Source organism: Vulpes lagopus, chromosome 12 (assembly GCF_018345385.1).
Source record: "Vulpes lagopus strain Blue_001 chromosome 12, ASM1834538v1, whole genome shotgun sequence".
Classification (NCBI taxonomy): domain Eukaryota; kingdom Metazoa; phylum Chordata; class Mammalia; order Carnivora; family Canidae; genus Vulpes; species Vulpes lagopus.
The window spans coordinates 10,695,213-10,832,066 of record NC_054835.1 but is presented as its reverse complement, the minus strand read 5'-3'; the positions used below and the strand labels follow the sequence as shown (position 1 = coordinate 10,832,066).

Here is a 136,854-nt window from a genome sequence, read left to right as displayed (position 1 = left end):
AGATGCACAGCACAGGGTGAAGGTGCTGATGGTGATGGTGGTGGTGGTGATGGTGATGGTGGTAGTGATGGTGGCAGTGGTGGTGGTGGTGGTAGTGATGGTGGTAGTGATGGTGGTGGTGGTGGTGATGATGATGATGGTGGCAGTGATGGCAGTGGTGATAATGATGGTGGTGGTAATGGTGTTAATGGCAGTGGTGATGGTGATGATGGTGATGGTGTTGATTGTGGTGGTGATGGTGGTGGTGATGTGGTGATGGCGATGGTGGTGATGATGATGGTGGCGGTGATGGCAGAGGTGATGGTGGTGATGATGGTGATGGTGATAATGACTGTGATGTTGGTAATCATGATGATGGTGCTGATGATGGTAAAGATGATGATGATATTGATGGAGATGATAAAACACCTTTCTCGTCAGCTCTCTGTTTGGCCAACCAAAGAAATAGCCTTGCTGAAGAGTCCCTCCAAAGTGATCCCTCCCTACAGAAAGATTGAGTCTAATTCTCTCCCCCTTGAATTTGGGCTGGCTCCATAGCTTGTTTGACCAGTAGAACATGGGGGAAATGATGTCCTGTGACTTCCAAGTCCAGGTCAGATGAAGCCTTGCAGCATTCCTAACCCACAGGCCCTTAGGACATTCTGAGAACCCTAAGTTGTGATATAAGATGTCCAGCTACCCCGAGACACCATCTTGGGGAGACCAAGATGCCTACCACGTGTAGGCAATCTGAGTAACAGTCCCAGCTGAGCCCAGCCTTTCTTTTAGTTATGCTGCTAAAGAACCACACTTGTGAGTAAAACCATCTAAGACGCTCCAGACCAGCCTGGCTGCCAGCTGAGTGGCACCAAGTGAACCCAGCCAATGCCACGTGGAGCAGAAGGGTTGCCAAGTGGGACCCCTGATGGGATAGCTTACCCATACATTGTGAAGGATCGTGAGCCACTACCTTCAGGGGTAGTGTGTGTGCAGCAATAACCAACTGGAACAAAGGGTTTGGATGGTTCTGGGGTCAGTCACATCACAGAGGAGCATCCCAGAGGTGCTGCTTGGCTTGGCGTCACAGACCTAGGTCCCCTGTCTGGGCCTGTGACCCCTGAGGTGGGGTCCACTTTAGACAAAGAGCTGTTAAGCCCCCTGACTTCTCAGCACGGGGGAAGGCAGGTGTGTTTTGAAGCTGGTGGTCGCAGAGCTGAGACTGTCACAGAGGGAAGGCCACGTATGGCCCTGGAAAGAGCCCAAGGTGAAACAAGAACTACCCCTAGAAGCCAGTGGGGGCACCACCAGTGACCCCAAGCATGCCCATTCAAGAGCAGGGCAGCCCCGGAGGGAAGGCTATGCTGAAGTGGGCCATATCAACAGCCCCAGGTGGTCCACATGCTGACCACAGCCTGGCACTCTCTCCTGAAGGCCCATCTATAGAGGGAACCACTGGGAGGTCCTGGGTTTGCTGCCAGGAAAAGGGGAGTGGGTAGTGAGGAGAGAGCAGGAGTATGTGCCAAGTCAGAGGAGGGGAGGTGCCAACGCCCACGAGCCCAGACCATGGTCCACCCTGGGCTCACAGAGCGTTGGAACTGGCCCAGGGGAGGCGGCTTTCTTTCCTGCCCATTTTACAGATGAGAGTTTCAGGGGCTGAACCAAAGTCACAATACAAGGCCAGGATTTGAGCTGGGTCTGTCTGACCCCCAGCCCATGTCCCCTGGGCCTTCACGGGCCATCCTACAGCAAGTCCCAAAGGTTGACCCCTAAAGGCTGAAGGGAGCCTTTCTGGGTTTTTCTTCCGTGAAAGGCCCCAGGTTCTGGCTGTAGCAGGGAAATAACCAAATCCCACCCCTTAGGTGAAGTTCAGAATCCTCTGATCAGACAGGCCCAGCACACACCAGTAATGGTATTTTATTTTGGGAGCTTGGGGAGAAAAATGCAGCCAAGTGCTAGGTGGCCCAGGTGTGGCACAGGGGCCAGCAGAGCCCATGCAGCCTGCTTTTGGGGGATGAGGCATCTTTTCAACACATACAAAAGCCAATTTGCCCCCTGCTTGTTCTTAACCTCAGGAGGAAACAAGTCCACCTTCACTGTTAAGGGTGATGTTAGCTATATGATGCTTGTTTTTTCTGTATTTTTTTTTCTTTTAAGTAAGCTCTACGCCCAATGTGGGGCATGAACTCACAATCCTGAGATCAAGAGCCGCGTGCTCCACACTGAGCCAACCAGGTGCCCCATACTATGTTGCTTATTTTTTATAGATTCTCTTTTGGAATTTGAGAAACACTGCTTCTGTAATTTCCTATCTAGTTTTCAGAGTTTCCATCACGACTGGATGATGAATTTTGTTAAAAGCTTTTCTGAATCTTTTGAAATCATCCTATTTTTATATGAATTTTCTCCATTTGTCTGTCAATAGGGTGAATTCTGTTGGTAGTCTTTCAAATGTTGAACCGACATTGTGTCCCTAAGATACATTTCAGTTGATCATTGGGTATCCCCCGCCCTCCTTTTTTAAGGGTAGTCCTTTTCTATATTGTTGGATTTGATTTGTTAAAAATTTAATAAGGATTTATATAAAATCTTTGAAAAAAACATTTTTAAACAAAATCTTTGATAAAAGATTCGAGTGACTGATGGAATTAATCAGCGAAACCCTCTGGCCTGGGGTTTTGAGAAGATCTTTTATAACAAATTCAATTTCCTTAATAGCTATAGGGCTAACCAGAGTTTCTAGTCCTTCTTGTGTCAATTTTGTAAAGTCTCTCTTCCAAGAAATGTGTCAATTTCATCCATATTGTCCTATTTCTTGGTCTACAGCATTCTCTCATAAGTATTTGTAGGGTCTGTGCTGATAACCTTTCTTTATTCCCAGTACTGGTGCTTTTTGTGCTCTTTCTTTCCCAATCATCCTAGTCAGGGGTCTGTCGATTTCATTAGCATTTTCAAAGACCGAATTTTTGGCTTTGTTCATTTTCTCTGTGGTCTGTTTCTATGTCATTGACTTCTGCTCTTTATTTCCTTCCTTTTACTTACTTTGGATTTAGTTTGCCTTTTTTTTTTTTTTAAATTTAAATCATCTTAAGGTGAAACCTTTGGTAACTGATTTTAAACCTTTTTTTTCCCAAAATAAGCATTTAAAGCTCTAACCAGGGGGTCCCTGGGTGGCTCAGCAGTTTAGCACCTGCCTTCTGCCCAGGGCATGATCCTGGAGTTCTGGGATCGAGTCCCACATCAGGTTCCCTGCATGGAGCCTGCTTCTCCCTCTGCCTATGTCTCTGCCTCTCTCTCTCTCTCTCTCTCTCTGTCTCTCATGAATAAATAAATAAAATCTTTAAAAAAAAAATAAAGCTCTAACTGTCCCTCCCAGTACTGCTTTAGCTGCATCCATGAATTTTGATGCATGGAGTAATTTTTGGATTGCCTGTATTTGGGGAGGGCAGGCTGGACCCAGGAGTCCCACCTGTGATCCTAGTTCCAGGCACCAGGAAAGAAGCCGGCTGCTATGCCGTGAGTTCCTTGGGCCAACATGGAGAGGACAGGGTCACCTGCTGGGTGGTTCTCACACCGGCTGCACCCACCCCAACCATCTCAGACCCCACCACCTTCCTCCTTAGAAGCCATCCTGCCATCTCTGCTGCGGCCACTGTCACCTCCAGATCATGGCTTCAGGCCACTGGTCCCACCACCTGGTGCCTGAGTCCATTCCTCTCTCTGGACCTGTCTCTTCATGGGTCAAGGCAATGTCTTGGCCCTCCTGGGTGCCATCAATCTGTCCTTTGAACTTAGACATCTGTCTTGCCTCTTCACCTAGGCTGTGGGCCATTACTGCAGCCTGATAATCCGGAAAATAGCCTCATCTTCTCTTCCGAGCCAGCCTTGCAGAGGCTCTATTGACCCATTTCACAGATGAGGAGTAGATGTTCAGATGTGTGGGGGTTTCATCCAGGCTCCCAGACACAGGGCTCATCTACAGGGGAGGAGGAACTCAACACAGACCTCTCTGCTGTCACAGAGCTGTGACATCCCCCACAGCTGGGCACACTCTTGGTGATCATCCACACAGTCGGCTTGGGGCAGGTGTAGAAGTGGCTTATGTCTTCTTGTTCTAGCTGGGCATGCTGGTGGGGAGCAGGCCTGGGCCCTCTAGGTCAGAGCAGACACCTCCTCCAGAAAAGTCCCTAAAGAGGCCACGAGCCAGCCACTGAGCTGTCTGAGAAGTGTGGGCGCTCAGCTCAAGGGAGAAGAGCCAGCCTCCTGCCTCTCACACAGATGATTTGGGGGGTCTCTGGGAGTTTCTGTTTCCTCTTCCAACACTCAAGTTTTATTTTTATTTTTTTTAAGGCAAGATGTATGGAGTGTTCACTCAGGATGTGCACTGTGCCATGATCTTTGGTGCTGTGACTGCCCTGGAGGGCTACTGCTACGCCCTTTCTCAGGTGAGGAGACCAAGGCTCACAGCCAGGCCTGCCCAGAGTGCCCTGGAGAATGTGGGTAACCAACACACAGAGGTTTTGCGCTTTGGGTTCCGTGTTGGAGGAAAGAAGCCAAAGGAGACCTGCGGGGTGCCAGCCTGGGTAGGTGGAGGCCACCGCAGCCTCATGGGGATACCGATATGGGTGCCAGCCCAGGACTTCTTGGCAGTTCCAGGCAAAGCCTTGGGACACCCCTGGAGGGCAGCTACAGTACTTTCAGGCACCTTTCATCAGGGGACCCAGAAAACCTGGTGCCTGTCACAGGGTCATGAGGCTTAGACTTTGCACCCCTGGTGAGCATCGTGGATGCAGCCACAGCAGTGACACTTTGTCTGGGACAGTGTCACAGGAATCACGCAACTACTGTGCGTCTGACACCCCTTGCTGCATTATGAGCTTATGGCGGTCTCCCAGAAGGGTGTCCCAGAAGGGTCGTGAGGCCCTGGCTTTAAGGGGGGAGGAAACAGAGTCAGGGTGGCCAAAGGGATTGCCTGAGCTCCAGGGGTGTGTGAGCCGGCATAACAGGGGATCAACCATGGACTGCTTGGAAGTCTCCACTCTCTCGGCACGCCCCACCCGGGGGGGCCCCCCAACCCCCCAACAGCAGGCCACAGCGCTGCCCAAACCTTGGAGGAGCTGCGGGCTGTCCAGGCATCTCCAGGTCAGAGAGGCCCCAAAGGCTGCTTAACTGCAAGCCTGGCTGAAAATGCAGATGTACCCGGAGCTGCTCAGGGCTGGTGGTCTGGGTGGAGGGAGGAGAGGCAGCACTAATTCCTCTTCAGAGGGCCGACAGGGGTAATCGCGGGAGCCACACGGCCCAGAAATCCTGTTAGTCCTTTGCTTAGCTCCTTGGTGTGTAGTGGCTCCCAGACAAAGGCGCTCCTGGGGCAGCGGCGTGATGAAGAGCTCAGGCATTCAGGGAGGGCAGGCAGCTTGGACCCCAAGAGGCACTAATCCTCTGCAGCTCACGGGGAAGGGGGGTCAAAGGGAGGGGCCCAGCCTCACTCAACTCAGGCTTCTGCTGGAAGCTTCTGGCCTTGGGCAAGCCCCTCCTTCCTTCTGGGCCTCAGAGTTCCACTTATGGTGGCCTGGGGGGCACCTCGCTCACCAGTTTTCTGGAAGGCGGTCTGGGCAAGGTGAGGCCACAGGATCCTCTTGGGGCTCAGGGCAGGGGGGCCCAGCCCTTGAGCTGACCTGGGGGTGCAGCTGGGGGTGGGGGTGGCCAGCTCAGGGGCACAGGCTCCTGGCAGCGCCCTAGCAGAGTTGTGGTGTAAGGCAAGCCTCCTGGCATCTCCAAGGCTGGGTCCTCCTTGCAAAATGGGCCCAATGATGGCATTTGTCTCTGTGTGAGTGGCGGCAGCAAGGCCGCTGCACCTGAGGGCAGGTCCCCCCAGGCTCAGACTCTGGACTGTCTTCTTTCTTTTTCTCTTTCTCTCTTTCTCTTTCTTTCTTTCTTTCTTTCTTTCTTTCTTTCTTTCTTTCTTTCTTTCTTTCTTTCTTCTTTCTTCTTTTCTTTTTTAAAAGATTTTATTTATTTATTCAGGAGAGACACAGAGAGAGGCAGAGCAGGCAGAGGGAAAAGCAGGCTCCTTGCGGGGAGCCCAGTGTGGGACTCGATCCCGGGACCCCGGGATCACGCCCTGAGCTGAAGGCAGACGCTCAACCCCTGAGCCACCCAGGCACCCTCCCTAGCCTCTTTCAACAGCACCTGGGCTGGGTGAGCAAAGCCCTTCCAAACCTGAGCCACCCCACTGCTCCCTACAGGGCACCTGGTGCCACCACTCTCTGTAGTCGTTCCCACCCCACCCACCCAGCTGTGATCTGACCTCCACACTGGGAGGCTTTGCCCTCTCACATCCCCTGCCCAGACCAGGCCCACCTCCAGGCCCTTGGAGCACTGTGCCTGGACACCTGGCCAGAGGGCCCTAGAGTGCCTTCTGGGTATCTCTGACCCTCAGGTCTTCCTCCTTGGTCTTGCTGTCCTGCCCCCCACTGAGTGACCACAGGCCAGCACCATGGAAGAATGTGGCCCATGGAGCATGTGTCACACCAGTGTGTCACCTGGAGCTGGAGGGAAGAGGGTCCTGGGCCGTGTTCTCCCCTCCTCGCGGCACAGTAGGTGCTGCTGAGGGAGGGTGGCATTTGCAGGGCACTGGCGTCCAGGGCACCATCCTGCAGCTCAGAACCTTTCGGAAGAACCCAACCATTCACTGTGTTGGCAACAGACAGCTGGGAACAAAAGCTAAGTGTCTTCTGCGTCAGCTTTTAAAACCACTGAAATGATCTCACTTGTCGTTCTGTGGTACAAATATTTTGGCCATTTAGACACAACCTTCCGTGCTTGTGAAATTAAGTGTATTATTAATCCTGCCTGGCCCAGTGACAGGTGGGCAGATCAGATAAATATCCTTGCGGCCAATGGAGGGGAGGGTGAACACATTCTTATCTGTACACAGTTGACACAGATGAGGCTGCAAGGCTGTCACACAGGGGCCACAGGGGCTGGGCGGGCCAGGGGCTCTGAGAGGGGACACAACCCGTGCTGGGGTCTCAGATGCATTTCAGACAGGCCTTTGTGAACCCGACTTTTTTCTGATTATAAAGAAATAAAGGCTCATTACAGAGCCAGGAAGAAGAGTACAAAGGAGGATCTGAACACTCCCCAGCTCTGTTGCTAGAACTCGGAACCGTGAGCAACAGGGGTGGAGGATGTGGGGGGGTTCTTTTCAGACTTCTGCATTCACATTTTAACTGGACTCCTTCTGGACGTAACTTTAAACTGCTGGGTTTTTTTTCACTTGGCAACACGTTACATTTAGCACACATGTGTGGTAACAGGTCAGTCCAATGGCTGTGGGGCAGCGTGTCACCTCCCCTTCGTCCCTGGGCCTTCCTCTGCGACAGTGTCCTCAGGACCCAGTCCTAGCACAGCATTGGGGGGACCGGGCTTGGACTCGGGCCAGGTTCCTGGTCTGCACCAGGTCGCACCCAGGTGCTGATGACTAGGGCATCCCTAGGAAACAGTTCTGGAACCCCATATCAGTGGGGTGTGGGGAGGGACTGATTTTATGGGGGAGGAAATCCAGGTTGGAGGAGTGGAAGGATGGGGCACCTCTCTGAGCCCGAACCCCAGGAAGCAACATCAGGCATACTATCAGGGTGATAGCAGCCCCGTCGGCTAATGTTTCTCTGATTAGTGAGCTGAGAGGACCAGCAGCTGGGCCGTGGTGTGCCAGCGGCAACTTGGGCCCAGCGGTCTCAGGTGTGGGCCATGTTTTGCAGGGACAGCCAGCTCCCCCAGGAACTCCCCCGGGAGCTCTCAGCCACACTCTCTGCCTGCGGCGATGCAGTGTGTAGTCGGCAAGAGTATACCTCTCTGTTGCCGTCCCTGTGCTCTCCAGCTAGCTCCGAATGGCCCCCAAGGGACCCTGGAAGGCCCTTCTGTCCCCTCCTGCCTTCCCAGGAGTCCTGCTTCTCGAGAGCTGAGACCCAGGGCCCCCCCACCCCCAGCAAGGCACAGCTGGCGTGGAAGAGCCCTGAACAGGCTCAGCTCCCAAGGGCCCGCGCCCCCCATCATCACCCCATCAATGTCAGACTCCGCGACAATGGACCTGGAGTACCAGGGACCAGCAGAGGAACTGCAGCATGATCTGGAAATTTCTGCCACGTGGCTTCCCTGGGGTAACACTGGAGCCTGGCCTCGGGCACGCTGCCTCCCCAGACAATTGCTGGGTTCTCGACTGAGAGGTGCCCTGATCGAAGGTGCAAGGTGCGTGGGGAGCTGTGCCCCAGCTGGGCCTGGTAATCCTATTAGCCGTGCCGTTTATCCAGCACTGGCTCGGGGCAGGCCAGTGCTGGCGGCTTTCCAGACATTATCTCCTCTGATCCACACTTGAACCCTACAGGGTCAGTCCCGTCATCCCCCTCGGCTGGGGTTCCCTACTGATTCAGGTGTCTGTGATTTGGTGGCAACTGGGCAGTCCCTCAGGAGTGTGGGGGGGTAGCGGGCAGGCTCAGGGATTCCCCAGCTGGCCCCACCCGGGGCGTGGCCCCTCCCCTGCCGTCCACCTGCACTTCCACACCAGGGTCCTTGAGGAAATGGAACCAAGCAAGACATTAGGCTCTATCTCCGTGGGTTTCCCTCTGTCCAGCTGCTCTATTCATTTCTCCAATCTCATGTCCTGTCCGTCTTGATGTTGGGATAGGTGGGGTGAGGGTGACAAGACAGTCTTGTCCAAAGGCACATCCGAGTGTGTGTGTTTGCTAGCTCACTTATCCATGAAAACATTTTATGACAGTAAAGACAATCTTTTCAAGGGGAAAAAAATGTAACACGTCATTAAGCGCATTTGAAGCCCCAGCTGTCCAGGTGGGGCATGGGGCTGGTGACCTCCTGGGTCTTCATTCCTCCACTTCTGGGGCCCTGTGAGGCGGGTGGGGACTCTGACACTCACATGCCAGCGCAGAGGTGAGGACAGGGGGCAGGGGGGGCACCAGGTGAGGGCAGCCAGCCCCCTCCACGAGTGCCCACTGGGTGTGGGGCTCTGGCAGGGTCTGTGGGTGAAGTGGAAGGAGCCAGAAGGACAGCCTTCTACTGCTAGAGAGAGGCCCTGGGGACTCACCATGTGAACAGCAGGAACTCCTGTCCAGCCTGGGTGTTTATTGGTGGAGGTGGGAGCCCCACACGTGACCAGCAAGCAGGAGGCTGGGAACAGTGGCAGCAGGGGCCTTAGTGGGAACCAGGTCTCCCCGAAAGGGTTTTTAAAGTGACATCTGTGCCTGCAGCGCAAGAAACATGCGCAATGTGTCCTTTGGTCACTAGTAATGCTCTGGCCTGGTGCTTACCTTCCCCTGTCCATCATCTCTCCTAGGGTGGAGCCAGGGCGCAGACCCCAGGCACTGCAAGCAGTTGGGTCTCTCCTCTGCACCTCTCCTCTGCGACCTCATTTCCAGGACAGCCCTGCCCCCCCTGCCGGTGTCTCAGCTCAGAAGCTGCTCCTTTGGGGAGCTGGGACCCTCATTAGTGAGACAGACAAAGGCCAATTGTCACCCTGAGCTGTTAATTCATCAGCATGGGAAAGGGGCTCCCAGACTGGGGGCTGGTGGCTGGGGCTAAGTTGGGTGGGGGGTGAGGTAGGATGGTAGTGAAGGGGGAGTAACCCTCCCTGAGATTTCCTCAGGGCACTTCCCAAAGCAAACCCCAAAAAGCTTCATGTGAGTAACTAAATGCCTCTGGGTATTCCAGGGGCCTTTACCCCACTCCCCACCATGCTGAAGGCACATTGCACCGGTAGGTAAGCCGAGGTCCTAGGAGAAAAGCCTAGAAGGACCAAGCCAGGAGATGGAAATGGGGATCCTGAGAGCCCACCCCTAGCAGGGCTTGCAGGGGGAGCTCCTTTCCTCCCTCCCTCCCTCCCTCCCTCCCTCCCTCCCTCTGAGATCATTTCCAGCTCCCACCACCCAATAGAAAGCTGGTGATCCTGGGTCCCTGGCTTTGGGAATATCAAAGAAACAGGCCCCATGGAGGCACTCAGGGTACAGGTTGCCCCAGCCAGGCCTGGGGGTGTGTGTGTGCTGAGGCAGGGGCCCCTGGGAGTCGGGCCTTCAGGAGTGCTGCAGGCTGACCAGCTGCAGGCCGTGGTCCAGAATAGCAGTACTGCCCTGCTGGCCTGGGGGTGGCCTGCCTTGTGGGAAGGGCTGGGTGCTGGCCCTGCTGGGAGGAGGGAGGGCCTGGGCCCTTCCCTTAGGAGTTTGGACTTTATCCCTCAGGCCACTGCCAGCAGCGGGGAGCATGAAAGAGTTTTGAAGCAAGGAATGACCTACTGGAGGGTGGCGGGCATGGTGGGCAGGGGGTGCTGCTCTCTGCTGGGTGGAGGCTGGGGACAGGCTGGCGGGGCAGGTTCTCCAGCCAGGGAGCAGGGGCCTGGGGACCCTGAGCTTCCCATGCGATGCGAGCACAGAGGAGCATTAGGGCAAACTCCTTGGTTCTTTTCCCCATTCCTCAGCACACAACGACTCCTTTTATGGCCGCTATCAATAACTGCTCCCGCTCCCTGTTGCCGCAGTGGCCACATATATAATATTTAAACCACATTGGTGGATGACAGAGACGTACGGATATTTTTAATCCCAACAGGCTATTACGGTTCATATCATGTCTGTCAAATAAATATTATGAATCATTTCCCGTTATCTTTATGGGGGCAAGTTGACTCCATCAGTGAGATTGGGCACGGTGGCTCTTCCCTGCATATTTATCCTCCTCTTATGTATATGTATGTGTATAGAAGGAGATTCATGGAGCAATTGTCGATAATAAATGCCCCCGATAAAACACCCTGCCTTCTCACCGGACGGGTGGCGTCTGGAGAGGGCATGGAGGGGAAGAGCCGGGGAGGGATGTGCTATCGGGTGAAACTGGTTTTCTGGGCACAGGCCCTTCTTGGGCTCCCATGGTTCCTGGGATTGACGTCCCTGGGCCCAGGTTCTCCTGGCATGCCACGAAGGTTCTGTGGCTGTTGGCTCTCCTCTTCCACTTTATAGCAGGCCATGGATCAGAGAGGGCCACGTGAGAGTTGGTGGCCTAGCCAGGTGGTGGCCTCCCCTCCTGGAACCCACCCCAGCACCCAGTCCTCCAGTTTTGCTGCCTGGCCCTCCTCCTGCCCAGTTGATCCCCCCCCCACCCCCACAACACCCATCCACTCTGTGATGTGCAAGGTGCTGGAGCAGTTTGCTCAAGGCTGGGGAGTGGGGGGTGGGTGATGTCTAGGGCCGGTGGTTGTTCTGAGGCTTCCCACTGTCCCTCAGCCTCAGTGTCTCCATCTGGGAAATGAGGAAGTGGGAGTCCTGGTCTGCAGGGCTGGGTGGTTGGTGGAGACGGTGCCCAGCAGTGTTCGCAAAGCTGGTGCACCAGGATGCACCTAGGAAGCCTCAGTGTCCTCCTCTCCTGACTGGAAACTCTTAGGAGCACGAGCCCTCTCCAGCCTCCTGGCCGCACCTGCCCCACTGGCCCAGGCAGCTGGGACTCCTTCTAGGAGCATCTCTCCTGTTCTTTGAAATCCTGGTCCTTCTCCACATAGTGGCCCCTAACCCTTTAGGCCTCAGGCTCACTTGAAGGCTTTGCTCAAACTTCCCTTAGCTTCCTGGAGGTTTGGAAGCAGGCTCCTACCCGTGATGGAAGTAATCGGCTGCCTTCAGAGCACCTGACTCACATGGTACCCTACCTTTCTATTGCCTGCCTGGTCTGCGTGCGCAGGGCCAGCTGACCTTTGGGGCCAGGAGTGGCTGACAGGTGTGGTGGGAGCAATGTGGGGTTTCAGGCATTCATGGAGGGCCAGAGCCAGCCGCAGAAGGCACCCTCCACTCCCTACCCTCCTCTCTCATCTCTCCCTTCTCTTCCCTATCCCATGCCCCCTGTCTTCCCCTCCTCTCCCCTCCTCACCCTTCCCCTCTTCCCCCATACTTGCTCCTTCCCTTCACTAAAGCAGCACACACTGGAGGCCAGGTGTTTACAAGCAGCTTTCCTGTGTCCTCCAGACTAGTAGAGAGACAGGATAGGACCAGGGTAGTTCCATGAGGCCTCACTGTGATTTTGAGCAGGCCTTGCCTCTCTGGGCCTCACCCTCACCTCTCATCTTGGGTCATCTGCCATCACAGATGGAAAGTGTGACCCCCAGAGGAGCCACAGAGGCAGTGAGAAAGGGCCCCCTGGGCTGCGTGTTGGGGGACAGAGGCAGGCCACCCACCGGTGAGAACAGGCGTGAGTGCCCAAGCCCCTGCTCTGCGTGTTGGGGGCCAAGGGCCCAGAGGCCCTGTGAGGTCCTGCTGGTCACCAACTCAGGATCACATGGACCCTCTTTTGGGGGAAGGAACCAGAGCAGAGGAGGTGCCCCTTGCTGTCCCAGGAACTGCTGGGAGTCATCCAACCAGACACCAGCCTCAGGGGCCCCTGCCAGGCAGACAGGGGCCTTTAAAAATATTATTCACCCAGTGATTCCAGAGAGTGTTTACAAGACTATGCCGAGACAGGCCCATGAAATAGGCCAAAGTACCTAAAAAAGCATCCTTCAGGGATGGTTTAAAAGGAAAAAAAAAAAAAAAAGCCCCAAACAAAAAACAAAACCCTCTTAGATCTCAGGTTGTAAATAGATGGATATTACTATAAAAACATTTTTGGCTGTAGAAGCACATGGCAGGAAGGCTGGGGGTGGATTTTTCCATGGTTAGCTGGGACCTGGCCACTCCAAATGGGGCAGCCACCGTCCGGGCGGTGTCTTGTGGAAGCATTTCCACAAAGAGCCCCGGCTTCAGGGGAGAGCAAAAAATAGAAATAACAAGCAGCACAGGCATTTTCCATCAAGGAGCTGGGTTTGTTGGGCTGCCCCCGCCCCGCCCCTCCCTGGATGCTGGTGGTGCCTCCTCGGCACCCTGTGCCCCGAGCCCGTGAGCAGAAGGCAGGGCTGGGGGTACCTGTGGTCAGGCTGGCATCAGTGGGTCATGAGGCTGGGGTTTAAGCAGGTTTGCGGTCTCGGGCCTGCACTCGCTCTTCTGTCTACCTGACTGGGGGCTGGGTGACCCCTCCTGGAGCTCTCTTAGGAACAGAAGCCCCTTCGCCCTCTAGCCTCCCTGGGGTGGGGAGCCCATGTGGAAATGGGCCTGCATGTGGCTCCCTGTCCCAGGCCCTGATGATTCTAGAGTCTTGGGTTTTCCAGGGCAGGGGTGGGGCTGGGGAGGACTGGGAGCCCCCCGTGCCAGGCTGCCCACTGTCAGAGGTGACTTCAGATGCTGGAGCCCAGCCCTCCAGGCTCCCAGGACCGGCTTTCCCATAAGCACCCAGCGAGTTCCAACCTGCCCTCCAAGCGGTCTGCCTGCTGTTCCTTCCAAGAGCTGAGTACCTCCCACCTCCCGGCCAGTGCTCACACCGGTCCTGCTGCCTGCACCGCCCTCACCCTTGCCTCTGCCCAGTGAACACCTCCCTCCTTCAAAACCCAACTCGAGGACCCGCGGTCTCCAGAAGTGCCCGGGGCCCCTGGCTGGATGCGGCCCGGTGTCCGCACCACTTCCTGCGTGCCCGCGATTCGGCACCTCAGAGAGGCCCCTGTGGGCATGTCCGGTCTCTGGTCGGGGCTGGGGCGCCCGGAGGGCCTAAGTCATCCTCTTGTAATAATAGTAGTAGCAGAAGTAGCAGCTGAGCTCACTGAGCTCCTCCCACTCGATGCCAGGGCTCCCCTCGTGTTATCTCATTTCATCTGCACAGTGACTCAGTGAGAAGGAGGGCATGTCATCTCCACTTTGCAAGTGAGGAAACTGAGGCCCAGGTTGGGGAGTGACCTGGCCTGGCTACATGGCTGGAAGGGGGCAGAGCTGGGACCTGGCCTGTGTCTGTCCAACTGGGACCATGCCTCCCACCCCCGAGTAACGGCTCCACAGATATTTGTCGAATGACTGAAAGATCCACAATGGCGGAGATCACAGAGCAGAGATCTTTCACCTCTGTCTCCTGCTCCTGCCCACCCACCCTCATCCTCATCCTCTCTGTCCTGAGACTCAGGGCCTTGGATTGTCAGTAGGCTGTCCATTCATGACATATGGTGGTAGGAAGCTCCATGGTAGGACCAGCTCCACCGATGGTCACCCAGGCCCATGGGGCCTGTGCTGGCTTGCACCCTTGCACCCTTAGTGGCCCAGAAGGCCCAAGGACAGGTCCTGGGTTCAAACCCTGGCTTCACCCTCACTGCTATGTGACATGTATGCCACCTCTCTCAGCCTGTCTCACAGCCAGGTGGGCTGTAGTGTCCACTGCCCATGGGGTGTTGAGTGCCTCTGTCAAGCAAAGGAGTGGGCCCTGTGGCCCTGGAGGGCTCTTCTTCCCAGTCAATTGTGCCCAGTGGGGGCCGCGCATGAAAGGGGCAAGGCCTGATGATGCAGACCAGGAGGTCAGGGGCACTGACTGCGTACCACAGCCACGGGCATGCTGGCAGCGGCCTGAGGGCTGGGGCTGGCACACGGCACGCTCTCCATGCATGTCCGTGCCTGTGTCTGCTCCTTGTCAGAGCTCTCCCTGCGTGCTTGCCTGCCTCCAGCCCTGGCGGGAGGACATCACTTTGGGAAGCCGAGCCCCCAGAGAGAAGAAGGGTGTGATGGCAGTGGATGAGGGCCACAGCTCAACATGCTGCACTGGAAGGAAGGCGGGGAGCTGGACAGGGTAGGGGGCCCAAGAGCCAGCAAAGGGGAGGCCTTCTGCAATGGGGGGGGGGGTGTCAGTGGATCAAGCAGAAGCCAGGGGGACCGTACAGGGTGGGGCCCTGGTGTAGTTGTGCTGGTTGGGGGTGGCTCCAACTGCTGCTTGTTCCCCCTGCCCCCTCCCTGCCATGCTCCTGTCCCAAGTGGAATGACAGCCTCCCCCAGGGCAGGTCAGAGTGGCCCTAGCTCCCGGCTGTCAGGTGGCAGGCAGGTCCTGCTACACTCCCCATTTCACAGAGCAGAAAGTGAAGCCCAGATGGGGGGCAAGGCTAACCCAGTGTCACACTGGTGGCAGCGGTGCGCCAGGCAGTAGGACTGGCTTTTTTGTCAATGATGGGGAGTGGGGGGTCTCTGGGTAGCAAGGCCATCAACTTCCAATCACTAGCGCCCCCCCCGGGGGGGGGCCAGGATCACCATGTGCAGCCCATGTGACTTTGCTAAGCCCCTCCACCTCCTGGAGCCTGGGTCTCCCTGCCAAGGATGGGTGCAGCAGGGCTTGTGGGGGCGGATGGCGAGGGGGCGCCTCCGGGCTGCATCTGCTCGGTGAGGCCCCCCCCCACGCAGGTAACCCTTGAGCCCCCACTCGGGCCGCCAAGCGGTCCGGTCCGGGGCAGCGTGCTTCTTCCTTTCGTTTTTCAGCAAACAAATCAGGAATTTAAAAGTCAGGGCAGCGAAGTAGCCCCGGGGCCCCGAAGTCAGCACCCGACTCAGGGCAGCTCCTCCCCAGCCCGCTGCTTCTAAAGAGGGGTCCCCGAAGTCGGAGTCGGGCCAGCGTGCAGGGGTCCCGGGCCCCCGCCCTCCGGGCGGCTGCGAGGCAGGGCCCAGGGTGCCGGAGACCAGGGCTCCCCAGGGCGTGGAAGCGGGGGTGGGGGGCGGCCGGGCACAGGCCCGGACACTGGAGGGCTCGCGGGCGCAGGCCTGGCCCGCACCCCTGCGCGAGCTCGGGCCACCGCGGGCCTCAGTTTCCCCACGTGGCGGCGGGCGGGGGCGGGGGCGGGGGCGGGGGCGGGGCGCGGCGGGCCGGCCGCTTTGTGTGGCCGCCCAGACAATGGCCCGGCCGCGTACGGCTCCGCCGCCCGCCCGCCTCCCCCTCTGCGAGGAGGGGACCCCGCGCCCGCCCCTCCCCCGCCGCCCCGCGCGGCTCCCGGGAAGCCCGGCCGCGGCCAACTCGCAAGTTTGCGCGCCGCCCGCTCCGCGCTCGCGGCCCAGCGCGCGTGCTCGCGGGGGCGCGGGGGCGCGGGGGCGCGGGGCGCGGGGCGCGGGGCGCGGGGCGCGGGGGCGCGGGGTCCGCGGGGGGGCGCGCGCCGGGCGGGGCGGCCGGGCCGGGCCGGGCGGGGCGGGGCGGGGCGGGGCGGCGGCGGCGGCGGCGGCGGCGCTGCGCCGAGTCCGCGCCCGTCGCGGGCCCCCCGCCGCCCCCCCGCCGGCGCCGCCGCGGTCGGAGAGGAGCGGACGCGGGCGCGCGCGGCGGGGGCGCGGGCGCGGGCGGGGGCGCGGGCGCGGGCGCGGGCGCGGGCGCGGGAGCCGGCGGCGGCGCGCAGCGCAAGTAGTTTACATTGTTGGGCGACTTTTGCAACAACTCGCCGCGCCGCGGCCTCCGCGCGCCGCCGCCGCCCCGCCGCCGCCGGCTCCCGCCGCCCGGGCCCGGCCGGCCGCGCCGGGGGCCGCCGCGCTCGCCCCTCCGTCCCGCCCGGCCGCGGGGCCGCCGACATGGACACCAAACATTTCCTGCCGCTCGGTGAGTGCTCGCGGGCGGCGGGCGGCGGGCGGCGGGCGGCGGGCGGCGGGGCGCGTCCCCGGCCGCTCGGCCCCGCGCCCCCGGCCCCCGCGCGGCCCCTGCCGACTTGGGGCGCGGGCCTGGGGCGGGCGGCCGGGCAACTTTTCGCGGGCGGCCGGGGCGCGGGGCGCGGGGGTGAGCGGGGTGAGCGGGCGGCCGGCTGCGGGCGGGGGTGAGCGGGGTGAGCGGGCGGCCGGCTGCGGGCGGGGGTGAGCGGGGTGAGCGGGCGGCCGGCTGCGGGCGGGGGTCCCCCGCGCCCCCTCCCCTGGCCACGCCGGCCCGCCGGTAGCCCCGGGCGCACAGCTCGCGCCGGGCTGCGCAGGGGCCGGGCCGGGCCGGGGCGGGCGGAGCAACTTGTGCGCTCCCAGCCTGCGGCCGCCTGGCTCCGGGACGGCCTGTGCGCCGCCGCCCGGGCTGCCGAGGCCAGCAGGCCGCCGGACCCCTCCTCCCAGCGCGCTCGGGCGGGTGTGCAGGGTCACCGGGGGCCGGAGCGCCGGGAACCCCAGGAAGGCGCCCCTTGCTCCGGCGCACCCGGGCGTGGTGCGGGGCGTTCTCGGGGCCGGCGCTGCACTTGGGGAAGGACACCCCCGGGCGCGGAGGCTCAGTTCTCCCGCCCCCCCGGTGCCATCCCGCCCAGGGGCCGCTCTGCCCCAGACCGCGTCCCGACTCCAGGCCCTGACCCACGCAGGAGGAGGAAGGGGCTTGGCCCGGCGCCCCAGCCGCTGCCCTCCCTAGGGTTGGGGAGCCTGTGAGAGGCAGGGAAGGGGGAGGGGGTGGGGAGACTTTATGAACGGGCGCCGGGAAGGATATTAATTTGGTGGTGGGGCCGGCAGCCAGGCTGTCAGGCCGGGTGAAGGATCTGTGCTGAATGGAAATTAAAACAGCTGATTATGAATGAAAGCCCTCGGTCAGTTGCCCCTCCTGCCTGCCCACCCCCCTGCAGCCTGGGGCGCAGTTTGGCCACCAGGTTGGCGGTCAGAACCCAGCACAGCTGTACCGACCTTTGCTGAGATTGGGAGGTGGAGGGGAGCCAGTGTGGAGCTGCCTTCCCCCTGCCCATGGGTCGGGGGGAGGATCTGAGCACCCCTACGTACCCCGCAGCCCGCTCACAAACGGGGTTGGGGGTGCTGCAGGGAGACTGGAACAAGTTTCATCAGGTTTGTCAGACGGAGGAAGATGCCCTCTCTGATTCTGTAAGGTCAAGATCTCCAAAGGGACCAAGCTGAGTACCCTCCTTGCATGAGCCCGGTCCTTCCCATAGCCTCCGGAGGTGGACATATGTGCCCATTTTGCGGATGAGAAAACTGGGAGAAGCTGAGGCCACAGCATACAAAGTGGTGGATTCTGGATTTTAACCCCCGAGTCAGTGGGTGCCAGTGTGTGTGGAAGAGAAAATAAAGCTAAGTAGTGTCGTCTTCCCCCCCTCTGCCCCCACCCCCCCTTGCTGGTCAAGGCTGGAGCACACTCTTATGTGCACAGAGCTAGGCTCTCCCAGAGGATCCCTTTTGGAGCAGGAACGTCAGGCTGTCTTTGCTCCCCGCCCCCAACGTGGCAGGGCCCTGGCTGGGTACTAGGAGGGGAGCAGGAACAGGCTCTGACGTTCTGGGAGGGTCCCAGGAGTTGGCCCATGTAGGGCTCAGGCTGCAGGGTAGTTGTGCTGGAATCCCCATGGAAAGGGGAGGTCCTGCCTCTGAGCCATTGCCCCAGGAAGCTGGATGGGTCACTCAGAGACTCAGAGGCTTTCCTCCTCCAGGCCGGTGGCCTCCCAGCAGCCCAAGCCCCAGGCTTGAGTGGAGAGTCCTGGGCTCTGATGACATTTTATTTTTTCTGAGCTTGTGACCAGCTCTGAAGTGCGGTGGAGTTGAAGGTCCGATTAAGCAGCTACTTGCCCAAGCTCTTTTGTAAACACAGCCTAATCCCTCCTGGGGGTGAGTGTCGGAAGGCCCTGCTCACTCGCTCACTCGCTCACTCGGCCAGGGCCCGGCTGGCAGCCCAGGCCAGCCCTGGCGCTGCCAGGAAGGCCACACAGCCCTCCACTGTGCTTGCGGGGCCTTGGGCAGAGAGGGCCTCCTCCCCCAGCGCCCCTTGCCTCGGGGCCTGGTGGGTCTGGGCCCTTGCCCTCCTCCACCTGGGAGTTTGTTTCCTAGCTGCTGCCCACCGAGCTACCTGGTAAGGACAGGGACGAGCCCCAGCTATAGATCTGGGGGCTGAGTGGTCTGAGGCAGCCCCTGCTCCCAGTGCCCCCCACACCCATGAGGGAGGCCTACAGAGGAGGCCCAGAGGTCCCAGGCCTGGCCAGACCCGGCTTGGCTAACAGTAGCTCACTAGCTGCCTGAGGGGACAGGGCGGCCAGTAGCAGAGCCACAGGCCCACTGGCCATCCTCTGGGGGACTCTCGGGGACCTGCGTGAGCTTGGAACCCTGGTGAGGGGCTTCTGGTAACATCAGAGCCCCGAGGGACCCAAAATAGAGCACATTCCGGGGCCTCCCGAAATAACAGGGTCACATGACTCTTGGGAGGCTGGGCTTGGAGGCCGGGCTTGGAGGCCGTCCTGCTGAGGCAGTTCTGTGGAGGCCTGGGCACTGCGGACTGTTGGGGCGTTTGTTTGGGTAAACTCTAGAGGGGGCTCTGTTTGTTGACAGGAGAAGTGTCAGGGCGAGAAAAACAGCCCTGACTGCGGCCTGACCGTGGCCTCTGCTCACAACCCACAAGCTCGCAGGGATCTAGCTGCCGTGCCTGGGCCCAGCGTGCAGCCCTGACCCCCGCTGCCCAGACATGGTGGAATGAGCTGGCCCCAGGAAGGGCCGTGCTGGGAGAGCCAGCGGCTGGGGCTAGGGTTAGGCAGAGTGGAGCCAGCAGCCGCACTCACGCAGGGGTGGCCGCCGGGCAGTCCTGCTGGTGCACCGAGCTGTGTCTGGCCTTCAGGGCTGCAGGGACTGCGCTGCCTCCAGGAGGCCTTCTGCATGCTCTCTCTCCCTGGCCCCCACCGCACCCTCTCTGTTTCCAATCCCGAGGGAGGGGGAGGGGGTTGTTGTGGAATTGTGCAGGCCCAGAGTGGGTGATTGGGGGTGGGCCCCTTCTCCGGCACGGGCACAGTGTGTCTGTTGGGGGCTCCGGCGTCAGGAGAGCAGCTCCCAGGTGGTTGTAGGTGGGACAGACTGACTGCACAGTGGGGGTGTGGCAGCGGGGGGTGTAGAAGCGGGGTGGCGAAAGCCCTACATGCCCAGAGCCCATGGGAGCCGCCCGCAGAGTCCCATTTTCTTGAGCGGCGTGGGCTCTTCCACAGTGAGGGTGTTTCAGGGCTGTGGTCTCCAGGGCCAAGTGAGGCCAGCCTGTAGGAGAGGCTCCTGGGCCAGCTCAGCTGCCCTCCATGGGACACAGAGCCGGGGCGGCAGAGCTGGCCCAGGCCGGGCACTGTCACCAGGCTGAGGCTTTGTAAGCCAAGACTTGCTCTCCGTTTCCTTCTCCACTGGTTTCAAGTTTGTCTTTGTCCTTTGTAGTGGGCCTTGGTAGCCAGGGCTCTGAGGGGCCCAAGCCATGGGAGCTAGCCATTGGCAGTGCTAGGGATGCAGCGGGGCCCAGGCCCTCAGGACTCTGTATGTGGACTTGGAGCCTGGTGGCTAGTGGGACTGGTGCCCACTTGGGGCTCACCTTCGAGGCCTTTGTCCCGATGCTCATGAAGCAGATCGATTTGAGGGATGCTGTGGAGGGATGCTAGTGCCCCCGGTCCATCCGATCCCCTGTACTGCCCTCCCTGCATCATTTCAGGTCTAAGAGATGCAGTGCCAGGCTCCCCCTCCTGGTCATGCCCTTTGGCACTTGCTCCCCACACCCGCTCTCTCTGGAATGACCTGGCTGTCCCTGGGGTGGGAGGACCAGAGGCAGCACCTCGTGGAGGCCAGTGTTCTGTTGTTGGGCTGGGGGTCATGCCCCAGGGGTCCAGTCCTCTCCTTGCTGCCTGTGTGTGGTCTGCCTATCTCTCGGAGCCTCAGCTGAGCATGAGCATTCGTCAAATGGACCTGGATCTTGGCCCCTGCTGGGTATTGGGGGAGGAAGCCCGATTTGTTCTGATGGCCCATCTTCGGAGGCGAGGTCTGTGGCCAGGGGCACCCTGTTCCTCCTGCCTGGGGTGGGGTGGGGTACGGGTCTGGAGGGCTGGACTGCAGGGATCCCAAAGTGGAGAGGGTGGCTGGGGCGGCAGACACGGAAGGGAGGGCGCTGACGGGGGCCCCTCGGCTGGGTGCCTTCACCCTTGCAGGTTCCTACTGCAAAGCCTATCCTTGAGGCCCACAGCAGGTGGGAGGAGCAGGGGACTCCTTGCATGCTCCGCCAGCCTGGTGCGAGGTGTCCTGAGCCTCCCAGGTGTGCGCCAGGGCCACCCCGCAGGCAGGGGGATCGTACCCTGGAGTTACCAGCGGCTGTGGCGCTCGGCAGCCTAATGAGCGCAAAATGGGGCAGAAAGCGGCTAAATGAAATTGGCGTGGCCACTGTGGGGGAGGGTAGGGGCATGCACACAAGTGTGCAGGGCCTGGATGTGTGCACGCTCACATTCTCCCTCCCCGACGGCCTCGGCCACACCGAGCTCTGGCCCCTGCCCCTGGGCCCTGCCTGGTGCTCTACCCAGAAGTGCTTGTTACGCATCCCTGTATCTTCGTGTCTGTCCCCTTGTCCCTGAGACCTGTGTCCCTGCCTCCCAGTGTCCCCACGTCTCTGTGCCCCGGCCTGATTTCCTTGTCTTCAGAATCCAGGCGGACCTCATGGTCATGGCCCACCCCCATTTGTCTAAACCTCTCCCAACTGGTTCTGGGCCCTGGTCTTCCCCTTTTGAGAATGCTGTGGCTCAGGTCTTTGGGCACCTGCTGTGTACTTGGGACTTGATCTTTAGGACATCACGGGGGTTTCATGTAGGCAAGCCCACTGAGCGGATGGGGACACTTAGCCCTTCTGGGAGGCCTGGACTGGCCTTTGGATAGGAGTGCTATTTCTCCTGGGCTGCTTGATCCTCAGCATTTTCAGAAGCCACTTGCCTACTGGGACCTGGACCTGTGCCCTGTCCCGGCTCTCTAGGAGCTCTATTACGGATCTTGGGCCTGCGGGTAAATGAGTGTTCTGTTCTGGAGGACTTGGTGGAAGCTTCACGATGTTCCTTCCGTCCCTTTTCACACACGGAAGGCCCTCTGGGGAGTGGAGATGCTGATCCTCATCCAGGCTTGTCTTTGGTGGATGGCAGGGTGGCTGCTGTTGGGCTGGAAAGCCATGGCTTGGGTCAGCAGCCAGAGGCACAGTCTGAGGACCCCTGTGGCCTGGAGCCCTCCCCCTTGCCCAGGTCTGAGCCATCTAGCAGCAAATTCCTGAGGGAACTGGGTGGCGAGTGGCTGGGCTAGAATGGTCACATTAGGGCCCCAGGGCAGGGCGGGGTCTCGATCATCTCTGTGATCCGCATTCCCAGCGCACACATGAATGCATGGCACATGCATGTGAACACACGGGTACACATGCACACATGAACATCCCATATGCACGCATGTACACACACATGCGAATGCACACATGTAAACACCTGCACACCCATGTACAAGTGCATGTACACATATGTGCTGTGTACACACACAGATCCACACGTACATGCCTTTGTGCATGCTAGTGTATATACACACGGGTACAGGCACAGGTGTACACGCCCTGCCTTCCCAGCCTATCCTAATAGCCCTGATGAGCTCTTCCTTACAAGAACCTGGGCCTGCTGCCTGGACTCCCATCTACATGCATGTAGTGCATAGCTGGTGGGTGCTGGCCTGGCCCTGCCTTCCCATGGAGGTGGGTCTGAGGCGTGGAGGGCTGGTGAACCTTCCTGATGGAGCTGGTCCTGTCATGGGCTCTGCTGGAGAGGCAGGGCTGCAACAGGTAGTGGGGGGAGGGGTCTTCGAGTGGCAGGGACAGTGGGGACAAAGGCCCGGAGGCTGGGTGTCCAGGCCTGCATGGCTGCAGCTGGGAGATGTGGTGCTGTGTGAGAGGAGGCAGGATAGGAAGTAGGGTCCGATGCATCCAAGTGAGGGTCTGGGGCTCAGGTCAGGTGTGTGGGGGCCACGGGGGGCCACGGGCAGGGTGGTGTCCGTGGTTGGAATTAGGCCTCCAGCTCTATGCAGAAGGTGGGCAGGAGGCGGGCAGGAGATGGAAGGAAGAGGGGTCCAGTGGGCCTGGAACCCGGCTGACCAGGTGTTGCTCTGTGTGGGCTGCTGCCCTTGCCTTGGCCAGGCACTCCTCGGTAGTTGCCTCCTAGGGGTGAGGAGGTCAGGCCAGGCCCCTGGGCCAGACTGCAGATCTCTACTGTCCCTGATCACGGGGATGAGTGAGTAGTCATTTTCCTCCCTGGCCCCCACCTCTCCTGCTGTCCCCTTTCCCTTCCTGGCCCTCAGGCCCTTGGCCTGCCCTTGGGGGGAAATGCCGTCCACTCCGTGTGCCCCTCCCACGTTAGCCGAGACGTTCCAGGGCCTGGGGTGGGGCTCTGGGAAAGATGATGAAACAGTCTGGTGGTCAAGGGGGCTCAAGCCCGGGTCTGGGAAGATGAGTCCTAGACCAAGGGTACCTGGTCAAGTCGGGGGGACAGGCTGTCCATAGGGGCAGGATGGCTGGGGTCCTGGGGGCAGGGCAGGGACCTGAGGGCCATGTTAGGACTGGCCTTGGGGCTGGGGCCTGGGAACTGGGGGCCCTTGTGGGGCCTGCACCACAGGGGCCTCAGTGTGAGGCATTAACCCGGGGACCCCCCCCCCTCCCCCCAATGTTCACAATTGGCCCTTGGCTCTGAGTTCGTGAGATAGGTGGCTCCGAGCTCTGTTAACTGGGGCTAGGGATGAAAAAGGGAGACTCTTGGCCTGAGACCCTGCTCCCGGGGTGACCCAGAGCCTGGCCCTGGCTCCCTGCACCTCTGTGGTTTCCAGTTGTGCCTCAGTTTCCCCACTGTGCTTGGGGCACAGGGCTGGTGGCTGTGGGTCTCAGGAGAGGGAGCCTCCAGCATGGAGGGGAGGGGAGGGGAGGGACGGGAGGGGAGTGTGAGTTGGGCCTGGGCCAGACAGTGTGTAAATCCTCCAGCTCAGTGGATAAACCCTGTGGAGTTCAAAGCCAGCCCCGGGTGTGGCCTCCTGGCTGTAATGAGGTTACTGATTCAACAGGCTTCCTGGTGCTGCAGGCCCAGAACCGAGGGAGGCTGGGAAGCCCGGGGGAGGGATCTAAGTATCCCATAATTGACCAATTTAGCTTAAGTGTCCGCACTGGCCCCAGGCAGAGGTCAGGCAGCGACAGCCCAGGTGGCTGGAGTGGTGCACTCATGGGCTCCCGATGGATGCCCGCCTTGCCTGGAGTTTCCTGGAGCAGATATCTGTGGGCCCTGGCCGGCACCGTGTCCCCCCTGGGTGTCCCTCTGCCCCTTCACTGTGCCTTTGGCTCCAGCGCCGTGCCCTTAGCCAAGTCCTTTCGGAGGCCTGCTTGGTTCCCAGCAGGGTTGGTCCAGGATGTGCTGTAAACGGTGTGGGATGGTGGGTGGCATCCTGGACTCGGTGCTGGGCTGGCTGGGCTTGGGCACCAGCATCAGGTCCACAGGCCCTTGGCCTTGTTGCGTCCTCATGCCTGCCGTGGGGGTGAGGAGGGGGAGTTGTGCGGCCTCGTAGGGACACATGAGGGTTAGCTGATCAGTGGGAGGCTGTCCTGGTGGAGCAGGTGCTCAGCCACTGTGTACTCCTGATGCCCTGGCCCCCCACGCCTTCCCTTGCTCCTGAGGTTCCCTGAGGGCAGGGCCCATCTCAAGGGTGTGCAGTCGTGTGGTACCCAATATGGGTGTCCTGGCCACCTTTGGTTGGTTAGGGACTGGGATGGAGAAGACCCCGCAACTAGCCGTCAGTGGCAGTGGGATCCCACTGTGTGGAGGATGCACCCAGTGCCCCTGTCTTCCTTAAAACCTGGGCCAGCCCAGGTCTGGAGATGCACTTTGCTCATTGTTTGCCCCTCAGGGGCCAGGCATTGGGCAGCACCAGTTGGTGACCATCAGTGATGGGGTTGGCACAGTGGTAGCCACGTACTTACTGAGCTGTCCCAGGTTCGGCTCTGTGTGGACCGGCCCATGATGGGGGATGAATGCTTCAGGCTCAGGGAGGTCGCATGACATGCCTGAGGTGCTCTGGCTGGTGAAGGCCCGGAAGGCTAGCTCTGGGATTGAAGCCGGGGGGTGGGGGGCTGTCTTGAGACAGTCGGTGCCTCCTGTGCACCCTCTGGGGCTGGCTTTGTCCAAAGCGGCTTTGGGGTGCTTTCAGTAGAGGCTGTTGCTGCTGCTCACAGGAGAGGTCTGTACAGTTGAGCTGTGGGTGGGGGCCGTCCATGGGGCCCCTGGTTTCAGCCTGCTTGGGTGGATGGGTGGTTCCCCACCCCTGCCTCCTTAGGGGTGCTCTCTGACCAGCTTGTTGCATGCCTGGCCTCAGTTTCCCTGGTATTCTCTGGCAGCCAGAAGCCTCTACTCTTCCCTCCCAGTACCTTGGCCTTGTTCCCATAAGCTGGTGGCCATCTGATTGGGGTGTTGCCGCTGGGGACCAGCTTCTCAGGAAATGGCGCTAAGCCCTCCCTGGGTTGAGGAGGACAGGCCATGGGTGGGGTGGGCAGGGAGGTGCCTGTGTGCTAGGAAGCCTTGTCTCTGAGTTGGAGGGAGGGGCAGGGGTCTGAGGCTGGGCCTGGCTGTGGGTCTGAACTGGGAGTGTTGGGTTGAAACAGTTTGGGATGATGGCTTGTATGGGGAAATTGTGAACCTTACAGGTGGGGGCCGGCATCATTGTCGGCAGTGGGGGCGTCCTGCCACCACTTGTGGCAGGCCAGCCTCCTCTCTTCCTGGGTTCTGACCTCCTCTGCCTGGAACTCTCCATGGTTTTCCTTCACCCCCAGTGTGGAGGCCAGGCCTCTGCTCAGGGTCTTGTGGCCCTCGAGCCTCTCCTGCCTCATTAAGCGCCACTGACTGTTCTTCCTTGTCTTCTCGTGTTCCCAGCTTGCTGCCGAAAGGGTGTCCTGTGTGAGGAATGAGTGCCAGCTCTCAGTTGGAATCTGGGCGGCCCTGGGCTGGCATATTCACCTGTCTGGCCTTCAGTTTCCTTACCTGTAAACTGCCTGGGAAGGCTTCACAGGAGAGGTGGTATCGTAGTTGGGTTTTGAGGCATGAACAGGAGTTTGTTGGGTGGGCTGTGGAAAGGGAATCAAGGTAGAGAGAATGGGTGAGCCCTCCCCGGGGATTTCTTACCCCAGGGAAGGGCACAGAGGGGGATGCCCATGTGGATATAGGCAGGAGTCCTCCCTGGAGGATTTCAGAAGAGTCTGATTGGGTGGCCAGGCTACTGTGATTTGCCTCTTGCTAGCTGGGTTGTAGGTCTGTGCTGGTGAGGAACCATGTGAGCACTGGGGTTGGGGGGGGGGGGGTGCTGGGGAGTGTAGTCAGCTGGTCTGGGAATAATTAACCCTGTGAGGAGTTAAGGGTGGCCGTGGGCCTGGCTCTGACCTGGCAGACCCCAGGCTGGCCGTTGGCAGCCCCTGCAGGCCAGATGTCCCTCTGCTTCCCAGGCCCTGAAACGTCCTGGTCTGGAGTATGACCCATTCTGGCCTAGCCCACGTGGCCCTAGCTCGGAGCTCTGGTTCCTGGGGTGAGTGGCCATAGCTGGGTCCCTCTGGGTGGAGCAGCTGGGGGGGCCCTTTGTTCACCCCCCCTGTCAGGTCTGTGCCCATGGTGCCCCCTCCTGCTGCCCCTGTCCCTCTCCCAGTGGCAGCTAGGTGTCATGTGCCCACCCAGCAGCCTCCTGTGTGAGCCCTGGGCTGTCTTCTCCCTGCATCGAGGACAAAACTGATGAGGCCAGAGTCCACAGGAGGAGGTGGAGTCGCTCCCACCCCTCCCTTGCTCTTGGACTTTCTGCCCAGGACCAAGGTCAGGAGGAGGGCTGAGAGGTGGAGACCACAGGCACTGGGTCCTGGGCCGTGACCCCTGGGGCAGGGTGGTGCTGGCTTCGGCCTTCCTGGGCCCCCAGGGCCTCCCTCTAGCCTTTTCTGTCTCAGGGGGCACAAGATCCAGGCTGCAGCCCTCCTAGCCTGCTGGGTACACCTAGCCCTCCTCGCAAGAGGCCTCCAGACCACGGGCCCGGGGATAAGTGGCATGCGTGGTGCCCCTGGACTGTCCCGTCTGCCACATGATCTTGGTGACTTGGAGCACATTGCTTCCTCCCTCTTTATCTCGGTTCCTAGTTGGTGGAGTGGAAGGAAGGATGTTGGAGTTGCTGGAGGTGGGAAGCACGCTGGCTGGGGCTGCTCCCCTTCGTGGGCACTGCTGCCTGGGCCAGCTCTGTCCCCCTCGGGTCCCTGAGACTGCTTCGGGGTGGCTTCTAGATCTTGTTTGTGCCTGAAGCCATGGTGCCAGGTGCTGCCCCAGCTTTGTGAAATGTTGGTTGATTGAATTAGTGCACCATGTGGTGCCTCTCCTGCCCTCTGCACTTCAGGGGAGCTGTCAGCAGGGAGCCTACCCATCTCCAAGTTGGCTTTTAAGATGATGCAAACCACCCTCCTTCTGGGGGTCTGTGGACTTTTGAGGGAGGGGAGTGCTGTGGTGTGCAGCCCAGTGCCAATTCCTGGGAGTGGAGCACAGAGAGTGTGGCGTGATGGGCCAGAGCCCTGCCCTGGAGGGTCCCCTGAGGTACCCTTGAAGGAGCCTGTGGTGGTGTCATTCTTGCCCGCAGGCGAGCCCCCCGCCCATCCCCTCTGCTTCATTAGCTGCAGCTACTACCTGCTGCTACAGGGGTCCTGGTTGCCCTTGGACTCAGGTCCCAGATGCATACAAGGAAGGACCCTCCGCTCCCAGGGGCTACCCGATGTTAGGACCAGGTTCCATCCTCTACCACTAAGCAGAGGGTCGGTGGCTGGGATCAAGGCCTGGCCCCGAGGTCCAGAGCAAACATATGGCCGGCCTGTCTGACTGGCTGTGTGTCCATAGACATCTGGCCCCACTGGGGCAGCAGAATTGAGTGAGGCCCAGCCCCCAAGGGGTGAGTGGTGTTTGGGGTCCGAGAACAGAGATGGACTCAGTGGTGCCAGTTGACAGCGAGTTGCCTTGGACCAGATTCTCAAAACCTTTCTGGGCCTTGGCTTGCTTATGTATACAGCAGGGCTGATGGCTGTATACAGCCATGGCTGTATACCTGTGAGGGTAGGTCACACGCAGTGAGCATGGAGCTGAGGTTGGTTGGTCTGATGTCACCTCTGCTCTTGCTCTGGGGGAGGAGCCGGTGTGAGTGGGGTGGTAGGAAGACGTTCTGGAAGCAGGTGGAGCTTGCCCTGGTGTTTGCTGGGTTGGGGCCCTCTGAATTGGGTCCTGAGGGATGGATAGGAGTTTGGGAGAAGTCTGCCTGTATATTCTCAGGCCTGTGTGGAAGCTTTGTATTGTCAGGGGCCACCCTGGAGCAGGGCTCCTTGAATCTGCCTGTGTGGCTAGAGCCAAGCCACTGAGGGGAGAGGGGGGAGCTGGAGTCGGGGTGTGGAAAAGGCCCTGGATCGTCTCTGTCTCTGTTAATCACTGCTGTCTCAGAAGTGGGGCCAGTGGGCAGGATAGCGGAGTGGTAACCAGGTGGCCTCCGTGTCCGGAAGACTGATGTGCCTTTTATGGAACGCAGAGAGCTGTGGAGGGGCAGGTCTGGGGGCAAGCAGGACTTTGGCAGGGGAATGCATTCTGACACCCCCAGTGGCCTCATGGGGCTAGAGCACAGGGGAGAGGCCAGGGCTGTGATGTGGGGTGCCATGGGATGGGAGGGGCAGGAAAGCCTGGCAGGTGGAGGTCACTGCCAGGGTGGTCCTGAAGAGAGCAGAGGTGGAAGCAGGCCAGGGCCCCCACCCCGTCAGGGGCATCCTTCCAGGCTGTGCACATGGGGAGGTGTTTGCACCGGGCTTCAGAGGCAGGACCCCCACTCACCTTCCCTTTTCATTTCTCGGTGCTGCTTTTTGTGGTGGGGGCTGCTGGCCTGGGGCTCAGCGGAGCGGGAGCTGTGCCCATCTGCCTGGTGGCTCTGTGGCTGCAGAGCAGCAGCTGAGAGTGGCCCTAAGGACCAGGAAAAAGCCAGCAGCAGGCAGCACCCGGTGTCTCCTTGAGGAGGAGGGAGGGGGTCCTCATCCCTGCCCTGGAGTATGGGCGCTGCTGGGACCTCCAGCGGCAGGGTTCTGGTGGCTGGTTCACGCTGTGCTCTCTGCCCTCAGCTCTTTGATGGTCCATTGGAAGAATGTGTTTAGCAGCCGTTGTAAGAGGTTACTTCCACTCTGGCCCCCTGCTGCAGCGGGGGGACACAGCCGGGGTGTGGCGTGTCCTGGATCGCCAGGCTGGAGACTAGGTCCTCACTACCACCCCCCGAGGCCTGGTCCGCTCCTCACTGGGTACCTGTCTGGTGCATGCCAGGAGGCCCGGGCTGGGCTGTTGGCACCTATACCCAGGCAGCCGGGCAGTGGGGAGCATGTGCATTGGCCTGGTTTGGGTCCTAGCTGAGTGTCTACACCTGCAAACAGGGCTCGTGATAGCCCTAGGGTGCCTGTGGGTTGCAGGAGATGGGGATGCCCCAGGCAGAATGCAGAGCACTGCCTGGGATATGCAGGGCCTCTCTGGACCTTTCTCCTCAGGCTGAAGGGTGGGCAAGTGTGCACGCACGGCCCTCGGCCTGGAACTCCCACTGCTGGGTGTCCGATGCCTGCCGACTTCCGTCTGGCTGCTGTGGGATAGGCATTGCAAAGAGGACGTGTCATGGCGTTCCGAGGGCCGCCAGGCGTTGGGGTGCAATCTGCGTCTTCCCAGCCACAGGATGTGGACAGCTTTGCTTCCAGGTTGACTGGCCCCACCCAGGACTAGGGATGCCTCATCCCTCTGATCCATCCCGGGGTCACAGGGCAAGGTCACATCTCCACCTGCCTTTACTGGCTGCAACCCTTGGGAGAGGCGTGCCCCCCATGTGGGGAGTCCAGCCTCCCTGCCTGCAGCCCATTGCTGACACTTATCTGCTTGTGGGCAGTTGCTGTGTCTCTGGCCCAGGCAGCGGGGCCCCGGGAGGCTGGGGAGTGGGGGAGGGCCTGGCTCCAGAGCCCACATTGGCCCTGGATGCAGCTGATAAGCTGCAGAGCTTATCGGAGGGCAACCGGTGCCCTGCACCCCCTGGGCATCACTTCAGTGTGCGTGGACACCAGGCCCTGTGCTCTGCTCAGCCCTGTAGGGAGGGCTGGAGGCAGGCAGGTCATGGCCTTGGGGTGGTGATCAGGCCTCTTGTGGGTGTCTCAGAGTGAGGAGATGGCCTGTCCTGGGCCTCCCTGCCCCGCGGACTCTCCACTTCTGTGTCCCCAGAGTACTAGGGAACTGTGGTCACCACTGTTGTCCTCCTGGCTTCCCGGACTTGTGCTTGGTGCTTGGCAGCCCACACCAGCTGGAACCTGGCACTGCAAGTTGTGATCTGGGTCCCCAGCCCATGTGTCCATGGCTGGTGGGCTGGTGAGGGCTCTGACCTCAGGCTTGGCCCCAGGACCTGGAGGTCACGGGACCTAGGGTTTCCCTGTTGTCCTCTGGTCCCAGCCACGGGGACCCCCACTTCCTTTCTGGTAGCTCTGAGGGTCTGTTGGCTGGAGGGTACTGGGCAGAAAGGGCCAGGGCTGGGTGGTGGGCCTGTTGCTTGCTGCTCCCCTCCCCCATCCTCCTTAGACTCTTCTCAGGGACTCGGAGGCAGAAGAACACAGGGCACAGGGACCTGGCAGGGTCACTCCTGTGTGGAGCATCATGTGAGTGTGTGAGAGAGCTTGTCAGCCTATGTGAGTGTGTGCGAGCCTGTGTGTGCAAGGCTGTGTGTGTGACCCTGTGTGCGTGAGCCCATATGAGTGTGCAAGCCCATGTGAGCAGTGTGCCTGGGCCTGTGTGAGCCCATGTATGTGAGCATGTGTCTGGGCCTGTGTGGACCTGTGTGTATGAGCATGTGTGAGCCTGTGTGAGGATGTGTGTGTGAGCCGGTGTGAGCATTTGTGAGTGTGTAAGCCTGGGGTTGTGTTTGTGAGCCTGTGTGAGCCGTGCATATGAGCTGGTGTGAGCATGTGTGAATGTGCAAGCCTGGGCCTATGTGTGTGTGTGAGCCTGTGAGCCTCTGGGTGAGTGTTTGTGATTCTGTGTGAGCCCGTGCATATGAGCTGGAGTGAATATGTGTGTGTGAGCTGGTGTGAGCATGAGTGAGCGTGTAAGCCTGGCCTGTGTCTGAGCACATGTGAGCATGGGGGCCTGTGGGAGTGTGTGTGTGTATGTGTGTGTGTTCTGTGCATGCTCTGTTCCCCCCTTGCTGGCCAGCACAGTCACGTCCAGATGGCAGACCCCCCCCCCCCCCCGCGCCGTCCTGTGAGGGCCAAGTGACTGTGTAGACGGCTGTGCGCAGGGAGGCCTGGGCAGGGCTGAGCCGGGCAGCGGAGGCTGGCAGGCTGGTGAGGACCTGGGGTTTTCTTGTGGGGTGCAGAGGATGGAGTGGGCTGGGAGCAGATGTGTATCCTGGGAAGACAGTGGGCCATCGTGGGGAGGCTGGTTTGGGCTGATTGGGGCTGTCTCAGACTGGTTATGTCACCCCCAGGCTTCCCTGGCTGGGCCCCTGGCCCACTTCAATTCCCCTGGGAGGGGGCTGTGGGTGGCAGATCCAGGGGTGGCCTACAAGGGCTCCTGGGGTGACAGGGGTTGCTCTGAACTAGCACACAGGTGCTGCTGGGGCCCCCCACGAGACACTCCCACTGCTCCAGGCCCAGGCTGAGCGCTGACCAGCAGGTGCCTTACAGAGAAGGGTGGGGAGTGGAGGAGGGTCCTTGTGCCATGGGGGGTGATGGGGGGTTGGCTCACATGGGCCTTCCTTGCCCTCTGGGCATCTCAGCTCTTCTCACAGTTCTGTACCCTGGAGAACCAGCTAGACCCGAGCCAGAGCCAGTCATATACACTTTAGTATGAATGAGTCTAGTGCCAGTCCTGGACAGGCCCAACAGGAAAGGATAGGAAGGAAGGCTTCCTCTAATTGTTCCACGAGGAAGTTCAGGTCCGATTACCGGCCGGGGAGCTGGGGCAAGTGGGGAGCCAGATCCAGTCTCTTACTCTAGTCTGGGGCTTTTGAGTGCCTGCCTTGGGTGGCAGAGTGCATGTGCAGATGGGGCCAGCAGTGGGGAGCATGCCTGGAGAGGAACCTGGCAGAGGTGTGAGGGGTGCCAGGAGCCTCGTGTGGGCCATGGTTGCACCCCTCCCTTTCTATGAACCGGGAGGTGGGTTTGTGCCCCACTGATGGTGAGGGAGGGGCTCAGCTCCTTACCCAGGGTCACCTGGCTTATTGGCAGAGCTGGGCTTTGAACTGGGTCCTTGGGATTCCTCTTGGAGTCTCGAGAGTGCGTAGCTGAGGTCTTGGGGCGGCTGCAGCTGGGGGGGGGGCATTCCTCGTCTGGGAGGGGCCTGGTGCTGAGCCCGCCTCATGCCTCACAGGGCGATAGATGCCTTGTTTCCTACACAAACAACCAGGACTGGCTGGAGCGATTTTATTTTTATTTCCTATTTTTACTTCCCTGTTGGCTCTTTTTAGCAACTCTGGGTCAGAAAGGCCCCCGCCCTCCAGTCTCCACCCGGCTTCCTGGCCCAGGCTTGGGGCCTCAGAGAAGATGAGTACGTGTGACTCCAGTGGGGGGACTTGGCAGCTTGGCTTGCACTCACTTGGTGATGGAGAGCTCACTCCCTATCCAGCTGGTTCTGCAGTGGCCCCTTTTCATCCTCTAGGACCAGCCACAGTGGGGGGGTGGCATGTCTTCATGTGTAACTCAGTTTATTCACACCCCTCCCTGGTTCTCAGCTGGAGGCTGAGGCTAGGGGTAACCCGACAGGAGAGAGGTGACTGGTGTAGATGCATGTGCTGGGTAGGGTAGGCCGTGGATATGCAGGTAGGTGAGTGTGAAGCATTCCTGCCTTGGACATGGCTGGACAGGGTATGTCAAGGACAGGGCCGGACTGGGCCTGGTTCAGAGTGTGTCCACCCACTGGGAGGCCAGCTGTGCTGTGGGGTCAGGGCTCGTGGATGTGGCCAGCCAGCTGGGGTCTTCCTATGATGGGTGCTGCGGGACACGTGGTGACCACAGGTCAGGAGGCGACTCCCCAGGGGCTCATGGCCCTGCCTGGAGTGAGGGATCCTGGGGAACTTGTCTGCCTGTGTGAGCACAGCTAGGCCACGTGCCAGCATCTGGTGGGTTGGGTCCCAAACGGAGAGACTAGGCTGGAGTGGGGTTGGGGTTCAGGGCCAGCCAGCTGCAGCTCATCAGGTCCCCCTGTGCCTGTGCCAAGCCTGCAGCACTTACTCCGTTTACAGATGAGGCCTGGGCTCAGAGATGCCAGGCAGATCTGCAAGGTCGCACAGCTTGGGAGTGTGGGGCTGGCCAGTGTCACGGCCTTGCCCTATCTCTTACAAAGGAAAGTGAGGCATGGAAAGTTGGAATACTGCTGCCCAGGTCTCACAGGCGACAGCATGGGGAAGGGACTGAGCAGAACAGAGTTGGGGGAGCTTGCAGTAGAGGGGGCAGGGCTTATCCAGGACCCACCGTGGGCCCATGTACACGGTGGGGGGACCGCAGTGTCAGCATGGAAGGCCTGGGGGGCTTGGGTGTTGGCAAGTTGCTTGCCTGGACGCGGACACAGGACACAGACTGGCCCACCCTGCTGGTGCTTGCGGTGCCTGTGGTGTGCCTGGTGCCCCATGGCTGGAGCGTGCACAGGCGGGTGTGGGTGAGGGCTCAGGGCTCAGTGGGTCCAGAGGCCAGCCAGGGCGGCTGAGTACATGAAGGACACAGACTCGGGGAGGAGTCTGGGCCTGTCCCCCACCCTAGTCTGCCCTGGAAGTGCCCGCTTTGTGTCTGCCCCTCCATCTGTCCTAAACTTCATTCTGCTGAGCCCCACTGGTACCGGGGACCCCATGCCATCCGGAAGGTGCTGGGTGGGCTTCCCAGGTACAATCTGTGGGCCCCCGCCTCCTGCAGGGCACCAGGTATGCTCTCCCGGGCCCGACATGGGCAGCCCCCAGCGCTCAGGCCCGCCTGGGGAGGATGGGGGCTCCAGGCCCTAGGAGGTGGCTGAGGACACCGGGGATGGACCTGCCCAGCCTCCCTCCTGGCCCCTCCTGCCCTGGCTGGCCCAGGTGAGCGCAGCAGGTAGCCGTTGTCCTGTGCCTACATCCTGGTATGAGTGATGTGGGTGGTGCAGGCATGCACGTGTGGGCCAGGGATTGTTGGTAATCCCTTGAGTTGAAGCCAGGAAACTGAATCCGGCAGCTGAGGTGAGTGGGGGGCCACCTCCTCCCTGGAGAAGCCTGGAGCTTGCGGATTTGTCCCCACTCCACCCACGGGAGGTGGCATGTGTGGGCAGGGCCCTCTGGCGGGTGCGGCTGCCTCAGTATCGCAGGGCGGAGGGCTCCTCTTCATGGGCTTGGAAGCCATGTGTGGGTTGGGTCGCTCTGGGCTGCTGGGTGGCTTGACTCGCACTCAGGCCTACACAGCACTGTGGACCGGGCCGGCATCTCCCTCTTGTCGTCTGTGAAGTGGGGTGATGGCACTGGCCTATGGGGTGGGCGTGCGGGTGTACCTAAGCAGGGCCAGACCTTCAGTTTTCACGTGGGAGCAGGGAGGAGTGGTGGCTGGGGGACCCCTGAACTCAGTGTCCTCCTCTGCCTGGTGGGGAGAGGGATTTCTCGCTCTGGTGCTGGGCCACGGGGAGGCCTGGCTGTCAGCACCAGCGGTGCCTGGAAGGCGGAGAGTGCTCTGTGCTGGGCTACACAGTGTGGGGAGGATGTGAAAGTTCTGCTGCTCCCCTTGGAGGGGGGGGGGGGTTTCAGGGGCGGCTGGCTCCAGAACCATCCTGGGAACTAGGAGTCTCCAGGGTCAGGAAGTGAGACCTGTTGGCAGGTGTGGTCTTGGCACAGACCTGGGGGTTCCGTGTCCCATCCGGTCCCCACAGGCCTCTCCCCCTGGTGTGTCCTGGGTGGGGGTGGGTGCCCAGAGGAGTGGGCTCTGTCGGGGACCCCTGGGTCTTGAGGGACTGGCCCCTGCTGCAGGGAGTGAGCACCGAGCCCCGGAGTAGAGTGCTTCTGGGTTCCCCTTCTTCCTTCCAGCAAAGAGGATCTTTCGTAACTGTGGGAAAGAGCATTTCTCCCCGAAGGCGGGTGGGGGCGGGGGCTTGGTCAGCAGATGTGACGTCCCCGCCCTCTTGCCCTCTGCCCTCCTGCCTGCAGTGCCCTCCAGCCCTCTGCCAGGGTGGGGTGGGCGTGCCCAGGCGGCTCTCACCTCGGACCTGCTGTCTCCCGTGGGGGCCCCCCGTGGAGCTTCCTGGCCGGCTGTGCCCTGTGCCTGGTGTGCCCGCAGTGCTTTCGATCCTGTCCCTGCGGCCTGATAGCAGTGTGCTCCCTGTCCCCTAGAGGCCGGTCCCCAGGCAGGGGCTGGGTGTCCCTGTCCTCTGAGGGTCCTTGCCACCCCGAATCTGCTCCAGACCCCAGGAAGGGATTAGGCCAAACGGATCCACCTTCATGCACACCCTGGGCTCCCGCTGCCCCGGCCCCTGGTGGGTCCCTTCCAGCGCTGAGAAGTGACGATGGTGTGGCTCACAGTCCTGGGAGGGGCTGCTGCGGTGGCCAGGGGCCAGGAGCTGGCTCGCTCAGCGAGGATCTGGCTGGTATGCAGTAGGCGCTTGGCAGGGCTTGGGGCCAGCAGACTTGGCTCCCTGCCTGTGCTGTTGGAAGGGTCTGTGATTTGGGTCCCACCCCTGTGTGCCTGACTCAGCAGCCACAGGGTGGGGGAAACCAGAGGTTTCTCCACAAAAACCCCAACCCTGGGCATCTGCCACCAGGGGCCCAGATTTCTCTCCACGGTGGGAAGTGGAGGCCTTGCTTCCTGCCTCCGGGTTCCCAGCAGGACATTGGGGGTGAGGCTGGCATGGGGGTGGGGCTGGGGCGGGGTCTTTGGGCTCAGCCTGGGAGTGTCTCCCCACTCCCCTTGCCCCGGACTGCACTCCCCCAGCACATCACCCTCTGTGGCTCCCCAGTGCCTGCAGGATGAAGTCCTTACCACCCTCCGCTTGGCTTTCCCTCTGCCTCCCCTGCCCCCCCTGCTGCCACTCCTGACACCCCTCAGCCCTGAGGAGCCAGGCTTCTGCCTCTGGGTCCCCCCCACAGCCTTTCTTCACCTGACAACTTCCTGTGCTGTCCAGTCTCCACATATGTAATCTCTTCCAGGGGCTCTCCTGGGTTGGGTCCCCTCCACCCCTCAGTGGCAGTGCCCAGTGTCCCGTCACCCTGGCGGTGGTGGCAGGATGGGGCTCGGAGCACCCCCCACCAGGGTCAGTGCTGGATGTGGCCGTGGAAGGGAGCACTGAGGCTGTCCAGCAGGGGCCAGCCTTCTGCAGCCTGGGCTGCCTGGCGGGGGAGTCGGGGCTGGCACTCTCAGGGCCTTTGCTCAGTTCCTGGGACTGGGTGCCTCCAGCCACCTGAGGCTCCGGCTGCCCCAGAGGCCATCAGTGAGCACCTGGTGGGGGTGGTTCAGGGCTAGGGCCTCAGTTTCTCACCGAGTGGGGAGACCGCCCCCCCTCCCCAGGGTGTCTTGGTACAATGTCTGCGCCTGTTCCTGGGGTTGGGGCTGCTGGAGATGAGGTTGAAAGTGGCCTGAATACAGAGGTGGAGTTTCATGTCCCCTTGGCCGCCCGTGGTGGGTGCACATGGTGGGCTCTGGCCATCTGTGGCCACCCCAGGACCAGTGTGCAGGCTTGAGAAGCTTCCATCAGGGGCTGTGTGGCTTTGGGCAAGCAGGGGCCACTACCAACGCTTGGGTCTGGGGTTGTGCACTGTTATCACTCGGACCTTGTGCTCCAGGCTGGACCCCTGCTGCGCGGTCCCAGCTGGGCATCTGATGGCAGCCTGAGAGCCCCCCACCCGTGGTGTCAGGCACTGGCTGGATCCTACACATGAGCTAAAAACAGTTCTTCCCTGGGGGGCGGGGGGAGGCGACGAGGGAGAGAACAATCGAAGCTGAAATTAATTGTGCCACTGCTTTCCTCTTGCCCCCCACTCACCGGCGATGCATAATGCATGACCAGGGAAAGTGAAAAGTAATTAGAGTCTTGAGTCGCCTGCTTCATTCATGACTAAATCTGGGTCAGTGCCTGGCACGGATAAGCATGAGTGGGTGCCTCACGGCAGGACGACGGCAGTGCTACTGCACTAGCTCTCTGTGCTGTGCCCAGATGTCCCCTCCTACAGGAAGTTCTCCTAGATTCCCCCCACCCCCGCACTTGGGAGGCTCTTTCCCACGCCTGAGGCCCAGTGTCTTTGCATCTGATGGTGTCTTTTCCTTACCTTCCCTGTTGGGACCGTATTGGGGGCTGGCAGGAGCTTTTGGGGTAGGGCATATGGGAGCATGGGTGACAACCCAGTGTGATGTGCCCAGGGACCACACGAGGCCTGCTTGTAATGCTCTCTTGTTCCAAAACACTTGACCCCGGTCGTGCTGTGCTGTTTAGATCTCTCCCACGCTGGCACGGCCCTTGGGGTGAAGTACCAGCTCTGGCCCTGGCGTGCTTCCCGCTGGGGAGGCAGACCAGCTGTGCCGATTTGCTTCCTTTTGCTAGAATGTTCCCTGCTCACGGCCTTTGCACGTGCTGTGCCTTCCCCTGAATGCCCTTCCTCGTATTGCCCCATGGCCCCAGTTCTCTTCCTTCTGATCTCATTCAGGTGTCCCCCCCGTGGACCCTGTAACGGCTGTGGCCTCTTCCCCTGCAGTCACCCTCAGCCACCTCGGTCTGCTTGTTTCCCTCCTAGGGCTCTGCTCCCCTGACTGGGGTGTGGGCTCTGGGACTGTGGGTGCTGCAGAGACTGCTCATATCCCCACGTCTTCACAGTGGGTGCAAGAAGAACGTGGCCAAACCCCATTTCTGGGGCCGCGACTAACCCTGCCCTCCGCCTCCTCCCACTTGGGACATAGTAGGGTACCCTTAGTTACGTTGGGGGAGGACGCTGGGCCTTTGGGGGAGGACCCTGGGCCTTTGTGGGGGAGGATCCCTGGCTGAGGGGGAGGGTCCTAGGCCTGTGGGGTAGGGTCCCTGGCCGTGGGGGAGGGTCCCGGGCCTGTGGGGGAGGGTCCCTGGCCGTGGGGGAGGGCCCTGGGTGGTCACTGTGGAGGCAATAGGTAGAGGTGAGGTGGGAGCCTAGAAATTGCCAGTGGACAGATGGCACAGTAAGCTGGGTGCAGAGCCTGGCAGAGAAAGGGTTACAGATTGAGGGAAGTAATAATGTTTCTAATTCTCCTTTGTGATTTAATAAAAATGTAAATCGTGGGCAGTACAGGACGGCCCACCTCACTGTGGTGTTGATCGAGATGAATTGCGGGCTCCTGGTGGTCAGCCTGCCTTTGTCTCCACGCCCCTGAGCTGGGTGCCTCTGCGGGCCTAGGAGGCCAGCCCTCTGCCTGCATGGACGCAGAGTCGGAGTGAGGGGGGGTGCCCCGGGGGTCTCCTGGAGCCTGCTGAGGAGGAAGGCCCGGGAGGAGGCTCCCCACTGACTCCTGCACCCCCTCTCCAGGGAGCTCAGGGGCTTGGCTAGGATGGCCTGAGGTCTGCGGTGACTATGGTCAAGTCCCAGGTCCGTGGGGTGACGTTTGAGGTGAGCTTGCAGGGTGGGAAGAGGTAGCAGGCAGAGCTGTGGAGGAGGAGCTTCTGGGCTGAGGCGTGTGCAAAGGCCCTGACACCGGAGTTACCTCGCTTGGCAAGGGTCAGTGCCGGGGCGGGTGCTGGGTCCCGCCGTGGAGTGGGGCAGGGGTTGGGGCTGGTGGGAGGCCAAGCCAGGTGGGGGACAGCGGGGGACTGGGCTTGATGGGCCTGTCCTGCCAGCCATGGGAAGGCCCTGCGGGGCTCAGTGGGGAGCGAGGACTCTGGTGGAGTTTGGGGGACCCTGGTCACTGGTGAGAATGGTCCAGAGGCTGTTGCGGGGGGTGTGCTGGTGGACCTGGGTGTTCCTAGAGCCAGGACGGGGTTCTGGCAGCTTGGGCCACCCAGGGGGTTTGGCCTGGGGGATGGCTCTGTTTGTGGGGTGTGGCAGGGGCGGAGTCTGGAGTTCTGAGTGGGCTGTTAGGATGGCGAGGTTGCACAGGGCTGTGTGGAGACCGGGCTCATGCCCGGCCTTGAGGGAGAAACTTGGGACGCTGGGATCTGCAGTCAGAGCATAGAATGTTCTAGGAGGCTTGAGGGTGAGAGGAGCGGGGTTCACAGTGGTCTCTGCTGGTGTGGGGAGCATGGTGTCTGGAGGGATGGGGATTCGGCAGGGGTGCCCTCGGAGCTCAAGACAGTTGGAGCAGCATCCTGCTGCGAGTGGATATGGGCCAGGCTCAGCAGAGTTGAGAGGCTGTGGGGACTGTTCCTCAGATAGTCTCGTCCCTTCCTGAGAGAGGTTGCTGCCATGTCTCAGACCCACACTGGTCCTGGAGTCCTGTGGTCCTGGGGTCCTGGGGTCTTGTGCTCCTGGGGTCCTGCGGTCCTGCGGTCCTGCGGTCCTGGGGTCCTGCAGTTCTGGGGTCCTGGGGTCCTGCGGTCCTGTGGTCCTGGGGTCTTGCAGTCCTGGGGTCCTGTGGTCCTGCGGTCCTGCGGTCCTGGGGTCCTGCGGTCCTGGGGTCCTGCGGTCCTGGGGTCCTGCGGTCCTGCAGTTCTGGGGTCCTGGGGTCCTGCGGTCCTGGGGTCTTGCGGTCCTGGGGTCCTGCGGTCCTGCGGTCCTGGGGTCCTGGGGTCCTGCGGTCCTGGAGTCCTGGGGTCCTGCGGTCCTGGGGTCCTGCGGTCCTGCGGTCCTGGGGTCCTGGGGTCCTGCGGTCCTGGGATCCTGGGGTCCTGGGGTCCTGTGGTCCTGCGGTCCTGGGGTCTTGCAGTCCTGGGGTCTTGCGGTCCTGCGGTCCTGCGGTCCTGCGGTCCTGGTATCCTGGGGTCCTGCGGTCCTGGGGTCCTGGGGTCCTGTGGTCCTGGGGTCCTGCGGTCCTGGGGTCCTGGGGTCCTGCGGTCCTGGGGTCCTGAGGTCCTGTGGTCCTATGGTCCTGTGGTCCTGGGGTCCTGGGGTCCAAGGGTTCTGTTGTGTCTGTGCCTCTGCCATCAGGCAGTGCAAACTCACCAGGAAGCTTCCCTGGGACGCTGGGCCCTGGGGGTTCCGTGGTCCCCAGGTATAAGTGGACCTCTCCTGACACCAGCTTTGCCCAGCCCGAGTAGCAGCTGTGAGTCTCGCCACAGAAAGAGGCTCAGGGGAGGAGCAGGCCTGTTGGACACCCAGCTCTGTCACCCTCAGAGAAGGGAGGGCCCTCGTACCCGCTATGGGTGGGCTTGAGTGTGCACTGCTGCCCTGGCGAGGACCCGCGCTGCCTCTGGGCTCATGATTGGTGTGGGGGTGGGGGCATCCCCGAGCATCTGCCCCTGCCTCATGAGCGCCTTCGTGGAGGCTTTGCCAGGAGCTGCCAGACCTGCTCCAGCTGGACCTGGAGCCACCACCCCTACACTGGTGACGTGGGGACCTTTCTCCCTAGCTGCCCTGGGCTCTGTGCTCCGTGACCTCGCATTGTCGGTCCTGCTTTGGCCAGCTCTGGGCAGGGGGCACCTCGGCCTGGGGGCAGGGCTTGGCCAGGTTTGCTGGGTGGGGAGGGAAGGCAGACCTAGATGGGCCAGTTGGGTGTTGACAGGGCCTCTAGGGCTCTGGAGGGGGACCCGCATGTGGGAGTGAGTGAAGGAGGGCAGGCTGCTTGGGTGGACCTCAGCTGGGGGCTGGGAGCTGCTCCTGGGGCCGAAGGGGAGGTGGCTGCCGGTGTACTTGTGAAGTTTGATGTCTCTATGGGTCTGTAGGACCAAGCGAGTCCCCTGGGTGACCACCGAGATTGGGTATTTGGCGCCAATACACCCCTGAGTTCCAGCTGCACGCACCCGAATCCCCAGGGCCGAGCCTGTGGGCATCGCCCGCTGGGGAGGACTGTTCCCCAGGGGGCTGTGCAGGGGGAGCCCATGGACAGCACGCGCTGTTGCCTTCCGCCTTCCATACCTCTGCCGGAGCCTGCGCAGGCTGGGCGGCCTCACGGGCCCAAACACAGTGGAGGCATCCTGCCCACCGCGTGCTTTGACTGAACAGCCTGTCCGGGGCAGCCGGGCGGCTGGTCAGCATCAGGCGCACAGGGCAGGTGCGCAGAAGCCACCCCGCTCTTGGCGGGAGGGAGCGAGGCTCCCAGGAGGGAGGGGACGGCCTGGGGAGTCCCTGGGGACTGGCGCCCGGAGCAGAGCACTGAGCCTGGAGTCGGCCTCAGAGTGCCTGGGCACACGGCCTGGCCATACTTACAGCTGGGGCTCTGGGGGGCCCTCTGAGCCTCAGTTCCCTCCCCTGTAAGGGAGGGTGCAGACCCACGTGGGGGGCTGGGGGTTCCCTGGGGCTGCCTGCAGAGGGGCTCACGCTCCCTCAGGGATGCCCGCGGTGTCTGTCCTGGGTCACCTTGGCCCTGTGGCGGGCACCTGCCGATGGCACAGGAGGGATGGTGCCTGCCAGCAGCGGGTCTGCCTGTGCATGAAATGGAAGGCACTTGCCGGGTGGGGCTCCCTGCTGTCGGCGCCCGGCCTGGGCCGACTGTAGCCTTGCTTCCCTAGTCCCTCCCCTCCTCCTCAGGGCGAGAGTCTCCAGGCCACACTAGGGGCTGCTCCTTTGGGATCTTTTCATTCTCTGTGCAGAGGTGGAGGTGGGAGGGAGGTGGGCCGGGTGTCCTCGTGCTGCTACCACCGCACGTGGGGACACTTTATAGAGAGCCCAGAAGCTCCCTAGAGGTCAGTTGAAGCGCCTCCCCTTGTCGGTTCTGTGTCCTCTTCTGTCCCCATCTGCTGGCGTCAGCACCTCTGGCTATGTGCGGTGTGCTTGTCAGGGGCCCGGCGTCCCACACCCTTCTCACCTGGCCATGCTACTCGGCCAGGGTGGGCAGAGTGTCTCCTCTCCTGCCTCAGCATTCCCTCCTGAGAAATGGGGGCAGCCCACTCAGCCTTCAAGAGAAGCCATAACCGCCTGCGTGTCAGAAGGGATTGGCGTTAGGGCCTGGGCCCTCTGACATTTGTTTAGGAAACTAGTGCAAGTGCTGGTACTTCTGGAGGGTTGGACTGGCGTCGGAGGTCCAGCCATGCCTAGGGGAGGTCACTGCTGGTGACCTCGGGCCACAGCATCCTTCTGCCAGGACTTACCCACAGGAGGCTCCTGACCAGCAGCAGGGTCTGTGGTGTACCCAGAGCAGGGACACCGGGAAGGAAGAGCCCATGGTCCAGGGGACACGCAGGGTGCTGGCTGTAGGGTGGACGGGCATCTAGCCCCTACCCCGTGGGCTCTGTTCCTCCAGACTGCCCTGACTCTCATCCCAAACTGGGTGTCCTCCCAGCTCGGGGAGCCCCTGGAGAGGGCAGGGATCCTACACCTTGGGAAAGGTGATCCCCTCCCCAGCCTGTGAATATTTCATCAACGGATTAAAAATTGAAGCTGAACTGTACCTGATCGAGGAGGGCAGAGAAGGGGCACTGCCTCTGTGTCAGGCCTGTTGGAGTATTTTTCTTGATGACGGACCCACATCAATTAGAAATGGTACTGCGGTTTAAAAAAGCCGTTCTGTGGCCTTCTTTAATGAAGCCTGAGACGTAATAGCCAATCGGCTGCCGTGAGTGAATTTTTGACCATCAAAATGAGAGGCGAATGGTGCACAGCAGGGTTTGTCAGAGCGGGTGTGCTGGGACCGTGGAGACATCGGTGGAGGCCATGTGGAGCTCTGTGGCCTGGTCCCGGGGGGTGTGGCTGGCATGTGTTGAAGGCATTCTGGTCCGTGTGCATGTGTAGGGTTGGGGCGGGGGGGTAGAGTCTGGTCTGCATATGCGGGGCTGGGCGGGCCTGGGTGGCTGAGGTCTGGCTTCCCACTCATCAGGGGACCTGCTGAGCTTGTATCGCCTGGTGTCTGGAGAGCTAGAGCCCTGATGGCCCTGCAGCAGGGAGTAAGGTCATACCGTCAGCCTGGGGCTGGTGATGGTCCCAGGAGTGATATGTGGAGGGTAGGCAGGTCTTGGGTGCAGTAAGGGGACAGTGTCCTGGGCCCTGGGGCTGAGGAGGAGAGGGCCTTTCCCTGGGGCTGCCCACGTGGATTGATGGGCTGCTGGTAAGACAAGACGGGCAGGCCCCTGCCCCTGGGCCTCCAGGCCCGCGGGAGCTGGGGCTTGGGTGGACAGTGCCACTCCAGGTGGGCGTGTTGGACTCCCTGGCGGGTGCACTGGATCAGGAGGACAGGGAGGTGGTGGCATGAAGCCAGGCCAGGTGGCGGCTTGCCAGGGCCCTCTGGGGTCTGAACGGCTGCCGCATCAGGGCCCCTGGGTACATCTTGGGCACAGGGAGGATGCAGGGGCCCCGCTGCAGGCCCCTAGGCGGGCAGCGCCAGGCTTGGCAGAGCTGCCCTGCCCCTCCCTGCCTTGCTCCTGCCCAGCAGCAACCAGAAGTGGCCACTCGCCAGGCAGCACACCGCCCAAGGCCGAGTGTCTGGACCACCCAGCCTCGGGCCACTCTCCTGCTGGGCCTCTTGTTTTCCTTTGGCGGGTGGGAGCTGATCCCAGCGGCTGGCGGGTGCTGCAGCAGCTCTTGGGTGTCAGTCCCCCCAGGTGTGGGAGCTGTGGGGTTGGCTGGGGGACCGGTAAGCGGTGGCACACGGAGGAGGGGCTCCCGCTCAGTTCTCATCGTCTGCGTGCGTGTCGTGCAGGGGTGCAGAGAGCGCCCTGGTCGGCTGTGAGAGCAGGGGTGCCCACTCCCTTTGGGGGCCTCTCTGGGCTGAGGGGAGGTAGGAGCTGAGTCACCCAAAGCATTGGGGGCACATGTGCTCTTCCTCCCCATCTTCCCTCAGCATGTGGCAGTGAGTCTGCACCCCGGTCTTTTCCCTGCCCTGGGGACTCAGCCCGCCATCCTGTGGCAGGCATTGCTGGGCACTGTACAGCTGGCTGGGCCCTGCGCTTTGGGGTGCTGAGTGCAAGGGTTCTGGCTGTGGTGTGTGGGCCGGGGGTACAGGCCCACAGCTAGGGTCCTGGGGGCTGGGGACCCACAGAGCTGGCTCAGCTGGGGAGGCATGCTCATTTCCTTAAAGGAGTAGAGGGCTTCTGGGGGGCCCAGGCTGTGCGCGTGCCACGTGCATACGTGTGTGTACAATGTCCATGTGCAGATGTGCTCACACCTGTGCACGTCAGGCTGACTCCCTCCTCGAGGCGGGGCTGCTGGCATTCCTTGCCCTAAGCAGACCTTCTTCACTTGCTTTCGGGAGTAGTGACTTTACCTGGTGGTTCACCGTTAGTTTCTTGGAACCTGCATGTCCTCAGCACATGCTGAGCCTTCCCGTCCTCCCGAAGGTGGCGCCTGGGTGTACCCCTCCTCCAGGCAGCACGTAGTCTGCCCCTCCTTGTCCCTCTCTGGGCAGGAGGCTCGAGGTGCCCTCTTTGTGGCCATGTCAGGTCTTGGAAAGGGAAGGGGTGCCTTCGGAACGTGATTCCTTTACAGGGCTAGGTGTTCCGTTTTGGTAAGTCAGGGCACCTGTGACCTGAGATTCCTGATCTCTGTCGGTCAGCATGAGACAGAGGTGCTCCCAGGGGTCCCCAGGCCCCTGGAGGAAGGGAGCTCGGCTTGCACTGTGACTGCTCCCATCTCCATAAAACACCTCCTCCCACCTCAGCCTGGGATGGCAGAGGCGTGGGTAGCCGGCATTCCTGCTCTGATTGGCGGAATCAGTGGGGCTCGGCAGTGAGGAGTTGGCCCCGGGAGGAGAGTGTGCTGTGCCGTGGTGGGTGGGTGACGTCTGCCAGGGAGGACAGGGACAGGAAGGGGCACGAGTGGCGTGGGGCTGTCCTGGGTCTGCTGCCTCCTGCTGCTCCTCCACTTGGGCTCCTCCCCCGAGAGCTGAATAATGGGGCTGTGTCTGTTTCTGTTGAAACTTGTGCAGCATTTTGCACTGCATGCTGCCCCGGCGCTCCGCATGCTCTGTCCGTGAGTAGCCTGGTGGGGAAGGCCTGTGGGGCCCGCAGAGTGCTGGGGTGAATGCATATACCCCATTAACTGTAGCCCTGCATTGGCCTGGCTGCCCTTCAGGGCCATCAGGGTAGTTTGGAAGCTCCTGGCACCTGGGCCACACCCGAGCCCGGCTAGATCAGCAGCTCTGCAGGCGGTGCCTGGGCCCTGGGGCTTTTTAGCGGCTCCCTGGCGATCCTCACGCGTGGTCAGGTGGAGACCCACTGGCTCAGCGCATCGGGGCCACATCCGTGTCCTCCCCACGGCTCCGTGTGAGCACACACGTCCGCGAGTGTTGAGTGTCGCGCGAGGTCTCAGTCTTCAGGAGCTCTGTTGTTGCTGCGTCTCAGATCTGGGTCAGACCTCACCCGTGCCCCAGGCCCTGCTGTATTCCTCCGGCGATGATTATCTGAGTCCTCCATCTGTGGCTTCCCGCTGTAGACCTGACTTTCCCTGCTGGCTCCCACGGGCCTCCTGGGCCTCGGACAGCCTCAGGGGCCACGGGAAGTTTCTCTGGGAGTTTGGGAGCCTGTCAGAGTTCTGGGGTGTTTGGGCCAGAGGGAACCCCAGAGCCTGGCTTCCCTGCTCTCAGGAGGCTGTACGAGGAGGGGATCCCAGGACACAGAGTTCCAAGAAGGACGGGCATTCCTCTCTCCTCTGCCCAGGTTGGCCTCTGGGGGTCCAGGTGAGGCTGTGGCTGGGCATCCTTGAGCCCTCCTCTGTGCCCAGCTCTGCTCCTGCATACTGCTTGGGCACCAGCCCAGGGCAAGAGGGGCAGGGGGGCTTGCTGGGCCGGGGGAAGGTCTCCGCGGCTTGTGTCTGGTTCTTTTTTCCCCCGGGGTCTGTCCTCTCCTGGAAGAAGAGTCGGCCCAGGCCCTGGGATCTGTGATGTGGGCTTCCTGTGTCAGGAAACAGCGTTTCCAGTGAGCAGCGCTGGGTGAGCCAGGTCATTTGAGCTCCCCAACAGGGCCGGGGGCTAGTCCACCTTGGAGGATCCTGGCCTGCTGGCACTCTTAGCCAAATCAGCCTGCCCCCACCCTCTCCTGGCCTCAGCTTGCTGGTTTGCCCTCAGGAGGGCTGGACTGCTGAGTGGTGCTCAGGGCTCAGCCAGGCCTGGGGGTGGGAGCGGGGGATCCCTGCTTGTCAGTTTGTCACTGAGGTTTCACCTACCAGGTGGGCTGGGGAAGGAGAGGCATAGGCCCAGGTTGAGGGAGGTGGTGTAGCCCAGAGGCAGAGCTGGGATAGCACCTGTCAGTGGCCAGGGCCCAGTGAGGGCCACTGAGGCTGGGGAGGTACCCAGCTTCTGCCCTCAGCGTTCTCCAGCCTGGAAGGCTGGTGGGTCCTGGCAACGCCACAGTGGCAGGTGGGGATCCAATGGTCCTATGGCCTGGGGAGTTTCTCCCAGGGCCCTGCTCTGCCCTGCCCTGGAGTCTGCACGTTTGGAAAGGTTTGTGGCACCCTGGTCCCAGGGGCATGGACGTTATGAGGTTGGCCTGCTCTCAGGTGTCAGGCAAGCCCTGGGTGGGGGTGCTTGACCATGGCTGGGCTTAGGGGCAGCCCTTGACCTGCCCCGGGCTTGGGATGGCTGCTGGGACTCGATGTCCCCCCACAGAGTGGCAGGGCTCTGGCACCCCCGGGGAGCATGGCTCAGGCTTGTCCCTGGCCGGGCCTCCTCCTCCCAGTGGCTCGAAGAGCCTGAACCTTGCTGGGCTTGGCTTCTTCCCCTGCCCCCCTGGCAGGCTGGGGCAGGCAGGGGCCTTTTGGGAAGCTGCCACACCTCCACCCAACTTCCCAGCCCTTAGGCCTGAGGACTGTGTTGGCTGTTGTGGGTGACCCCCCCACTGGGAGCAGGGGACCCCTGGCAAGTTACTTAGCCACGCTGAGCCTGGCTTTCCTCAGTAGTGAAGTGGGGAGAAAAAGTCCTACCTTGGGTCTTTGTAAAGTGTTAAAGCATGGTCCAGCTCATACCTGGAATGCACACACACAGGATGTGGCAGTCGGGCCGGGCTCACAAGAAAGATTCCTGACGGATGGCCAGGCTGAGGGGGCCGAGGGACTTCCACTGTGCGCTCCTACTGTGTGCCTGCCACAGAGCCCTGCACAGGAGGGCGCCTGGGCCGGCTGGCCCTCTACCCCGAGAAGGCTGGGGCAAGTGATGCCTCACCCAGGGGGGTGTCTCCCTCTCCCCTGCGAAGGGCCTGAGTGCCCTGGTTGCCAGGCACGTGCCTGTTTAGTGGCTCTTGGACCTGACACCTTTGAGCCGCGGACTGGGGATGGTGGATTTTCTCATGGTTCTGCTGGAAGGAAGGGAAGGTCACAGCGTGGCTGGTAGCAGGTTTGGCCTGCAGTTGGGAAAGAGCGGCTTTCTTGGGGTTTGGCCACCCCGCCCCAGCCTCACCCTGCCCCAGGGACAGCTCAGCCCCCACCCCATGACAGAGGGCGTCTCCCTGGGGCCCCCTGCTGGCCTGCCTCCTCCCCGCCCAGCACCAGCAGGCAGGCGGCCCAGAGCCCCCGCGCCCAGGCCCTTGCAGGGCACCCCCGGGAAGCCGCGGGTCCTGCACCAGGCTGGAGGGTGGTGGAGGCACAGCGAGGGCAGAAAAAAACAAAACAAAACAAAACAAAACAAGAATCCACCCCCAGCCTACACCCTGGGTCTCCTTATCTGTCCCACAGACTGTTGCAATCGCTTGCTTGGTGCCGTGGAGAAATGTGATGGAACAGATAGTCACCAGGCGCGGAGCGTCCGGGCCAGTCGGACGGGTTTGGTTCCTGCCCCGGGTGGAAGGGAGAACCTGGCCGGAGGTCACTGCCTCCTGCCTGCTCGGCCAGGCTCCTCGTGCGTCCGTCCGGGGAAAGGGGACTTTGGAAAGGTTCCCGCCTTGGCCCCTGACCTGTAGCTGTGATGTCAGGTGTCAGGTGCCTCCAAGGGAGGGGTGGGGGTAGAAGGAGAGAGCTCTGCTGGCACAGACGGCTGGCAGCTTCTGAGGCCCGGTGACCCGACCCCACCCCCCCCCCCAAGCCGTGGTGCTGGCAGCCAGGGGACAGGCTGTGGTGGACATAATCAAGAGCAGATTTTCGGTAGAAAGTGCTCTGTGTAACCAGCAGTCAGATTTCTGTGAGCCAGAATCTTCTGGAACACAGACAAGTGCCAGAAGGAGGCCGAAAGGGCTACCCTCTGCTCAAAGCCTCTGTTTTTAGAAACTTGTGTATAAATCATGGTTTCTTCATAAGTTTATCAGTTTTGCCCTGATGACCTTTGACCTGTGTTATCATAGGACGAGGCCTTGGGGACAGTTTGTAGCAAACTCGAGTTCAGCAGGGAGAAGGGACAGTCAAGGAGGAGGGAGAAGGTACCTGTTGTGACCTGGGCCACCCTGTGGAAGGCTGGGGTGCCTCAGGGACCTGGGGATGTGGCAGGGAAGCGGGTTGTGGGTGGCCCCGGGATCTTTTTCACACTCTGGGGCATGGTTGGCATGAGGCATGATGTTCCCGCGTGTTTTTGCGGGCAGCCCCTGGTGATTGTCACCCTGAGTCCCTGCCGCCAGGGCCATCCCAGTGCCCTGCCCTGCCCCGGTGTGAGCTCCTGCCCCGGCCAGAGCTGAAACGGCAGGCACTGAGTGTCCTTGCCTCAGGAGGATCCTGGCCTGGCCAGGCCAGTCGGACTGTCAGCAGCCACACTTGGGCAGGGTGTAGGTGATGAGGGTGCAGGGTTTAGCTGGGCTGAGGGGCAGGACAGGGGCCGTTGCAATCCTGGTGAAAAGGCCTCCGTTTACCTGGGCTGGGGTGGAGCTTTCGGGAAGTGACAGTCTGCAGGTCCAGACAAGTGAACAGCGTATGCAAAGGCCCGAAGGTGAAAGAGGAGGTCTGGGTTTGTGTGGGGAGGTCAAGCGCTGGGGCCAGGTGGGTCTTAGAGGCCCTGCACGAGATCTGGAGTTGACGCTGTGGGAATCATGGAAGCCCTGTGTGCGGGAACCAAAAGGTCCAGTTCCAGAGACTTCTGCAGGAATCCAGGAATCCGGCTTTCCAGGTTTCTGTGTGGGTGTGGTTCAGCAGAGTGGTGCAGCCTCAGGCTCCCTCCCCCCGCCCCCCTCCTGGCCCGGGTTGTCAGCAGGACCGGGCAGGGCCCTCCTGGGGCGCGCTGGGGTCTCCAGGAGATGGCAGCGTTGGCAGGTCTGAGTGCAGCCTGTGTGTGAAGGCGTGCTGTGCAGGCGGGAGGACGGCCAGGAGCCCTTCCATTGGCCATGGTGAGCCCCGGGAGGGCTGGGGGCCCCAGGATGGAAGGAAGGAAGGGGTACAGGTGCCCCCTCATGGGCCGAGCCTCCCCCTTGCCCCTGCACGGCAGAGGGACCCATTCAGTTCAGGGAGCCTCCACTGAGCTCAGTGGGTACAGAAGCTGGGGTGAGGCCCTGGAGGAGACAGGGTCTGCAGCCCGAGATGGGGGGCGGGGTGGAGGCTGGATGAGGGCTGGGGTGCAGAAGCGGCCCTGGAGAGCTGTCCTTGGTTGTCGGGGTGAGAGCGAGGTGGTGAGTGTGCCTTTTGAGTTGGGCTCTGGGGGTACCTGCACCGCCAAGGTGCCTCCAGGTTGGATTTGACAGCCTCTGATCTCAGAGCAGCTGGGGGAGACTGCGGCCTAGCCATGGACGGCACCCAAGGGTGTGCAGAGGTGTGGGGCTTGGCGGCTTGGATGGCGCTGCCTGGGGGCCTCTTATGTTTTGGAGCATGCCCTGACATAATTACCTGGCAGTAATGAGCTAATTAGTCACTGTGGTTGCCCCACTCCCCCTGCCCTGGGCACTCTGCTCTCCTGTCTTCACATCCCCTTCCTCCTGTCTCTGCCTGTTGCTCCTCCCAGCCCCCCAGCCCCTCATTCTTCCCCCAGGGGACAGGGAGGTGGCTTTGTGGGAGGGGCTGCACAGGGTGGGACCCCGGGGGGTTGAGGCTAAATGCCCCTCTCCCCATCAGTGGGCCTGGATTGATTTTTTCTGAAGCTTGGTAAAGATCCCTCACTCACTCTGCTAATAACACAATCGAAAACCTAGTAGTTGTTTGTGTCCCGAATCCCAGGAGAGAGGCCCAGGGTCCAGAACAAGTGAGGGCTGACCCCTGGTGGGAGCAGGTGGTAGGCTGTACCCCCCACTCCCGTGACAGCCCCTGCCCAGGCCCCAGGCTGTCCCCCCGTCTGTTTCCCTCATAGGCAGGACAGCTCAGAAGGGAAGGGGCTCAGCAGCTGAGGCTCCTCATCACCCCGCCGAAGGGCAGGGGAAGGTTCTGGAGCCGTCCGGGGTCCTGGGGCTGGCGAGTGGGCAGGGAGCCAGGCAGGGCAGTGGTACAGTGATGTCATGCCCAGGGCTGGTTTCCTCTCAGCCACCTCGGAGGAAGTCTTTCCCTAAGGCCCTGTTTTCACTGTGTCTTGCCTGGGGGCGGCCCTGGGTCCCTGGGCCAGGCTGGGAACCCCGACCCGGCTGTGAGGGCTGGGATGGCGCCTGGCTGCCGCCTGAGCTGTGAACGCTGCACATTTGCTTGACGCCAGGGGTGGGAGCAGAGCAGGCAGGAAGCAGCTGTTCCTTCCCGCTCCCACCCCCCTGCTGATCACGGGATCGTGCCCAGTGGCCCTGCACCAGCCCAGGGTTCGAGGGTGGTCCCTCTGAGCCCGCGTCCTTTCCCGAAGGACTGGCGTGGATGCAGTGGGTACCCAGCGTGCCTCTAGATGCTGCTGCCACAGTGGCTCGTGGCAGCACTCAGGTCTGAGGAAGGTTCTTAAGCAACAGGTCTGGGCTGGGGCCTGCCCTGTGTGGGCTGCTGAGAGAGGGGTGCTGGCTGGATCTCCTGGAGGGGATGGCTCCATCCAGGTGCTGGGGGCCCCGGGCTGGAGGGTAGCCGTGGAGCTGAGGTAGGGCACACCTCAGGGGCACCTGGCCCCCTAGGACTGTGGCAGGCAAGGTTGTGGGGAGGGGACCCCTTCACCAGCAGCTGTCAGGGCCCCAGCCGAGCCCTGTTTTCCTGGTCTGGGGTCTGGGAGCCCTGTCTGGGTGGCCTTGGAATCCAGGAAGCCTGGCAAGGTTTTGGGGGGGCCTCATGCCAGAGGAGCCCCCACACTGTGCCTGGCTTGGGCCCACAGCTCCCTTTGGTAAGCACCTCCTCTCCCCGGCTCCGCTCAGATCTTATCTGATGGGAGAGAGTGGGCCTCTTGCCTTCAGACTTGACTCTCCCACGTGCCCTGCCATCTGACTCATCAAATTAACGTAGTAATCATTTTGCTGATTTATCAACTAATGGTTCTGGAACTTTCTTTGGGTCAGGCACCTGGTCTCAGCCCCAGAGAGGAACTTGGAGATCCTGTTGAATGTTCCCATTTCACAGATGGAGAAACTGAGGCCTCCCTCAGGCGGGTGGCTGTCCCTACGCCCTGGGTCCGATGACCTGCTGGAGCTGAGGGCCTCCTGTGTGCAGAGGCCCGTTGGAGGACCTGGCCCTGTGCTGTGTGTTCCACCCCATCCCTCTCTCCTGCCCTGTCCAACTCCCATCCATCCAGTGGGGGCCGGGACAGATGACACCTAGGGCTGAGGGCACGGAGGTGTTGGGGCTCTGGCACAGTCCATCAGGGACCCTGTGCTGTTGTCAGTGGTGCCGTCTGTTGTGGGTAACAAGCTTTTTCTTCTTGTTGTGGCGTGTGTCTCCTAACTGCCAGGAAGCATCTAATGACTCTGATTAAAATCAGAGGGACTCTGGAGATTCCTTGTTGGGAACCAGCCTGTGGCTCTCAGGACTGCCCTCAGTCTGCCTAAGTGACCAGGTGGTGGTGGAAGCTTCCAGAACAAGAGCTCAGAGCCTCAGTGCCTTGGGTGTCCTCCTGGTCTGACCTGCGTCAGAGATTCCCCTGCCACTCTGCAGACTGGGGACCACAGTGTCCCCTGCAGCGAGAGCCCTGGGGAACTGCTGGGCTGGTGCCTCAGCTCCTGTGGGGGCTCAGCTCCTGTGGGGACAGCTGTGGAACTTGGCCCACCTAGCTGGTGGGAGGACCTCCAGCTCTGGCCTCCCCCGGCCCTGAGCGTGGACCCCCCTCAGCCTTTGTCCCACTTCCCCTGTAGGTGGGGTTGGGAGGGGACATGGCTCCAGAGGGTCAGCTGTGCTGATCCACGCTGTGGTGGCACTGCCCACCCATGCCTTCAGTGGGTGCCCATCGCCCCTGGGCTAACCCTGCATCCCTCAGCCCCTGCCCTGCCAGGAGCCTCAGCTCTTGTTCCCCTCGTGTGTCTCAGGCAGAGGTCTCTGCCTGGGATGGACCATCCCCTGGGCCCCTTGCTGAGTTGGGGTCCCCATTGCACACTCCTGCAGCCCCCAGCGCTTCTCCCTTCCCCTCACTTCGCTGCAGGCCTGAGCCCTTGCCCTGCCTCCCTCTGAACCACGTTCTTCCTGCTGAAGCTCCGCTGGTGGGGCTGGTGCTCCTCCCTCCCACTCCCTTCCACTCCCAGAGGTTCTGGGTGCTTACTTCTGCAGTGCTCTGCTTGGGGACACAGACCCTCCTGGGGGGGGGTTGGTGGTCACCATGTCCAGTGATGGATGTAACCCAAGCGATGGCTGCAAGCCAGTGGGCAGCGGGACCTCATTGCTCTCTGCCCCACACGTCCAGCTACAGCAGGGCCCTTCCCTGCCAGGAGGGAAGGGGAGGAAGGCATCCATTTAGAGAGGATCAACTAATTTCACACCTCACTGGCTTCCCATCTGAGCGCCCATCCCTGTGGGCCCGGGGTGGACCCTGCATACAGGCTCTTGCTGGAGTGCCCCTCACCCCTGCAGGGGCTCCTGTGTCTGGTTCCTGTGACTTGCTGGCAACATGTCCAGGAAGGCCCCAGGTGGTATGCCTGGCTGGAGGGCCATGTGACGAGGTGGTGACGACAGCACCCGGAGCCCTGCGTCCTGAGCTGGGCCGGGACTAAGTGCAGGTGTGCGCTTGGCAAATACGGTGGCACAGCCTCCCGTCCGCCTGCGCATGGCCGGCAATGCCCCTTTCCAACCCTGAGAGTGCTGGGGTCCTCCTGTCCAGGGCAGCGTGCACTGTCCAGGGCTGATGGGGGGGCGAGGGTGGGCTTCCAGGCAGGTGCAGGCTGTGTCACTTGGGCCCTGACCTGCCGTTGTCTTCACTTTGCTTAAGCGGTATGGGGAAAAGCCTTCCTTAAGGACTCTACAGCTAGACACCCCAGCTGATCCCAAGAGACGGTGGATTGCTCTTCCTCCCATGCCCTCCTCCTGCCTGCTGTTCTAGACTCTTCCGTGGGGGTAACATGACCAATCTTGTTCTCTTTCTAAATCTCAAGCTAAATTAGGACATCTCGTTGGGCTGAGCTTCTGAGGTCCATGGAGTCTCATTTGTGAAGTCCAGGTGTTCATGGGCAGGGTGCAGAAGTCCCGGGGTGGGCAGGGCAGAAAGTCGTGCGATGGTCTGCCGTGTGGGCACCAAGAGCCTGGGTGGAGACTCGCCAGCTGATCTGCTGGGACCCAGCCAAGGTTGGCGGGTCAGGGAAGAGATGCTGGGCATGTGGGCTTTGAGTGCCCAAGGCAGGGCTGGCCTCTTGGCCCTGGATGGTGGCCCCGGCCTTTTTTTTTTTTTTTTTTTTTGGCCCCGGCCTTTTGAACATCACAGATGAGGATATCCATCCCCTCCCCTTTGTGTACCTGCCTCTTATGGAGGAGGAGACAGGCTGGAGAGGGCTGTGCCTGGTCCTTGTCACCCTGTGTGTGAGGGGGCCTGTCCTGCAGCATCTGGGGTGTTTCCTGCAGTGAGGGCTGGGCAGGTTTGGGTGGGGAACATAGCCGGACTCAGGGTGCTGGCTTCTCACCAGGCCTTGGGAAAGCATCCTCATGTGCCATCTCGCGGGGTCCTCTTGAGAACCCCCTTTAACGATGAAGAGATGGAGACTTGGGTCCACATCCCAGTAGCCTGCCAGCACCTGGCTGAAGCCCCTCTGCTCGTCTGCTGTTTCCTCTTGGGGGCAGAGGTCCCAGGCCCTGCGTGCCCCCAGAGTGTGGGCTGACCCAGCCTGTGGGGACAGAATTTGGTGGGTATGCTTGCTCCTAAGGAAAGCAGCTGCACTGTGTGTTCCTGTGTGAGACCTAAGTGTTCCTGGCTTATTCGTGTGTTTGCGTGCACCAGCCTCAGTGTTAGACACTGGGCTCTGGTGCAGTGTACGGCCAGGCCGCCTGCTCTGCCAGCCTTAGCCATGGCTAGCCGGATGAGGCGGGGTGCCAGGCCCAGTGGCTTGGGCTGTGTGTGTACTGGGTCCTCGATGTCCCTCAGTGGCCTGGGAAGGGACAGTTGGACCAGTTTTATGTCTGTCCTCGGCTGCGAACTCTGGCCAGGAGTAGCTCCGAGGGGCTAGGCGGACTCATGGAGGGGCACTTGGCTTGCTCCATGGGGGGAAGGTGTGTCGGCAGAAAGCGTTCCCCTCCCACCCTATCCTCCTGTCAGCACAGGCCCGATTTGGGGGAAGGGTCCCATATGGGGTGGGGGGCTTGGCCCACGTGAAGTGCATACAAATGTGCAGCAATGAAGCTGGGCCCTCCGTGTGTTGGGAGGTCAGGGGTCAGGTGAATGATCTCTAGGGGCATTGTTCTGTCTTGGCTGGAGCCTTAAGACTGTGGGAGTTTTGTCTGGAGCCTCCTGCACCCCTTCCTTCCTGGAAGGGTCAGGGTTGCACCCCAGCATCTCAGGCTGGCCTATGAGAGCTTCAGCAGCAGCCTTGGGAGAGGTGCTTTGCCAGTCCCAGAGTGGGATCGAGGCCCCAGGATGCCAGGGCTTCTGTGGAGGGGCTGTGGTCTTGGGGTGGAGGGCGAGTGTCTCCAGCATCGGTGCTGCCTGGGTGGTCTCCGACGTGTGGAGAGGGGGAGCGGCTTCTCCTCTCCCCCTGCACTGCTGGCTGCCCCTCCCGGGGCCGCAGGCCTTGGCTAGGACTCAGGAATCCCACATTATCTCAGGCCGCTTCCAGCTTCCTCAGGAGGGCGCAGGGCTGCTCCCCTCCGGCACTGGCCACATCTGCAACCGATTACCTCGGGGTGTCAGCGGTGGAGTGATCGGCTGCGGCGGGCTCCCGGGGGCTGTGGAAGTGGCACCCTCCCCGGCACCAGCCACAGCTGCGCCCCTGCCTGGGCCCCTGAGGCCTGGGGAGGATGGGAGAGGCCGGCCTGGGGCCAGCGTGGCCGTGGGAGGGTGGGGGGAAGTGTCCCTCCCCAGTGAGGAGTTGGGCGGGGCTGGAGGATGTCTGTGGCCAGCCTGGTAAATTCAGGTCAGGGTCTGAAGGGCCTGGAGGGACTTTTCCTGGTGTGTGGGGAACAGGGGGCAGGTCCCTTGCCTGAGGTGGCACTGTGCCCTGGGACCCAGGACTGACCCCTGCCTCCTGGGTGCCAGCTCCTGCACGACTGTGCAGGCTGTGTCCCTTGGAGGGGGATCCAGGGCAGGTGGCCAGAGCAGTCCAGGAACCAGTCACCTGGGGGGAGGCCAGCCACATGGGGAAGGTTGGTGGGCTTCTGTCACCTGGCGCCTTGGAGGGTGTTATGGGCCTGGGCTTTGCTTGCCCTTGAGCACAGGAGCACTTGGAGCCCATGCACCGCCCTTAGCACCCGCAGGTGGAGAGCCGAGGGGCGAGCTGTGGCTGTCCTTTCCCTCGTCAGGGCCCCCCCCCCACCCCCCAGGACCCGCCTAGCCTGTCCCTGGCAGCCACACTGGTTCCCGGGCCCTGGCTCAGCCCGCAGTTTTTGCTGACCCTGCAGGAACTGCTAATTAAGCTAATAGTTCCCAGAGCTCCCTGACATCAGTTGATGGGATCGGCCTTGCTGGAGAGACTCTGTGATAAGACGCTCCCCGCCTGCTTGGTGTAATTTGTTATTAAACAAACACAGCTCGGTTCATTACGAAGCCGTCACTGCCCTCCCGGAGGTGCCACTGGCGTGCTGGTACTCCAGGCCCCGGGCTGCCCAGCACCTGGCTTCTGTGATCCCCGGCAGCCTGGCTGCAGCGGGTGGGGATTGGGGCCTCCCCGGGCCCTGGCGGTTCCTCCCACTGAAGCTAGGGGCTTCCCCAGCCTGAGCCCAGGGCTTGAGAGAGCCCTTGGGCCTCATCCTGGGGACTGGCAGCCTGCAGAAGATAAACAGCATGGCGGTGGTCACATTAAGGCTACCTCTCCTCCCACGTCCTGAGTGAGCCCCCATCCCTGAACGGGCCTCCTCGCAGTGAAGGAGGACACGCCTGGGTGTGTGGCTCTCCCTGTTCCCAGCTCTGGCCCCCTTGTACCTGGGGCTTGCCAGGGGCACAACTAGGCCTTCAGGGGTAGCTAAGGCCTCTTCCAGAAGGGACAGCAACCCCTGCCACTCTGGCTGCCCCAGGGTTTTAGTGAGGATGCCTCTGGGGGCCTGGAGTTTCCCACCTAGGGCTGGACAGCTCCTGCCACATGGGAGAGATGCTCCCTGTGGAGTGAAAAGGCCCAGACAGCAGAAGTTTCTAGAGAGCTGGCTGTCCTGCTTTGAGGGAGAGATCAGGTGTGCCGTTCTGTGGGGCGGGGTGCACACCAGTGTGTGTGTACTTGTGAGCGTGAGGGCCCTTTGGGTCCCTGGGAGCTCCCTACAACCCTGGCCCTGTCCAGATTTGGGAGTCCTGGGCTCAGTTCAGGTCCCACCTGGGGCCGCTGGGTAACCTCGGTAGAGTTCCTTCACCTCTTGGGCCAGGTGGGCACCTGTCCCCAAACTTCCCCACTGTGTCCTGTAGCCTCGTGATTCGGAGGCCCCTCGTCCGACCTGAAGACTGCTTTAACCTGAAACCTTGCTTGTGTCACCTGCATGCAGTCACACATATACACATGGGACCAGACTCCAACTCGGGTAGGCCAGTGTGACGAGCTGGGTGTCAGCTGTGCCTCACAGTGTCGAGCAGGTGTTGGACTCTGGCTGGGCTGAAGGTGTGCTGGGGTGCTGGGCATGTGGTGGGTGGCACCTTGTTGCCGGACTCCCTGGGACAGCCTGGGCCTGACCCTTGGTCTCCTGACATGACCTTACCAAGGGTTGTCTTCAAGGGCCTCCGAGGGCCATGCGGGTTGACGGGTTTGGACATCCTTGTAGCTGATCTTGAACCTCGGCTGCATTCCTGGCAGGCCCCCACTGGCCGGCTGCTCCCACTGTCTGGAGCGCAGGGCCCCCTGCAGCCTGGCCATCTCCTCTTGGTGCTGGGTTCTCCCTGAGACCTTTCAGGCCACCGGAACCACCCGGGCCTCCCTGCTTTTCAGCCCCCAGCTCCCTTCTGCGTTTGCGTACTAGTTCCCCCTTGGTCTCCCCCAGGGGCTCCTTGCATGTCCTTGCATCTGGGGTGAGGCGGCCAGCCAGTCTACGCCTGATGAAGGGCATGTGGTCACCCTTCATTTGAAATCCTGTGTCTCTCCCAGCACAGCCTGGCTGTGCAGTGCCTTTAGGGATGTCAGAGAGCCAGTTGCAGCATGACGGCCGAGTCCTCCTCTGTCACCTGGAGCCGTCCCCGGCAGTCAATGGGCATTATGCTGAGCCCTGGGGCGGGGGATGCGTGGACAGAGGTGTGGCCCCTCAGAGGCTGCAGTGTGGCACAGCCCTGGTGAGTCTGCTGGGTGGGTGGGCCCGGCTGTGGCAGGCCCTGGGGGCCTTGTGCACAGAGGGGTGCAGGCCATGGAAGGCTAGGGGAGCCCTGATGCCCTGGGCCACACGTGTGGGGGGCTGGTGGCTGGGTGGCTGGCCGGGAGGCTGCTGCAGTCATGGAGGAGACAGTGTTCTCTCTTCTGGCTCATTTGGGATAAGTCCCAGGGGCCTCGGGTGAGGGTGCATGAAGCCGTACAGTGGGTGCCCATGCTGGGAACCTTAGCCCCTCCCCAGAGCTGGAGCTAGAGCTGAAGGGCGGGGCTCAGTTAGCGCTGGGGCTCCTGGGCAGGCTCTGGGGTCAGCAGGTGGTCAGACCCTGGGCGAGTTGGCAGACAGGCCCTGCTCCCAGGGATTTACCTCTAATGCAGACCTGCTGTCCCCACCATGCCCCCACTCCGACTAACATTCCTCCCCTGCTGACCCCGTGGGGTAACAGTGGGGTTCCCACTGCCCTGCTCCTCCAGGTGAGGCCTTGGGTGAGCCTCATGGGGCTGCAGGGTCCCCTTCCTGGGGTGGGACTGCCCCGACAGCTCAGTGGAACCAGTGAGAGTGGAGCACAGGGTCCTCTTGTGTTGCAGCTGCTGCTGTGGGCCCCACTCCCGTTTTTGCTTAAAGTTGAACAAAGGCATGGAGGCCTCAGGCTGTCTCTGGGCTTGCTGGGCGGTGAAGAGGGCCCCACTCCGTCTGACCTGCCACCATATGCCCACTGAGGGGAGCCTGTGCTGTTGGGTGCCCCAGGGTGCCAGGCTGTGGGCAAGGCCCACGGAGAACTCTTGTCCTCCTCTCCTGTGGCACACAGGTAGGGAGCAGAGCGTGGTGGCTGATTTTAGGCCTGGTACCCCCTGGCTCACTGGGCCTGCAGCGTGGCATGGGGTGTGGGAAACAGGCTTTGGGGGTGGCCTTTGCACGTTTGAAATGGTCCAGCCCTTGTCACTGCATGTCCCTGAGGACAAGGGACATCACCCAGGTTGGGGGATGGCAAGGGGAGCCGAGAGCGCTAAGCCTGAGGCCAGCTTCCCCCTGCATGGTGTTGTGAGGCTGGCGGGTGGGCTGAGGGCGGGCCAAGGCCCTTTCCTGGGTGCTGTTGCATGTCGAAACCAGTTGCTGACGCGGCCAGCAGTGTTGAAACACAAGTGCTCGTGGGTTTCCCAACATCCTGCCAGCCTGTCATAGGACCTGGTGTTGGGAGCCTGGGTGCCAGGCCCAGCCCTGGCTTCCCTGTCAGGGTGCCTGGCTCCCTGCTTTCCCCCAGGGGGGATGAGGAGCAGCTGCCCTCCCAGACTGCTGCCCAGGCTGCTGGCGGTGGTCATGGTGTTAGGACAGTGTGACATTGCTCTGGGCCCACATAGTCCTTGTGACCTGTCCATTTTACGTAGATCACTTGGCTTTAGAGGGGGCAGGATTTGAACCCAGGGCTTGGAGTCTGTGCCGTTGCTGCCTTCAGGGCAGGAAGGAACAGGGAGGGAAGGGAGGAGCAGAGGAGGCCAAGGGACGTGGCACGGTGGGTGTGTACCAGTCTGGTGACAGGTGGTGCAGCTGGGGGTCCTAGGCCCTGTACCCTCCGAGGGACTGCCCTGGCTGGACATGGGCCCCGTTCTGGGCTGACCCCCATGTGAGGAGACAGTGGAAGTGGGGAGCCTGAGGCAACACCAGGAGGTGTTCCTCTCCCTTCTCATGGAGCAGAGCCTGTGGCCTGAGACTGCCCTGCAAGAGGACAGACAGTGACCACCATGGCTGCAGTCACTGACCATCCTCTATGCTCAGGGCAGTCGACCTCAGGGGGGTCCAGGAGTTGTCCTGTGACCCCTGGGGTTGGCATTCTGATGCTTGGTGTTTAGAGGGGGAAATGGGCTTAGAGAGCTGAGTGGCGCACTGGGCTCACATTGCCCATGGGCAGGGAGCCGGCATCCGGCTTGCTGGGTGGTGACTGCCACTCTCTCTGGGATCCTCTGGGTCAGCCTGGGAGGACTCAGTTCAGAGGAGAATGCTCTCCTGGGGGCATGTCCCAGCTCTGCTATTCCATTGCGTCCACCTGGGACACGTGGCCCGGGATCCTCAAGGGACCTCTGCCACTCGGGCCTGGAGCTGGTTGAGAACGTGACCTGTACCTGGCTGTTGGGGTGAAGGGGAGCAGAACAGGGGCTCACAGGATGGTGAGGACCCCCTGCCTCAGGGAGGGCGGTGTGGGGGCTGGGCTTCTAGGAACCTGTGGTCAGGCCTCGCCCCGGCCCTGGCGTCCGACTGTCGCTCGTCAGCAGGGAGGGGCGCTGGAGCTGGGTCTCTTACAGAGGAGGAAGCAGGTGCCCGGAGAGGATGGGGGGGCTGAGCCTGGGCCACACAGCGAGGCAGCCGCTGAGCCAGGGGCCGTGGAGAAGGGGGCATTGGGAGACCTGCGCGCTGGTGAGGGCAAGTCTTCGTGGTGGGACTGGGGAGGATGCTGTGGGTTACACTTAGGCTGCGAGTGACGTCGTGGGGAGACCCGTGACCCCCGAGGCGGCCCTTGGTTATGGAGCACCTGCTGTGTGCCAGGGTTGTGGTTGACGCCACCTGCTCTGGTGGGGGCTGGCATGCAGTGCACCAGGCCCTGTGCTCAGACGACCGTGTCTGGAGGTTTATCAGCCCGTTCTGCTGAGAACGGGCTGGTAAACCCAGATGAGAACCCCGTAGCCCAGAGAGGTAATGCTCCCCGTGGTCTGGGGCCAGGAGGGGTTGGGCCTGGACTCAGGCCCTGGTCTCTGCGCCTTCTGCTGACGGGGTGCCCCGCAGGTGTGTGCTGCTCTCCCTGCGGCTGTGGCAAGAGTGTCTGTCCCATTCTCAGTGCAGGTGGCATCGGGGGCAGGGTGGGGGGGGCTATGTTGTAGCCAGAGGAAGGTGAGCAGTGCCTCTTATAGGAAGCCCTCCCTGACGTCTGCTCCCAGACAGGGCACCTGTTCTCCTGCTGTGCATCAGTGATGGAGGGCCCCATGGGCTCCTGGGAAGGTCTCTGACTCTGGACTGCATACCCCTGGACGGGGCCCTGCCTTGGTCTGTGTGTCCAAGCGGGGAGGGCAGTGGAGTAGCCCTCTGTGACATGTGGAGGGAACTGAAGCTATCCTGAGGACAGGGGCACCTGGACCTGTGGGGCAGAGTCAGATGCCTGGAGGCCCTTACCTGGCCATGAGTCTGAGCCTGAGTCTCAAAGCCAGGCTTGGAGCCCAGGCCTGGGGGCCACAGAGCCACCTGCTGCTCACCATGTGGGGACAGAGGAGGGGCCAGCCTCATGGTCCCTCACCTGCGTCCACTGCCTCTCAGCCACTTTCTTCAATTGTGATAGCGTCTCTTTGCAGAAGAACTAAAAGCTCAGAGAGGTTGTGTAAGTGCTGGGGGTTGCACAGCTTGTCAGGGCCTTGGGATCTCTGTGAAAGTTGGTGCTTGCTCAGCTGGCTCCTAAGGACCCCGGTGAATCCTGCAGCCTGTACCTGTCCATTCCTGCCTTTCCCACCCATGCCCTTTCCATGTGCTTAGTACGTCTTTACGTGGGACCTCCGTGTGCCAGGTCCTCTGCCAGGCCCCAGGCCAGGCCCCTGGATGCCTGAGGAACCAGTGGAGCTCCTGCCCTGAGATTTGAGCAGCCTCTCACAAGCTGGCTTGGGTTCCTCTTGGGGGGCGGTGGTTGGAGAGGTCTCTGCTTTGGCTGGGAGGATCAGGAGGGCATCCTGGAGGAAGTGTTGCTGAATTTGGCAGGGAGTGAGCCAGGAGACACGTAGGGAAAGTTTCGGTCCAGGGAACAGCCTGTCCAGGCCTAGAGGCCAGAGAGCCGGTGTGTTCCTGGAAATGACCTGGTTCCCAAGGCTGGGGGTGGAGAGTGGGTGGCCCGGAGAACACGGGTGAGGGCAGGGGCCGCTGCTGCTGTGGTTGGTCCAGGTGCCGCGGTGGCCCCTGGGTCCTGGGCCGGCACAGTTGGGGTCTGGGAGATGGGGAGCTTCGTGGAGGGAGACGGGGGCATGCTGGGGGTGTCAGCCCTGGGTGGTGGGCGGTGGCTCTGGCAGGCCCCCCAGAGCCCCATGGGCCAATGCTCCAGTTCTCCAGGTGGCTCTTTGTCAAGGTCAGGCCTCACATCTTACAGCAAGGACATGGGCAAGGGGCCAAGAGCTCCTAGCTTCCCCAGGGCTGTTTCCGGCTTGGGGGGCAGGGGACAAGGTTGGAGGGGCTCCGGGCAGGAGGAGTTTGGGAGAAAATCAAGTCAGCGTTGGTGTGGAGGGGACTTAGGTGGGGGAGTTTGTACTGGGGCTGACAGGGACGCTGAGATTCTGTAAAACGGCCCCTCCCCTCAAACCCCAAACCAACCCCCCTGTAGCTCTGTCATCAAAGCCAAAGAAAGTGGAAACTAGCCACCGCGTCCCGTGTGGCTACGGCTGGTTCCCTGTCACGTTGCCGCGCAGTGGCCGTTTTCTCGAGTGCAGCTGGGTAGTGGCTACCTCGCTGTTTATAGTTTAAACCAAAGGGAATACGGAGTTTTGGTTTCTGTAGGAAGGGACCTGCCCCACTCTGAGGCGGGTGCTCAAGCGCTCCCGGGGAGGACCCAGGGTGGGGGGAGGAGTGGCATGTCTGGCCGTTGGATCACCCTGCCCAGGTTTCCCCCTGGGGAGCGCACCCTGCTCCCTGCTCTGCTGCCTCCTCCTGTGGCTGCCCCTCCCTCTCCAATGCCCTGTGCCCGGGGCAGCCTTGGCCTCACCGCCCAGCCTGCCACTGACCAGCTGTGTGGCCTTGGGCAGCTTGAACTGTGTGACAGGGCCTCCCTTTCCCTGCTTGTAACAAGACCATCGATGATTCTTGTAGAATTTTTGAACGACCATGATGAGCTATATGTTCTAGAGCGTCCCATGCTTAGATCTCTGGGGAGATCAGAGGGCACCTGGCAGGGGCCTTTTGCCATCATAGATGCAGGGGCTTTGGGGAGGGACCTGCCCCGCTTCCTGTATCTGAGACCAGCATGTATGGGGTCTGGGCTCTGGGGGGTGGTAGGGTCCACGTAGGCTGCGGGGGAGATGCTGGTGTGGGATGGGCGGGGGGGCAGGTGGGGGAATGCTCTTACTTCCCTGTGCTGTCTGGGTGGCTGGGCTGGGCTAGCTCCCCTGCAGGCCGAGCATGGTGTGTGTGTCCTGGCCCCACACCCTCCCTTCCTTCCAGGCACACTCTTTGCTGTTCCTGACCAGGGCCGGCGGGTCCCCCTGGCAGCCCCCAGACCCTGGGCCCAGGGGAGCAGGGACCCTGGCCAGCCTTGCTTAGTGTCTGGGACCACGTCGGGGACAGAACCCCAGGCTTGTTGCTTTGAGCCGTGGGCCAGGGGAGCCCTCCCTCTGTCCCCGGGACCACTAGGTAGTATTGGTGGTGACCACTCCCCGCAAGCAAGGGGCGGTCACGTTACTGGTGGGCTGAGCCCGTGCTGTCCCCTAGTGCAGGGGTGGTGGCCCGGGTCCCTCATAGCCTGACCAAGAAGCCTGCTTACTCCAAGGCTGTCCATTGGGGTGGCACCTGGCCAAGTGGAGGTCTCCCCTGTGCAGTCCCCTTGGCGGGAGGCCCCTGAGTACAGCTTGCCCCGTGCTTCTAGGCAGAAAGTGCTGGCTGGAAACTGCACCTGCTGCTTGTGTGCAGCTCCGTGGACCTCACCTGGGGACCCCATGTGGCCCTGCGGGAGATGAGGGCACCTGCTGTGCCTGGACCCCATGTGGCCCTGCGGGAGATGAGGGCACCTGTCTGTGCCTGGAGCCAGGCTGTGGGCACGTCCCCTGCTCCATGGAGCCGTCTTCTGGGAGGGGGCAGATACCCGGCCAGACCATGGCCAGCTCGGTCGCAGCCAGGGCATGGAGGCCTCTGAGCCCAGGTGTTTGTGCAGGGCAGCAACTCCGCCCAGGGGCCCGGGGAGCTCGGTTCTCTGTGCACCAGGGGCTCTGGGTCCCAGAGGTGCCCCTGGCCTGACCGTGTGTCTGTCCAGAGTCCCTGGAGGTCCTGTATGCAGGCAGCCCTCCTGGCCCCTGGCCACATGCTGTCTGTGTGTCCCTCATGCTGAGTGTAGCGGGGAGCCAGGCTGCCCTTGGCTGTGACTTTGTTTTGTTTCCTTGAGTCAGGCTGTCCTCCATCCTGTGCCCAGAAGAGAGGCCTGCTCCTGTCCTGGGGCGGCCGCGAGCCCCTTGCCTTCCCTCCCTGGGGAGGGGGTGGGTGTGGCCCGTGCTGCCATCCCTTAAGACACCACTGTCCTGCTGCTACAGCTCCTGGGCCAGGCTCACCTTGTACACCTCTGTGCAGCAGGACTGGACGTCATGCCGTTCCCTGTGCTGCCTGCTTGTCCTTGCTGGACTCGTTTCTGGAGCTTTGCCTTTGTTTCTCCTTCAGGCTCTGCTGCTGTTTACTTGTCTAAGTGGGGCTCCTCTCCTGTAAGATCTCTGCCCATTTCCCGAGCTCCCTGAGGCCCTCTCGGGGCACCTTTGTGACCCGTGCTTGGGAGATGTGGGTGTCCAGCACTCTGCTCCTGGAGGCATCCTGGGACAGAGTCGTCCTTGCTCTCTGGCCATCTTTGGGGAGACCATCTGGGACCCGCGGTCAGGAGGGGCCACAGTGGGGATGTCTGAGGAGGCCCCTGCCCTTGGGGTGGTGAGTTGGGCCTGTGGACATCACAGCCGACGGCTCTTCTGTGTCAGAGGCCAGCTCTGGCCATTTGAGCCAGGAGGTGGCTGCCCCCACGCTCCCCTGTCTCTTGCCCTTTCTCAGCAAGGGTGTTCTCAGACAAGACACCCCTGATGGACAGCTGAGACCTTGGCCTGGCCTGAGTAGAAGGCCCATGTGGGGACTGTTGACCCGCCCGACCCCAGGGTGGAGCTCGGCCTTGTGGGGAGAGGCAGTGGCCCCTGTGCCTGGATTTGGTGGGTCCGGGACCCTCCCTGGTCGGTCAGCATGCTGCCTCTGGGTTGGGTGAGTCAAGGAGGCAGCGGCCCTGTCTGAGTTCCGAGGCGCTTTTACCGAGGTGGTCCTCTGGGCCCTTGGGGCCCTTGGGATCAGGCTCTAGCCCTGTAGCGGTGGTGTTTCTTGAGCCACCTGCCTGAGCATGACTTTCCTGGGTCCCTCCTGGGAGTCCCTCCATGGCACAGTGCCTGGCTGGCCTCACAGTTTGGGGACACCCGGTTCCCAGGCCCTCCTGACGTCCGCCATCATCAAGTCTGGGCAGGTGTGTGTGTTCAGGGCGGCCGCCTGCAATGGGGGCCAGACGGCATTCCGGCCCTGTGAGTCACACGGATCCTAGGAGTGGGGTGGCAGGGGCCTGGCTGTGGGGTGGCGTGCCAAGACATGCCACTGGCCTGGCACTGGGGAAGAGGGGGAGCAGGGTGGGTGGGGGCCTGCTCATGGCCTCCCGGAGAAGCTGGCACATGGGCCAGGTCTCAGAGACCCAGCCTCCCCCAGCCTGTGCCGTGGGAGATGGCAAGGGGGCTCTCACATTATGGCTGGGCCCTGTGGAGCAGACTGGGGGTGCTGGGTGGTGGTGAGAAGCTGGTGCCTCCCCAGGGAGCAGAGGATGCCTCGGTGACCACCTTGCAAGTGGAGAGCAAACACATGGGGGAAGGGAGGAGGCAAGGCAGGAAGGCAGAGGGACATGGAGGCTGGCTCCTGAGTCGGTGGGTCAGTGTCCCTGCATGTCCAGGGGGCAGGTATGGCAATGTGGCAGGCCTGAAGGGGTGTCATCCTATGCTCGTGCCCCCCATGCTGTCGCCCTCCTGCTCCTGTGCCTGGTGGGGATAAGACTGGCCACCTAGCCTCACCTGCTAACCCTTGTATCTGGTTCTAGGAAGGTGTAGGGGGTCAGAGGCCAGAGGAAGGGCCTCCGTGGGGCTCTGTGGCCACCCTTCCTGGGATCAGGGGGCTTCAAGGTGCAGGCTTCCCGAGGTAGACAGTGGTTGCACCTTCTCCTGAAGGCCCACGTGGTGGCAGAGCCAGCAGAGCCCCGGTGGTGGGGTGAGGCGGAGGGAGGCTTGTGCTCCCCACGGTGGGGAGTGGGACAGACTGTGCAGGCAGAGCCAGGGGCTGAGCCTGGCAGGGCCTCTGGCCAGCTGTGACCTGGGGACAGCTTTTCAGGGAGGAGCCCCGGACCTTGGGAGGGCCATTGGGGTCCCACTTTGAAGGACAGACGTGGGCTGGGCTGGCGGAGGGAGGTCCTGGGGGAAATGGGGGTGGCTGGGGCAGGTGTGAGGCTCAGCGGCTAAGACGAGCAGGGCTGGGAGTGGCTCAGAGCTTGTAGTCTGAGCTGGGGTCAAGCGCTCTGAGAGGGCCTTTGGGGCTGGGGCTCTGTCTGGCAGGGGCAGAGAGGGCTTCCTGGAGGAGGTGTTCCTGGCAGGAAGACCAGAGTGAACAAGCATGGCTGCTCTGAGGGCCAGGGCTGGGGCTAAGAGGGGCAGGTGGGCATCCAGCCTGGGGGGGCTGGGGGGCCTGGGGCGAGGCCGGCGAGGGGGCAGGTGAGAGGGAGGGGGTGGCCTGGGGGCTGTGATGGACGGAGACTCCCGGGTGAATTTGAGGTTTCTCTGGTCGGGACTGGGAGGGGCCTTCCCCACCAGTGAGTCCCCGGGCTCGCGGGGGTCTGGGGGAGCTGCTCAGGAGGGAGCCGGCCTCGGCGCGGGCCCCACCCCTGCCCGTGGGCACCTCCTGCCCACCCCTGCCCCGCCGGCCGCCCCTCGCTCCACGGCGCGGGGAGGAAGGAAGCTGAGGTCGGGGTGGTGTGTGCTCCTCACGGGGCTCCGGGCGCGCTGGCCAGGGCCCGGCTCGGGCTCGGCGCCTGGGGGGAGGCCGGGGCGGGGGGCCGGCGGGCGGAGGGGCGGAAGGTCTCCGGTGCCCCAGGCCTCCGGGCCGCCATCTTGGACGGGCCGGACCGGCGGGCGGACCAGAGGCAGGGGACTGGCTTGGAAGGAACAGTAGGTGTGTGGGGTCGGGCGGGGGGCCTCGGGTCCCGCCAGCCCCCTCCGGTTAGAGACGGGGAAGTTGAGGCCGGGAGGGGGCAGCCCCATGGCTCGGGGCCGCCGAGCTCCGGGTTTCCGCGCCGCCAACGCTCTGGCCGCGGCCTGCCTCCGGCTCCCGACGATGCGGTTCAGGGCCCGTTGCGAAGGGATCGCGAGCCGGCCCGCCGAGCAGGTGCAGCCCCCGCCCCTGGCAACACCCCCACCCCCTCTGCTGTCCTGCCCACCCAGAGATAGCTCCGCTGCTGCTCCCCATTCTGCTCCCTGCCTGGCACATTCTTGGCACTTGGTTCAAGCTCCTTTGGGTGGGCCCCCAGGGGCCAGGAGGGGCCTGGCTGTGCCCAGGGCTGGCCCAGTGTTGGTAGGACTCTTAGACCCTGTGACCCACATGGATGTGGCTCGTCTGCATATGTGATGGGGTGTGGGGTGGGGGGCTGGGCTCCCCGGGTGTCAGCACACAGGCAGGAGTAGAGGGGACCCATGGCCAGGCTGCACCACCTGAGGCCACCAGACGGTGGGGCAGGCTCTGCGCCTGGTCAGCTGGGCTGGCTCCTTATCCTGCAGAGGCAGGAATAAATCTGTGCTGGCTCTGGGGGTGGCCCTGAAGTCCTAGACCCACCTGTCACCTGTGGCACTGAGCACCTTTTCCTCCCTTGCTGCCCCAAAATGGCAAGAGTTAGTTTTTTGGTGAGGAGATGCTGTGCAAAAGTGAGCTGACCCGGTGGGATCAGGGCCAGGGGTCCCTCAGGGACCACACCTCCCTGCCCTTCCCTGCCCCGCTCTGGGAGTGCTGCCCGGCTGATCGTCCAGGCCGCAGGCAGCTGAGGAGGATCTGGGGGCACCACTGACCACAAGCCACAGCTGAGCTGGCGTGTTGCCTCTTGGGAATAAAGCCTCATGTGGGCTGGGCTGCAGTGCTTGTTGCAGGCAGGGCCTTGCCACACCTGTCCATCGGGTGAGCTTATCCAGGTGTGGTCCCGCGCCCGAACCAGACGGGCAGGCGCTGGGAGGTGTGGAGAGGAGTGAATGGAGAACGGGCAGCGGCAGCCTGGCCCCGTCTGGCCAGGGCCTTGCTGAAGTCAGGTTGCCGCAGGGGTGGTTTGTGTCATTATTATGAAAACAGCATGTGCAAACGGCATAAACTCAAACCAAATAGAGATACAGAAAGTGCCATCTCTCACCTTGGAGCTGGGAGTCCTGGGCCCCTCCACTTTGTGGGGTGATTCCTGGGTCTTTTCCTTGTGATCCTGGAACCCCAGATTGGGCAGACATTGGTGGGGTGCCTGCCCCTTCTGGCCGGGGTGCAGAGGGGACTGTGCTGTGGGTCCCTGGTGACAGGATTAAGTCAGGGGGTGTGATGAGCACCAGGAGAGCCTGCTGTGGGGTAGGCCAGGGATCGGGAACTCAATGGGCCCTGTGAGCGTGGGCCTCTGTGGGCAGAGGGAAGGGACTGCTCCAGTCATACAGCTGAGCAGATGGGTGGGCAGGCCGAGGGTGTGCTGGAGTGGCCTGGGCGCAGGGGCGCATGAGGACTTTGGCTCACTTGCAGGAGGAGCCGCTGGTGCCCGGGTTTGCACATGTTCAGGAGGACAGGTCCAGCCATCCTGTGGTGTGACTGACCTGGCCACCGAGGGTGCCGGTGGAGGGCTTTCTTCCAGACAGCATAGGCCTGTGTGGGGCTGCCACGGGACAATCCTTGTGGCCCTCTGGCCTGGGACACATCTCGGTGGCCCATCCCCAGGGCCAGCGTTCAGCATGGGGGGTGTGTGGGTGGGCGGCACACAGGTGGTGTGTGCTGCTCAGAGCGAGGATGGGCCTGGTTGGGCCTCAGGCTTCCATCTGGCAGGGACTGCTGGGGCTGAAGGCTGCGAGTTGTGGTCCCTGTACCCCCACTCCCACCACCTGCCCGGGGGCCATTGGCTGATGGGCCACAAAAGGCATTCTGTGCCCAAGAAGAAAGACCCGTTGTGTGGCTGAGGAGCGGTGGGGGGCCAGGGATGCTTCCTTCCCTCCGGCGTCCTGAAGACCCTCTCCCCTGAGAGGCCGAGTCCCCGCGGCCCCTGAGGCGGGGTGCGTCCTGGCCTGCTCAGGCCCTGCTCCCCTGGCTGTGGGGCTCCTCGTGGCTCCCCTGCACCTCCCGCGGTCCAGGATCTGCCTCACCCCAACCTCCCTCTGCCACCTGTCCTGTCTGGGGCTCTTGGCCTTGGGCCTGCACCTTTGCTGCACCTCCTCCTGTGGGACCTGTGCCTTCTGGGGCTCAGGGCACCATATATCTGAATGGAGGAGCCCTCGCCGAAGGGCATGCTGGCTGGCCCCGGGGTGGGGTGGGGTGCCCCATCTTCACAGCAGCACACAGCTGGGGCAGGGGGCCGGGCCGGGGGCGGGTTGAACTCAGCCTGCGCCCTGTTCCTCTGGCCCCGGCCAGGCATCATGCCCATCTGCTGCACCATCTGTGGGGCTGGGCCACTGTGTCTCAGATTGAGGAAACATGGCCGGGGTCCCTGTCCTCTTCCAAGAAGTACTGGTTTCAGCCAATGGGAGCTGCCTGTGGCCACAGGTGTCTGGGTGAGGGTGGTGGGCTGGGCGGGCCTTGGGAAAGGGGAACTCGCCCACTGGGCCAGTGTGAGCACCACTTGCTCACAGTGGCAGCTGCTCGCAGAGACGCCAGTGCTCCTGGGCCTCGTTCCCCTCCCAGGCTCCCGCTGCTTGCGTACTGTCACCCTGCATCGCCCGTGGCCGTGGGACCCTGAGCCAGCGGACCGGGGGCTGATGGCACCGCCCCCGTGGTGGGACCTGTCCCCCACACTCGCCATGAGGCTGCACTTCCTGGCCTCTCTTTCAGGAGGGGGCCTGGCCTGGCGGGCTGGGGACCCCAGGTGGCTGGCAGGTGAGGGCCGGGATTGGTGGGCCTGGGGGCCACCTGGCCTGGGGGGGGGCTACCATTGACTCACCTGGGGGCTGTGGAGCTCATGGCATGCATGGGGGCCCAGGTGAGGGCATGTTGCTCCTGTCCCAGCTCTGGCCACTGCCATCCCTAGCGGCCTCTCTCCTTGCCCTCGATGTGCATGTGGAGGTGACTCGTCTGAGGGCCCGTGGGCATGGCCGTGATGGAGGGCTTGGGCCTGCCAGACCCCACAGCCTCAGCCTTAGGCTCAGCCTGTTGGATGTGTGGGCACTGAATTCTGGGGTGGGGTCGGGAGGGCCTCTTGGGGTCTGGCCTACTCCCCTTTGGCACCTGGGAAACCTGCGGTGGAGACCAGGGATCTCGTGTAACTGGAGGTGGCTGTGGACTCCCGGTGGCCGAGTTGGGGTGGATGGGCAAGGGGCTGGTGGCTGGAGAGGCAAGAGGCTGAAGGAACCTCCCATGCTGATGAGGGGCATGCCCCTTCCTGTCCCCCCCTTGCTTGCTGCAGGGGTGCCCGTGTCGTGGGCTCACCCGCACTGGGGCCTGTGTGGGCTGCTTTACCTTCATCGATGCTCCTGGGGGGACACAGTCTTCTGTGCCCAGGTTCAGGGGAAACTGAGGCTCAGGTGTGCAGTGGCTTTCCTGGTGCCACAGAGGCCTAGGGAGGGACTCCTGGTCTGCTGGGGTGGGGCTCGGGCCACCTCAATCCTCCCGGCCTTCTAGAGTCCTCTGGCAGTTTGTGGATGTTTGACCCTTAATGTCTCAGCCGCTCTCTTGGGTCTCTGTGTTGGGGCTGCGGCCTGGCCTGTTGGTGTGTGGTGCAGACGGTGCAGACGGTGCAGACGGTGCAGGGAACCACATGGTTGGGCCCTGAACACCCCGCTGGACACCTTGCTGTCCTGACCAGGGGCTGCCTGCCCCTAACCTGCCCTTTGTGAGCCTTTCCCGCACTCTGCGGTGTCAGGAACCGAGGGACGGGCATGGGGCATGCTTGCCCTGCACACTTGTCCTGGGCTGGCCCTGGCCTGCTGGTGGCCTGTAGCCCACCCTGGGCATCTCTGGGCCCAACTCTGCCCCTGCGCTGGGCTGTCCTGGCCGAGTGACCGTGAAGGCCCACTCGAGGCAGGCCCTGTCCTCCTACAGCAGAGAACTCCGGCATGTGGCTTGAAAGCAGGGGCTCCATCTTTCTGGCTTCAGAGGGGTCAGCGGGCATTGGAGTTGAGTTCCCCCCGCAGCTCTTCCTTGAGGGTAAGAACTGCTTATGTGAGGTCTGTTGTCTGCCTCCACGCTCGACCCTGGACAGGCCCTTTTAATTCTTGACTTTGGTGTCCGTATCTGTAAAACGTAGGCAGATAGAGAATTTTCCAGGTCAGCTCGTCTTTTGTCATGACAGACATTTACAATCACATAAAATGACTTTTACACAGAAAAGATCCTGAGCCTTGAGGCCCTCTTCTGTGCTCTTGGACAGAGGATGGGGGACCCATTGCATCTTGCTGGGCGGCTTTCAGCTGGAAGTGAGCAGAGTGTTGTGGTTGTTACAGCCCACGTGTGTGTGGCAGGTGGTTATCGTGGGCATCTGGTGGCTGGGCCAGGCTTTCTAAGTGTCATGCCGGGCTGCTGACGGTCTTCCCGTGGATGGTGGGGGGACATTGCGCTGGCCACTTGCAGATGAGCTCGGAACGTGGGGACCTGGCTGCTGGGCATTTGTGTGACTTTGGACTTTTCCCACTGTCCCCTACTTGCCATCCCATGCCACCACGTTTAGCTCTTTCCACTTGTTTATTCCCTGGAAAGTCATCCCAAGAGGGGTGTTAGCATTGCGTGTGATGTTGAGTCAACAGGCCCTGAGCAAGGACAGCTTCTGTGAGTCAAATGCATGAAGTTTTTAGCCTCTGGAGTCAGTGGCGGCTGTTTTGAGCACATCAGGCTTTCTACTTGTTTCTGAGGCCTTTCTGCCCTGGGCCTGGGTCATGTGGCATCTGGGTATGAGGGGGTATTGTGCTGGAGGCCTCTGAGGAGGGAGGTTGTTCTGGGCAACACATCTGGGTGCTCTCAGGGCCAGGTGCTGAGGGTTCCCCAGGCATCCCACAAGTTGTATGTTTTCTGGGGGAATCCAGATCCTTTTCCCACATGGCAGGGGCTGTTGCCCCCTGGACTCTGTGTGGGTTTTAGGATCGGGGTGGGTTTGAAGTCTCAGAAGGCATGTTTCTGGGCCCCTGCTTCTCTCTCTCAGATGCCAAAGGGGTGTCCCCACTCTCTCTGGATGGGGTGTGAGCCGGACGCGTCTCCCTATTGGGCTCGCCTCCCCCACCCAGGCCTCTGCACCCAGCCTCACTGGGCTCCAGCTCCTCGGGGCAGGGGTCTGGTTGCCCGAGCCTTTTAGCAGGGCCCTGCCATTGGACACACACGTTGGTCACCTGGTCCTGTGGTCCTCCATACCGCCCACCTCGGCATTCAAAGCTACACGTTATTTGTAGTTCATGGGAGCTATTTGCAGTTATTCCCAAAGACAGTAACCAACAATGGAACATACTTTCTCCAGGTTCCCTCTGCCACGTTACCTCTGGCCTCGGCCATCCCCGGGGGCTGCTCTTGAGACCCAGAGAAGTTGGTGAGCCCAACAGGGCCAGGAAGGGCCATGGGGGCAGGGACCATAAGGGGAGAGGCCCCAGCCCCACTTGGCCAGTGTGGGGGAGGTAAGAGTGCAGTGATGCCAGGGGCCTTGGAGTTTGGGGGGTGTATAGTGGGGCGCCATGGTGGGTGCTGGCAGTGACAGTGGACCACGGCCATCCTGCCTGGTGATTGGCAGGAGGGATGGCCACAGACAGGGCATGCTGAGGCAGCGGTGGCCTGTGCAGCCAGACCTGAGCTTGACCACTGTACCAAGGGGGCTGCTGGGGTATTCGTGGAGGGCAGTGCGGTGCGGTTGGAGGTCGCGATCCTCCAGAGCCCAGCGGGGGGTCTTCTGAGCTGTCTGTCCACCCCCCCCTTCTGCCCGGAGACCCTCTGGTCTGGGTGCTTTCATGGGTGCTCCCTGTAGTCCTGTTCTGGGTTCTAGGGCAGGGGCTGCAGGGAAAGGAGGCTGCCTGTCTCCCTCCACAGCCACGCCCCTAGCCCCCAGCTATGTCAGGAGTCAGCGGCCCTGGCCACGTGGTTTGCTGTTTGCGAGGACGGGGCAGAAGTCATAGGGTCGGCCAGGCCTGGCCCCGTCCTTGTGTGGCCCCCTCCGGCCTCTGTCTCCCCTCTGTCTGCACGTGCTGGAAGCCCAGAGCAGGAAGTAGTGGGGGGAGCTTGGGACTCCAGCCCAGCCCGTCAGCACCACAGGCCCCAGACCAAGCCAGTCCAGCCAGGGACGGGGCTGTGGGGGCCTCGCATGTCAGCCTGTGCAGGCCCCAGAGCGGTGACAGGCTGGGAGGGCTTTCAGCCTGGGCAGGGTGGGGGTGCCATGCCGAGGGCCAACTTTGCAGAGGCTGTTCTGGCTTTGGTCGGGCCTGTGGCAGGGGAGGGAGGGTTGGGCAGCTGAGCTGTCCAGGTGAGCACCCATAGGGGACCCCGCCCCTGTGGAGGGGAGGTGCCCCTGCTGCAGCTGACACGGGGAAGCCCCACTGCAGCAGGCAGACGTCCTGTTCTCAGTCTGTCTCACGGTGAGGCCCTGTCTCCAGTCTGCAGTGCTCTGCCAGCTGGGCCCCCGCACACGACTGGCACCAGCCTGGTGCTGCCGGCTGAGTCAGTGTAGTGTGGGTGAGCCTCTGCCAAGGGGAGGATACTGTGTGGCCGAGGCTCATGGCACGTGGCACTGGGGGTCTTGGGAAGCCCTCCATGAACCCCCTGGGAGCTGAGCAGACCCTGTTCTCCAGGGACTCCTGGCTTGGCCCTGCTCTGACCGCCAGGTGTCCCTGGGTCACCACGTCCTAGGGCTTTGAGCTTTTGTGCCCACATCCATGAAAGGGTGGTGCTCTGTGGGCAGAGGGGGGCCTCGGGGTCGTCCCCAGGTGAGACCAGTACACGCTGGGCCTGGAGGAGTCTCACCCTCAGCAGCCCCTCTCCATAACTGTTCCAGAAAGCTCTGACTGGCCGACCACCAGCCTGGAGGCCCCTACATTCCACCACAGCTGGATGGGGTGTGGACAGACTTAACCCTGGCTGTCTGGGCAAGTGTGTCTCAGAAGCCAACAGGGATGCAAATGAAAATTAGAAAAACAGCCAGAGTGGGTAGAAAGCATAGGCGTTCCACGACAGAGCAGGGCCTCCGAGCCAGCCAGGGCAACACGGCTCAAAATGAAACAAGAATCATTTCTTTTCCTGTTGAAGAGAAACTGGCTCGCCCAGCCCGCAGGCTCGGGGCCCCTCCCCAGCGAGGTACCCCGCCGCAGGCGGGCTTTCACCAGGAATTCCCCCCCCTTCCCACCTGCCTTCCTCCGCAGTCTGGGCAGCTCCCCACGGGGGTTAGGGACAGTTGAGGGGACATCCTGGAGGGGAGGCTGCGGCGCCCAGGAGCCCCTGCCTGGCCTTGGAGAGGTGAGCGTGCTTCCCACTCCCGGCACTCCATCCCCACGGTGGGCATTGCTGCTTGGACACCGGGTCCCATCGCTGCTTGGACACCTGTAGCTTGGTGCCCGGCCACGCCACTGGCCACGGGGTTCTTCACTAGGGCGGAGGGTCCTGGCCGGCTCTCACTCTGTCTTGGGAAGAGCCTCGCCCACCAGGCCCTCTCCCTGCCTGCAGGATGGGCAGGGGAGCCCCCCCGAGAGCTCCTGTGATGACGTTTACATGGGGCTGGGAGTGGAGGCTCTGCCTAGACTCTGCGTGTGTGATACGGGATGTCTGTCGCCAGGGAGACACGCCACGCCTGTGGCGTGGCAGGCTCGTGGGTCTGGGGAGCTGTTTTGTGGGGGCCGGGGTGGGGGCTTTGTCACTGCACGTTCGTTAATCATGGCTGGCTGCCAGCTCCTCTGTGTTCCTTTTGTCACCCCCCTCTGTGCCCATGCCTCCCCCCCCCCACGTTGGAGTTCCAGCAGGTACCGGGATGTCACCTGCGACCACTGCTGGGCCTCTCCGATAGGCAGCACCTGTTAGGCCACTGAGCGGGAGGTGTGGCCCAGCTGTCTGGCAGTAGCCCGAGGTGGTCTCCCTGCTATGCCCAGAGACACAGGGGTGTCCCATGCCAGCCTGCTGAGGGTGCTCTGGCCATAGGGCTGGAGACCAGCTCCGGGGACTGTGCGGGACCCCTTGGCATCTTTCTGGGCAGGGAACACAGCATTGTTGGTTGGGGCCCAAGCTGGGCACTGCCAGTCACTGAGCTCTTCTGACTCCCTCCTCAGTGCTGGCTGGGTTGGCTGGGCTGTCCTCACCTTTGGGTCCCTGGCATGGGTGGGTAGCACCATCAGTGAGGCCACCTGAATCCTGTTGCCTGCTCGGCCATTTCTGGGATGGCAAGATGTGCGTACTTCTCGGTAAAGTCAGATGTCTTGGAGCTCTCATAGAAGGACTGGTCTCAAGATTTGGGGGCCCTAGGTGGTGACTGTGTGGTTTGCACTCTGGGGCTAGGCATCCTTTGAGGTTTCTGCTTGTTGAATGGATGGAGAAATAGCACCCAGGGAATAGGAACCCAGTTGAGCACTAGGGATGGGACTCCCATCCCACAGCCATTGACTCAAAACCACCAGCCCCGACCACTGCCTCTTCATGTCCCTAGGCCTCTGAGGACAGGCCTGCCTGCTGGTTCTCACTGGGTGCCCATCCTGCCTGTGGTCACATGACTTCTGGAAAACCTGGCCATGCCCATAGCTCTAGGAGGCCCTGGAGTCACAGGGAAGAGGGAGGGAAGGTAGAGAGTTGGCATTTCCTGAGCTAGTGTTTGGGGGCATCTGTGTGGTATGCAGGTTGGAGCGAGGAGGAGGTGTCTGTGCTATAGGCCATGTTGCTCATTATCCACAGCCCTGAGTGGCCTTTGGGATCTTCTCCCTGTAGCACCCAGGCACCTGGGGCAGCCTGGTGAGGATGGGCTGGGCTAGAGAGGCAGGGCTCTGGAGTGGGGGGTCCAGCCCCACCACCCTGGGTTAGGCTGCAGCTTGGGGTGTGTCCGAGGCATGCCATGTGCCCCCCTGTGCTCCCCTCCTTGTGTGTGTCTCTAAGCGGGGAAGACTTGGGCACATGCTGCTCTGGAACTCACCTTCCTATTCTGTTCCCTGGTGGTTTGAACAGTGCTCCCCCAGGCTGAGCATGCCACTCAGTTCCCAGGGTTTTCCAGAGAGGGCCCAGCACAGGCCTCCATTGAGTGCTGCCAGCCTGCTGGGTGATGACAGCGCCTGCTGCAGGAGCCGAGGGTAAGGGTGCAGATGTATTTGGTTAACTCTGTAGCTGGGCCTGGTGTAGGGGCTGTGGCTGCAAGGACTGGGGGCATGGAGGGCAGCCTCCAGCAAAGACCCTGGCCCTCGTGCCCCAGGCCATTAGTGCTGTCACTTCTCAGCTCAGCTCTCCTGGCTGGCTGCTCATAGGGACCCCCTCCTGGCCACCCCTTCCCCTGCTGTGCTCCTTCCTCTTCCATGGTAGCTGGACTCCAGCTGTACCGCTGCTACTGAGCTCTGTTGTAGTACCCCTTCTGTATGAGTGGGCTGGGCGAGGATGGCTGCCCCTCACCAACTCCGGCCTGCTCAGTATGGCTAGCAGAACCCCAAAACACTGTCCCTTGTGCTACTTGTGGTGAAACCTATCAGACTCTCTGGGCCTTAGACTTTTATGTGTGCAGTGGGGCAAGATGGGGGTTTGCTCAGATAGTGATGATGATGGTGGTGGTGGTGATGGTAGTGATGATGGTGGTGATGGTGGGTGACAGTGATGCTGATGGTGGTGATGATGGTGATGATGATGATGTTGGGTGATGGTGGTAATGGTAGTGATGGTGATGATGTGGTGATGGTGGTGATGATGGTGATGGTGGTGATGATGATGATGATGGTGGGTGATGATAGTATTGATGATGTTGATGGTGATGAAGGTGCTGATGGTGGTGGTGATGATGATGACAATGATGGTGGCAATGGTGCTAGTGATAGTATAGATGTATTTGTCATTGAGTGCTCACTGGATATCAGCACAGATGTCCTACCCTGAGCTTTATTATGGAGAATGGTTTCCCCTGTTAGGCCCTTTGGGCCTCAGTGGTGCCTGTGTCCATGAGGGGCCCTGTGTCCATGAGGGGAATTGCAAGGGGTGTTCCCTCTGCCTTGGGGAGTCTGAAATCGGTCAGGATGGAGGGCTTTAGATTGGTGTCTCCTGACTAGGACCCAGAGGTCCAAGTACTTGTTCCTGTCCTCACACACTGGGACGGGCCTGACTGGGGCCCTGTAGATCTGGGTTGCCAGTCCTGCGCCTGCCTTTGTATCCATTTCCACCTGACCAGTCATGTTTCATGCTGTGCACCCTCTGTGCCTTCAGTTCATAGCCCCTCACTTCCCCCCATTTCCCATGTTCCCACTCTGAGTCAGCCCCTGGTCATGTATTGGGGGCCATGGTGGCTCCAAGGGCAGCTGGACAAGGTCGGACAGGGGGCTGAGTTCTGCGTTCCAGGAGGGAGAGCCCAGCTGCATGGCTGCTCCTGGAATGGGGGACAGGAGCCAAGCTCTTGTTTTCCCTGACCTGGGTGGAGGTCAGTGACCGCAAAGGTGGGTTTGACATTTCCAAGTCCTTGAGGTCTCATGCTCAGCTGGGACCCAGGGGCCCTGAGCTCACAGAGGCAGTGGCTAGACCAGAGTCCAGGGCCCTGAGCTGGCCCACCCACTCAAGGCCACTCTGAGACATGGACACCTGAGGCTCCCCGGGAAGCCCCAGACCCTTCCTGAGTTTTGGGTGAATGCTCAGTCCACGGTATCTGGTCATTCAGGGCCCCTATAAGGCCTTGGGTCTGGGGTCGTCCATAGTGTCTGTCCCTTACCTCAGAGTATCCTGCTTGTCCCCTGGCCTTCAGTGTCCACTGTGCCTGCCCCTCCTCATCCCTTCCCTCCTGGACCCATGGGCATCTCTCTCCGTTGCAGTGCCTGGGAGCCAGCTGGTGGTCCCCATGAGGCCTATGGGAGTGAGGTCCCTGTTGGGTGCCCAGGGACCAAAAGCCCTGGGAGCCATTTCCTCTGCACAGGTGAGGGCTCACTGTGCCCCTCCTCTCTCCCCATCTCTCCTCTGGGGTCTGAGTAGACCTGGGCCACCGTGGGCTCCAAGTAGAGCTGGGCAGGTCCCCAGTTCTGGCCCCTGTGGGCCCGTGAGCCTGCTGAGCCTGGCAGGGGGAAAGCCCCTAAGGCTCCATGCCTGATACGCTCCCCACCCACTCTGCTTCCAGGTCCCTAGTGCTTGGGGCAGGGCAGGAACAGGGCAGGGTTTCTCCTGCCCCCCCTGTGAAGGCCCAGCTGACTGGTGTCCTCAGCAGGGCTGAGATTTGGGGCTGGGACCACTGGGTTGGGAGAGGGCAGGGTGACCCCAGGGGAGCTGGAATTTCAGCCCCGGCCCCCTGAGCTGTTAGCTGACACTGGAGAGGAGGCCATGGGTGGACCACGCTCCCTGGGCTGGAAGTGGCAGGGCCCTGGGTCTCAGCCCACCCTTTGCGGGGGTGGGGAGCAGGCACCGGGCACAGGGGCCACCATGGTGCCTCTGCCTTGGGTGCGTTCAGCTTACAGAAGGGGAGACAGGCGAGGGAGGGCCAGCCTGTGAGCCCCGAGGGCCCGGCAGGAGTCTGCTCCCAGGGCCCAGCACCTCCCCGTGTCAGCCCCATGTCCTAAAGGCCCCTCGGGCTGTGGGCCAGTGGCAGCTTCCTGCTTCCCCTGCCTTGTCGCCTCCCTCAGCTTCCCCCAAACCCAGACGCGCCGTGGTCCCCACCACAGCCCCCTCCAGGCCGCCACTTCTCCCTCCCTGGTGGTGGCAGGGGAAGCAGTCCTTCCGGAAGGTGGGGACCCGCAGTGGGTGTCCCCCCCCCACCCCCGGGAAGCTCCTGAGGACCTGCCGGCTCCTTGACGTGGGGTTTCAGTTCCGGGGCCGGGGGAGCTGGTGTTGGGCACCATTCTTGTTCTTACGGGGTTCTTCTTTAGCCCCCATGCCCTCCTCCTCCTGAGAACTCCCTCTCCGACCCCCGTGCCCTCCTTCTGGCCCCTGGGACCCGCCCCCCCCCATGCCCCGTCATTGGGCCTCCTGTCACTCCCCACCTCCCGGCTTCCTGCCTGGCCGGCCCTGTGCCCTCTTCTTTTTTACTGGCCGTGTGGCTGCAGGCTTGGACCCTGCCCCAAGTGGTCCTGCAACGAAGGGCCTCAGAGGAGGCCTGAGCCCCCCTTTCTAAGTGCTGGGGGGTTCCCTGGCTGCCCAGGAGGGGCAGGGCCCCGGGGGCGCACCCCCACCCCACCGCAGCAGGGCTGGCATTTCCTGCCACCCACCCCCGTCTGCCAAGTGGGGACCGGAAGGGAGTTGGTGAGGGTTCCCTGGATTCCTGGTGTGGGGTCTCTCCAGGGCTCCCTTTCAGAGGGAGCTCCCTGTGTAGCTCAGGAATCTTGGAGAGTGGTGGAGAGTCCCTCCCTCCAGGGGCCCTCAGAGGCCACCTGCTCAGCCATTCCTGAGTGGTGTATGTAGTTTTTGCTTGCAAGGAGCTACGACGGGAGAGCTCATCACCCCAAGGAGCAGCCCCCGCTGTTGTTAGTCACCCGGAGTGCGTTCTTTACTTTAAAGTTTACCAGACGTAGCTCTTCACCCTGAGGCTCTGGGGGTTCTGGAGCTGAGATCCCAGGGCATCCTGTCTCTGCCAGGGCTCTGAGGCTGGCCTCCAGGTATTGGCATGTTAGAGGCACTTCTGTGGCCTGAGAGCTTTTTGTGTCAAAAGACAGATCTGTGGGCCGCTTCTTCCATGTAGCCTGCCTAGACTGAATCTGGCAACGCCCCCAGGTCTCTTAGCCCGTGTTGGGGTGCTGGGCATCCGCTCTGTTTGCACAGGGGCCTCTTTCTCAGACGTCCTTATGAGCTCCAGGGCCACAGCCTCCTTCCCAAGTCTCACTGATTGCTCAGAGCCCCAAGGGCTGTGTGTGTGTGTGTGTGTGTGTGTGTGTGTGTGTGTGTTGAGGTGCTGAGGGTATGAGATTCGGCACTTGCCCTCACAGGCCCCTCTGTACTCCCTTGGGTGGGGAGGGTTGGGTGTCTGAGCCTGACCCTGCAGCCCCGCCCCACCAGCCCCACCAAGCGACGATCAGATAAGTGTGTGGTGGCCAGCCAGTGACAAGGCCCCAGCAAGTCCAAAGTTTGACTTGTAAAGAATAAGGCCTGCTTACCGCCTCTGCTTATCAGTGGGTGGGGGCGGATGAATGGCTTGGCAGCCTCAAGCCTGCACGCACGTGGAGGGGGGTGGGCAGGGCCTCTGCAAGCCGAGGATGTTTGGGCATTTTTTTTGCCTTTTCTTTCTAACATTGCCTTCCTGGCCAGAGTGTCTCTCTCCAGAAAACTCCAGAAAACACACCCAGCCCATTGTCACCCAGGCTCCGGGAGAGTGTCTGCTGTGGATGTTCTGTGTAAACAGGAAGCACCCAGAGCGGGGTCCTCAGGAGGCACGCATGGGGGTGGGGGTAGCCACCCCTCCGGACTAGGCAGCCCCAGGGGGCTTGCGCCAGTGTGGAGCCGTTGCTGGACACTTGAGCATGCGCCGTTAGGCTGGGGGTGGGGTGGGGTTGAGGGGTGTCGTCGCTGCAGAGGATGGGGCTGCGTGGAGGCTGGAGGTGGGTGCTCCTTCCCCCATTGGCTCCCCCTCCGCCTGGTTTTCAGACTTGGGCCCTGGGTGCGGGCAGTGCCTTGGGCGTCTGAGGAGCTTTGGGCTGCAGCCTGGCAGCTGGCTGTCAAACAGGCCCCCTCCCTCCCTCCCTTCTTCCGGCCAGGCTTTCTCCTGCTTCTCCCTCCCCTTCCTGGGGGGAGCAGCAAACAAACAAACAAGCAGCAGCTCAGGGCCCAGCGAGGAGCAGAGTGGGCACCAGCCAGGGCAGGTGGGAGCTGGGGCTGCCCCCTGAGGCCCTCCAGGCGACCCGGTGGGTGACCTGGCTGCTGATGAGCAAGGAGCTCCTGCTAAGCCCCGCAGTGCCCTGCTCTGATCCACCGGGAGTACCTGGCAGGGGGTGGACTCTAGGACTGGCTTCTCCAGCTTGGCTCTGAAATCCTGGTTTCCTTCCCACTTCTGGGGAGAGAGGTGAGCGGCTCCCCCTGGGCCGCCCTCCTGGGGCCTGGGCCCTCTCTCTGTGCTCTCCTGTGGAGGTGTCCACAAAAGCTGTTTTGCAGGGTCCATCTTGCTCCCCCTTGGCTTCCACCCTGAAGTCAGAGAGGCTCTCCTCCAACCCCGTGGAGGCTGAGGCCGCCTCCTGTAGAGCAGGTGTGTGTAGATAGGGAAGCCCAGGTTTGGGCAGGGGTGAGTCTGGCTGCAGGCCAGAGAGGCACAGTGGGTCCACACTTGCTGGGAGCTGCGAATTTCTGCGCTCATGCCTTCGGGCAAGTCTCACACCAGAACTCTGTGCCTCAGTCTCCTTGTCTGTCACAGATGGGCAGAGAGGGCCATAGGAGCTCAGTGCATCAAGGACCTGCAGCTGGACCTGCTGTGCTTGTCCCGTTGTCAGCCCCGTATACACCCCCACCCCCAGCTTCTGGGGGCGTTGGACCTCCAGGTACAGGGTGTTCAGGGCACTGGATGGCTAATGGGGCTGATCCACAGTAACCACCTTGCCAACAGGTGCTGCTACCATCCAGCCCTGGAATTCCTCTGGTTTTCATTTTCAAGTTCAGTGAAATGGTAGATCCCCAATTTTGTAAATGGCTAGGGTTTCAGATGGATCGCATGAGGCAGCTAGCCAGCAGAGTCAGATAGGGTGCAGGCAGGCTCACCCACCCCTGGCTCTACAGTAGGATTGTGGGCCGGCTTCCCACACCCCTGGTCCCACGGAGGAGGGAGGAGGAAGTGCCCAGTGGGCTGGGGGCCACAGGACAGAAGTGAGTAAATGCTCACAGAGGAGGGCAGAGCCTCCTGTGTTCCCCCCAGCACCGGGGACAGGTTCATTAAGTCCCCGGATCAGGGTTTTGGCTGGAGTCACGTGTGCGGAGTCCTGACTCGGCCACTATGTGTCTGGACATGTGTCCATTTGTTCTGGGAGCCTTGAGACATAATTGCTCCGAGGTTCAGGGAGGCCGGTTGTCGCTGGGGCCGTCGAGTGGGCAGCCAGGGTGTGCCTGCAGACCTGGGGTGTGTGCGACAGAGGCCACTCCGCTGTGTGAGAGAACATTTTGCAGATGGGAAGGCTGAGGTTGGGAGAGGCGCCCAGGCTTGCCCAGGGCATTCCACGGGGTGGAGGTAGAGCCCTCTGGCCCCTGTACCTCGGCCCTGCTGCCTCTGGGCACCTCCAGTTCCCGCTGGTATGCTGGTATGTTCCACCCGCCTGCCCGCCCGCCCGTGGGCAGTGGATTCACCACCTGAGAGCCTCCCTCCTGGGGAGGCTTCTTCCTGCTGAGCCCTCGGGGTGGGTGGGGAGGCCTAATTAGCTCTTGTTGGGGCTTTGAAATCCCTGAGATGAAAGCCTGCATGTGGGAGGTCCCAGCCTCGCCCCACAGCCTCTGTGGGCTGCATGTCTCCACGCCTGGCACACACCTCGGTCCTCTCCTTGAGGCCCACTCGGAAGAGGCCCCAGGCACACAGGAAGCGTGCATCTCTCTGGGGCCTCACCAGTTGAGGGGCCATGGCCATTGGGGCACCTGAGCAGGCCTGGGCAGTGTGGTTGGTTGGCCTGAGGCCACAGGACTCAGAGAGAGGGTTGGCCTCCTGGTGGCATACCTGCTGTGCCCTGGGCCACTGCATGAACACAGGGCCTGGGTTCCCTGTCCTTAAGATGCGGTGATGGTGGTATCTGCTGCATGGCTCTCTCCTTCGTGTGTCACTCTGTACCGAGGACACGATGGGCACTTGGGAGGTGTCAGTCTCATGGTTCTTGCTCTTGTTCATACGCCTTCACCTCAGCCCTTTGAACACATGGGCAGAGGGAGTGGCCCCTTGTGGTGACCAGGCATTCTAGGTGGATGGGCAGCCGTCTGGCCTCCATGCCTGGATGGGCCTCTGAGAGCTTGCCTGTGGCAGCTGGGGGGCCTGCCGGGCTGGCATATGTGGGGGGCTGCCCGGGACAGGGAGCTTCTGGCGCTCTGACTTGGCTTGACCTCGTGTTGGTGGGAATTGGCGGCATGAACCATTGCGATCCCTGCGGGAAGCAGGCTGGGCTCCTGACCTCCATCCTCTGGTTCTTGTCTTGCAGACTTCTCCACCCAGGTGAACTCCTCATCCCTCAACTCCCCCACGGGGCGTGGCTCCATGGCCGCCCCCTCGCTGCACCCCTCTCTGGGGCCTGGCATCGGCTCCTCGCTTGGCTCCCCGGGACAACTGCACTCGCCTATCAGCACGCTGAGCTCCCCCATCAACGGCATGGGCCCACCCTTCTCGGTCATCAGCTCCCCCATGGGCCCCCACTCCATGTCGGTGCCTACCACGCCCACCCTGGGCTTCGGCACCGGCAGCCCCCAGGTAAGTGCAGAGGCAAGGCCCTTCCTGTGGACCCTGGGGGTAGGGGGGATAGGTGCTGTCCTTTCCACCTTTTGTCTCTGGGAACCAGAACCTCGGAGAGGTGGCTTTAGCCTGAACTTGAGCCCAGGTCTGGCTGACTCCCCAGTGCTCGACTCTCAGTTATTAGCCAAGCTCCATGCAGCTGGTCATCTACCCTAGTGGGACCCCTCCTGTGGGGGGCCCCCTGCTCCCGTGACCCCCTGCTCTGTAGAGCGGGGCTCAGTGTTTCTCAGGTTTAAACCTGCCTCCTGGAGCCCGTGCCCCTTCACTGCCCTTCCCTCGGCTCACACCCTCGTCAGGAGGTCTCAGTGCTCTGGGGCCCAGATCCTAGGGCGGGTTATGTCCAGGCTCCATGCAGATGCACCCCTCCTTGGGCCAGGCTCTCGGCCCCATGGTGGCCTCAGCTCATCTGTTGGGCTTGGTGGTCTTTTCCGTAGTCACGTGTTTGGAACAATTTGGCTTTCAGGGTTGTCTCTGAATCAGGAAGCATCTGGTATCTGGCAGGGCCTGGCTTGGTCCAGTTCTTGTGTTGGGATTCTGGAGGCCTGGTCCACCCTCTCCTATGCTTCTTGTCCAAACCCTTGCAGCATTGTCCTGAACTTTTCTGGAGATCCCTGGGAGATCCCTGCAGCTGCCCCCCACCCCCCAGCTCCCTGTGGTTCCTGGTGGATTTCCTGCCTGAATCCCAGGGGGACCTTCCTCTCTGGGGTTGAGCTGTCCTTTCTGAAATCCGTAGGGCTCCTCTCCAGCTCTGAGTTCCTCCCCCGGAATGTGAAGGCCCCTTTGGTGCATGTCTCCACGGAGCCTCAGGACAGCCTGCTGGGAGAGACTTGAAGTGTAGGCTTCCCTGCCCAGAGCCACACATCTAACCATGTCAGCCTCATCCTAGGGCCGTCCGAGTCCTCTGCTGCTGCACCACCTGCGGGGCAGCCCACTTTGCTCTGGTGCAGGAGGACTGGGATACTGAGCAGGGGCCAGTGTGCTGCCCGTCTGGCCGGGCCTCTAGAGCTGGCCTTGGGGGAGAATCTTGCTGGCTTTTCCAGAGTGACCTTGTCACCCCTTTGTGGTTGAGGGAGAGGGTGAAAGAGCTAAGGTCTCTGGCATCAGTGCAGAGCTCCCGAGCCCTGCTCATGTCACCTGGTCCCCAGAGCAGTAGGAGGCCTGAGGTGCTGGCAGAGGGGAGGCTGGGCTGTCTTCCTGGGCCTGGCTGGGTTGTTCTTAACACAGCCACCCCACCCCCATTCTTACCAGCTGTACAGCACCATGCAGGGAGTGCAGAGGCAGGTGGAGACTGAGTGTGCCCCTGCCCTCTGGGGACTGTGACAGAGGCAAGTGTCTGCTGACCCTTGGCCCCACAGGCCCCTTGCTGATCTCAGGCCTGCCGCCTGTTCATAGACCTGAGGGCTCATGTATAGCAGTAGCCTGGACAGGGCAGAGATACCCCTCCAGCCTTGGGGGCACTTGCCCTTTGGCACTGTTCTCTGTCTGGGGGCAAGGGCAGGTGGTACTGGGGAGTCAGAGTTTTCAGGACTACATCCATCCTATTCTCTGTGTTTCTCTGCACACAGCCAGGTTCCTGGCACTTGGTGGGTGCTGGTTGAGCCCAAGTTGTGTGTGCAGAGGGCCCTGGGCCCCTTGAAACTGATGAGGGGGTCAGGACAAGAACTGGAGGCGCAAACCCAGTGTGTCCTAGATGGTCCTGACCTGCGCTCAGCCGCCCATCTGTCCATGTGTCCATCTGTCAGGTGGCCCCCAGTGAGTTTTGCCCCAGTCTGAGGCCCCATGCTTAGCCTCTCCTATTGCTGCCCCTCCCGGGTAGGTGTCTCCCCTGAACCACCCCCCGCCCCATAGTTCCTTCCTGGAGGGAGTGCAGCTTCTGGGCTTCAGCAGCTTGTCTTGGAAACCTAGGGTTCCCCATATTCACAAGAGTGTGGGTGGAGTTCAAAGGGGGGCATGCCCCACCCCCTGCCCCAAAACCACAACCGCAAAGTCATGGTTGCCGGATCAAGACTTCTGCTGTCTTGGGGGAGGCCTGGCACTCTGCCTCGTGCTGCCTGTTCAAGTCTGCACGGCCAGGGAGGGCCGTTGACACCACACCTGTCCCACTTGACCTTGCCCGGGGGTGTTGGCTGGACAGAGCCAGATCCCTGGTGCTGGTACCCACACTGCCCCGCATCTCTTCCTGGTCTGGGGGCTCCATCAGCACAGGGCCTGGGAGCATCCCCAGCTCGTCCCAGAGCCCACTCGTCCCACCTGGCCTGCTGTGGGCAGCACTGCGTCCAGGCCTCACCAGCCCAGCAAGGCTTCCCTCGTGAAAGGAGTGCACACCACAGGGTTTGCCCCTGCCTGGATGGCAGTGTGAGGCCGGTAAGGCCGAGGACCTGCCCTCATGTGCAGCTCTGTTTGTGGGTGATGGCCTCCCTCCTGGGTTGGAGGGCCTGCTGTGGGCTCAGGAGGAAGAGCCTCCTGAGGTGGTGGGTGCAGAAGAGAGGAGCCTCGAGAGACGGCAGAGACCCTGGTGCGCATTGATGAGGCAGGTGGTTATTTTAGTATGTCCTGTAGGCTCCGGCGGGAACTGAAATAAATGCCAAGGATCTGAAAGGGGAAATGGGAGCAGGCCCCCACCCTGGCCATACCACGTGGTCGGGCTCCAGTGAGGGGCTGCTGGTGCCATGGGTCTCCCCAGAGGGGAGGTGGGGTACAGCAGGAGAGCAGTCCCCCTTAGGTGGGGGGCTGCAGAGTCCCCTGGGAAGGGGTGCGGGCAGGGCAAAATGAGGCCCCAGGAGTCATTCCGGGCTGTTTTGGGGGCTGTGAACCCAGCCCGAGGCTCCTCTGCTTAGAGCTGGGGAGGGGGAAGAGTGACCCTGACCCTCACAGCCTTGCCTTGGTGGCCCAGGCCTGTGGTGAGTGGGGACCCCAGCTCAGTCTTTGTGTTCCCACAATGCAGGGTCCCTTGGGGCTCCCAGGGCCTCTGGCTGACTGCTGTGCCCATGGAAAGCCTGGCCCGGGAGGGCAGGGATATGCCTGGCACGTGACCAGGAGCCACAGCACTGACTGCCCGTCCTACCTGTGGCTCCCTCCCATGTGGGGCCCTGGCCAGCCCTCCTCACTGCTGTGGCCCTGCATCAGTTTACCTAGGGCAAGCACCCAAGGGCCTGCATGCAAATTGGCAGCCGGAGACAGGGCAGGTGGCCCACTAGCTGCCCAGCCTGGGGTGGGCCAGCACGGAACGGGAAATGTCCAGTTTCCCTCCCTGGTGCTCCCACGTGGATCCAGCCATGTGGAGTCCTGGCTGGGCTTCCGTGTCTGGGGCAGCTCCCCACAATCCAGGGGGCTGTTCTGCCCCCGCCTCCAGCCGTACCCCGCCGTGCCTTCTCCCAAATAGTCTGTGGGTTTTCCCACCTGCACATGTCGGGTCTCTGCCTGGGACCAGCTGGTGATACCTCCTGGAGGCTGTGTGCTAGGCAGCTGCCCCCGCGTACACTCTGTTATCCTGACAGTGGCCCTCAATCCTGCCTGCCAGGGACCTCAGGCCCAGAGTGACTGAGTAATTTCCCCAAAGTCACATAGTGAATGGAGAGCCATGATCCGGAGGCCCTGCCCTAAGCTATGCCATTCCCCAGCCCCTCTTTCCCCTGTCCCCACCTGGCCAAGGGGCTCTGCAGCACTGCATCACTGGGCACCCAGTGAATGGATGGGGTCACCGAGGGGCTCTGGGCCAGCCGTCCTCTTGAGGCCTCAGTTTCCCCTTCTGCAGCATGTGGGCATCCCTTTGGTGCTCAGCACCTGCTATCAGAGACCAGAGCTTAGCCTGCTCCTCTGCCCCTGACCCTGGGGCCTCCGTGTCCATACTGGGGAGATGGGGAGGGGCTTCCCGTGCATGGAGAGGCAGTGCATGCCGAGCCTGGGCATTTGAGCAGTTAGACCATGCCCATCTGTGCTCCCAGCACCTGGGACGGTGTTGCTGGGCGTGCTCCCCTTACTCAGGGGGCTGCTGGAGCCAGCACTGCCACCCTGTTACAGCCCCGTGGGCTAGAGCCTGCCTCCTGACCTCCAGGCAGCCCACCTGGGCCCCACGGGGGCTAAGCACCCTCCCAGAGCCACACGCCCCCCCCCCCCGGGGGTGGGGGGAGGAAGGACCCAGAACTGGCCGGGGGCAGGCCGGAAGGCCAGCATGGAAGGAAGCTTCGGGTGCTTTCTGCTTTGTGTGCTCTGAGCACCCAGCTTTTCCTGCCCCGTGAGAAAGGGGGCCTCGGGGAAGGAAGGAGGCAAGGTTCCTGCGGCAGGAGGGGCCAGGGGCTGGGGGGTGGTGCGCAGCGCCTGCCGCCCTTCCCCAGGGACCTCCGCCTATGGGGGGCGTTGAGGAAGTGGGGGTGCGGGGCCTGCAGAGACAAGCTGGCCTGCGGGGGGCGGCGGGAAGCACCTCTGGGCCCTGGCGCTGACAGGGGAGCTGGGTGGACGGAGCAGAACCAAAACTGCTGTGTCACTGCTGCTTGCAGCTGTTGCCAGGGTGACGGGTGAGTTTCCCACGCTTCCTCCTGGGCAGCGGCAGGCAGGCAGCCGCGGGTGGGGCGGGGTGTGGGACCTGGTCCTGGCTCAGCCCTGCTCGCCCTGGGCCACGTGGTCAGAGACCCTACCCTGCCGGCATGGACCCCGACTCCTGCCCTTCTGTGACCAGGCCTCAGTCTCCATCTGTGGGTTAGGGGGCCCCAAAGGGCCTGCCTCTCTGGGAGGGTCACGAATTCACGCCATCCTGTCCACCGCACGCTCTGCAGCGAGGGCGGCGAGGGGCAGGGGGTGTCAGCAGGGCCTGGGGTCTCCTCCCCGAGGCCTGTGCTGGGCCATGGGAGGGAGGAGCGCCGAGGGCAGGGCAGCGGGGGGCCCGGACCCTGCCCTGAGCCTCCGTCCCTCTCTCTGCCAAGTGGAGGTGCCTGAGCACCTGCCCTGCTGTAGGGCCGGGGGGTTCGCCGGTGTAGGCCCCTGCACAGCCCCGGTTCTCCCTCCTCAGCTCAGCTCCCCCATGAACCCCGTCAGCAGCAGCGAGGACATCAAGCCGCCGCTGGGCCTCAATGGTGTCCTCAAGGTCCCGGCCCACCCCTCAGGGAACATGGCGTCCTTCACCAAGCACATCTGTGCCATCTGTGGGGACCGCTCCTCAGGTAGGCCGCCCTGGGCGCCGCGGGGGTCCTCCTGCCGGGCCTCGGGGAGGTGGGGGGGCCGTGTGCTCATGGGCCCCTCCCTGCAGGCAAGCACTACGGAGTGTATAGCTGTGAGGGCTGCAAGGGCTTCTTCAAGCGGACGGTGCGCAAGGACCTGACCTACACCTGCCGCGACAACAAGGACTGCCTGATCGACAAGCGGCAGCGCAACCGCTGCCAGTACTGCCGCTACCAGAAGTGCCTGGCCATGGGCATGAAGCGGGAAGGTAGGCGGGGGGCGTGGGGGGTCACCCGGCAGCAGGCACTCACTCCCGTGGGGCTGCATGCTGGGTGCTGTTTCCCCGCAGGCCTGGGCCCCACCTGACCCTCCCTGGCACCTGCTGCGTGCCAGGCCTCGAGGTCCCCCAGGGGCCTCCGGTCATCCTTCCAGCCTGGCTGGGGACACACGTGGGTCAGACCCTCCTCTAGGTGTTGGCGGCCCAGTGCATGGGCTCCGGGTGGGGGCCAAGGCTGGCGGTGGAGACGGGGCGGAAGGTGCCCAGGAGCGTGGGTGCTGTCTGGAGGGGGGTGGCTGTGGACGCTGCGGCGAGGACAGTGCTGACGAGGGGTAGAGTGGAGCGGGGATCACCAGAGACCATTAAGATGCCCCCAGGCCTACGGGGTGCTGGGGTGGCCCTGCTTCCTCCTACAGACCTGGTTGGGGCGCCTTGGAAGCATCACCCACGTCCTCAGAGCAGTGGGGCTCTCGGGCTTGGATCTGTGCCCATTTGCTTTATTGACAGTGTTTGTTAGGGGCGAGGAAGGGCAGGGGGCGGGGAAGGTGCCTCCCCTGAGGTTACTGAACTTGTCCAGCGGTTCAGCCAGACGTGGTCTGAGCTCTCGGCCCTAACTTGCAGTGTGGCCTTCCCAGAGCCTCTTGGTGTCCGTCGGCCTCAGTTTCCCCATCTGCAGGCTTGGTGACTCCTGGTTACAGTCTTCATCCAAGCTTGAACGGGGGCAGGTCCATCCCACTGAGTCTGGCACCCAGGGCCTTGTGGGCTGGGGGGTGCTGTTGGAGTCAGGGTCTGCATGCCTGCCCCCATCTGTGCCGCACTGCTCATGGCGGGGTCCCCGGGCTGCTGCCTCAGCACTGAGGACAGTTACCTGGGGTTCTGTGGTTCTCATATCATTCCCTTTTCTAGCCTCTGTTCTTGTGGAGAAACTGAGACCCCAGCTGGGCCACGCAGTCCCGTAGGATTTCTTGCTGGGGGCTACAGGGCAGGCAGGACCCGGGATGTCCTGCCGTTGGCACCACTCCTAGCAAGAGGGCCTCGGGGTGCTAGCGCTGAGCTACAGGGGCTAGCCTGGGCTGTACACATTGTGATTGGGATACAAGTTCCCTGCAGTGCTAATCCTCGTACAGGTGGAGAGACTGAAGCCCAGAGTGTCTGGGGCTTGTCACTGTGTGCCAGGTGGGACCCGGGCCTCTGACTCCAGTGCTGTCCTCATTCCTTTCAGCTGTCATGGGTCAGAGGAAGCTTGTGCCCAGCCAAGGGAGGGGAGCACCTGGCCCCGGTTCCTCTGGAAGGCAGGGCTTGCTGGGGGTGGTCCATGCAGCGTTGTCACTGGGATGGGAACTCGGTTGGGGTGAGTGTGTGGTGGGCAGTGGACCCGTGTGTGCCAAGGCCTAGGACCTGACCAGATGGCCCGGTGCCAGCATGCTGGGGGAGGCTTGGGCTCCCTTGAGGACATCCTAGCACAGAGCGAGCTTGGGCTGGTGCCTGAGACCACTCCCTTGCCAAGCTCAGCACTGCTGGTGCCAGGAGCCATGCTGGGCATTGGGCATGTGGCATTGAGTTGTGGGCATGTGTCCACTCAAAGTGATTGTCACATTACCAGGCAGGGTCCCCAGGTGTGGTCAGTGCTGATAGGAGAACCCGGCTGCAGGCAGATATCTAGCCTCATGCCTTGAGAATGGAAGGGTGTTGGGACATCTGGGTGGGTCAGCGGTTGAGCATCTGCCTTTGGCTCAGGTCATGATCCTGGGGTCTTGGGATTAAGTCCTGCTTTGGGCTCCCTCCCCACAGGGAGCCTGCTTCTCCCTCTGCCTCTGTCTCTGCCTTTCTCTGTTTCTCATGAGTAAAAAAGTTTTAAAAGTCTTTTTAAAAAAAGCATAGAAGAAAAAAAAAAAAGCATAGAAGGGTGTCGGGCAGACTGTGTGCCCAGTCAGAGGGAATAGTGCATGCCAGGGCCGAGAACATCAGCAGATACAGCACACTGCAGGGCCTGGAGGCTGTTCTGACTCGAGAGTGACCCTCCATGGGTCCCCGGATGGTCCAGGAAATGCTCATCTCTTCTCAGGACCCTGCAGCCTGGCCACTTGGAGCCTGGGCATCATCAGACTCCAGCTGTCTGGCCCCCTTTACCACTCCCCCCCCAGGCCTGGGAGAGAGCAGATGATGCCCCAGTCCTGTCCCAGTGGAGCTGCAGAGCCCCAGAGCTGGGAGCTGGTTGGCTATTGGTGCCCACAGTGACTGGGCCTTGTTGCGAGTAGCTGTTAGAAGCACCTGCTGTGTGTGAGGCCTCACTGGGCACCCCGCCCCATCGTCACGCCCCTTGCTCCCTCACCCGCGGTGCTGTGATGCTGCCCTACACATCACAGATGGACAGATGGGCTGCAGAGGGGGACATGTGAGGGGTGGCAGGGGAGGCTGCAGGGCAGTATAGGCGGGGCCCAGGTTGCACCCCTCAGCTTGGTCCAAGATTGAGCCAGCCCCTGTGTCTCTCTTGCCTCGCTCTCTTGTGTGATGGATAGATCTGGTGCTTTGGACACATTCCCAATGTGGCACACGGCCCTTGAGAGCTGATTTATGGGCCGTTAGATAAATACCTGATCCCGTCAGGACCCACCCACCTCCCCTTTGCCTCATATTGGATTTAAAAGTCGGGAACGTGCAGTAAAAACCCTCCTGCGGAGCTCTCTTATGCCTCCAAGACAACAGCCTGAAGCCGGGCCTCTGACATGTGCTTGCCTGGTGTGTGGCTCTGCAGTACATGTCCCAATGTGCAGGGGCCCAGTCCACAGCCTCCATCTCGGGAGAAGTGACCAGTGGCCCCAGTGTGGTGCTGGTGCCAGCCCCGCAGGGAGCTCCATGGTCTCCCAGGCTGAGAAGCCTGTGGCTGGGTGCTGGGAACTGCCTCTGGGCTCCCCGGAACTGGTCCTGAAACAGCTCCTTTCCTGTGTTGTCTTGGACACAAGGAGGGCCCCCTGGCAGCAGCAGGAGAGTGGGGGCCAGGTGTGCATGCTGGTCTTGGCCTGGAGTACCTAGGATGTGAGGTGTTGGCTTTCAGGCTAGTGTGGGCCGTATGACCCCTCAGTGAGACTTGTGGTTGCACCCCTGGTACAGGTGAGGAAGCGGGCATACACCCAGATGGTGTTGCCCAGTGCAGCATGGGAGGAAGCAGCTTGGGGTCAGTGCCTGGACCACCAACCACAAGGAGAGCTCGGGAGGGGCTTGCTCTGGCTCAGAGCTGATGGGGACCCCTCCTTGGTGCCGGCCAATGAGGGATGCTGCAGGCAGATAACATCTCTGTTGGGCAATGCAGGGGCCTGTGCACACAGGCACCACCCAGGACTCGCTCTGCAGCATTCTCGGAGGAGGTGGGGGCTGAGGCCCAGGTGGGAGATGGCAGCCATGTGCCAGGCTGAGCCTGGGCCTGTCTGCTGAAGCGCTATGGCAGGGCTCAGGGGGCTTGCTGGCGCTCCTGGTCTGTTGGGGGGACCTGGCCCCACCTGGGTGATGCTGACCCAGGCTGGAGGGTCACCCCACTGCCCTCCTGTCTGCTTCCTTCTTTTCCCTCCAGGAAGGCCTCTCCCTGCTTCCTTCCTGCCTCCCTTTTCTTTCCGAGCTCTGTCTCCTGCGTGCATGCGTATGTGTGTGTGTGTGTGTGTGTGTGTGTGTGCATGCGGGCACACATGGGGGTGCATACACAATCGCCCCACACAATCCGACTGTGGAGAAAGAAGCTGGCTGGGTTCCAGTGCTGCCCTGTCAACATCGGGCGAGTGACTGCCTCTCCGAGCCTGTTTCCACGTGTGCACAATGAGGGCATTGGTGGGCCTCTCCTGTAGGCCAGTGGGGAGAACAGGGCAGGTGGAGGCCCTGTGCCTGGGGGGCAGGGGGGTTGGAGAGTGGAGAGCGTGTGTGTGTGTGTGTGTGTGTGTGTGTGTGTGTGTGTGGTCACTGTCATGTAGGGCGCTTGGCCTCAAATGCCCCGAGGGACAGAGGGGTGTGTCCTCTGAGCCTGTCCATCTGACAGGACACCCCCTCTCTGGGTCCCAGGGGCTTTGGCCTGAAGAAAGTGTGCTGGGCCAGGGCCTTTTGGTGACCGTCAGTCCTGCCTGTCCTGGGGGCTGTGCCAGGGTCAGAGGGCGGGCCCAGCTGGCTGGCAGTGCCCAGAGCAGGGGACGCAGCAGTCTGGGGTGCTGCCTCTCAGAGATGCCCCTTCCCACCTCCTGGCTTCCTGCCCAGCCCCAGCAGCCTGGGGGGGTGGCCCACTCTGGCCGAGGGGCTGGGGACCCCAGTCTCCCTGGGTGCACCCTCCCCGCCTATGGCTCCTGGTCTTCCCGGGGTCCCACAGCATTCAGGCCTGGGGGGATAATGAGGCCCTGTGTTGGCAGATGCCTCCTGCCCAAGGCTTCCCGGCGCCAACAGAACATAAGCTGGACATGACTACCTCTGAGAGGTGATGGAGCTGGCGGGACATAAATCCCCAGGCTCCTGCCTGACTCCTCTGCTGTCTATAAATAAAACTATAATATTCATAATGATGCCACTCAGAGCTTCAAAGTGCTTCACGAGGCATTGGCTAATTAACTCGTGCCGCCCCCGCCGAGGAGGCAGGTGCTGGGGACCCCTGCCCACTGCTGCTCTGGGCGCTGCCCTCCAGGCTCGGGGCTGCCCCGTCCGCCCCAACCGTGCAGGGGGAGGAGATCCATGGCCCGCTGGCCACGGCCACGTGTGAGGAGTGTGGGAGCGGCAGGCACGGGGCGGGGGCAGCCCAGGGCCAGCGCTGTGGTTTCCCCCTCCAGGGCTGAGGAAGCGGGGCGAATGGCCTGGCAGGGGCACGGTGGGGGCGCGGTGGGGGCGTGGCGGGGCCCAGGAGTGCAGCCACGCCCCTCTGGGGCTCTGGACCTGTTTTCCCAGCTGCTGGAAGGAGGCAGCTGAGCTAAGCTCATGCCCCTCAGCTGTGTCCTGGCTCTGACAGCTCAGGAGTTGGCCCAGGACTACCTCCAGCCTTGGGGGCTCTGGGACACGGGCCTGCCTGCACTCTGGGTTCGGCACCCTGGCTGCTAGCCACGTTGGCTCTCCTGGCCTGTCACCCTGTGCCCTGTGGCCGGGGGGTGACAGAGGAGGTACCCTGCTCCAGCCCTGCAGCCGCCACGTGTTGGGATCTGTGAGCCTGGCTGGAGAACAACTGGCCGTCTGCAGGCACACCAGCTCCTGGCCCCTGCCCACCAGCTTGAGCTACCCCCTGCAGACCCCACCTGCTGTCAGATTTTCTGGAAGAGCTAGGCTTGCAAAGACTCTGACTTGGGGCCTCCTGCCTGGCTCCTTGGCCAGCTGGTGTGATTTGAGGGTGTCAGCTGGCCCCTGTCCTTGACACTTGCTGTGTGGATGAGAACTCCCTGGCTTGAGTCTGGGTCTTGGAGAGTGCAGCCTCTGGCAGGGCATTGGCTCTCAACAGCTACTAGTCCGTGCAGGAGGGACATGGGGCCTGCCCTCAGGGGCCCCGTGGGCTGGTAGAGAGCTGTTCACATGGACTGTTAGGGAGCTGTGGGCCATGCTGTGGGAATCAGGCAGGCCTGAGGGACCCCTGGGCCTGGCACCATTGGGGAGCTCTCACACCCCTGAGCTGGAAGAGTGGGGGGAGCGAGGGCTTGTGGACCCCAGGGGAGGCTGCTCCCAGGAGCTGTGGGCTTAGACGTGGCAGCTGAGGATGGAGGCAGGGCAGGGAGGGGGCCAGAGCCCTGGACACCCTCCTCCCACCCTTCCCTCCACGTTTGCCAAACCCAGCAGGGAGCCAGAGGGGAGAGGGGAGATGAGGCAGCCTGAGCTTGGGCCCTCAGAGCCAGGGCAGGGGCGTGGGTCTGGGGGTTCAAGGAGGCGTCCCAGGACAGCCGACATCTGTGAGAATGGGGACTGTGTGTCACCCTCTAGAGACGTCCTGGAGAGGAGGCTGAGCCCCATCCACGGGCCAGGGGGCCAGAGCACTCAGGAAGCCCCGAGAGAGGCTTCTGCTCTCCAGAAGACACTGCCCCAGGACATTGGACCGGGAAAGAGGGTGCTGAGCACAGCATCCCACGAGGGGGCGAGGAGTGAGGGCAAGGTGCCAAGCTCTGTAGGGACGGGGTCTCCCATCTGGCTTTGGGGATGTCAGTCTGGGATGGGTCAGGAGTAGGGAGTGGGAGGTCATATGGCATAAGGAAGGCCTGGTGGAGGGAGAGAGGTGCCAGCATGTGGCCGGCAGCCCTGGGAGGGCCTCGAGGCCCGTTGGCTGAGCCCCTACCTCCAGGCGGCCGGAAGCTGGGCCATGGGCCAGAGGGCCGGCAGCTGTTGCATCAGCTGACCTGAGTTGGCTCCTGTGTGAGAGCGTGTCCTGGGCAGGTTCAGCGCCCACAGACGTCACTGTATGTTTTCTTCACGCTCTGCCCTTGGCTCTGTGGGTCTCGGGCTGTGTACTGGGCCCTCTCCACCGTGCTGCTTGGGTTCAGTCAGGGAGTGGGGTGGTGAGGGTCCCGGGAGGTGGTGCCAGCTGCTGCCAGATGGCCTGCGCCCATTGGGCGGTCTGAGCGTCCTCTCCAGGTGAGGGTTCTGTGGGGCCCATGAGGTCTGTTGGGCGCTCGGCTCAGCAGATTGGCCTGCTGGGTGCAGTCTTGGAATAGAGGGCTGCTCGGACTGTCTCCCAAGGACCCACTGCCTCCAGCTCCCGCCCAGTTCTTGAAGTCCAGGGAGTGCACTCCCTGTACCACTTGGGGTGCTGTGAGGGACCCAGGCCTGCCACGTGGGGTGTTCCTCACTCAGGATGACATTCCACATCTTAGGAGCCCCCTGGACTCACTGTGGCCCAGGAGACAGGCCCAGCTCCAGCAGTCCCGGGGTCCTCTCGGGGATCTCCAGCCCCTGGGCTCTGCAGCGAGGGGCCACTTCCACGCCCTTCCCCTTTGCTTGGACGGGCCTGTGGATGGAGATCTCCCTGCCACACTCTAGAGGTCACCTCACCAAGCTCCCACTCTGTTGGGATCTCCGGGGGACCCCAAGAAGCTGAGGGCCTTGTCAGGTAGGGGCTGAGGAGCCGGCCCTGGGGGATCTGCTGGAGGGGGATGTCCACACATCTCTAGCTAGGGAGAACAGGGCCATAGGAGGGTAGGCATGGGTGGGCTTGGGGGAGGCCTGCCCATCCTGGTGCTGTAGTAATGGCATCTGGGTACCCCCAATACCCCTGTTGGTTCATGCTGTGAGAGTGCCGTGTAGACGGCCCTTCCCAGGCCTGCACCAGGCCGCACAGTTTGACTTCTCCCCTTTGTTGACTCATTTTCCCTGTGTGTGTGTGGTGGGGGGGGGGGGGTGTGCAGGGCGGTCAGCTCGGGGGGCTGCAGCAGCTCGGGAGCCATTTCGGGTGCTTGGGGGGTTCTGGTGGGGTTCATGGCCTGGCCCCTCAGCTTGAGCTGCTTGGCTCTGAAGTCTGAGGTGTGTAAACGCCCCGCCACGGGCCCTGACCTCCTTCCTCTGTCCACGTGGGTCCCCGTGGGGCAGTGTGGAAGTGAATGCCCCTCTCTCTGCCTCCCCCGTCGGCTTCTCTCCCTGGGCTCCCAGGGACTGGTCCCTCCCAACCTCCTGTGTGCTCGGCCCTCCACCCTGGTGCTGACCCCTCCCACTCCAGGCCAGCCCAGGCCGTCCTGGCTCGCACTCGGGGTGGGCCTCTAGCTCCTGGTCTCCCCGGGTCCCCCCTCTTCTTTCTACAGCTGGAGGGGACTTTCAGAGATGTGTTTCATCCTGTCCCTCTCCTGTGGCACGTCAGACTCCTGTACCCCTTGCAGTGGGTTTCCAGCCGGTGTGGTACCCACAGATCAGGAGTGTCTCTGCTCTGGCTCTGGGCCTTTGCACATGCTGCCTCCTCTGCCAGAACTGTCACCTTTGTCTTTTCTTGCCTCTTTCTTCCGGGAAGCGTTCCTGGTTTACCACAGTCTGTAGTCCATCAAAGTCCTTCTGACTGCCTGTGGGGACCCCAGCTGAACTGTCAGCTCCATGAGGGCTGGGCCCTGGTGCCCTGGCCTGTGTACTCCTGGCCCTAGACAGGCCCTGATGTGGGCTTTAGTTGAATGGGTTAATGAGGGGGCGGGTGTGTGCTGTGTCCTCAGAGCACAGGGCTGCTGGAGGCCGGACCTGGGCCGAGACAGGGTGGTGGTTCAGCCAGCTCTGAGCAGCACCGTCCCCAGCCAGCCTGGCAGGCACGCTGGCTCGGGGCTGGCACTGCTCAGCCCCTGATGGCAGAGGGGCTGCTGGGGGGAGGGGGAGCCGTGGGCTGACCACCGCTCTCTCCACGCCACAGCCGTGCAGGAGGAGCGGCAGCGGGGCAAGGACCGGAACGAGAATGAGGTGGAGTCCACGAGCAGCGCCAACGAGGACATGCCAGTGGAGAAGATTCTGGAGGCGGAGCTGGCTGTGGAGCCCAAGACTGAGACGTACGTGGATGCGAACATGGGGCTGAACCCCAATTCGGTGAGTGTCACCCCTGTCCTCATGGCCTCCCCTGGGCGGCAGGGGCCCCAGGGCATGTTGCTGGGCAGGAAGCCCCATCTGTCCTGGGCCATGCCGATACCCAGGACCTAGCTCGGGCTGTCCTGCTCTGTGTGTGGCCTCCAGCCATTGCTCAGCTGGGTTTTGAGGTCCTGTACCTGCCCCAGGGGTGCAGGCCGTGGGCTGGTTTCCCCTGTGCCCCCAGTGGGTTCAGGGCTGGGACCAGAGCCCTAGGGCCGGGGTCCTGAGGTCACAGTGGCCTGTCCCCCTCCACCCTCCGCCTGGCCCAGCATGGCCCCCATTGTGCTGGACACACTGCCCTGCTCATCTCCCTGAGACTCCAGGGCCTTTGACATGCAGCTTCCTCTGATTCCTCTTGAGGCTTCTGTCTGGTGTGAGGGGACACTTTTCCAGGGGGGCCTTCCTTCAATGCCCTGCGAAGGTGGGCCTGGCCCTGTGACATGGCACAGAGCTTCGTTTCTGTCCCCTAGCATGTGGCGGTGCATAGTGGGGTGTGCAGTGCATTAACTCTCCATCCCCGCCTGGCCGGGGGTGGCGTTTGCACTGTTGCTCACTGCCGGGACCCTGCAGCCCAGGCCAGGAGGGTCTTCTGTGCTCACGAGGCTCCAGCACTAAGAGGCCACCCTACTTCCCTGTATTTCTGTGGGGGTATCTGGTGCCCAGGACCACAGCCCCCCCTTACCTCCACCTGGAGCCCAGCCAGGGACGAGGTGCACAAGGGGCCTGCCTAGTGCTCTGCTTGGGAACCCTTCTCATGTCCACCCCTCTGTCCCAGTGGAGGGACCAGCTTCAAGGCTTTCATGATTGAACAGAAGTCGAGAGGTGGACAAAGCATTGCCAACTTATTCATTTGTCCAGTAAGGACATTATTAGGACAAGACAGCTGCCATCTGCTCCCTGCGGTTTTGACCACACGGGGCTGGCTGAGAGGGGAGCACATGTCGTTTTGTGACTAGCACGTGTCTGACCCTGCTCCTGTCCGCCTGGGTGCCCCGTGGGGACGGCTCGCTGGGCCCCGTCTCTCAGATGGCAGTGTGGTTCACTCGGCATTGGGAATGGTTGCTGGCACTGCTCAAGCCCTGGGGGAGCCTTGGGCCTCTGCCTGGGCGCCCTACTGTCACCTGTCACACAGGACGTGCTGATCTCTGTGTCCAGCTGCAGAGACTGACCTGCCTAGGAGTGGCTCAGGGGCTGGAAAGGGGGCCAATGGCCAGGGGCCAGGGAGGCTGGTTCCCTGGGCTTCAGAGCCTGTGGCAGAGCATTGAGGCTCCTTCCCACTTTCCTCCATATCCCCCTGCCTCCCCACTGCACGGCTTCCCTGGGCCCCTGTCCACCTGCCTGGGCCTGGGCTCCTGCCTCCCAGGGCTTCCCTGAGCCTCAGAAGAGCAGAGCCTGGCCAGGGTGGTGCCCACTAGAACCTGGCCCCGGCGTCTGGCATGCTAGCTGCTGGACATGTCACCCGCGTGAGCTGGGGACCCCGTGCACGCCTTCCTCCATGCCACAGTCGCTTGCAAGAGTGAGGGTGAGCTCCCACAGGGGCGCTGGCGCATATGGTCCTAGGCTTCTGGTGGTACTTCAACAGAATCTGCTGCAGAGGACAGAGGAGAGAACACCCCACCGCCAAGGGCCAGCCCCATGAGCGGAGGGCCTTTGGGGTGAGGGCCAATTTGGGGGTGTTCTGGGTCTGGCACCCTGGGCTGGGGTCCCATGAGCCCCAGAAACCCTGGCTGACACCTGTCCCTGCAGCTTTGTGTCCGCCTCTGCACACCCAGCCCCTTCCCACCCAGTGGCCTCTGCTAGTTTGTCACCAGGCTTCCCACTTGAGCCCTGGGTGGGCCCTTCCCACGGGCCCCAGGATGTTTCGATGGCACCTCCCTTTAGGGCAGATGGTTTCTGCCATGGGAGCTCTTTGCAGGAACCTTCACTCCTGCAGGGATGCCTTGGCCACTGTGTGTGGGCGTCACGCTCCCCCTTGCTCAGGACCCAGAGGGGCCGCCAGCCAGGAGCTGGGGAGAGGGGTCCACCCTGCCCAGGCCACTGATCCTGCCAGGGTTTCCTCACTTGTGACAATGTGACGATGAGGGTAGAATCCCCTCTGGCTAGAACTTTCTGGAAGAGCCTCTGATGCCCCCGTCTGTGTGTCGTCTTGCTCTGGTAGGAAGAAGTGGCCCGGAGGGGCCCACACTGCCCACCACCTTGGAGTCCCACCCCAGCTCAGCACCCACGCCAGCACCTGTTTCCCCAGCTGTGCCAACTGGGTCACTTGGCCCCATGCTGAGGGCTTCAAACCACACATTTAGTCTCTTCTGGTCGCAGAAGTCTGAAGTCCACAATCAGTGTTGTGGACTAGAGTTGTGGTGTCGGCAGGGCTGGTTCCTACTGGGGAGGACGCCCCCTTGCCCTTCCCATCCCTGGGGGTGCTGCATCCTTGGCTCGGGCCTCCTCCAGCCTCAAGCCAGCAGCTTCTCTCCTGCTTGCATGTTCTGTCTCTGACCCCGGCCTCCCTCCGACAGAGACCCTGTGATGACACCGGGCCCAGCTGTTGTCCAGAGTTCTCCCACCTAAACCCCTCACTTGATTGTGCCTGCAGAGGGAAGCCTATAGGGGCACATGTACAGGGGCACACGTGCAGGCTCTGGAGGTTAGGACATGGTCCCTGGGGCTGTCGTTCAGCCCAGGGCAGGTGCAGCACGTGGTGGTGGGGCGGCCCGACCTAGGTTGTCTTCTGGGCTGGGCGCTCACTGCGTGCCTCTCCTCCAACTCAGCCCAACGACCCCGTCACCAACATCTGCCAGGCTGCGGACAAGCAGCTCTTCACTCTGGTCGAGTGGGCCAAGCGGATCCCGCATTTCTCTGAGCTGCCCCTGGACGACCAGGTCATCCTGCTCAGGGCAGGTAAGGGCTGGGCTGGGGGGGGCTGGGAAGGTATGGGAGGGAGAGGGCAGGGCACTGAGGACCCACAGGTGGGCTGGGCCCTGGGACACTCCTTTCTCCGGCTGTGGGGGGGCTCCTGCCCTGGCCTTGACTGCCCCCCATAAGGAGGTATTTGGTTTTGGCTCTCTTAGTGCCCTTTGAGGGGTAAAGGGCTCTCTGGGGCCCTCTGGAGAGGATGGGGGCAGCGTGCCCAACAGGGGCTGCCCTGGACGGTTTGTGTTCTGTCTTCGCCCCGCACCGAGGCCGCAGCTCCTCCTCCCAGTGGGGGATGCAGTGCTGGCCAGGTGGGTCAGAGCCAGGGGTCCAGGTTGGCCCAGTTCCTGATGCGTGACAGGTGTACCAAGTGGAGACCCGTTTTTGCTGAGACCAGGGTCCTCAGTGCACGTCCTGGCAGTGGGGCAGGAGGGACAGGTGAGCCAGGTGTGCTGGTGCTGGGCCTCCAGTGGGGGCCGGCAGGGAGCACCCCCCACCGAGCCAGCCTCCTGCCCCGCTGGGCCACCTGCACGAGCTGGGTGCTGCCAAGTGCACCACCGGCGGAAGGCTGCACGACACCAGCTGTATGCCAGGCCAGTGCTGGGCGCTGCGGGAGCGTCCCAGGGCAGCCCGCGTGTGCTTGGGGCAGTGGGAGCCGGCCCAGAGGTAGGAGGAGGCTGGGCAGGCCCGTGGAGGATGGATGGCAGGGAGACAGAGTGACTCCAGAGTGATCCGCAGTGGGGGGAAAATGCACTTGGGGCCAGCTCTGCCCCAGCAGAACTCTTGTCCCCGGGCTGTGGGCCTCGGGGCCTGGGGAGCCTGTGGGCTTGGGTGCCTATGGGCTTGGGGGCCTGGGGGCCTAGGGGCTTGGGGGCCTGGGGACCTGGGAGGCCTGGGGGCCTAGGGGCTTGGGGGCCTGGGGGCCTGTGGGCTTGGGGGTCCTGGAGGCCTGGGGGCCTGGGGGGCCTGTGGGCTTGGGGGCCTGGGGGCCTGTGGGCTTAGGTGCCTATGGGCTTGGGGTCCTGGGGGCTTAGGGGGCCTAGATGCCTGGGGGCCTGGGGGCTTGGGGGCCTGGGGGCCTAGGGGACCTGGGGCAGGGCGTGCCTTCTGGAAGAGCTTTCCCTCTAGCTGGGGCTAAATCCCCACACCCAGAGCCATCAGGGGAGGTGGTAGGGGTGGCAGAGGCCTGGGTCCTCGCCCTTACTCACCATGTGACAGGGTAACCCCTACCCTGCCCTGGGCCTGTAGGATTGTAGTCAGGATGATGTGTGACAGGCTGTGTGGGGCCATGAGTCACAGAGCCTGGGGAGTGTGGCTGTGTCAGTGCTGCACCTGTGGAAGCGGCTTGGGGCTTCCCTGTCCACAGGACTCATTGAGAGCCCAGCGCAGAAATAATTTCTATTTCAAGTTTTGCTTCCATACTTTCTCGTAACCCTTGACACCCACCCAGTTGTCTGTGCCGGGACCTCATGAAAATACTGTCCGGTTCGCCTGAGGCTTTACCACACCTTATGTCAGTTTAAGAATTTATTTTTTGCAGTGCCCCCCGTAGTACATGGGAGTCTGAGAGTTTGCTGCTGGGACCAGGTTGGCAGCAGCTGCCCCGTGGTGTTCCACAGAGAGGCCCTCTGTCCTCCATGGCAAGAGTGTCCGGCACTTGTGGGAAGAGACTTCCTGGGCACATGGGCTTGGGAGCACCTGGGTTGAACAGAGCCAGAGGAGATGCTCCATGCAGGACTTCTTAGGGAACTTGTTGCCCTAGTTGGCATGTGGCTCAGAATCTCGGGGTCCGCAGCACCTGCAGTGAGGTGTTCTGTGCTGGTGCGGCCCATGGAGGGCCGAGTGGCCGACCCATCATGGGGAGGGACACAGCCACGTGACCGTGCACCCTCCCCTCCCCCCCCAGGCTGGAATGAGCTGCTCATCGCCTCCTTCTCCCACCGGTCCATCGCCGTGAAGGATGGGATCCTTCTGGCCACCGGACTGCACGTCCACCGGAACAGTGCCCACAGCGCGGGGGTGGGCGCCATCTTCGACAGGTGGGTGCCCCGGGCCAGGTTCGTGGAGGGTGTGGATGTGGACATGGAAATTGGCATACAAGGACCCAAGTTCAAGCTTTTACACGTCCATTCACCGGGGGACTTGATGACCCCAGCGTAATGTGAGGGTTCATTTCCTCCTGGCTCCTTTCTTTAACATCCTGTATCCCGTACGTGGGAAGACGTGCCGTGCTCCTTGGGCGGAGGTTATACAGCAGGTGCAGTCCAGCAGTGACCCTGGGTCTTTGGAGCCGCAAGCCCTCGGCTGCATGTGTGCCACTGCTCCTCCTCCCTGACCGCAGGTGGGCGCGTGCCTCCCTGCACCCCTGCGTCCCCTGGCTCCCCAGCAGAGGGGCAGCACTGGGCAAGGGGGCGGCCGCATGTCTCCATTCTAGCTGCTCCCCAGCCACTCAGCCCGCTGGAGGAGGAAGGGCCGGGAGGGACACACTGTGGGCCATGGGGGCAGGAAGGTGGTGGCAGGGCTCCCAGGGAACCCCCGAGCAGAAGAGCCTGGGGTCAAGGGTGCACAGACCCTCCTGGGAATCACCCACAGGAAAGTGAATGCAGGAACTGTGCTGCCCTGCGGGCAGTTCTGGTAGAACCAAGAAGGAAGCCCTGGAACCCGCTGGGATGTGCCAAGTGCAAGTAGGGGTTGTGGCCACATACACTGGCAAGCACTGGTTTTGCAGGGGATAGGTGGTGTGTCTTTGTGCAGTACTTCTCAGGGCCTTGAATGAGGAGCCACCAAAGGCTGCTGGGAGGATGGCACTTCAGTGCCCCCAGAGGCCTCTTTTAGAGAGTGCAGTGCTGGGATATACTTTGTTTTAGAAACGCAGCCCTGCCACACTCCCAGCTGCTAGGGCAGTAACAGGGACAGAGGCTTGGGCTTCTACCCAAGGAGCAGCGGCACAGGGAACCAGCTCCTTGCCCTTCGAGTGTGTGGAACTTGTGACCCCTGCCTCAGGGCATCCCCTGGCCACAGAGCAGTGGACATCTGAGCGCCCGTCCCCTCCCATCCTGTCTTCGGTCTCCAGGGGACCGTGTCCCTCTCCAGCCTGCAGACCCTTGGGGACTCTGGCTCCTTGGGGTGACCGTCCAGACCCTCCCCAGGCCACTGTCCTCTGTTTCCCTGTGGTCCAGCCTCACTGACCACTTAGCACTTCCTGGGCACAGCCATCGAGTTTGGGGGACCAGAGACTGGGCTGATGGGGTTGGGGAGCTCAGGCTGGGGATTTAGGACCCCATGGGGCAGGCCAGTCAGGCTTGGGTCAGAGTCCCGCCCTCTGACAGAGCGGGAGGGGAGCCCCGGGCCTGGGCCGGGCAGCATCCCGGGAGGTGGGGCCTGTCCTCCAGCTGCTCCCTGGTCCCCACCCAGCCTCCCGAGCCCGTCCTGGGGGTCTTTCTGGGGTGGGGTGCCCTCGTGAGGGGCACGGTCTGACTCAGGCTGTGGTGTTTGCCCGCTTCCTCTGCAGGGTGCTGACAGAGCTCGTGTCCAAGATGCGGGACATGCAGATGGACAAGTCGGAGCTGGGCTGCCTGCGTGCCATTGTCCTCTTCAACCCGGGTATAGCTTTCCTGGCATGGCCTGCCGTCCGGCCTTGGGCCCAAGAGCCCACTCGTGCTACAGACTAGCCATGCCGCCTTCTTCTTGTGGCTCCCAGGAGTGGGACGCACGGCAGCCACTACAAGCAGCGGGGGGTGGGGGGCGGGGGTGTGGATCGAGAGCCGTGCTGGTTTCATGCTTTGGCCGGGCCTCGGGCCGAGCCTTCTGGGCGCTGTGTCCTAAGTGTGGCACCGCTTGGTGCTAGAATCCTGGGCTCCAGAGGAGGCAGCGTCTTCATGAACTTGTGGTGGCCAAGCTCTGGAGCCCAGACGGTTGGCCGGGAGTGGGTGGGGGTGCAGAGGGCCAGTATCCTTTGAGGCTGCCGCAGGCTTCCGGGGAGCAGTGGGGGAGCGGGCCAGCCCATGGGGTAGACGGGATGGCGCCAAGGGTCCTGACCTCCGGCCCTCCCTTAGCTCCATCACAGAGGGATCTGGCTACTATAGGGATGAGCCCATTCTGGGGGCACTGTGTCCTTCATATTTTGCCCCTCGTCGTGATCCTGCCAGCATGGGAGGTGGGGCCACACATCCTGGCCCTGCCTGGGGGAGGCCCCTGGTGGAGTTGTGTGTGGCTTCAGTGCTGGCTCTGGGTCACTGAGGCATGGGTGTAGGGCTGCTGGAGGGCATGGCTAGGGCCAAGACCCCCCGGTCTGGGGATGCTGAGCTGTGGAGGAGCCTGGCACAGTCTCAAGGTACCCAGGCCACCTGTGGCATTCGCGTTGGACCCCAGTGTGCCTGCTGGGATGTCAGGCTGCCAGGCAGTGCTGGCGGGAGCCCCCCACCCTGCCGCCCCTGTCTGCGGCTCAGAGGTGACCTGACAGCAGGCCCGTCCCACAGCAGAGCCACTGTGGGGCTCGGCGGCATCAGACAGCAGCAGTGAGTGGGTGTGGGCTCCAGCCTATGCCCCCTGTGCCTTCAGGGTGGACCACACTTGGCTGGGGCAGATTAAGGGCCTTGTGAGTGTAGCTTGACAATAAGTGGTGGCTGGTATGCAGAGAGATGGGCTTGTCTCTGTTGGCCCGTTGGGTCTCAGGAAACCCTGGGAGATGAGGAAGCAGAGGAGACTCCACAAAGCTTTGCCTGGCATGGGGGACTCCACCCCGTTCAGGAAGCCCTGTGACGCCGCCCTGGTTGAGCCCTGGAGCGTCTCTTGCTCCTTAGATCCCACCCTGGGCCCTGCCAGCTTTGGTGGCTGGGCTCCCAGGCATCTCTGTCCAGGGTCAGAGCCCCCTCCAGGCTGAGCTCAGGCTTCAGCCTGGTTGCCATGGTAACCAGGGAGTGTGAGGGCAGCTGGATGCACTTGACCCCAGATAGGGAAGCTGAGTGTTAGGAAGTCCAGGGATAGGCCGCAGGTCATGTGGCTAGCAAGTAGCAAGCCAAGCCTCAAGCCCAGGGCGACCTCGGGGGCTGAGCCTGCCCAGCAGCTGCTGGTCCTGGCCCAGTGGGGAGAAGGGGGAGCTAGCCCAAGTACCTGGGTGTTCTGTGCAGCTCTCTGACCTGCAGCCCCTACCCCCTGCAGACTCCAAGGGGCTCTCGAACCCGGCGGAGGTGGAGGCACTGCGAGAGAAGGTCTACGCGTCCCTGGAGGCGTATTGCAAACATAAGTACCCCGAGCAGCCAGGAAGGTGAGCCCCCCACCCAGGCCCCTCCCTCGGGGGCCTCAGGGTCTCTGTTATCACCCCTGCCCCAGCAAGCCTGCCCCCAGCCCTTCTGACACCTTCCTTGGGCAGGGTGGAGGCGCTCGCTCCTGCTCTCCTGCAGCCGGGTTCTGTCCTCACAGAGTAGGGAATGAAGCCAGGGCTTCCCTCCACTCCTCCAGGGAACCCCCAGAGGCAGGGCCTTGGTGTGCTTACCCCCAGCAGGGACGGACACCAGCACACAGTGGGTGCTTTGTAAACGTATGTGGAGCTTGCCTCCCACCTGCCTGGGTTCCAGAAGGGCCGGGTCTCATCTCTGGTGCCCGGTGCCAGGTGCACGGTAGGCGAGAAGGGGATCTGTTCTTGTCCTGATTCTAGCTCCTCCCTCCAAAAGGGCCTCTCCTGGGAGGGCGCGTGCCCCCCACCCTGGGTGCCAGCACCACCTCCCCGCCAGCGCACGCGCAGCTGCACACACGGTGGCTGCCCTGCTCCCTCTCAGCCCTCATCTGGTTTGGTTTAAAGTGAAACTTGCCGGGGAGGCCGGAGGGCTGGCCCGGTTGTTTTTCCTGGCTCCCGGCCATAGCCCTTCTCGCCAGCTCAGCAGAAAACAGCTTTCTCTGGCCCCCGTCCAGCCTCTACGCTGTGTTTTTGCCTTTAAAACGTGGGTTGTGGGGCAGCAACCACAGCGCTTCTCCCCTGAAACACAGACGTTGTGAGTAATTAATGAGGCCCCACAGCCCCTTGAGGGTCCACACCATTGTGTAGGGCGGCTCTGGACAGCCCCTCGGGGATGGGCACTGTTCTTGAGGGCAGAGCAGCCCAGCCTGGCATTCGTCCTCCCCGAGCCCCGGCACCTCCCCTGCCCACCCCCATCCAGTCTCCTCCCTGGGGGGCTGGGCAGGGCCTGGGGCTCCTGCCTCTGGCCGAGCTCCAGCAGAGCTATTTCTGGGGAAGGGGTGGGCACTGGCCCTGGGCTTGCGCCCGCACAGACCTGCTTCACCATGGTCTCCCCACAGCAGCCAGAGGCATTGCTGGTTCTCAGATCCGTCTTCTGAGTGATCTCCCCTGAAGGTCTGCTGTGGCTCCCTTTGCCCGCAGGGAAAGCCCACATGCTCTAACTTGCCCATAAAGCCCTACTGAGCCTGCACCAGCCTGACCAGCGTCTTGCCCCCGGTCCCTCGGGGTCTTCGTGTCCACCCTGTGTGCTCCTGCCCCCAGGCCCTGGCCTGCTGTCCCTGCAGTTGGAGAGCTCGGCCTCCCTCTCAGGTTTCTTATAGGCCGGGCTCTGCTGCTCCGGCTTCAGGCCTGGGTCCTATCCCTGGGGGCTGCTGGGCACTAGGTGGAGGAAAGGACACCCCGGGCTCACCTTCAGCCGGCCCTCCCACAGGTTTGCCAAGCTGCTGCTCCGCCTGCCGGCCCTGCGCTCTATCGGCCTCAAGTGCCTGGAACATCTCTTCTTCTTCAAACTCATCGGAGACACGCCCATTGACACCTTCCTCATGGAGATGCTGGAAGCCCCCCATCAGATGACTTAGGCCCCAGCCCGTCCTTCGCACCCACCCACCCACCCACCCGCCGGCCATTCTGCCCGGCCGAGCCCACCCTTGACCCTTCTCCGCCTGGCCTGTTAGGATGCAGGGGCACCGCCTGCTAAGCCTGAGTGTGTGGCCACCTCGCTGTTTTCAGAGCTACTCGTCCACAAAGCTGGCCGTGGCTTTCCCGGGGCGACAGCTGAGCGGCAGGAACTGGCGTGAACCCCGGCCAGGCCTGGCAGGCCCCCCCTGGGTGGCGGGGGCAGCTCCCCCCGGGCCTCGCTGGTGTTTGGAACATGCCACGCTCCCCTCCTGTGTTTGGAGTGACCTCCGTCGCCTCTTGTCGGGCACCCCCCGGCTGGCATGCCCTGCCCAGCCTTGGGAGTGGGGCACAGAAGACCCTCGACCCCCAGAAAGATGAGGGGGGTTCTGGGGTGAGCAGGCTTCTCTTCCCTCACAGTGATGGGCGAGCAGCCCCTTTTCCAAAGATGACTTGCAGTGTGGCCCCTGAGCTGACCAGGCCAGGAGCTGACCTCTGTGTAGGGTTCCGGGGCCCCCTTGAGGCTGCGGGGATGGGAGTCATGCACCTCCCCACCTCGCTTTTCTCTTCGCATTACTGTGGCTTCAGCTTCTCCCTCTGCACAGCCCTGTGCAGGCTGGGGTAACCAGACCCCATGAACAGCTCGCCCTCAGTTCCGTCTGCTGTTCTAGTCTGTGTGGAGGGCAGGCTACCCCCCGTCTCCGCAGGGCTAGCCCACTGCCCAGCCTTCCTGGAAGTCCTGGGCCATGCTGACCTGTCGTGGGCAGAGGCTGGGCCTGGGAGGCCCACAGGGATAAGAGGGCGGGGATGCTTTCCCCAGAGGGTCTTCAGGCAGCTGTGCACATTTGGAGGGAGCCAGGAGGCCCATGGGGGGTGTGCAGGGCCCAAAGGACTTGTAGACACGTAGGCCCAGCAGGAAGGGGCAAGTGGGGCTGCTTCCTGGAGCTGTTGGTGGGGAGGCCCCCTTCGCTGGCTGCCTGTTGTGTGTAGGAGACTCTTGGAATCGGGGACTGTTGTGTGCCAGCGTCCTCGGGCCTACAGCTAGATGGCCCTCGGGGACAGCCAGCCCGGCTGTTGTCTCGTCTGGGTGACAGCCGCATGCGGGCCTCCATCAAACGCCTGCTCCGGTTGACGGCTCCCCAGTCCAGCGCTGCACCTGCTTCTGTAGCATTTCCACCGACCCGGGCAGGGCGCTGCGTTCTGGGGCAGGGTGCTCTGAACTCTGGGCGCACAGGGGCTCTCTCAGGTTGAACTGGCTTCTTTTGCACTGTAATGTCCTCCTTTTGGTCTGAGTCCTTTCCAATCTTATGCCTCATACTCCACGAACCCAGCGTTTGTCCTTGGAGGGAGGGGGTTGCTGAGCAGGGATGGTGGGGTGGGGGTGATGCGGGCAGCTCCTGTCTTTGCAGCCCCTGAGGGGATGCTCTGTAGCCCTGGCTTCCCTCCTGCTGCCCCCACGAGCAGCCCTGGGAGGGGGGTGCCTTCCCCAGAGCCTGGTTCCCCAGCTGGTGCAAGGGTGCCCCAGGGGCAAGGCCAGGACAGGCCTCCAGGCCTCTGGCGGGAAGAAGGTGTCCCCTCTGCCTTCCAGAATCCCCAGCCAAGCTGAAGGTGAGGCACCGGGCGGAGGCTCTAAAGGACTGCACAAAATCCTTCCTCTGCCGCCTACTTGCTCGTAACATGGGGAGGTGTCCCCTGCCCTGGAGGTGGCATAGGCCGGGCCTGGAGGGTCTGCCCAGCTCCCAGCCTCTTCCGAAAGTCTCAGCAGCCTCTGGGGACTTAGGTGTGACAGGTGGTGATGCAGGCAGTCTTGGGAACTCCGTCTTGGGTTCCCCCCTTTGTGGGCACCATAGACTGCCCCCCACCAAACACCCCTGGTGCCTTCTGCAGCCAGACGCACCCCATCATCCATGCCCCGCCCCCTCCTCCCCAGGGGCGTTAGGAAGGTGGGGACCTGCAGTGGAGAAAGCCCAGGACTGGGTCTGTGGGAGGGTTGGCTTCTGCTGGGGAACTCCGCTGTGACGGGCTCCGGGGGCCCCGGCTGCTTGTCCGTAAAGCCCTGAGGCCCCCAGACCACAGCTTTGAGAGCCAGAAGTCCCAGCCCGGCCGGCCCGCGGGCACAGCGCCGTGGGTGCATGGGGCTGCCCTGCGTTTTCATCCGTCAGCTGTCCTTGTCACGCATTCAGTGCTGTTGGAGGAGGTGGCTGAGTGGGGAGATGCACATGGCTCAGTAGAGAGGTAGGAGGTTTATTTAACCAGACCGATAGTAGTGTTACCAATGTGGTTCAATTAAGGTGATTTTTGTAATTATTTTTATTATTATTATTATTTTGGTGGGACAATCTTTAATTTTCTAAAGATAGCACTAACATCAGCTTGTTAGCCACCTCTTGCCCATCCCCGCCGCAGCCCGGCCAGGTGCTGCCTGGGCCCCGGGCATCCGTGCCTCTGGCGCGTGTGTGACCTGGGGCCGGGGCTCCGCAGCCGGGGAGCGAAGATGACCACGCCGTGTCCGCATGGAGCCAGCTAAGCCCATAGGGCACCTTGGATGGACACCAGCCTGCCCTCAGCCCCGGGAAGCATGTGGCCTCAGGCGGAGATGGCCTCATGCACCCCGGCTTGCCATGTCTCCATGCCCCTAAAGGATTCAGGCCTGCGGCCAGGGCGGACACCACGCTGGAGCCCCTGGTCTGTGGGGGCCACCAGCAGGGCCCGGCCAGCGCGTGGCCACTGGGTAATCGGCTGACATTGTCCCCGTCATGGAATTCGGGCGCATGGCCCGCTCCCCGTCCATGTAGGTGTGCGGCCTGCCATGTCTGTGCTGTCCGGAGAAACTGCGTGGGGCTGCACACCGTCGACGCACAGCACATGCGGAGCAGTTACCAACGTTGTGTCTTTATTTGTAATTAAGACTTTCCCCCATTTTCCTATCCATTTGCTTCGTGTAAGCAAGTACATAAGGACCCTCCTTTGGTGAAATCCGGGTTCGAGTGAATATCTCAAGGCAAGGAGTGCATCTATTTTAAGATGCTTTGGAGCAAGCAGCTTTATCAGTCCCCCATCCTTAGCAATGCCTTAGCTGGGACGCGCAGCGAACACTTGAGAGGGTGGCGAGTACAGAGAGTAGAGATAAAATGTCTAAAGCATCGGGAAAGGTAAAAAAAAAAAATCTATTTTTGTACAAATGTAATTTTATCCCTCATGTATACTTGGATGATGGGGGGGGTGGGACTTGTTTTGTTTCTGCTTCTAGAGATGGAGGAGAGTTTTCTCAGTGAAGGTGCGGATGCCCCGCTGCGCTGCGCAGACGTCTCCCCTCGGGCAGGGTGGGCCCCCGGCGGCCAGGGGTCTCCTCCTCTTCCGAGAGATTCTTAAAGCCTTGCTCTGTTCTGCCCCTGTCGCCAGCCGGCCTCCCCGAGACTGTTTGACTGTGAACTTACTTCCCTGCGTGATTGTTGTCTGAACGCCGCCGCCGTGGGTGCCGGGCACAGACGAACAATGGTGTCAGAACGTGGAAAGGAAAACACAGAAAAACGTGAGAGGAGAAACAAAATATGAGCGTTTAAGAATACATCGTTGTGCTATTCTCATTTGTTCTGCTGGGGGCTTTCCTGTCTGGGTCTGGAAGTTGGCCACGCACGGGGCTGGCACGCTTCCCCGGGCCGGTGAGGGTGCGCAGGGCGCCTCGGCTGCTGCCCGACTTGCGGGGGGCCAGTCCCAGGCAGCGAGGTCCCAGCTTTGGGGCATCGGTCCCCCCACAGCTGTGCTCCTTCCTTGGCCTGCTCCCCTCCACATCCTTGGGCACTGGGCGTGCAGCCACCTGCCTGCCCCAGGAGGCCCAAGCCCTGATGGGCACGCGGTTCACACACGGGGCCACCAAATGAGTGAGGCCTTCCAGCTGCCCTGTTCATAATGAGGGGATGACACTCACCGCTCCATCCTGTGTGATATGTGCTTATCATCGCTGCGCAGTCTGGGGGCTGGGCCACGGCTTGGTAACAGTGCTGTACCCTCCAGCAGGCACCTTCCTGGGGAGGCTCTGGGCACCCTGGAGCTGGGAGCCTTGAGGGCTGGGGTCCTGCCCCAGGGACACCAGACAGATCTGACCGAGGGCAGAGGCAAGCGCCCAGCCAGGTGGGGTGAACCTCACAGCAGGAGGCTGGTGGCTCCCCTCACGTGCCCCTCCCCAGGGTGTGCTCACACACACACTCATGCACGTGAACACGACAGGTGCACAGGCACACTCCTGCACACAACACGCTTGCCCCCGTGCAGCACTTGCCCACAACATACATGTACGTGTAACATGCATGTGTGCACTGGGGTGCCAGGACCTCACGGGGCCTCGGAAAGTCAAGTTGGCACACACCCCCACGTGCTGCCCCTCATGGCATGGGCCGAGGAGGAGGCTGCACGCTGACAACTGAGTCCCTCCCGGGGCCCTGGACCGTGGCTGGATGGAGACACCAGGAATGGAAGGACAAGTGACATGGTTCACTGTCAGCTTTAGGCCCCGTCAGACCTGCCACTGGTTGTGCTCATGGGTCATGCCCTTCCTGGGTCAAGGCCTTGTTCTTGCCCAGCAGGACTCAGCACGGGCACCCTGAGACAGGGTGGGCATGGGGGCCCCCATACCCCCGCAGGAAGCCCCCCTGGCCCCCTCCCAGCCAGGCCCACTCTGCTTTCCTGTTGGAAGCACGTATTACTGGCTATAGGAGCTGCTTCCTTGCAAAGAGGGGGTTGCAGCCTGGGGAATCAGGAGGTGGCATCCCCGTTGGGCCCCTTGTCCTGCCTCCACATGACCGCAGCTACTGCTGAGTTCCCCGGGGGTGCCCCTGCCCGAGCAGACACCAGCACCCCGCTCTGGGCAGGGCCTTCTGACCAGTCGTGCAGGGCTGTGTCAGGAGGGCTGGGCAGGCACAGGTGTAAGTGTCCTCTCTGGGGCACAGGCTCTCACAGCTGCCCGCCAGCAGTGGGGAAACTGGGAAAGGAGCATTCCTCACAGGGCTTCAGGCTATGGCCCTCCCGTGAGGCTGGGGGCAGATCTGCGGAGGAGCCATGTGGGCCCCGGAGGTGCTGAGCCACGCGACCCCTTCTGTCCTTGAGTCCTTCGGGGGCCGCCACAGCCAGAATAGGCAGGTGACAGGTGACCTCCATGGGGGCCCCTCATGCCCAAGCCCAGGGTCCTGCACGTGTGCTCCAGGCCACAGGCTGCAGGGGGCACAGCTGGGGTGCTGTGCTTCCCGCGGGGGGGCACAGAGGAGCCTGTGCAGGAGGGGCTGGGGGCCAGTGAGTGTGGCTGGGCGGGGCTCTAATGCCGACCTCCTGTGGTGAGTGCAGCCCTGGTGACCCCCCCACCCCGCAATGGGTGCACCGCCGGGTGCACTGAGCTTCCAGCAGTCAGGCAGAGACCCTTGGCGACCCCCGGCCCACACGATGTTGCAGGGCAGTCTGGCCTTGGTCTTCCTGCTGCCTCTGGCTGCCATGGCAACCCCTGCCCAGGGTGGTCCCCTGGCCCAGAGGTGCTGGGGTTGGTCACTGGCAGGATTGGGGGGACAGGCCAGCTCAGCAGGGTGTAGGGGTTGTAACCCAAGAGGTGAGGGTGGGAGCAGTGGGATTTGGGATGGGATGTGCTGAGCACCCACTGTGTGGCAGCTCCTGTGCTGGGGCCAGGAGTCCCGTGACAGGAAGGGGATGGTCTTGTCATCAGCAAGCACGTATGGGCATGCTCAGGAAGTGGGGGGTTGTCCACAGGGGACAGGCCCCGGTGCCCTGCCTTGGACACACAGCACAGAAAGGGGCTGGTGCCATCGCTGGGCACAAGGGTGGCAGCCCCAGAGTGACAGGAACCTGAGGGAGGGGTCGGGGCAATCGTAAGGGCCACAGGGAGGAGGGAACAGACAGGGGGGCGGGGGAGAGCCCAGGGGGCTCCAGGGAAGGGGGGCCATGTAAGGTCCCCAGCCCCAGCCCCTAGTGCCCAGCAGTCCCATCTGTCCCCAAACTCCAGGGCTGCTGGTGACCTTGTATCCTTGGGGTCCAGGGTACACGGCCACCATCCAGTGGGTATTTCCAGCTGCAGAACCCAGAGGGTCCAGGCCAGCCTCCCGCCCACAGAGCCCCCGGGGTCCTCAGTGGGGAGGGGGACAGGGCTCAGAGGGAGGACACCCCACTCTTATCTGGTCACCCGGCACCCAGGCATGGAGCAGCACTGCCCTCTGCTGGAGGTGCTGGGCTACGGCCCCCTGCCTCCTCGGGTCCCCTCCTGTCCTGCTGGGATCAGGGGACCTCCCCCCCCTGAGATCCCAAGGTCCAGGTGGAGCTTGTGCACGCGCCCTGTGGAGGTGCCTGGGGGCCTGGGGTGGGGGTCAGCAAAGCTGCATGTGCTCCGCCCGGGGCCTGGGTCCAGAAAAATGCTCCTGAGCCACCACTTCCTGTTTTATTTTCTCTGAAGAGGCTGGGATACAGGGCGAGGACCTGGACAGGGTTGGGCAGGAGCCCTTAGGGGTCAGCCCTGGAGGTCCCCTTCCTGAGAAGGCTGGGGTGGCCAGCCCAGGGGGCGGCGCTGGGGGTGGGAGCCCAGAAGATGGGACATTGTTGTGTCCCCAGAGCTGCCTGGGGGAGAATCTGCAGGGCAGGGACTGCCTTCATTCACCTGCTGGACAGCACCCCCATCCCCGGCTCCGCGGTGTGGCCCGGGCACGGCTGTCCTGGTCACCTAGCAGCCCTGACCCTCCCCACCCCCCGCCCCGGCAGGGCTGTGCACCCATGACCAGAGCCTGGGTGGCCCGGTGCTCTGCACACACTGGAGCCGAGAAGCTGGCTGCACGGAGGCTGGGGGCTGGCTCGGGTGTGGATGGCCGGAGTTTGCTGGGAGAGCTGGGGCCAGTCCCGCCCGCTGCCCATGGAGGACCGTGGGGTAGGGACCAGTCTGATGGTCCGTCCTCAGCTGCCCTGCCCCTTGGGGTGTCCTGAAGAAGCGGGGCTGCGGTGCCACTTGGAGGAGCCCATTCAGGTCTCTGGGGCGGCCAGGGGATCACAGTCAACCCTCCTGCCTTTGTGGTGACAGCAGTGTCCAGGCCCGGCCTGGGCCTTCCGGGGGCCTGGGCAGGACACAGGGTCAGTCAGCCAGGCCTTAGCCAGCTGGAGATCCGGGGGCACCACACTTACCTCCCCAGCCTCAGTCTCCCTTCCGTGGCCTGGTGAACACGGTAGTGAGTGTGCACCCTGAAGGCTTAGACTTGGGAGACATGTCACCACTGCTCAGGTAAGAAATGAGGCAGAGGACGCCTGGGTGGCTCAGCAGCTCAGGGTGTGATCCCGGGGTCCTGGGATCGAGTCCCTCATCGGGCTCCCCGCAGGGAGCCTGCTCCTCCCTCTGCCTGTGTCTCTGCCTCTCTCTGTGTCTCTCATGAATAAATAAAATGAATAGTGTAAAATCTTTTAAAAAAAAAAAAGAGAGAGAAATTGAGGCGGGGGGCTGGGGTAGGTGGCGACTAGAGGTCAGATAGGCGGTGGAACTTGGGCCTCAGCCTGCAGGCAGGTGGAAAGAGCAGGCCCAGGGTGCCAAGAGGGGGCCGGTGGAGCCCACCACCTGCCGCCTATGGACCTCTTCCCCTCCCCCATCTGCTGCCTGGCTTGGCCGGAGGCTCTAGATCCCCAAGGCCATGAGGGCCTTAGAGAGGGGACAGCCTCCTCTAGCACTTCCACGTCCCTCAGAGGAGGCAGGGGTGCGTCATAAATGTCGCCAAGTGACAGGAGCCCTAGAGAGAGGGTGACACGGTGACTCGGTTCACAGGGCCCCCTGGGAAGGGCGGGGTGGTGGAATTCCCAAGGCCCAGGGTGGGCGGGTGGGGCAGGGGGTGCCTGGAGGACTCCAGGGCGGTGGCTGCGTGCTGCCTCACCGGTGGGGACAGGACATGCCTGTGGCCATGCAGACAGGGAGCCTTGGGGGCAGATGGGTGCTTTGGGGGTTCCGGAGCACATGGGGCGGGGTGCTAGGGTTTGGACAGACCCAGGGTGTAGTTCCTCGAACCAGCGACCAGGCGGCCTAGCTGGGAGCCCCGAGAGGAGCCGGTGTTGTGCAAGTGCAAGTGGAGGGAGTGGCGTGTATGGGACACATGGGGCTCAGCTCCATCCGAGTGGGGGTGCCAGGCTGTCGGGGGGCCAGGGCCGGGCATCACATGGTGGGGCGGAGCTGGGGTCATCCGTGCCCCTGCCTGCCGGCTTCCCAGAGCTCGGCCACTGATGGCTCCGGACAGGGAGGGGAGCGGGTCAGCCAGGGCAGTGAGAGCTGCCGGAGGGACCCCCGGGCTGGCTGGGATGGAGACTGGAGACGTGAGGGAGGACCGCTCCCGGGGGAACACGGTGCCCTTGTCCGCGGAGACGCTGCAGCCTGGAGACGGGGTGCCCGAGTCCGCTGCTGAGTGCGGGCTGCACGGGCGGACGTCCTGACCAAGGGGACTGTCCAAGGGGAGAAAAAGAGTGACTGCAGTGGAGAAGCCTGGCGGCCTGACCCCAGCGGCATGTGCCCCTGGAGTGATGAGGAGCGTACCCCACCTCGTGGCCCCGCTCCCAGACCCGCCACCCACCCAAGCACAGGGAGCACGGGGAGCACGGGCAGATGCTCGCTGAGGGACAGGGCACAGAACGCCTGGCCGGTCCTCCTGGAAACCATTGAGGTCACACACAGAAGGGAACTGTGGGACGGTCCAGAGGGGGCCCGAGGCTCACGCAGGGTCCTCACCAGGACCTGGGGCAGGGACAGGGCATTAGCTAGGAAACAAAGACCGCCCGCAGGGAGCACGGGGCTCACCCGCCAGGACAGACTGCCCCAGGGCGCCGAGGCCAGTGAGGGAGCCCCGGGCGTGGGGGACGGAGCACCGGGCCACCTGGTGCGGGCCACCTGGTGCTCTTCGGTACATCTGACACCCGTCTAAAATAAAAAAAGTGTATTTAGAAAATCAAAACGGTGTGTGTACATAAAACATGTCGCAAACTATTGCCTGAGCACTTACTTAGGGAAACCAACGTGTTTACTTGTGAGACATTCCAGTGCTGTAAATAAGGACGTGGCTCGTCCCCAAAGATGCCATAGCGAGGCATTATTAATATCTCAGATTTAGGGAAGAGGGAGGGAAGGGAGAGGGGGGAGGGGAGAGAGGAAGGGAGGTGGGAGGTGAGGGACACAGGGGTCTGGGGATGGGAGGCTGTGAAGTTGCCACCAGGTTGACGGCCCTCCCTCCCCCTCCCTCCCTCTGCCCTCTCTCTCCCTCCTATCCACCCTCCCCAAGGTAGGGTCACTCACTAGAGTCTCTAGGGTGACACTCCAGCTGGTGCCGGGTGCACTCCAGGTTCCCAGGAGCAAACCTCTGTGGGAAGGGGTGTGACCCCAACCTCAGGCTGCCCAGCCTGGAGCAGCTTGTGTGTACAGATTCAGAGCTGGGGTCCGAAGGGGAACTTCCCATACAGGCAGGGTTTCTGGGGGGTCTCCCCCCAGAACCGTCTGGGGCTGGCAGCTGTGGGTGTGAGAGAGGAGAGCAGACATGGGCTCTGTGGAGCTGTGGCCAGGCCTCGGGTGTGGCTGGGGGGCCCCCCTGGAGGCCCAGGGCCTCTTCTGCCGCCCCCCTTCCTGGGAATCCCGAGTCACACACATCGCCTCTCCCGCTCACTCTCCAGGCAAGCTTCAGTTTCTGCATCTGCGCAATGGGCCAGTCCTCGTGCCTCCTCATGGCACTGAGCTGGGCTGAGTGCACGGCAAGGACAACAGGGTCTCCAGGGCTCCGTGTGCGGAATCCACAACAGGTGTCTGTCTGGCACGAACATGCTGTGACTCGAGGCCCTGGGCAGGTTCCCAGGCCTGAGTCAGGGCCTTCCTGGCTGAGGGGCAGAGGGTCCGAACTGGATGCGGGGGTGGAAGGTGGGACTCCCCTGGGCCTCAGAGTCTTTGGGTGAGCGAGGTAGACACTGCCTAGGGGGCTGAGGACCAAGATACCTGGGTGGCGGGAGGGCCATGGGGTCTCCAAGGGCCCGGTGGGGACAGGTTGGAGGGACGGGTGTGGGAGTTTGCCAGCAAGGACAAATGCAATGAATGTTGGGTGGGACACATGATACTTTGGGAGGAAAAAAAGCAACTTCTGAAAAAAGCAGTGAATTAGGGGAAATACAGTGTGGATGGAGTGGCTAGCTGCTCGCCGTCCCACCCGAGAGGGCTTCCTGGAGCCGCATTGAGAAGGGGCCTGAGGTCTCGTCTGGTGCAGGACACAGAGGCCAGGTTGGCCGGGTCTGCCACCATGGGTTCGGGAGAGTGACAGCTGTCACAACTGGGGCCAGGTGGGGGTGATGGTGTGAGTGGTCAGCCTGCTTGAGGCCTGGAGCTTTGGTGGCCACCCCTGTGCGTGGGTCAGGCCCCCTTAGGGCTCGGGAAATCCAGCTGCCCCTCCACCCGGCCCCTGCCCCCTGCAGGTGGAGGCACCTCCCAGCTGGAGCGACAGCCCTTGTACAGCTGGGTTGCAAGCCTCCGGGTGGACGGTGGGTGGCGCTACCTAATTATTCCAAGCTGAAGGTCCTTCAACTTTGCAACTTGGCAAAGACCATCTTTGGTCTATAAAACCAAAATAAGCTGTGGAACGAGCGGGCTCAGCAAGGCCTGTGTTTGCACGCTGAACTCTGCGGATTATGAAGGCATTTCACGAGCTCTTTCTATTCCCGCACACCGCTCCCCCCGCCCAGCGGGGCTGCGGGCAAGGCCGACTGCGGCAGACAGTAACCTCCCCGGAGCGCAGGATGGCGGGGAGCTGGCGGCGACCGCGTAGCCCCTGCCGCCCGACAGGTGCGAATCACCTGGATGCCCCTGCGGCCGACCTCCGCGGGGGCCCCACTGGCTCCGGGCGCCGCAGCCCGGCTGTCATACCCGCCGCCGCCACCAGAGGGCAGCGTCGCCCCGCTGAGCACTCCCGGCCGCCGGCCGTGGCCCCCGCCCATTGGCCCGGCCGCCGTCTCCCCGGCAACCGCCCGGGCCGCCCCCTCCGCGCCCGCGGGCCCCGCGGGTCCCCAGCTCCGGCCGAGCGCCGCCGCCTGACAGCGGGGAGGCGTGCGGGGCCCCGTACCAGCGGCCCTGGGTCCTTCCTGGCCGAGGGTCCTCCTTTCCTCAGATGCGTGTCCTTCCCACATCCCGCCTGGAAGCCGGGGCGGAAAACGCGGAGGGGGCTGTGGGGGCCGCGCAGGAGGGCCGGGCGACGCTGCGACCCGCCGTGCCCCCGCCCCGCCCCCCCCCCCCCCCCGCGGAGTCCCCGCGCGGCCTCCCAGCTGGTCCTCTCGCCCCGGGACGGAGGGCGGGCGGGTGCACCTGCTGCTGGCCGCGGGGATGCAGGGCCGGCGGTCCTGGGGGAGGTCCAGTGGGCGCCCCCTCCCCCTGGGCCGGACCTCCTCAGGTGTGAAGTCCACCTGGGACCCCAGTGTGACCCCCCAGGGGTCCCCGGAGCCTGCAGAACGCCCCCAGAAGGGCACCTTCGCATTGGCGAGCCGGCCCTGCAGAAGGGCAGAGGGTTGGGCCGGAAGCCCCGGCAGGGCACCTGCGGCTGCCTCTGGGGCCCGGCCTGGGTCCCAGCCACGCACTCTGAAGGGTCCAGATGGGCGGCAGGTGGGGAGACCATCTGGGGGCCAGCCCTGCTCTGAGCAGGCCTCAGCGAGGAGCCAACCCCGCAAAGATCCAGGGAAAGACATCCCAGCAGGGGAACAGCAGGTGTGAGGCTCAGAGGCAGTGGAGGGCCGGGCAGCAAGGGACAGCTCGCAGGTGAGAGCGGGGCATGTGGGGCCCGTGGCAGGTCAGGTACAGGGCTGCCGGGTAACCGAGGGCCCTGCTGCCCAGCGGCAGCCAGACACCTCACAGCCCCACCGGCTGCCCCAGTCCCTTCCAGATGGCCCAGCCTCTCACCAGCCTTCTCACACCCTCCTGCTCCCGGTCCCCCTCCCTGCCCCTGCTTCTGCCCCCTCGGAGCCTCCAGGCTTGGTTAGGGGCGTGCTCAGCCACCTGTGAGGCTCCCCAGCTTCTCCTTGGGGTGCCCCGAGCTCCCAGCACAGGGCCGGGTGCCCCTGGGGTGAGCACCTGACGGGTGGGCTGGCTGTAGACCTCAGAGGAGGGGGGCTGTGCTTCGGTGAACGTCACAGGCCGCCTGCACGGCAATAGGACAGTCCTGCTGGGGCGAGTCACATTCCCGGGCGCTCACCCCGAGCACCCACCCACTCATTCATTCGTTCTCTCATTCCTTCATTCATTCAGCAAACACTGCCTGGGAAGCTGAGCTGGCTCAGCAGTTAGCAGAGTCTCTCTGACAGAGATGCAATGTGGGCCACATATGGGATTAAACACATTGTAGTCGTCTCATCAAGAACCACGTGAATTTTAATAATATATTTTTAGTTAACCCAATATGCTGAATTATTATTACTTCAATATGCAAGTAATATAAAAGTTACTAATGAGCCATTTTTCATTTGGCTTTTGGTACAAAGTCCTTGAGAATTGGTGTACATTTACACTTCCAGCACATCTCCATTTGTGCAAGCCATGTTTTGAGCTCCCCAAAGTCACATGTGGCTGGTAGCTGGCGTATTGGACAGTGAAAGTCCAGAGCATTCTCATGGGGCTGCATGTGGGCTAGGCCATGTTGGGAGTAGGCCGCGATCCAAGGCGCTATGGGCACACAGATGAGAGAGCAACCAGTGCAGGAGGGGCTGAGCTGGGTTCTGCGGCATACATAGGAGTCCTGTGGGTGCAAAAATCTTCTAATTTTGTTCCTGGTACCCCGTGTAGGGCTCATGGAGATCAAGGAGAGTGTAAAGGGATCAAGGACCTGGGACACCTGGGTGGCTCAGTGATTGAGCAGACACCTTTGGCTCAGGTGTGATCCCGGGGTCCTGGGATTGAGTCCCACATTGGGCTCCCTACAGGGAGCCTGCTTCTCCCTCTGCCTGTGTCTCTGCCTCTCTCTGTGTTTCTCATGAATAAATAAATAAAATATTTAAACAAAACAAAACAGAACCAAAAAGGAACGAAGGACCTTGGATGACCTCTCCATCAGGTGCTTCTGATGGACCCATGGGTTTAAATCCTCTTATTTCTGACCTGGGGCCCGGGTTGGTGTTTTCCCATCTTCCAGTTACAAACACTGCAGGAAGAGTCCAGCTACTGGCAGGTGGGCCAGAAACCTCGAGCCATGCTGGCCAGGCCGTTGGACAGTGTGGCCTGGTCCCACTGCTGTTTACAAGGCATTATGCGTGTGCTTGGGAACTTTCCAGAACGCTTGTATATGTGTTACAGGTGGGGGTTCTCGAAACTCAGCTGACAGACAAGGCAGGATTATCCAGTTATGGTTTGTGTAGCCTCCACCAGGCCTGAATGAACAAACTCTCCTTGCTGCTGCTGCAGCCCGGGCTGGGTGGTCCTTCCGGGCTGCTGGGAGGCAGGGACCCACCTGGAAAGTCGATGAATCCATTTTAGACATGGATCTTCCAAAACGTTTCCACGAAGCATCTAAAGATTAAACCTGCATCAAAGGCATCTCTGGATAGGTGATCAGTGCCAGGGTGGCCGAGGGCTGTGACAGTGCCGTGTGACCGCAGCCACGGCCCCTGCCCCTCTCTCCCTGCTGTAAGGGGCAGGGGTTCTTCTGGGATTAAGGTTTGTGGTTCCAGGCGGTGGGGTGGGTGGCAAGCGGGCCTCTGCCTCCCCCAGACCCCCATCCTCTGTTGTGTGCTCACCAGGGCCTCACCTAGGGGATAAACAGACACTTGTTGCACATTCTTAGGGATGGGGGGCTGGGCAGGTTGGAGCAGGTGTGGCCACTGTCTAGTCCAAAGTCCACCCGAAGTTGAGGGAAGCAACCCAGTGGTGCCTGGCGGGGTGGGGGTGGGGGGTGCTGCACCCACGCAGCCACTTCCGGCAGGGTCTCAGCCCCTCGAGGCCTGGGCTCACCTGGCTTGGGAAGCCGGGAGGGTGTACAGTGTGAGATCGGGCGTGGCTTCAGGCTCTGTGACCCCGCCTGCCTTCGGGCATCATCAGTAAGGCGGGGGTAGCAGCAGGCATCCTGGGTCCTGTGGGGCTGGCCCGTGCATGTCGGGCAGGGGCTGGAAATCTGCCTGACACGTTTCTTGCCCACTCTGCCCTACGTGGTGGGCTCCTTTGGGCCCAGGGCCTCCCCTTGCGGCACACAGTGGGCTGCGTCACCCTGCAGGAAAGGGTTAACGGGGCCGACCCCGTGTGCCCACAGCCTGCACACGGGAGATATATGGCCCTAGCCTGACTCCTGGGAAGCAACCTCTGAGCCCTTAAGACATCCTGCCTTTGTTTACCTGGGGCCTTCGCCTATGCCCCAGAGTGTCTGCCAATGATGGCATCTTCGGGGCCCTTGAGCCCCCCCGGCATCAGCTGGACCCCTGGAGGGACAGAAGACTCAGGTTGGCTGTGTGTATGTGACCCGGCCCAGGAGCACTGGACGCCAGAGTGCAGATGGCTTCCCTGGTTGGCCACACGCACATTGTCACTTGGGCTCTGGAAGGGCTGGCCACGTCCGTGGGCAAGAGGCTGTGATCACCGTGCGGTTGCTTAGCGGAGCTCTGTAGGTCCTGGTGAATCCCTGGACCTGGGGTTGGTGGTGGGGCCCCTGAGCTGCATCTCTGGGGCTTGGCCCACTGCAGGCAGGTGAGCAGGGAAGGTGTCGGCCCCATTTCTGCCACAGCCCATGGAGGGCAGTCCTGGTCCAGGAGCCCCCGCGGTACAGACCCCTGGGATGTTTGCTGAGGCTTCCCCGGGCCTTTGACATCTCTCTCCAGCTGTCCATGTTTCCCTCTCTGGCCACCCAGGGCACCCACCCGGTGTCCCTGAATCCCAGGGGAGAACTGAACTGCTGCCAGTGTGCAGAGCCTCCGTGGGTCGAGGAGGCCTGGCTAGCTCCCCTGCCCCATCCTTGATCTGAAATGTCTGGGCACAGGAAAGTGGGGGGGAGGGAGGGGACGCTGGCTGGCAGGACTCCGGACGTGAAGACTTTGTGTCACCCCGGAGGCTGGAGTGTTGGGGCGGGTGGGGGCTTCCAAGGGCAGCACCTGGCTCTTTCTTCTCGGGCTCAGGTGACACTTCCACAGTGGCCTGGCGGAGGCTGTGGTGGTGCTCACATAGCCGGGATTGCCCGCCCCCTCATGTAGCTGCCCAGGGGCCCCCACAGAGGTGCCAGTCCTCCTGGAGACGCCTTGGGCCCGGCAGTGGGTCTGTCCAGCTTCGGGCCTTTGCTCAAAGTGGTTCGCTGGCCTCCACCACTCTCCTCCATCTCTGCCTTCTGCCCGGGGAAAACCCTCTGAGGCACATGCATCCCTTCACCCCTGAGCCCTCTGGGACCTGCCCTCCCTGTTCAGCTCCACACCTGCTTCTAGGTGAGTGGGTCTGGACCAGGTGCTCCCTGCTGCCAGCACCGGACAGAGGCTGCTTCTAATTCAAACTGCCAACACAGCCTCTATCGTGGGGAAGCCGAGGCTGCGGGGCTGGGATTCCCCGCAGGACAGTCTGGGCCCAAGCCTGGTCCTGAAGCCCGGCCCTGCTTCTCCCTGGGCCGTCCTTGAGGCTCCATGGCCCCAGGACCATGTCCTCCCAGAGTCCAGAGCTGGGGCGTGTAGGCGGGAGAGGACTCGGACCGACTGGGGCCCGCCGCCTCCCTGGCCTGCAGACGTGGCCGGCCGCCCCCGCCCCGCCACGTCTCCACTTCCACCCTGCCGGCAGGAAGCTGCGCGCTCTTGCTCTCTTTCTGTGAATTTTTGGAGGGTTGTTGTTGCAGGAAACATCTGGACGTGGTCCAAGGAACATAATGAAAAAAAGAGAGAGAGAGAGAGAGAGGGAGCGGAGGAGGCAGGGGTTGGGGGAGGTTTGGAAAAACCATCTGATTTCACTTTGCAAAGACAACGGCAATTATGCTCTGAGGGCTTCACAGCCACCTCAGATTCAAACCATGCCGGCTGACGTCAGGGGGAAAATATGAAGCTGGAGATGCTTTTGTGACACACACAACACGGAATGGGTCCCAGGCCGGCTCCTGGCTTTCGAATCAGGACAGTTGATGAAACACGGGGTCTTTTCCAGAAGTGGGAAAAGCAGGATGGGGCCCCGGCTTTGGCCTTCCTGGGGTGTATGGTCCCAACCCGGTGGCCTGGCTCAGCTGGGGCCGGGCCGCCCCTCTGCGGGAGGGAGGACAAAGGAGGAGCATTGCACCGGGCTCCTCGCCAAGGTTCGGTTTCTATCAAGCCCATCGCAAGCCCACCAGCTCCAGAAACCCTGGCTGGGCTGAGCCGGCTGTGTCCTCCCCACCATGCCTTTGGCATTGGGGGCTCCCGGGTCTGGGAGGGTGCCCGGGACCGCAGGGCTGGGTGTCGGTGGCCCTCACGCAGCACCCAGGTCCCGGCTGCCTCCGTCCTGGAGCCGGGGTGAGGGCAGCAGCTAACTTCTGTGCCTCCAGCTTTGGGGCAGCTCCAGCCCCTGGGTCGAGACAAGCCTGTTGCAGCACTGCTGGACAGGTCTCCAGAGGCCAGGGCTCTGGGAACATGATGGGAGCTTTGCAGGGAAGGGGGCCAACTCCCCATCCTCAAGATCCTAGGGCCTCCCTGTAGACGCCCCCTGACCCTGATGGAGGCCAGGCCTCCGGCCAAGGTGAGCACAGCCTCACCTGCAGACCACTCCCAGAGAGGCCTGCTGTCCCCAGGTACATCACAGCTGGGGGAGTCTGCATGGGGCAGGGGGCTAGCTTCCTGGTGTCCCCATGTCTTGTCAGAAATGGTTCTCAATGTAAAACCCAGTGGAGAAGCCCAGTGACCTAGTGACGGTGGGTGGCTGCGTGCCGAGGGGACTCAGGTTCCACGGGACCAGCTGACCTGTGTCAGACCTGAAAGCCAGGCCCTGGCCTGGGAGCCCACCTAATGGGTCACCCCCTGAGCAAAGCCCCAGAGGGCTCCTCCCACCTCCCCTTTCTCTCGACAGGTAGGAGGCTGAGGCCCCGGAGGATACAGGGTGGGCTGCGGGGCTAGGCTGGGGTAGGTCCAGTTGGGCAGGGGGCAGGGCCCGGCTTGGGACACAGGGTGTGGGGGGCGGGGGGGCGCCGTCTGTCTGGGACACGATTCAGCTGTGGCTGCAGCAGAGCCTTGAGTCATGGGCTGGGGCCTCCTGGCCTCTGGGGCGGGGGGGGGGGGTCTGAAGACATTTTTTCCATGGAAAGTAGCCACTGGCTCTCTGCTAAGCAGGGAGCAACCCCCGCCCCCCCGCCTGTGGGGCCTTGGCTGTGGGCCTTTGCTGTCCTCGGGCTGATTCTCTGTATTGGACTTTCCGGGGCCTGGGGTGGGGTGGGAGTGCCAGGCAGGGGTGAGACAGGCAGGTTCTGGGTTCGGGTCGGCCTCGGGTGGGTGCCTGCCCTCTGAGCTTCTGGTTTGCTTTCTGTTTCCATGTCGCTTGGGGCCGAGGACAATGAGTGTCAGGGTCGGCTGGAAGGGGACAGACCTACACCTTGGCTGGTGCTTGCAGGGGAAGCTCGGGTGAGGGTGGGGAGCTGCAGGAGGCGGATTGTGTGAGAGTGAGCAGGGGTCAGGGCAGGTGGTGGCTCCACGGGTGTTTGCCACCCTGCTGGCCTTGCAGCAGCTGCTCCATGAGGAATGTGCCCACTTGTGCCCGATGTAGCACCCCAGCCGCTGCTCCACTGGGGCCTTGGCCATAAACCTGGTCCCCAAAGATCCCTCCTGAAGCCCCTGGAGGGCCTTTTCCCACCACGGGAAATGCAGGCGTTCCTAGGAGCCCCAGAACTTCTGGTGACATAGGGGCAGGGGGTCAGCGGTGAAGATCCGTGGCTCTGCATCCCCCGAGAGCGGCTGAGCTTGGGAGCGTTGCCTCCTTCTTCCTCCCCATAGCAGGGGCCTGAGAGGATGGCAGGCAGGCAGGCGGCCTCCTGGGGGGCCGTGGATGCAGCCTAGGGAAGCCCCGCAGTGGGTTACCCCAAGTGGTCTTGGCAGTGTGGCCCTGGGGCTTCAACACGGGAAGCTCTGTGACCGTTCCTGCCCCTACCCCTTCCTCCAGGAAGCCGTCCTGAACCATGTCTGCCTGTCTGGGTTTTTTTGTCCTTTTGGCCTCGGTGGTGTTTGGCAAATGGATGGCACAGTGTGACCTTCAGGTGTTCTAGGTTTCTGTGAGTAGAAGTCTTAACCCTCTTGAGGTTGTGGTCCCCAGAGGGCTCCCCAGGGGCACTCGTCGTGTTGACCCAGGGGTGAGTGCCAGGCGTGGGGGGCTTTGCAGACAGACGGGCTTGGGTGTGGCTCCCAGCTCCGCCACCCAGAGCCGGCATGTGTTTGAGCAAGTCGCTCTGAGCCTTGGTTTCTCCTTCTGTGAGATGGGATCAGAGCAGCTCTGGCATCACTGAGTTACTGGGGGGACTTCACGGTAATGGCTCCACAGGCCCCACAGGCCGTCCAGGTCCCAGCCTCCCCCAGGAGGCCCTCCATCCCCGTGCAGCCCTCGGCCCTTCACCTGTGTCCTAGGAACGCAAATATCCTGTTGCTTCTTGACCTTTTGCCGATTACTGTTAGTGTCTGTGGGGCTCCTGCGCAGTGGGCATGAGGGCACACCGTGGCTTCGGTCTGTCTTGTCCCCCTATGGAGGGACAGCGGCTCCCAGGGGCATGGCTGTGTTTGCCACAAGGCAGCAGGATGGGTGGATAAGGGTCCTGGGCCTGGACCGGGGGGACCCAGCCATGGGCAACCACAGACTCTCCCCGAGCCTCAGTTTCCCTGCTGTGCCACGGGGCCAGAGCCCGCCTCAGAGGGTTCTGGTGGGAAATCTGTGAGCTGCTACATGTGAACACACTCAGGAACACCCAGGAGATGCCCAGGATGGGGTGGCCGGCGGCTGTGTTGGTGGTGGCACTGGTGGTGCTGTTGTGCGTCCACCTGCCATGCTTCTCTGGGCCCCACCCCCAGCCTTGGCTTTCTTGAGCCCAAGCTTAGAAGTCCCTCCGCTTGGGTGGCAGGGTTACCCCTCTCGTACCTTCTGTGGCTCCCCCACCTCAGTGGAGTGCCACAGCACTGGGCTCCAGGGGTTGGGGCCACAGCATCTCCCAAACACCTGCCTCCAGGCTGCCCTGGGCTCGGGGGACCATCTGGGAGGGACCCTCTCCCCTTGCTGGCCCAGAGCAGGGTTCCTGTCCCCCCTGCATCTGGAGCTGGGGCCAGCCGGGGGATGTCTCAAGCGTCTGACCTCTGCCACTGGATGCCAGTGGGCATCCCCAGCCCAGAAGATAACCACAACTGTGTCCAGCCATTGCCAAACGTCCCCCAGGGGACAACCTCCCCTCCGCCCCCACCCCGTTAAGAACCCGTGACCTAGAGAAACAAGACCTCCTCCTGAGCCAGGCGGGAGTCTGAGGGGCTCAGGGGTGGCCTCCTCCAGGGAGCCAGCCCCGCTTCTCCATAGGCCAAGCCGTCCTCTCCTCGTCATGCTCGGCCTGAGGAGGTGCCTGTTGCCTCCCTGACTGCAACCTGAGAGGCTGGGGGCCCGCCGTGTGCCCCCTGGAGCCTCGGGGCAGGTGCATGCAGTGCACCGATTGCTGGGTCCAGGGTGGGGGGTGGCACTCCTCCACCTTCTTTCTCTGGGGCGGAGCTGCCCACCCCTGGTGGCTGGAGATGACATGAGGTTGGAGGTTGGCTTCCATGGCCTCTGTGGGCCAGGAGTTCAGAAGCAGGGTTTCTCATGGGGCTGCAGCCTGATGCCATCACTTGGTCGGAGTGTCGCATCGGCGCTGGAAGAGGGCTTCGCAGGCGGCTCCATCCATGCAGGCTCCGTCTATGCGGGTCCCCCAGCACCCCCACAGCCCTGCGGCCGGCTAGGGCAGAGCCGCGGTCCCCATGAGTCACCCTGTACGCCATGACTTGGACACGTTCTGCGGGCACCTGGCCCTCGTGACCCATTGCGGCTCAGCTGGGTGCCAGCAGTGGCCATTCTCTAGGTGGCTCTCATGGCACCTTCCTGAGGCTGGTTTTCTCACACGCTGGCTCCTCTCCTCCATGGGACGCCAGCATCCGACAGGCAGGGTGGGTTTGGTTGGGGCTTGAACGGATCTGGGCCTCCAGGCCTCCCAGCTGGGGCCGGTTGGCTCCTGGAAGGCCTGTGGGGGTCATCTTCTGGCTCGACAGGAGTGTCACAGTGTGACGGTGTCCATCCAAAGGGATGGGCTTTCCAACCCAGGCAGTGTGGCTTTAGGCACGTCTCTGAGCTCCCTTGGGCCTTAGTTTCTTCATCTGTAAAATGGGGAGAGGCGGGCTCTGGCCAGTAAGGAGCCCCAGAGAGCCTTGAGCACGGCACCTGGCCAGGAGCCCTGCCCATGGGCTTTGCCACAACAGCAACTTGCTCGCGGCGGGGGGCTGTGCTCTCGGCCTCTGCAGCTGCCGGAGGACCTAGAGTGAAGTCGGCGAGAGGGCCGGGGCAGACAAGGGGCACTCGCTTCCCAGCCGCCGGCCGTGCTGTGGCCGTGGCCAGGGAAGGCTGGGAAACGGGCCCATTGCCGGGATGCGAGGGTAACGCCGGCTGCTGGGCTGCAGGCAGGTCGGTGCCCGCTACGGGGGAGGGCGAGAGCCGCCGGGCACCTGTGAACACGGGCAGAGCTGGGGCCGCGGCCGCATCTGGGATCCCGGCCAGGTCAGTGCTCCTGGGCCGGACGGTGTGTGAGCACGGAGCTCGTGGCTGGTGCGTCTCCTGCCTCCTTATGGCAGCCGGGCCGCTGCTCCCTCCTCTGGTGGAGACAAACCAGACAGTCCCAGGGCTCCCCTGTAGCATTTTTCTGCCTGAAGACAGACCGCGGTCTGAAGAGCGAGGGCATCAATTTTGTACAGCAAGGGAAAAAATAAACCTTTAGGACAACTCGACAATAAAAATCCCAGCCAGCAGAACGCCCAGCCGGGTAGGAGCTCGCAGAGGCGCTGAAATGAGGGGATGCTGGCGGCTGGGACAGGGTGGCCTCCGCTGGTCCTGTCCTGGGCCATCTGGCGGCAGTCCTGGGCGTGGTGGCCCAGCCCCGCCCCACACTCAAGAAGGTTCCATATTTGTGCAGGTCCCTGGTGAGAGTCTCTCCCAAACATTTCCACAGCGATAGCTTTCATTCCTGGTTACTCGACGTCTCTGCTCATGACAAGATCATAAAAGAAAGTTTATTGTTTTTTAAGATTTTATTTATTTATTCATGAAAGACACAGAGTTTCAAAAGGAGAACAGAAGGTTTTTGCTCGAAGCCTGTTGGCCACCTGACCTCCACTTTGCAAGGTGCACTGAGGGGGGCACTTGATGGGATGAGCACTGGGTGTTATTCTATATGTTGGCAAATTGAACACCAATAAAAAATAAATTAAAAAAAAAAAAGGAAGGTGCAGGTAACTTGAGCCTCCAGGCTCCCAGGGGAAGCTGGGCCTGGGACCGCGGCCTCTTTCCCCCCTCCCCCCGTAAGGTCACCTCTTGTGGGTCCACCATCACTGTCCCGGTGCGGGCAGCAGCAGTGACATCTCCTTCTCTGCTCTCCCACCACAGTTCCCGGCGTGGTCCGTCCTCTGCCCCGCAGCGAGGTTGACAATCTGACTATTTTGACCCTGAGGAAAACCTGTAGGTAAAGCCCGAGTCCAAGCCTGAAGCTGTTTGAAGCCAGGGGTCAGGCTGGACCCCTCCTCTCCTGACTGTCACCGCCCCCTCCCTAGTCCTTGCAGAGCGTCTGCCTTGGGCTTCCCCGAGTCCTCACTGGCTGCCTATCTTCATCCCTTGACATACACCTGAAGCCCCCGAGACCCCCGGCCAGCTTGCCTACCCTGGGGCCTGCCCCCCTCGGAGCTACAGTGCCAACGTCCACTTCCAGCCTCTGGCTTCCGTCCTCCTGGGTCCCCATGCTTGGCCAGCGTAGGTGTGTCCGGGGTGCCTGAGCCCAGGCCATGTGCACAGCTCAGGCAGGTCTTAGGGGTCTCTATGGTGGGGCTTGGGGGGGCAGCTCGGATGTGTGACAGGAAATAAGTAGGGGCTGATGTCCTCAATCGTGGCCCATCCAGAGTTAGCGCTGATAAGAGGACAGCCTCTCCCGATGGTTGTGGCCAGGCCAACGTGGGGCCTAAGTGGCCCGTGAGTTCTGGGGGCAGCCTCTGCCCCTGGAGAGGCCTCTGTCGGGGCCGAGTGCCCGTTCCTCATTGGAAGTTTGAGTCCTCGAGGGGGTGACTTGGGGTGCCGCCGGGGATAGCTACTGACACTCTGTGCCCTGCTGCGGCCCTCAGGGGAGGCAGGTGGACACCACGGCAGGTGGGCGTGTGGGCCTGAGGTATCGTGGGCCCTGTGATGTCCCACAACTTACCTGTTGGGGACAACAGCTGGGACCTGCTCCAGCTTAACCGTTTGCTCTGAGGCCCGGGTGAGCTCTCTGCCTCTTTGGGCCTCAGTTTCTCTCCCTGCACCCTGAGTGCCTCAGGCACCATCACAGCAGTGGGGCTGGGCCCCTACCTGGCCTAGGACGTCTGCACGAGGCATGGAACCACTCATGCTGACGCGGCATTGCCACTTAGCAGTGCGGAGCCCGGCGCACCAAGAGGTGTATTTTGGCCCCAAAAAGAGGCTAATTGGAGAGGGCAGTCCAGCCTCTCCTGCCAGGGCTGGCGGCGGCGGAGGGAGCTGGAGCCTGGGGCCGGGACCTGGATCAGGCTTATTTTATGTCAGGATGACTCGGGCTGTGGAGGAGGTGGCGTTGCCAAAACAACGTTTAAAACATCTCGGAAAATGTGCAGCCTCTTCTTTTCCACAGGACTCAACCCTGATCCTCCCAGCTCCGATGGTGAGGTGGGACTGGACATGGACAGAAGGAAGGGGGGACAGCATGGGGAAAAGAGGGAGCTTTGCCCCTCCCCGGGCCTCCCCTCTTCCCTCTCCCCCTTGCCCCTCTGTCTCTCTGGGACCCCTCACCGTCCCCTCCCGGGCTCTTCCTGTTGCCTTCCCGGGCCACCCTGGGGAGTGGGCATAAACCCATTTCGCAGAAGGTCAGTAAAGGCCCAGGGTGGATGCATGGCGGATTCCCACGCATTCAGCGTGAAGGCCAGGAGCTGCACTGGCGCAGAACTGGTGGGAGCCGGTGTGAAATGAGAACCCAGGGCTTCTCGTTCAAAAATCAATAAGGGTTTCAAGAGGGCAAGTGCAGTGTCTGAGCCTGAGCAGGGGCCTCCTGGCACGGGCCTGGGGGCTCAGCCTCCCTCCGCTCTCACCCGGCTGCTCAGACTGTGCCGCGGGGCCGGCAGGGTGAGCGCAGGGCTGTGGGGTGACTGGGCCGAGTCACAGAGCTCTCTCAGAATCTGGGGCCTCCTTCTACCAGGCCAACCCCCGTGGGCGGGGGCAGCTCCCTGCGGCCCTGGGGTTCTGGGCACTAGAGACAGCATGGGCCACCTGAGTGGTGGGAGGTTGGGCACGGGCAGCTCAGGAGGCTGGGGGGGTCATGCGCTGGGGTGAGGGGCTCCTTGCCCAGGTAGCTCTCATGGCCTGGCCACGTGATGTGAAGATGGAGGGTCCAGGCTGGTAAAGTCATGGTGCCCACAGCATGGAGCCCACACCGGGCATCCCCGAGGACCCTTGGCCGCATAGGCCCATCGTTGCTGCAGCCCATGTTCCCGGCTTCGGCCTCCCACGCCCTAGCAGCTGGGCCAGAGGCCCTTCTCCAGCAGAGTCCAGGCCATAACGTCTGCTCTGTGAGGGGTGTGGGGCCCTCTCCAGGCCCGTGGGTCCACCCTGCTGTCTGGCCTGGGGGGACCTTGGCTCCCTAGGGTGCCCAGCTAGAATCAGAGCCTGAGACCCACACACCCACCGCTGTGCCCCCCGTGCCCCATTACCACCCCTGGAAAGGCTGAGTGGTCTGAGTGGAGGGGCCTCCCTGGCATGTGATGGTTGACTTGGCCTGGCCCATCGCAGGCCTCAGTTCAACGCTGAGCAGTCAGCTCTGGCGTCTCCGTGTCCCAGTGTCCCTATGTCTGGATGGGAGGTAGCACGTCCACCTCTCCCAGGTGAGGCTCCAGCTCAAGTCCCACTCCTGGTAGCACAGGATGGCAATATGGGGTTGGGGTGCAGGCTTCATACCAGCTGAGCCTGGGCCCTGGAAGGCTCTGGAATGGGAAGGGCGTCTAGCAGGGCCCTGGCCTTCCTCACCTGGACCGGCCCTGGGCTGCCCCGCCAGTGCACCCGGCAAGTCCTCCTGGCCCAGCCCAACCCAGCACACCCCTATCCGAGGTCCACCCCTGGGCTCTGTGCAGAGACTGCCCCGGGCTGAGCCTGGAGGAGCCCCTGGCTGCGGGGCAGCCACAGCTCTCCCCCCACTGTGGGGCCAGGGCCCAGTGGGTGACGGGGTAGACGGGTGTGCAGGCAGCAGGTAGGCCCACTATGCAGCCCACTATGCCCTCAGCGTGTGCCCCTGCCCTCAGGAGGACGCTGGCCCCTGCTGACTCCTGTCCCCAGGACTCCCACCCTCTTCCACGGGATGTTCGAAGGCTCTTCGGGAGCCAGGGAGGCCAAAACAGGGCACCCAGTGGCCTGGGGTCTGTTCCAGTGCCCTCCTGGGTCCTCACAGCAGAACTCCTGGGGGAGAATTTACGCTGCCCTGGAGAGAGCACCCAGGGTCAGTCTCTTGAGCCCCTTGAAGGATGTGAGGCCTGAGCAGGTGACCCCTGCCCCTTGCCCTGCTGTGACCTCCCCCAGGGTGGCCACGGGCTGGTGCATCTGCCTTCCCCGGAGAGCCTGAGCTGTTGATGGAGAGCCCACCCGCACAGCCAGGTACACGGCTGCCACTTGGTGCGTGATTCGGGAGAGGGTGGCGTGCGTGCCTGGCAGCTGCAGTCCGGGCGTGAGCGCCTGCCTCAGGGCCTTTGCATCTGCTGGGGCCTCCAGTCACACTCTGCTCTGGTGTCTACTTCCCGGCAGAGTCTTCTCTGGGGGGATATTCAGGGTGCCCTCCCCCTCCCCTGCCCTCCTGTCTCCCCCGGGTGTCTTCCTCCTCAGGCTGGGAGGCACCTGGTGTGTGCTTTGTTCTGTTGTCACTGGCCCCAAGGCATAGAGGTATGTTTGCTCCCAGCTGTGACCCTGGTGTCTGGGGTGGGCCTGGCCCACGACGCATGGGTCTGGCCCTGAGAAAAAGCCTGGCCCGGAGCGGGGGAGCTGAGGGAGAGACCCTCCCATCTCTCGCATCCCCCATTTCCCTGCTGTCCTGGGAGCAAGAAGGGGCCACGGGTCCCTGGGGTGGGTGGGGGCAGAGTTGGGGGAAGGCCTGATGGCCCCGCTTGGAGGACAGGGTGCTGTCGGCCCCAGCAGGAGCCCCCCCACTTCACGTCTGCTGGGGGCACGGCCGCTGGTGGTGCTGGTGCCTGGGAGCTGCCACGTGGACGCTGCCTGCTGCCCGCCCCATCTCCGTGCATGTTCAGGAAATGAATTTTTTCCTCCTCCTTTTCTGGGCCTCTTCCCGGGGAGGCTGGGCCTGCAGGAGAGGAGGCGGGCCCCGGCCAGGGAGCCGTGCCCAGTGCCCCCTGCACTCCACAGCTGGGGCTGAGCTGGGAGCCCTCATTGTCACCATTCTCCACCCCCACCCCAAGCCGCACCCTGACTGCACTGCCTCCCCCTGAGCGAGTGTGCAGTTTGCTGGGAGCTGGGTTTGGGGATGCAGCTGGTCAGCTGCTCTTACAGCCCTCCCCCCCACATTTGGAGAGGGGGCCTCCCGACACACCTAGACTCCTGCAGCTTCCTCAGCACAGACTGGGGACACACCCTGGACCTGCCAGCTAGTTGCGTCCTCTCCAGGTTTTGGTTTGCCCACCTGTGTGATGGGCCAGGTTTTGCTCCCGAGAGTTGCCAGTGGTGGTGAGGCAGGTGTAGACGAGGTGTGTGGGTCTGGCTGCCAGCGTGGCAGCATCTCGACTGCGTGGACTCCAGCAAGTGGCTTTTTCACTGCCTGAGCCTCTGGTTCCCTGTCTGTGGAGTGGGTGCTAGCGAACACTCGGCCTCTGACGGAGAGGTGAGCTGCGGCTGCTGCTCCTACCTGTCCAGAGCCTGATGGTGCTGCCTCTGGGGACCTTCTAGAGCTTCCTGGCCCTGGGCCCTGGAGGGAAGCCTGAGCTGTGGGGGTGGGTGGGGGTGGGGGAGCTTGGATCCAGGCTGCAGGACCAGAGCCCCAGGAAGGTGGGGGGGGGGCAGGTTCACCCAGGACCCCCATCCCCTGCGTCCCACCATCTCTCCATCTCCTCTCGACACCAAGACGGGCCACACGCACGCTCTGCAGCTCCACCACCAGCAGGTATCCCCTGAGCTGTGGCCTGGATGCCACCACTTGTCCTCCACTGCAGGATCTCAGCCTGGGGGAGCCCAGAAGGCTGGGGAGGGCTGGCCCCGCAGACTCCTGAGGCCTAGACCCTGCAGACACGAAGTGCCTCGCTCCTGGCAGGACTCTGCTCAGTCCCCAGAGCCAGGAGTCTGGGCTGGGAGGCTCTGATGAAATCAGAGTGGAGTGTGGGCTGTTGGGACTCTTGTTCTTGCTCCCCCTCCCTGCCCTCTCTCTCTCTCCCTCCACCCCCCCCACAGGGTTTGACTCATCCGCCCTTGTGGATGTGCTCTTGAGCACACTTTGGAATGGGGAAGAATTTTAGGTTTTTGTGCAGTTTTATTTAGGAAGTACAGAAACCAGGTGGACAAAATTGTCTGCATTTAGGTTTTATAACACTTCTGAAATCTATTAAGAAAATGTTTTTCTGCGACTTTTGATTCTCCTTTCAAGGGGCAGGGAAAGGGCTTTGCGTTCCCTGTTGGAGGAGCACGCAAGGCAGGCTGTCAGGACGCAGTTCTAAGTGAGGTCTGGTGGCTCTCCTACCGGGTCAGCAGAGGAGCTGGGAGTGGAGGGGCCCTGTCTCCCCCTGGGGTGGGTGTCTGGGTCCAGGTTTGGGGTTGGGGCTTCCACCCTGGGGTCCAGCCTTGCTTCACGCCCACAACCTGAGCAGACCCACTTGGGTGCCCTGGCTGGGGGTCTCCTCCAGCTGCCCCTGGGAACCCAGACAGCTGAGAGCCACTGAGGGACTGGGCTGAGGGGGAGTGCAGGGTTCCTGCCCCCTGAAGGAACCGGGGCCCCATGGTCAGCCTCTCAGTCTCTGCTGGGGCCATGGCACCCCGGCTGTTGTCCTTGAAAGGAGATAAGGTGCTCCCCCATGGGCAGGGTTTTGGGGCCTGGGGGGCTCACCGTGTCTCCCACCAGGGCTGTTTCCCTGGCACCTTGGGAGAGTCCGTCAGCCTCTCCCCGTGCTGGATGATTCTAGCAAGGCCTCTTACTCTAGAGCCCTCAAGTCCATGGGGTACTGGCTCCTCTTCCCTAATCAGGCCATGGCGTAACGAACCCCGGTTACAGGCCCCCGTCCAGGGGAAGGTGGGGGGCACATGTTGTCCCCGGGCTGGGTGGGCTACATCTGCCGGTGCCAAAGGCTCAGAGGAGCTGGGGGGCCAGTGTCTTTAGATAATCCACCCCCGCCCTGTGCTGAGGTCCCAGGTTCTCCCACCCAGGCCCCTGACCTTGGCTTGTTGTCCTGCCCTGTTGGATGTCAGCCGTCTGCAGAGTCCAGTTACTCTGACCATCTGGGACAGCGGGCTTGGTCCCCAGTGCTCTCCACTGCCACCTCCCTGCAGGCCCCTGACTTTCACACCTGCCTTCCCACCGCCTGCTCCTGGCCCTCAGGTGTCTCTTATCTTTCTCTGGGACAGGAGTGGTGAGCGGGCTTCAGAATAACCATCCAGACCCTTGTTCCTCACAGCTACAGTTCGGTCCCTTCCAGACGCACCCCTCCCACTTGTTCCTGGCAAGGCCGCAACAACTGGACGTCCCCATAGACCCCTGGTGGTGGAGGGGGAGGTCGGGCCCAGGTTCCTGGACCTGTTAGTGCCTTGCTGCCATCTTCCCAGTGGGCTGGCAGCTCCATGCAGGCAGGGGTGGCACTTGCAGTGCTGCAGCAGCCAGACTGGGCACGGCTTAGCTGCACCCAGTTGGTGTGCCAGCCTGAGCCCGGCTCGGACAGCTTCCAGAGCAGTGCTGAATGAATGCACTGTGTGGTAGCCTGAGTGCCCCTCCTGCAGGGTCCCCCCACCCCGCCAGGACCTGGGGGACCCCAATTGTCCCCTCCTGAAGGGTTCCCCTCCGCCAGGATCTGGGGGGCCCTGATCGTGCCCTCCTGCAGGGTCCCCCCACCCTGCCAGGACTGGGGTGCCCTGATCGTGCCCCTCCTGCAGGGTCCCCTGCCCTGCCAGGACTTACGGGGCTGAGATCATGCCTTCCTGTGGGGTTCCCCCTCCGATGGGACCTGGGGCTTTGATCTGCTCTGAGTCCCCAGGACAGGGACTGGTGGGAGATTGCACTGAGAGGTGGACAGATGAGCAGGGAGACCTGGGAGGGGTCCTGCCTGCACCCAGTGGGGTTGAGGGTCCTCCCTTGGGCCCTGCCTGCAGGCCGGGCAGCCTGGAGTGATGAGTCCAAGCAGGGTGCCGGGTGCAGCTGATGGGGCCTCGGATGCCCTTTCAAGCTTTTGGAGGGAGGAAGAGCTTCTTGTTTTAGTTTGCTCATGGGTTGGCAGGAGAAGCGGCCTCAGGCAGCTTATGAAGCCGTGGTAAACCCGGCCTGAGCCAGGAACCGGCTTCAGGAAGTGTCAGTGAATGGGTGGGAGCTGGCGCCGGCCTGGACGGTGCTCCCCTGTGGCTCGTCTGTCTACTGGGGTAGGTGGGTCTCCTGGCCGGGCTCTGACTCGCCTTGGGGGTGGCATGACCGGACTCAGTGGCTGGACTCGGGAGGGTGAGTGGCCACGTGGTGTCTGGGCCCGCGGCACCATCACTCACCCGCCCATCCGAGGAGAACCAGCCCTGGCTGGGTGGGTGTCCCTCTGCAGGCCACGAACTCACTCCAGCAAGCCTGGGGGAGGCTGCTCCACCTGGGGCAACCCTCCACATGGGGTAATCCCATCTTGTAGAATAGTCCTATTTTCTCAAGACACCTGCTCCTCTCGTGGGCACACTGGTGTTTGATGGGAAATGAGTGTTTGGCAACGTTGTTTATTGGCAGAGGAAAGAAGAGAGAAGCCAAGGTGGGTGATTGAGGGAGAGACTCCCACCCTCTGGGCCACAGACTGTGCGTACTCCCCCCACCCACCCAATTTAGGTCATGAAGCCCCAACCCGCACTGTGACTGTATTTGGAGATACCTTTCTGGAGGTAACGAAGGTTAAATGAGCCATATGGGTGGAGCCTACATCCTATCAATGGGTGTCCCGGGGACAGCCATGGTCTCTCTGTCTCCTCCCTACCACATGAGCACACAGCAAGACCGTGGCCATCTACGGGCCAGGAGGGGAGCTTGCACCGGACAGTGAATTGGTTGGGACCTTGATCTTGGACTTTCGGCCTTCAGAACTGTGAGAATAAATCTGTCACTGAAGCCCCCAGGGCTGTGGTGTTTGGTCTGCGAAGACCAAGACAGGGTGACGATGCCCACATGCTCAGTTAGCAATGCTGATGCAGCATTAACTGTGGCTTTGGTGGAGTAAATATAATGAGGTCTTTGAGTAGTAGCCAGTGGAGAAAAAAACTTGAGAATCTTCCGATGATTTGGAAACTCCAAAAAAGAAAGGGGTGCCATTATCCTGCCTGAACCTGGCTGCATTCCCCATCACAGAATTCTGGGGCATGAATCCATTCAAGGGTCCCGGGAGCCCAGTGCTCGCTGGTATTTGCATAGGACTTTGTATGATCAGTGAAGGCGCAGAAGTAACCCTCTACTCCTCAGCACGGCAGATCTCCATCCAGGACGGCTAGCGCTGTTTGAGCAGCTTGTGATGAGCGTACTGCCTGGTGCTACACGCCGCGAACACACACTCAGCAGCCTGAAATGGCACATGCTGATGGCCCCACTGTTCCTGGGGGAGGAGTCTGGGCACCTCTGGGTCCTCCTTGGGGCTGCCATCAAGGTAGTTACTGAGTCCGGGGTCTCATGTGGAGGCTCGGCTGGGGAAGGAGCTCCTTCCAAGCTCACATGGTTGTTGGAGGCACTCAGTTCCTTGTGCTGTGGGACAGAGGGCCTTCACTTCCTGCGGGCCGTTGGCGGGGGGCCGGTCTCAGCACCTCGCTGATGCCAGGCACAGGCTACCTGCAATTCGCTGCCTCCCAACACAACACTTGCTTCAGTAAAACCGGCCAGACACAGGGGCTTTGGCCAGAGACACAGGACAGTCATGTGTAACCTGCCACAGGAGGGGCACACACTCAGTTTTGCTACTTTCTCTCGGTTAAAAGCCCCTTGCTGGTCCTGCCCACACTTGGGGAGGGGCTTATTGAAGG

The 136,854-nt window shown here is 62.2% G+C and overlaps 1 protein-coding gene across 3 annotated transcripts; it reads left to right on the top strand.

Annotated features, from left to right (window-relative positions):
* Window positions 1-16,285: 16,285 nt before the first annotated feature.
* Window positions 16,286-110,010, top strand: RXRA (retinoid X receptor alpha). Of its 3 annotated transcripts, none has more exons than XM_041723985.1 (10): window positions 16,286-16,434; window positions 82,421-82,686; window positions 87,734-87,884; window positions 87,971-88,150; window positions 96,477-96,646; window positions 99,451-99,580; window positions 101,499-101,631; window positions 103,104-103,195; window positions 104,753-104,858; window positions 106,258-110,010. In XM_041723985.1, exons 1-10 carry the CDS (start codon window positions 16,407-16,409, stop codon window positions 106,403-106,405), a joined length of 1,404 nt encoding a protein of 467 aa, XP_041579919.1. In that variant the 5' UTR covers window positions 16,286-16,406; the 3' UTR covers window positions 106,406-110,010. The 3 variants fall into 3 exon arrangements, with proteins under 3 accessions (XP_041579919.1, XP_041579918.1, XP_041579920.1); XM_041723984.1 differs by lacking the exon at window positions 16,286-16,434 and adding an exon at window positions 26,013-26,141; XM_041723986.1 differs by lacking the exon at window positions 16,286-16,434 and adding an exon at window positions 59,623-59,642.
* The last annotated feature ends 26,844 nt before the right edge of the window (window positions 110,011-136,854 follow it).

What these genes read in the sequence shown, in the direction of transcription:
- RXRA (XM_041723984.1), top strand. Translation starts at nt 26,087, where the DNA reads ATGACCCATTCTGGCCTAGCCCACGTGGCCCTAGCTCGGAGCTCTGGT. An exon ending in TGGGGCTGAACCCCAATTCG is followed by an intron (nt 96,647 to 99,450) that starts GTGAGTGTCACC and finishes CCTCCAACTCAG; the next exon opens with CCCAACGACCCCGTCACCAA. An exon ending in GGTCATCCTGCTCAGGGCAG is followed by an intron (nt 99,581 to 101,498) that starts GTAAGGGCTGGG and finishes CTCCCCCCCCAG; the next exon opens with GCTGGAATGAGCTGCTCATC.